Here is a 144,179-nt window from a genome sequence, read left to right on the forward strand (position 1 = left end):
CAAGCAGCTGAGACAAATACTATACTATTTACAGAGAGTGGCTTTAAAAGTTAAGAAAAAAATGGATTGGAAGAAAAGTACAATAAACACACAAGTTTGATCATGCAGCAGATGCTCTCATCTGGAGCGACATACCAGGTGCGAGATCAGAGTAAACAAGGTGGTCCCTAGTCGACAAACGGCGGGTTAAACCGGTCGTGACGTGTACAAAAGAAGGGGGGCTACAAAGAATACTAGGATACCAATTAAACATCAAACCCTAACATCAAAAAACATCAAACAAAGCCAGTCGGGGTGGCGCTTGATACAGGCCAATAACAAGTCCACAATGCTGCATATGGGTCATCATTAGCAACATCAAGGACAACAGTATAACATTGGTTATCAGCAGTGGTGGAATAAGTACTTGCTTGTTTTACTTAAGTAAAAGTAGAAATACTCTGTCTGGAATTCAAAATGTGCTTGAGTAAAATATAGTTAAAGTACAGACGTAAAAAGTATTCGTTATGCAGAATGTCTTTTCTAATAATCAAAATGTACATGACAAAGTGGTTAAATAACAGATTCTTAATACGGCACAATTGAGAAGCAGGAATTAAACTATTAATCTGGTGTCAGTGAGGTCAGATGTAGAGTTGCTCCATTATGCAGATCGAATATGTCAAACCATGTATGGCTATCCAGGGTTTGATGAGGTCAGTGTTGTGATCTTCATATATGTAGATCCAGGTGATGATAGTCAGCTCCACATGGAGATCCATGTGTTGTACCAACTTGGTTCATTTGCAAGTGTCACTCGAGTCGCGGCAACCACACTGGTTCTCATGAGACTGTCACAATATGGCCATATTGACATTCCCATATGGGCTTAATATTGATGCCATCAGGGATCTCCATATAGATGTGCATAGGGATTGTATTATGGCATCATCTGGGAATGATGGACCTTTTTACATTTCCCCCCCTTTTTTTAGGCCGCTGACACAGGCCTGAAACAACAGAGCTTCTTAATTAATACGTCACAGTTGAGAAGCACGAGTGACAGATGTCAGATCGACATGTTGATGATGTCAGATCTATATACTGTATGGAGACAGCCATTTATGGAGTGTGTGATGAGGCGTGATGTGGCATGACATGTCACGAGGCGTGACCATTATATGGAGGCGTGGCGTGACACGACACGACTGAAGGGAAATACAGTAACTGCGACCTATGGCCGCAAAACAATATTTGGATCCGAGATGTAGTGGAGTATACGTACAAATATTTGATGTTGGAATTACCGTACTCGAGTAAAATACAAGTAGTACCTCAAAAGTGTACTGAAGTACAGTACTTAAGTAAATGCACTACACCACTGGTTATCAGGCCAGAGAACAACGGAACGTCTCAAAGAATTAAAGAAAGGCCCTCTGGGAAATCTAATGAGCGTCCAAGGTCAAAACGCCATGCAGTGGAACGCTGTCAGGAGCGCAGCAGTCCAATTAAAGCAGGGCTGTGCAGTAATAGTCAGCCTCGTCTCCCCCGTCAGCTGATAAGTTATTTAGACCATACATTATCCTTCTGATTTAACGCTGGGGGAGCGTGCACATGTGACCTGTTACGCCAGGGCTCCACCGTGCAAGTTTGGGCGCGTTGCGTCTCTGTCGCGTGCGTCAAAAAACGAACCGGTTCAATTTTAATGGTGACGGAGACGCGACGCATCGCGGGCAGTGGAGCCACCCTTCATTGATTAAAAAGGGAACATTCTGTGACGGTGATGCTGACGCGACGCGCCCGGTGGAGCCCTGGCGTTAGGGTGCATTTGGTTATTTAGACCATATATTATCCTTCTGATTTAACGCTGGGGGAGCGTGCACATGTAACCTGTTAGGGTGCATTTGGTTATTTAGACCATATATTATCCTTCTGATTTAACGCTGGGGGAGCGTGCACATGTAACCTGTTAGGGTGCATTTGGTTATTTAGACCATATATTATCCTTCTGATTTAATGCTGGGGGAGCGTGCACATCTAACCTGTTAGGGTGCTCTCAGAGTTGAGCTGTAAACGTGGTTATGACAGTGCTATAAAAGTGTTATGTTATATTGCACTATATTGTGTTATTTGCATACTGACGACGTGAAATGATTCTAATTTATCTCTGGCAAGGGTTCATTTGGTTACATTTCTGCAATCTGAAGAGTTGCATGCGGGTGAATTAATGCTGAAGATGTTACTGTGTGCAATGTGCGTAAGACATTGGTGCACCGTGCAACAGTTAATAGCAACACACTTTTCAGTGTAGAAGTTTAGCGTGTGTCCGTCCGTCCTTGTGTGTGTGTGCACTGCGCAGCGTGTGTGTGTGTGCGTGTGTGCGCGTGCGCGCGCGCGTGTGTGTGTGTTCTCCGTGGAGCCTTGCAGTGCAATAATGTCAGCAGGCTGGCGCCGGTTATGCAGGTGAAAAATGGATGTTCATTATGTTATGCCAAGCATAACGTAGATTTGATAATTGGATGTATAACACGTGTGTGTGTGTGTGTGTGTGTGTGTGTGGGGGAGAGAGTTGGAGATGGAGCGTGCACTTGTCTTCATGCTTATGTATGTGTTTATTCTTGTGTGTAGTGCATATGGGTGGTGGTGGGTTCATTTGGGGCATACATGGTACTGTATGTGTGGCCATGTTTGTGTGTGTGCATGCGCGTGTGCTTGCGTACGTGTATGTGTTAATTTTGTGTGTGTGTGTGTGTGTGTGTGATGTGTGTGCACGAGCGAGTGCACACACAGTGCGAGCTGGCTGGGACAGGGTTAACAGGAGAAGCCATCCTTCTCAGTGGTGATAACGCTGTGTAGCAGGAGAACAGATGCATTGATGGCAGGATATGCTGGCTCTGTTCTACACCTCACAGTATGCACGCACGCACGCATGCGCGTACATGCTTGTAAATACACACATTCTCAAGTACACGCCATGCAGTACAGTGTATGTGTTGAACGAACCGGCTCATTTCTGGCAAAGAGATTGCGTCAAGGACTGAATTTTCCACAGTTTTTTCGGTCCGTCCGCTTGTTTCTTTTCGCTACTCAGAGCATGTGTGTGTAGCAAGAGTGGCTCAGACCCTCAGCCTGATCGCCTCAAAAGTCTAATATTCAGTGGTTCAGATATTGGACTTTCATGCGGGAGACCTGACCTGGAATCCCGGGTGTTACACATGCTGGGTCTTAGGCTCGTTCTCCTTTTGTACAGGAAACAACACTGACAAAATACTGTGCAGCGTATTTGCCCATTAAGAAGATGTATAGGGGCACTTTTTTATGAAAATAAGCGATTTAGCACATGATCCAGCACGCACGGTCGGAGCTGCAGTGTGGTCTGGAATCTGGAATGTAATTTTTCACCTGTACCATTCAGAAACCAGAAACATGGTTAATCCGGACTTCACCTTTAATGGGTTGATAAGAAAAAAAAAGACGAAAAAAATGAAGACAAAGTACTAGATTCAAATTGATAAACGTTAAGGATGGGTTGGGGGGACATCCCAACTAGAATCATCAATCATTCTTTGCCCATGATCCGTTGCATCAGAACCACCATGACCTGCGGTCGGAGATAGCCGTGTGCCGCCGACACCACATGTATTCAACCAGTTTCCGATTAGCCTCTTGTAGCCTGCAGGGGGCAGCGTGGGCTCTGTCCACCTCTGAGTCTTGGTTTCTCCCAGGGCTACAGTGGGGCTGCTTCGTCAGCTGTCCACCACCTCGCTTCTACGGACAGGGCCGATCAGCTTAATGAAAATGTTAAAGATACCATAACAGCTCCCACACGCACGCATGCACGCCAACACACACACACACGCGCACTCGTGTGCGCGCGTGTGTGTGTGTGTGTGTGTGTGTGTGTGTGTGTGTGTGTGTGTGTGTGTGTGACTGTGTGTGTGTGCGTGCACACCAGGGGGGCAGTCAGACAGATTTTTTGTGAAGCCACTAAGGAAATGAAAGTTCATATAATGGCCTGTTGTGGCGCTCTCATTGGGCTCAAAAAAACCCATAGCCCCATAGAAGTCCATGTATTTGGGCCCAACTTCACCTAGACTGTATTACCTTAATAAACATGGTCATGAATACTTTTTGCTTCTTGTCACTAGTTTAAAGTCTCATTTCTAATGTCATAATATTCTTTTTGGAAAATTATGGTCCCATTTATAAAAAAAAATGACCATAAAGTCGCGCATGTTCTGAGGGGCGTGGCTACCGTTACAGTCTATGAACGGGATCCCCCACCCACTCGAGTCAAAATAAAAACCAACGAAGAAGAAGGGGGGAAGTCCCGCCTCGTTGTCTGGGCCAGCCAATGGGCTAGCTGGGCCCAAACGGATCTAGAAAGATGGCGACTTCCATTGCAAGGACTGACAGGCTTCATTTTACGTTCATGTTAGACCCGGGGAACGCTTTGTCCATATTTTTTACAGTCTATGGTGCATACACACATGCACTGCACTCGCATGTGTGTTATGTGGTGCGGAGGGAGTTGGTTGGAAATGACACATGCCCATAATATCGACATTGCCAATCAAACCTGCATGAACGACTAATGCTAATTGAGTCAGTGCTGACTCAAACAGACGGATGCACACACACACACACACACACACACACACACACGACGCACCTGCACGCGCACACAGTGAAAGGGAACAGTGCACCCCCTTGCATAAACACATGCATGGAGGAGCGGAGAGACATTTATTGCAGAGGGAATGGTGGCAGCATCCTGAAGCAATCAAGTCAAGGTCACGCAGAAGAAGTAGTAAATTGTGCCCAGAATGTGCCGGTTGCCGTATCCCCCACATAATCTGCGTCCGCAGATTTATGGCCGCCAGCAAGGAGGCTTTTAATGCTGAAGCACTCGGTTGTCCGCGTTGCAGGGTATAGCCCTACTGTGCCCTTTCTCTTGTCGGGGAGGCGACAATAGATCCATGGAGCAGTGCCCTGTTGGTCAGGCGATAACTAATCAGTGCTGATTACACCTCAGTAACTGCTGTGCCCAGGGCACCCCTCTGTCGATTTGTCTATAGTTGCTTCTCTTGGGCTTGTTTTCATAACCTACCACAAAAATACAATTATAATACATAGGCCTACCGACATGCTGTGCATCTGCTCGCGTCTTCCAGAGGTTTATGGTTGCACTTGCCGAGGCGCACACAGGCAGAGAAATACACACACACGCACGTTTCATGCACATGCACACGCACATACACCTCAGACCAATTTGTATTCATGACGTGACACATATCGCACCCCGTCTAGTGTAGTGCCTGTGCCTCTTGTGTGTGTGTGTGTGTGTGTGTGTGTGTGTGTGTGTGTGTGTCTCTCTCTCTCTCTCTCTCTCCCGGGCACCGAGTGTGTGCGTGTCGGTGTGCACACAATGTTTGCCGTGTCATTTGCAATCGAGTAAATTGATTAGCCGTAATTGCTTTCCACTCACGGCTGTTTGTGTGACATGTAATATTTCACAATTAGCCTTAAGCGAAGACATGGCTGGGATGGCTGGTTCCCTCGAGCGAAGACATGGCTGGGATGGCTGGTTCCCTCGAGAGATATGAATGTGAGTGTGTGATGTGTCACCTGCTGTACACGTGACAGCGTTCTACTCTATATGCCTCTTTCCAGGGGCACTATGGATGCCAAGCTGACGGTGAGAAATCGCCAATGTTACCGCCACTGAATTATACCTTTTCGCCTGTATCACATATGAGTGACTATCGTGAACGATACATAGCCACCACCTCCCTGACAATATCTCCGGCACAAATGTTTATTTCTGGACCATAATTACATATACAGTATGAGAAGATTATATGATTACTTCTGACTTCCGTGACCAAGGGGCTGAGTGACTGACTTCGGTACTTATACACTTTTTCTCCGGCTCAGCTCACTCCTGTACATAACTTTTTCATCCACGGCACCCATGAATTATTATTGTTACTCTATAGCACCGTACATTTATGCCATATGTAAATGTATGTAAAGTAATTCTTTCCCCCTAAGTTGTCACGAGGAAAACATATCAATTTTCCATTAGAAACCATAAACCGTTTGTACCCCAACATCCCTATTCTGGAGGGAACACTCACCAAAAATAGCAGATCTACAAGCTTACAACGTGTCACATTGTCACGCGAAGAGATTTGATAGATAGAGCTAGATTGAAAAAATAAGGCACCAAAGTAGAGTGCAACTCAGGTCCCTTTTACTAAGTATGGATGGTGAAAGGGAAGTGTTATTGATGAATTCCAAAAATAATCAAAGTCTGAGGCACCCCTGGACTTCCATGAAGGCTGATGGGGGATCAGGGTCTCTCACAGTACATTTTAACAGCGGGCGACATGCGGCAACTCTGGGCGATAAAAAGCTCTTAGTGGGCATTCCTGCTGTCATTACATTTGTCCGTATACAGTAGGTGGTATAGTTCCGCATGGAAGGTAAACAAAGCAACACATTAATTTGATTGGCAATCTCCGGACGATGTCATCAAAAGATACAATATTTTCATGTTTTTGAACAACGTTCCTCCGCCCACATTTCAACAATGGCCTTTTCGCCTGCTATCGCCAGTAGTAGTAGTCCCATAACAAATAACGCACTTCCGGAAATTATGCCAGGCTGTCGCCCACTGTTAAAACGTACGGCCAGGTAAAGAGTATAATAGGTGAAATTGGATCACCCTCATTGTACTGTATGTGCACGAAGAACATAATCACCGCATGGCAGCCATTTCTGACTTAACCACATGAACCCTTGCGTCCCTCTATGACATAATAATTAAGCGCTTTGAGTAGGGATGTAGTGCACAGAAAAGCGCAATAAAAATGCAATCCATTATTATTATTATAATAGGCGAACATTATGTATTGCTGTGATAAAAAAGGGAATCAATATTTCATAACCTCCATTTTTACGGCATATAGCCAACTGGAGCGGGTTTTGTCTGCATCTCTGTCTGTCTCTATTTCTGTGCTGTATGTCTGTCCGCACAAAAGTAGACCAATTCACAGCTCAGCGCACGCCGCTACGCTTCACAGGCCAGAGGTGCTCAAAGTGGGGCCCAGGGACCCCCAAGGGTCGTTGAGGAGACGAGTTACAGGTCTGTAACATGGGCACACATGAGTCTATTCTTTATTTGGTTATATTTCTACAATCTCAAAGTTTGGATTTTATAATAGATAGAAAACTAAGACAAATGGGGGTCCTTGGCCTATTCCCCTATAATGCATATAAAACGGGGGTCCTTCAATGTAAGTTTGTGAAATATCGCCTTAGGCAACGTTTATCAATTGGTACACAATACTCATGTTAGCACATCATCCAATGATCCGTCGGTCGGCGGTTCGAATTGCGGTTCCTCCTGTCCAAATGTCGAAGTGTCATTATTATTAACTCATTGGGCAAGACACTGAACCCTACATTGCCTCCAGTGAGTCAGCCCGTGCTAGCTTGCAATTGCAATTGGTGTTTGAATGAGGGAATTGAGGATGCTGGCGTTGACTACTTGCTTGCCACTTCACTTCCCAATGTATAAACGAATGAACCATTTGAGCTTTGAGCACTTGGAAAAGCGCTATAAAAAAGGCAATTCATTATATCATTGGTAATGGACATAGTTCAAGTTGCATATCACTGCCATGTAGCCCATAATGTCAGAAGCCTCGTTTGGCATAGCGTACATCCACTGGACATGATAATATTATTACCTGCACTCTCAGGGCGAACACTCTAATAACCGCACGGCCACTGAGCTGGTTCACTATAGTTCAGTGTAAAATAATGAAAGAAAGCAACAATCCCACCACTGTGTATTTTTAGATTTGAGCAAAAATCACATTATTTACGTTATTCAAATATAGCAGATATACAACTTACATTGCGACCAAAGACATATTTTGGCTGTCCTTGACACGAAAACGTTTTGAGCACCACTGATATAGCAACATTCATTTTTCAGAAACCTTTTAGAAGGACTTTGAAGACATTTGTATAATTGCAGGTCTTCATGGTTTAAGACTGAACGACATTCTTACTTACATTTTAACATGCAAGGGTATATTCACCAGGGATTCAAGCCTGGCAACTAATTAATTTAGCCATGTCTGTAAGTCAGTTGTTCAGGGAAACCACTATGGTGTTAGGCCCCGTAGACACTATTGAAACAAAACCGATCCCTCTGTTCCAAGGGCAGAGCAGCTCGCAATTTATTTTCAATGGGAGTCACTGGGTTTCACAGAGCAACTCTGCTCCATGGCTGTGTTCTGCCCTCCTCCCCCCCATGGAGCAGAGCTGCTCTGTGAAACCCATGCAGTGACTCCCATTGAAAATGAATTGTGAGCTGCTCTGCCCCCCCAGGAACAGAGAGAGCGATTTTGTTTCAATAGTGTGGGCCTTAGACTTGTCTTGTTTATTTGTGGAATACACCAGATATTTCTCCATGATTTAGCAGCAACATGCACTCAGTGATGTAAAGTAACTGTATACTCAAGTACACTTTTGAGGTATTACTTTTACTTCTACTCCATTACATCTCAGAAGCAATTATTGTACTTTTACTCCACTACAATTATTTGAAAACTTACATTAACCACTTCAGCCATATATACATTTTGGCAATTTTAAAATTGCCGACCTGCAAGTTCACAATGTGTTGCGCTGCAATGCATTGTGAGGGTGTAGAGCTGCTATTTTCAAAAGAGTATTCTCTTTTGCAGCATTGATACTAACATTTGTGTACTTTTTCCACCACTGTGGGACACAGGGGAACCTTCCACCAGTAGCCTAGCCTAACAACAACTACAACAATAACAACAACAACAATAGCACACTGCAACTGCAAGGCCAAATTCAAAGCATGGCCGAGATGTTGCGATGAAATACTTTCCCCACCCCCCACCTAGCGTAGATTAAAAAACAAAGTGGTATGTTCATATGCGGATTAGTGTGTGTGTGTGTGTGCGTATGTGTCTATGCGTGCGCGCACTTGCGCACCCGTGTGTGTGTGCGTGCGAGGGGTCCGCCGTATGTGTGGGCAGGCATCCCGTCGGCAGTGACAACGGGCGGGTGACAGCTGGGTTGTGGTGTGGGGGGGATTCTCGTGGGTGGGCGGACGGGCAGCCGTGGCCTCGGCTTAACCGGGGGGTCTTAGGCTGATCCCTGTTCCATATATAGGACACACACGAGACCCTCACCACCCACCCCATCGCACCCCCCACCCCCACCCCAGCACCCATGCAGTACTGCGTCCGTGTGTGCGTGTGTCAAAGCCAGGCGGCGGACGCCGACCTCTCCCACCGCCACCCGCATTATTTTTTAGTTTACCTGACACTCTGTCGGGTTTATATCGCCGGGTCAATCGGCAGGGTCAGCAATGGGAGAATGAGTGACGTGCCGCGCTAGCAGCCATGTGCCAGGGCGGCGTGTAAGCCGCAGGTAAACGCGCGTGTCATGTGTCACGGCAAAATGGATTGCCACTGACTCACTGGCACACAGATAATCAGAGATATCAAATGTGATATCAGACCTGTGTCTCGGTACGCAGATTATCTGATATCACATGAGCAGAGCCACACCTCCATACTAACATGCAATAGCTTTGCAATAACATGGTTTATGGTCGTTCTGAGCTGAAGTGTCTCAATGAGACAGAATGCATCAAAAGTAAAAAAATAAATAGGCAATGTTTTTGAAAATTGCTGTTGTGAGCTTGTAGATCAGTGATTTTCACAATAGTTATCTGTGGAATGCCGGGAGAGCTCTTGTTTTTGGCCTATGCCCAAAGTTGGGCTATAGGCGTAAGTAAGTAAGTAAGTATCTGTGGAACCGAGTCAAACTAAAGTGCTTGTCAGGGTGGGGGGTGTTTTTTGAACTGCTTACATTCATTAAGACTCTTCAGCTCAGGATTGAACATGAATAAACATTTATTGCAAATCTATTGCATTTAGTTTGGCGGTTCGGCTCATGTGATATTTCAGATTACCTGTGCAACACAGAATCTGATATCACAACAACCCCCAGAGCAGAGCATGAGATACAATTATACAGTGGACAATGTGAACATCAATTACATATTATAATGACATTATTTATATACAATCCAATAATCATCCTAAATCCTAATAACAACATGAATACTACAGGGAGGAGGCCCGGGAGGTGGGGGAAATGTCACACTGATGCTGTGCGACCTGCTTTGACAGCTAAGCATGTAGAATGACCAGTGAACTGAAGCTGCTTTAAAAGACTGCCTGATTTGTACTGTGAGAATGTGGGCATGAATGAGATAGCTTGTAGCGAAATAGATAATGGACCTCCTGCCTTCAATGTCACAATGAACTATTGCTGCACTGGATTTGTCCAACCTTGTCTAAAACCATGCACCAGGTCATTTTCATTTCAGTGATCAATCAATTTATTGTGTCTGGCTTGGATCATTGTTTTCAAAGAAAAATCGTAACTTTTGACCACGAACCGTCATTGATGAGTGCCGTCATTGATGAGCTTATTAATGCTATCCTAGTGCTTTGACCATAATGTGAAGGCTTATTCCTGGCATTCCTCAGTTCCCTGGCCTTAGGCTCTTACAGTGTTTACAACAATAAAGAGGGCAGACTCCAAATCAAATGCTTTCGACTATATTGTACACAGTATAGCCCTTCCATCGATCTCTCCCCCTGGGTTCTGGGCTCCTGGAATTCAGTTACTTAAGACGTTTGTGATCCAGAGGAGGCAGAGAGGCTGTTACAAGTCAGATATTGGCAGCCATTCAGAAAACCGCTACTGCGGTGTCGTGGCGTCTCGCCACTGCACTCGTGCAGGCCTTTTAATTAGGTTAATTCCACCTCCGCATCATTAGCGAGGACACAATGATAAATACATTTGGCTTAGAGGTGAGCTCTCACCTGAGTGGTTAGAATGGCTGTTTGGGTTTGGGTTCACATCCCCCAGACCCTGCTAAGTGTCCCAGAGCAAGACATATAACTGCCCTAACTGCTCCCCAGGGTCACCAATCGGTATAGACCGTGAAACTCTGAAGGTCCACAGACCTTTTCGGTGGGCTGTGATGCCAGATGTCTTATATTTACATTCCTACGTTAGGTTTGTGTGGCACTCAACCGGCCATATAGTCTATTGTCACAATAATGACGACGTCATGCGACAAAGTATAAAATATAAAAAACAACACTGTGATAACTATATTCGGGCACGTGGCCAAGGGCTCGTCAAAATTGTTGCAATGCATTTCTCAGTACAAAAACAACTCCCTCGGAGTCATGTGAAGTATCCTATGACTCCATCACAGGTAAACAAAACTAGAACCGGAGCCAGAGCCCCAGATTTAGCCATCATTCCGGGTGTGTCACAGCCAGGGCCCAGGTGGGTCTCGCTGGGACACACCAGCAGGCCCTGGCTTGCCATCTGGGGGACTGCAATGGCTCCGTAGCCCAGTACTAACCGGTGGAAAATGCAACCATAGCCTATAGATTCAAGAACAAGAGCTCTCTTTCCCTTGGACTCGAAATATACGTTGACTGTACTAAGTGGTTCAGCTTGTTATAAAAACATCTTCTAGGGCACATTTACAACTGCAATCTGGAATTTATTTGATTATTTCTCAAAAATGCTATCCCACCGGACTGAAGCCATGCTTCCTTCAATGCATAAGGAGTGAGCAGGCCACTTCTTATTACCTGACGGGGGGAGTTTCTCCAGTAGGACGTAGTGTGTGAAAGTTACACCTTACTCCCCTACTGGGCTATAAGGCCGTCGACAAGGGACCTCCAGAGTTCACTGTCTCTGGCCTTCTTATTGCGTGGAGGGAACACGTTATTCCAACCAGTTCCTTCCTTTCCCCTCCATCGGCTGTCGCCGGCTGACCAGGGGGAGGCAGTAGGCCTATAGAGACCAGGATTACTGCTTTTTCATGTTTTTTGTGAGGGTACACGGGGAGAACGTACAAACTCCACACAGAAAGGCCCTTTCGCCAACCCCACCTAGGGTATGGGCGCTGATGACGCGGAGAAAACACGCCCGGGGATTACCCCGGCGGGAATCAAACCTGGGACCTTTTAGCGACAGCCGTTGACTGTGCGACAGCCACACAGCTTACGTCAGGTACCACAGTGCCCCCGGAATTTATATTATTTTTAACAAACACATGTGTACGTTAGAATCTGTTAATATGCATGTGTATGCCCGTACGAACGCAGGCAGGCACGCACGCACGCACGCACACACACACACACATACACACACACACACACACACACACACACACACACACACACACAGGTTTTTCGGAAAACTGTCATGATTTAGAAGACATTTATAGAATCAATTCTCCCGTATTAATGGCTTAAACGAGCTCATCTGGGCTGAGGACACAACAACGCCATGCAGCCACGTCTCCCATCAGGACGCCATGGCTTTCATTCTGACCTTTGATCAAGGTCAAACGCAGGGGTGGAAAGTATTTCCACATTTCTATACGTTTACTTCTACTCCAAATATTGTACTTTTACGCCACTGCAATTGAAAACTTTAGATAGTTACTAAAGTTACTTGAATTAATATTACACAAGACATTATACCCTCTTCACCCCTATATACCTTTTGTCCATTTGAAATAGACGATCTAAAAGATCACAATGTGACACATTGCAAGCTTGTATATCTGCTATTTTCAAAATATATTTTGTACATTTTATACTTTATATTTGAAAACTGCGACATGTATAATGCGGCATTCTTCAATTTGCATACTTTCCACTTTTAGTACTTTAAGTCAATTTTCATACCAATACTTCATTACTTTCAGTCAAGTAAATCTTTACACCTACATTGCGACATTGATACTTAAGAAACATTCATTCATCAAGGTCAAACAGCCCTTCTCGTTCGTCCCCTGCGGTCGAGGTGCGGACAGACTTGGAGCCGATGTCAAGGGGGCTGTGGATTGATTCCCTGATGGAGTCATTCCACCTAACACGACCCTGCGACATATTAAACCGTCAACAATGTCATATAAAAGTATAAAGGCCGTGCCAATGTTTCCTCTAAGCGAAATGGCCTGCAGCCTGAGCTTGTAGATAGGCAAGTTTCGACACTCATCCCAAAGTATAAATCATGCATGCGGTGAAGCAAAAACACCTACGCACATCTTTCAACCAGGTCACTCTCTGATTTATCAAGCACCCCACACCCCCCCGCCGCTCCCCTTGTAGGTGACCCAGTGTCAAACACATACACTCAGTGGTATTGGATTCTGTCGCCCAATCGGGACATCCGATTTCCTCCGTCCAGGGGGTGGTGGACACATTTCAGTCACGCATCGGGACATTTAAAGGGCCCGCAATGGAACTATAAACTGTGTAGCTTTCATTTTTGACAGATGTGTGCAAAATATGTGCATGCGTATAGGGCCCTTTGTCATCAGTCAATAAAGGTGTCTATCAGTCAGTCAAGCGTCGCTGCATTATGTGTACAGTACCTTGCAGCTGATTGATATCCAGTGGAATAAAGTCTTGCCCCTATAGCGAAATGCCAGATAATTGTGACAGCTAGGATAGTTCCCAAGGCTGCGCACGTGCGTGCGTGGGTGCGTGCGTGTGTGTATGCGTGTGTGCGCGCGTGTGTGTGTGTTTGAAAGACTGCATCGATTTGGTCTCTTAAACGTAGCCACTGGAACCCCGGCATCCATACAGATCCTAGGGGGAACATTTGGCCAAAAATAGGCGATCTACAAGGTCAGAACGCGTCCGTGGTGTAACCTTGTAGATAGGCTACTTCCAGTGAAGAGATTTGGTGTAGATGGGGGGGGAAAGAGCACACCATGTATAGATGCAACTGAGGACTGAGTATAGAGGGTCTAACGGTTAATGATTTAAGTTATCTAGCAGACATACATTTTGGCTAAATAAATATGTATAACTTTAGGAGTAGGAACGTCCTACACAGTATCTTCAAGTTGGACCAGCGCACAAAGTTACTATGTTCGTCTTACTCATCTTTCTGCTATTCTTTTAATTTTTACATTCATTTGTTAAAGTCAAGTACTATGCACAACGCCGGTTGTGTGTATGTGTGTCTGTCCGTCCGCTTGAGCATGGAATTTGCTCAGCATGGCTGAGCACAGAATGTGATGATAACAGCGCCGCTTACTTCACACAAAGTGTGATTTTTGAGGGGAGCCAGCTGTCCCTGCAGCTTTTGTCCCCACACGTCTCAATATTTGCCATTGACAATGAAAGGAGAAATCGCGTCTAATGTCCACCAAATATGACGTAGATTTGTTAAGATGACAAGAGTGCCCCTCACTTCACACGGGTGTGATTTTGGAATTTCAACCCTGAAAATTAACAGTGGTTTACTTTCCACCCAATGATATGAAACGATGTGAAACAACTACCTCACACACACTGATCATATAAAGTCACACCCGTGTGAAGTGAGGGGCGCTTTTGTCTTCATCATACATCATCAAATTCTGGCCAATCACAATTTGCGTCCTCACTTTTCCGTCTTCACTTTTCTGCCCTCACTTTTAGCTTCAATATGTACTTCCGCTTGACCAGTGTTTGTACTTTGCTCAGCCAATCAAATCACTGCTATGGGGTTATCAGCCAATCATGCACAAGCCAATGTTTGTGTTCACACAAACCCGGAAAGCTGGGCATAGGAGGGGCTAGCACCCCTCAAAAAACAAACGTCCTCCGTAGATGCAACATGGCCCACCTCTACTTCAGTGGTCAGATTGCCGCGGTTTTCAAGTAGACGCTGACCCACAGAAAGTTGGTCTTAAGTAACTGAATTCCAGCAGACCTGAACCCAAGGGCAGAGAATCAATGGCAGTGCTGCAGTTATAGTTAAAAAAATAATTGATTTGGAGTCTGGCCTCTTTTTTTGTAAACACTGACAAGACTCTAAGCCGAGGGAACTGAGACATGCCGGGGATAAGCAGCAGCAGCTGCTTCTTATAATCCGGTGGCCCACGGTAAAGAAAAAGCTGCTCCCACTGCCTCCACCCACTAGAGGGAGATAAGCACATCCCCAATGCCTAGTTGGTGAGAAGTAAGTGGCTTCTAAATGTTTAAAGCTGTTTGCCACTGCTACTAAAACCTCCCAGTGGATGTTTGTGTCATGCATTTGCTTTGTGTAGTTGTCAACGTGGGGGGTCCTTAAGATGTGTTCCGGGGGTCCCCAGCTAAATGGTTGATAGTAAAAAAAGAAAGGGCCAAATGGACCTGTACAGGTCTGCAACTCTGGTGAGTGTGCAACTGGAACCAAATAAACCATATGGACCCGTAAGGGATTTTTACAGTGTAGGCCACACACTGGGGTCCCAGAGTAAAGGTCGTATCAAACAGAGATCCATGGCCTACCTAATGCATGTCAAACTGGGGGTCCTTATTATAAATGATGAGGTAGATCTTTACTGATCCCACAAGGGAGTTTCAGTTTCATCATCCCCAGATGGTCATGTTGAGCGCACAGGGCCGGGGTAGCAGTTAGACATGAGACCGATTCTAAAAATGTCTTCTAAATCCCAACAGTTTTCTGAAGAACGTACTGTATGTTGCTGTGTCAGTGGTTCTTTCTCAAACTTTTTCATGTCACGGACCCCTTTGGCAGAGGACCGCATCTTGTTCCACGGACCACCAGAAGCAAAGTTCTTGCTATTTGTAATATATATATATATATATATATATATATATATATATATGCAGGCCTATATATTTTAAAGATTTGAAAAAATAAATAAAACAAACATTTTGCTACAAACATATTCGTACCTCCTATTCACAGTGTTTCACTTCGAGCCTCTCTGCAAGCTTGTGCTATTTTAGAAAAAAATATATATTTTAAATAACTTTGAATCTAATTAACTTCTGCTGTTCCTGGCACAAAACATTTTCAGATGTGGGTCTGAGAACCAACAACCAGTGCTATAGTATAAACCAGTGGTTTGCTACCATTTTCACATCAAGATCAAATTTGTTGTCCTTATTGGATAAGATTTTGTCCACAATTCCATGCTGTATTGATGTGGTACCATAGGAAAGGCAACAGGCAAACAATCAAAATAACAATAATTTAACTCTTAAACTCTTAAAAAGAGCGTAAAATGTCACACAAAATGTCCCCTTTTCATTTTATACTTGTAACAGTTGAAGATCTTAAGGGTCCATTTGCTTTCCAACTCTCCATCATTTAGCTGAGGACCACCTGAAACCCCCTCAAGGACCACTGGTTGAAATCAACTGCTATAAAACATCATTAGAGTGGGACCGTCATCTGTATGTGGCTATACAGAGCACCACTGTGCTCTTGGTGTGCATGTAGCTACACACCACTGTGCTCTTGGTGTGCATGTAGCTACACACCACTGTGCTCTTGGTGTGCATGTAGCTACACACCACTGTGCTCTTGGTGTGCATGTGGCTACATGTCACCGGGCTGCCACCAGTGCCTTGCTCAGAGGCACAGTGGTGTGTGGGATAGCTTTTAAGTGGCAGACTGAAAACCACAGCTGGTGATTTGCTTTGATCAAATCACATCTCTGCTCCTGGGAGCCGCCCAGCTCTGTGATTCCCAGAGAGAGAGAGAGAGAGAGAGAGAGAGAGAGAGAGAGAGAGAGAGAGAGAGAGAGATCATCTTTAAGACTGAAACAGTGTGTGTGTGTGTGTGTGTGTGTGTGTGTGTGTGTGTGTGTGTGTGTGTGTGTGTGTGTGTGTGTGTGTGTGTGTGTGTGTGTGTGTGTGTGTGTGTGTGTGTGTGTGTGTGTGTGTGTGTGTGTGTGTGTGTGTGTGTGTGTGTGTGTGTGTGTGTGTGTGTGTGTGTGTGTGTGTGTGTGCGTGCGTGCGTGCACTGTGGCTGTTAGAGTTTGTATGTTTGCGTGCGCTGTGTCTGTTAGAGTTTGTATGTTTGTGATGGATTATGTCATTGTCATCATCTCACATTATGGTTGCTGTCCGATGGAAGCCTATTATGTCCAAAAGCATTCCTTTCTTATATCATCAATACTTTTAAAATAGTGGATATATTATACATATAACCAAACGGGACTGCCAAACAATTTTAAACTTTCCACGACTCTGCCAATAATCATATTCTTTTGAGACACACGTCCGAGTTTTTGCGGCATCAAACAAGGAATCATGTGACGTTGATCCCCTTCCCACATTGTCTCATACCAGGACATGACATACTGTATAGGCAGAACAATATAAGAACTGTGTTCCAAAGATAAACAAACAAGCCTGGCGATTGTACCCATGTGGATATGAAGCAACAACTTGCAGTGGAAAAAGTAAGAGTAAAAAAACAAATATATTTTCTCCAAACTCAGGCGTTATCAAATAACTCAATAAACGACACAGGGTGCACATATACCTGGCAACATTGATGGCCTGATTTGTTGATTTTTGGAACACAGTTCTTATACGAAGTGATGCTAAGATGACTGTATTGGTATTATTGGTATTATTTTCAATAGAAAAATGACCCAGGGGATAACTGAGTGACATCAGGAATTTGATACTCTGTTGTTGCCATTGAAATGAATATACTTTGACTATTTGAAAACAGCTGCTCTTATAGATCTGGTATTTCTATAGGCTGTGAATCAGCCAGACATGAGGCAGTGCTATTACACATTGGGCCAGTTATGTACTGTAGGCATGCACAAGTATATGTCTACCGGTACTTGTATTTTTGGATACTTTCGTGCCATATATCTCAAAGACATATGTTGTACTCTTTCTAAAATGTTGCGATACAGATACAGATCTGCTATTTTCACTGTGGATAGGTAGTGATATTAAAACTAAAATGTAGAATTAAAATGTATTTTTTGAAAGCATAGCCTCCTCTATAGTACTTATATTTGTAAGTACAAATTTGACAGAACAACTTTCACTGGCAGTTGAGTAATATTTGACCAGTATCTACAGTATACTTTGACTCAAGTACTGGAGTTGAGTATACTTTGAAAGAATTAAATGGACATTGGGGCCACAGTGACCTTGACCGTTGCCCTTCTACGTTTAAGGAGTTCATGCCTGAGTCTAAGTGGATGTTTTGTGCCAAAATGTCACGTATTTCCCTCGAGGCGTTCCAGGGATTTATTGCGTTGACAAGGTTGAGGACAGATGGACGGACGGATAAGACAGACAATCCAGAATCACAAATGTCACTGGACACGCGGCTGTCGTCTGGCAGAGGCAATAACAATGATATTTGTTTGTTTGGTAGGGCGTATTTGCCAAGTACATTTGCTGGATTTGGATTTGCTGGATTTTCTGATTGATTGTTGCGAGCGACTCACGCCATGTTTACGAGCAAAACAGTTGTCCAGACAGAGTTACTTTTGATCCCCAACGTTGGAATAAAGCCCGCAGCCATAAAACACTTTGTGAGCGGTTTGGAGAGCATTTGAAGCCCGAGCACGGATGAAAAAGCCTGTTCCCTTTGTTGTGTGGGCACTGGGCAGGGCTCTGACTCAGTGGACTGTCTGTCTGTGTTTCAGGGGGGGGGGGGGGGGGGGGGGGGGTAATGGCCTGGCAAATCAACAATGGCAATCTGCTGCTTCAGCCACAGCACTTCCCAAACGGTTGGATGTACTTGGGTTGTCCCACTCCATTTGAGCTGGAGTGCACTTTCATTAGTGGCAGAGCATGCACCGTGTGATGGGTGAAAAGTTAGCGATTAAGAATATTACTAGAGACTATTGATATATAGATATATTTTACCTAACAAATACTTTTTTTTAACACAATAAGCCCCGGGATTCCTTCAAAATAGGAGCTCTGGGGTGCCGGGAAGTAGGGATGCCACAGATTAATCGATTTTCCGATTAATCGTCGGAGTCTCCGAAATCGATTTTAATATTTCATAATAGAAAAAAATAGAAAAAAAAGTAAGGCTGCATGATATATCGAACATGTACCTTCATCAGAGTGGAGAATATATAGGCGGGTAAATATATGAAAAAAAGCACCTTACCTTAAAAAAATTGTAACAAAAGTCTTCTCAACTGATTTATGTAGTATTAGGTGTCAAACATACTAAAAGTTTACCAAAGTTTGACCACCCGAAAGGTATTATTGTCAAGATGGCGTCCAAGATGGCCTAAAAACCATTAAAATAGCCTAACTCCTTCATTATTCATCCTAGACAAGTACTGTGTGTGTGTGTGTGTGTGTGTGTGTGTGTGTGTGTGTGTGTGTGTGTGTGTGAGAGAGCATGCGTGTGACATAGTGCAATCTCATTCAGGATACAGCAACACAAAGCTACCGTCTCCTGGTTGGCAGGTCAGTTCATTTAAGGTCTCGGCAAACAGCCTTGGAAAGCCGAGCCACGTGGCCCATGAGGTCATAAGGTCATAAGATCCGTAAGGTGTGATGAATAGATATGTCTTGGGATTTGGCAGTAAGAGGCAGTAGGTCAGCAAAGAGAGAAAACATCTTTTTAAACCTGTTCCCTTGCAAGTTGTTCTCCAGTGGTCTCTGAGGGAAGGTGACAGTGATGGGGTTGGATCGCCTCTGCAGTGGCAGAAAGTAACTCGTTACATTTAGGCTACTTTAGTACTAGTGGTTAAGTACAGCTTTACTCCACTACAACTCAGACGCAATTAGTTTTACTTTTACTCCACTACAATGATTTGAAAACTTTTGTTATTATAGTTATTCTGTAGGTTTTGACTACTATTGCATGCATTAACCACGTCAGCCCTATACATTTCGGCCATTTGAAAAGAGCCAATGTACAAGCTCAGAGCGCGTCACAAAGAGACGCGTTGTGAGCAGATATGCTATTTTCTAAAGATTCTTTATGCATTTTATACATTTGAAAACTTGTGAAATGGGACATGAGTACGTTGTACTGGGACATGAGTACGTTGTACTAAATACATTTTTTTGAATTATTTTACTTTGAGGGGCTTTGAGGGGGTCCTCAGAAAAATCAGGAACAGTCAGTTGAAACATAGTTGTGAGCTCGTAGACCAGTTATTTTTAATCGTGAACAATTGATGAAAAATCCTCACTTATAGGGGTCCATGGCACAAAATATTTTCAGATGAGAGTCTCTCCACGCCTATATCAATTTGGGCGTCCTTGACCTTGACATGAAAACGTTTGAGTTGCTCTGCTTTGCTAGCTAAAGCAGAGCAAGTTTTTTATTAATATTGTTTTGATATACAGTAGGCTGATCAAATCAAGCCACGGGCCATGATGACGCCAGCCAGGCAGGGATTACCCAGGGATTATAGTATAATATTCACCACACTCAGATTCCAACTGGAGGCGTGACACAGGCAGTCAGGCACCAGTGTGACAGATTTGGCACTGACGAGCCTGACGCTGACTGACAGCTCAGTGCAGCACCTGTCCGTCTGGCCACCACTTCAACCCATGATGGTCCTATTTTGGCCACGTCATTATAAGCCAAAATAGATTTTAAAATTGACAATTCTTAAATTCACTAATATCTCCTTTTTCTTTTCGGGGAACACCCTACCACTGTAAGTTGAACTGCTCTGCTCTAATATATTACCCTATTTATAATATTGTCTACTAGTTATCCGCTATTATAAATTATTGCCAATATACTTGAAAGTCGATTAACTTCCATCATGTATTTATTGAGCCATTTGTATTCAAGAACAACCTTTGTAACTTTGTAACTTTTATAAGTAAAGTACAAGTAAAGACTTTTTCAACTTTTGAGTGAGGTTTCCTGTCCATTTTATATGTTATGCGGTAATACCCATTACCCCTAGACTAATTGGGGCGTAACAGGGGCACTCTTATCATCGTACATAATCATGACATAAAAAAATAGACACTTTGGACCTCATTCACAACGGCGTTTACGTTCATATCGTGAGCGGGGCATGAGCGTACGGGCATTTACGAGGATTCCCACGTTACGTGGGAATTCATGGCCAATGTCATGAACTTGACGTTGACGTCCGTTGGTCGTAAACTCCGCTCAGTTCCACGTCTGCTAAGAGGGTAGTGTACCCGCGATCAAGTCATGCGTATATTTATTCAGAAGGCTTTAATCTTCATGCTGAATCAAAGAATAGTCCCCAAACTTAAAAAAAGATATATGTTTGTGCCCAGCAATTGTCAAACTCAACACACACATATACATAAAAGAAGAAAATGTATCAACTGCTTAGCTTATGTTATGCTGATGCGTGATATTCATTTATAATAATATTGATTACATGGATGCCACACACAGAATAGTTTAACTCTTACCTTTGGTGAGGAAACCAGCTGGATAGCTTTTCTGATAGAACATGCTCCAAAACAGATTAAAACCTAAAAAATATAAATTAAAAGGCAAAACTCTGGTCCGGGAATATGTCCATAATTGTTCCATTTGCTTTCCAAATCCAAATCTTTGTTCTTTCTAAGCAGCAAACTGAAAGGATATAGGCCTGACACTTTAGGCATATTTTTTATGCCACTTTTTTATGCCAGAAATTATGCCTCATTTCTGACAGAGAGAGAGATTCCACATGCAATGTCCACTGCAGCACAGAAGGGGAAATTGTGTTCTCCTCAGACATAATTAAATTATGTTTCATATCTTGCTAAAGAGACCAAAACTGAGCTCAAATGAGCCCATTTCCTAAGGCTCAAATCTAATTTGAAAGCCATGTATCCATTTGAAATGTTTATTATATTTTTGAAATGTTACACACCTGATTAATTGCACCATCAGTGCAGCTGTGCAAAATAGATCAGGTCAAATCCACACATCTATGCGCAAATTGAGCCGGTGGGATTGAAAATGTATAGCAGGGAATGCAGGCATTCCCGACCCAACCTCAATTAAACTCACTGGATTATAATTTCTTCAAATAGACTAGAGGGTCCCAGGCCCATATATAATTATTCACTTCAGGTAGGCCTATGAATGTGATTTCTTTATAGCAAACTGACAGTGTCTTGAGGGCCCATGCCCCCCCTCCCCCTCCCTCTCTCTCTCTCTCTTTCTCTCTCTCGCCCTAAAAGACGACTTCCCCGCATGAATCAATGCAGCTCTGATTTCCATTTTACCTCTGCAGACAATGGCTCGGTATACGTATTTGCCAAGTAGGCCTATAGGCTATAGCCTTGCGCTTGAACTTAAATCAATAAAGTAACAAGTTGGTTATGAGAGTATCCTATACTTTATAACGTTCAGTCCGTTGACATTGCTGTCAAAACTAACTGTTCTACAAGCTCATGCATCGCGGTGCTGGATTAGTGTTAAGAGTGAGTACCGTGACAATCAGTGCATTTTGCAGGCTGTAATGATTTCAAATATTCAGATATTTCCTGTTGCGTGGAATGGGTGTGGATGTTCCATTAAACCAGGCGACACCAGGCGAATCGCTTGGGAAAGAGGCGAAAAAGGTACACTGGGTGATCTGCACGAATGCACTGATTACACCACCTTCGCTGAATGACACGCGAGCTTATCGCAGCTTGATCGGACGGATAAATACGATATCATTATGCATCTCATTTACAGCTTGGCGTATTTCTCCGTTGTGAATGAGGACCTATGTCTATTTGCTAAAACACTATGATGTAAAATTCTCCATTCATTGTCAATGGGAATTTAATTGTGTGGGACAGAAGCATATGCCAAGGGATGGAAACAATTAGATGTTTTTTTCAATTAGATGTTTATTTTTATTCATTTTTTATTTATTATTATTATTATTATTATTAGTAGTATTAATTAAATACAATTAGATATTTTGGCAAAGCCAAACTGTTTAAGTCCCTGTCAATATGTGATGTGGCACACCAAACAGTTGGATTTACAGGCCAATTTGGATCATCGCCAAAATTTGCATAATTACCTGGATTAACTAAAGAACCCACGGCCACAGTATGATCTGCCTTTGGATGTTCCCAACAGACAACATTGCGGCAACATCACTTTGTAGCATTTGGCCGAGATTCCAGCAGAGAAAAACCCTAGGAAATGCACGTGCGTGGGGACTGTTTGCAGATTAGGTTCTGCATGCTTTGGAGCGTAGTCAATTTCAGTGGCGAATGGGAGGGTCGGGGAGTGGGGGGTGTCCACGGGATGGGGAATATTGTAAATCCTCTTGTTCATGCATTTGTTGCATTAAACAGTGGCCACCATCTGCTAGCTTGGACGGCACAATGCAAACAGTGGCGGGATGGCAGCTTACACCCTGCCCAGTTTGCCTCGTGTAACACGCCGACACGCTAAAAATACTGCATCCTGCCCTGGGGCTAATGGGCTCTTAGGCTATCTTTTCGCTGTATAGTGGAGATAATCAAAATAGGCTGATGCTTAACAAAAGGCTAGTTGGTTAGGAGGGGGTGGAGAGAGTGTGTGTGTGTGTGTGTGTGTGTGTGTGTGTGTGTGTGTGTGTGTGTGTGTGTGTGTGTGGGGTTATCAGGTATTATCACATTTCATAGAATTATTGTGTTTGGCACTGTGGCTAATACACACTGCAGGCAACATGTGGACAACATTAAGACATGTTTATAGTTAAACCATTTAAGTACACTATAGAACTGTGCCCGTCCCAGCCTACTAAGTTGGGAAACAAGCCGTACGTTTTTTTTTTCTCTTTGCAGACCTCGTATTGAACGTATTGCTTTCCTGTCCTCATTCTACGAACTGAGTTTTTAGTGAATGAATAAATGAATCAATCAATCAATCAACCAACCAACCAATCAACCAACCAACCAACCAATCCTTTTGCAGTGTTAAACGTCTGTGGAGAAGAGTGCAAACTGACTGATGTGATCAAATGGCAGGTGTGGGGAAGGAATTTGGCAGGTGTGGGGAATATGGGAGGTGTCGGCTGGGGTTGCCATGCCAATCAAAAGAGTGCAAACCAATCAAAAGTGATCAAAATGGTAGAGCCTGGAGCCAGGTGGGATGATTTACACAGTGGACTAGGCTTATTAGGTCCACTGGAAGAGCCTGGCCAGAGCCTTTTCTGGTGGTTCTGGACACGTGTTGTGGAACGTGTGTGTGGGGTGAACGGTTCTAGTGTTAAGTGGATTACAGACGGACACACATACAGAGAGTCGGTGCATTCATTGTAAGATACCTGCATGGTGTGTACTCAGATATTATGATGAAATACTATAATTATGTTTATAATTGTCAGTCTGCCTGGAGTCCATAACAATGTGTTTCATCAGTGACCTATATGCAGTGGTGCATATCAGACAAAGAGACAAGTGAAAAATATACATACATAAATTAGTAGGCTAATTTAAATGTTTCCTTATTTAGATGGATCATTTCATGCATTCATACTTTATATTTCATTGCAGTACACCAAGCTCAGCTGTAAACAAAAGGCAACATTTTGAAACTGAAACTTCTGATGATTTTTTATTTATTTTTCTTCCTGCCGGCTGCAATGAATAATAAAGGTATCGTGTTGTCTTGAATAAGTGTGACACAATTTGACATAGAGAAAAAAGAAAAGCCTGGAGTGTGGTGTGACAGTTACTGCCTTTCCACATTTAATATGTTTAGTCGTATGCTAACTACGTGTGTATTCGGGGAGTTTGTTTTCACATCATGACCACATTAGCATTTTTCATATAGGCCTACTGTACATTTCAATTACTATGACACAATAGCTCGGCGGAAACATACATTTAATGATTTAACAGAAGCTCATTGTTCATGTACATGCTTTGGTCTGATCCTCCTATCCTCCCATGACTCCAGGGCTTCTTCTGTAGGGAGGGAAGCAATTGGAAGAACATCCAATTTACAATTTACAATTTAGGCATTTAGCAGACGCTCTTAATCCAGAGCGATTTACATTAAGCAAGAACAAAAAAGCATGGGAATACATCACATAAAAACATTTATCATGAAACATGCGTAAGCTAAGAAAGTAACAGTGGAATATCTATATAATGAAACTATACATATAAACTATACATATATACTACTATGCTATACATATGTATATGACGTGCTATGACTACATACAATGCAATTATAGTGCTGTCTACATAACAATGCAATTATAGTGCTGTCTACATAACATGCTATAAGTCTGTATCAAATGCTATCTAAGTCTACAGAAATGCTATCTAAGGGGGTGGGGTAAGTGCTATGGGCCATGATGGAGTCTGAAAAGGTGGGTTTTCAGACTACGGCGGAATATTGGGAGTGATGCTGCAGTTCTGACTGCAATGGGAAGTGCATTCCACAGTTTTGGAGCCAGAAGGGAGAAGAGTTTGGGACGTGTGTAGCGTTGTCCCGGCGTTTTTAGTGCAGGTACTTCCAGCTTCCCTGCGTTGGCTGATCTGAGTGCGCGGGAGGGTTTGTAGGGTTCGATCATACTTTCAAGATATGGGGGAGCCATACCTTTGGTTGCTTTGAATGCCAGCATCAGAGTTTTGTATTCTGTGCGGGCAGCGACTGGGAGCCAGTGGAGGGAGCAGAGCAGGGGGGGGGACATGTGTGAATTTTGGCTGGTTGAAGACCAAGCGAGCTGCGGCATTTTGGATCAGCTGGAGAGGCTTAAGTGCACATGCTGGTAGGCCAGTAAGGAGGGAGTTACAATAGTCAAGTTTTGACAAGATGGTTGTCTGGATTAGGAGCTGGGCTGATTCCTGGGTAAGGAACGGTCTAATTTGTCGTATGTTATAGAGTGTGAACCTACTGGATCGAGTGACAGCTGTGATGTGAGTTTTGAACGAGAGCTGACTGTCCAGGACATCACCAAGATTCCTGACATCTGAGGGGTCAAGGGTTGGTTTCTTGAGGAGTGGTGTTACTCTGGCTGACTTGAGGGCAGATGGGCAGATCAGGTGCGATGGTCTGGAAGATTGGAGACGGGACAGGGTCAAGAGGACAGGTGGTAGGTCTAGAGGATGTCACTAGTTGTAGAACCTCGTCTGGGGAAAGAGGAGAGAAGGAGGACATGCATGGTATGTTGGGGTTAGTGTTGGTTGAGTCAGATGCCACTTTATGTGGGAGGGGAGGAAAGGAGCTGCTGATATCAAACTATTTTACATTGAAGCCCGACATATTTTAGATGAAGGTCCCTGGCCGAAGACGTAGCAATTTAGGAGATCCATCAGTGATCTGACACACAGTGGGGCCGTGACCCCCCAAAATAATATTTGCATCCTGACAAGCACTTGGAATTGTAGGTGTTTAAACATTAGATTCAGTTTAACTAGGTTCCACAGATAAATATTGTGAAACTACCGGTAGCCAATCTACACGATTACAACGAGGCGTTGTGTCGGTTGTGAACTTGTAGATTGTCTATTTTACAATCTTTTATTTTTATTTTATTATTTGGCCCATGTATGTTTGACCAGTTTCAAGGAACAGCATTGTCCGTGTTCACCTACTGTATGTGTTTGTTCACCTACTGTATGTGTTCACCTATGTGTTGGTTCACCTATGTGATACCTGATGACGTTAATGAGCACCAGTATAACTATGAGTACCAGTAGGGGCGCTGTTGTGCCAGAAACAGAGAGAGAGACAGTGCTGCACTGTTGCCTGCTAATGAGAGAGAGATAGAAAGAGAGGAGTTGCACCACTCAGTTCACACAGGTGTGATTTTATTGTATAAATGGTTACTCAGTGAATACAATACAGGTAATAAATGACCTATGGCTATACGCTTTGAATAGCAATATGGCTAGGCTACAATTGTGTGGTCTTCCCCTTATTTTTTAAATATGGGTTTTGCGATAATAAAGAACTGAATAAATAAATGGCTGGTTATACTAATGGATTGGATACAACGGTGGATAAATAACATCATAGATAACTTTCCATGGCTTATAATCTTTGGATATATGCACTGGTCTTGCACGGATAAAAATAGAATAAATAAATAAAAGAACGAACGAACAAACGGCTTTATTAATATATGCATGAATGAACGTCTGTGGCTAATAATACATCATCAATAGTAATAATACATCCATGCACGTCAGCTGAAGTTTTCAGTTGTCATTTTCAGTTTCTCAGTTACAAGAATCTCATGAATAATTATTCATAGATTTGGAAATGGTCTCCTATACGAATACAATATTCGCATACAGCACAGCATGAGTAGTACTCCGCTCAGTTCACTCGGCCGTGATTTATTTTCATTTCATCTATAAACAAAAAGGTATTAAAAATTTCTTAAAGGTCATTAGATTGTCACCTTACTGTCATCTGGGAACCCCCGCAAATCATGTGGGGGTCCCGACCCACATGTTGAGAACCACTGATCTAACGTGTTGATCCTCCACTTCTTACCCCTCCCCCTCCCTCCCCCCCCTCTCCACCAGGCAGTAGGCGACTGAGATGGGCGTGCGTCTAGGCCGCTTGAGCGCCTCCAAGTGGTGGCCGCCAGCGCCGCAGCCGACTGCGCCGTCGCCGCCGCTGCTGCTCCCGCCGCTGCTCCTGCTGCTGCTGTCGCTCCTGCTCTGCAGCGGCGTGGTGCCTGGCTGCCGGGCGCGGCCGTTCGGCGTCCCCACACCGGCGGTCAACGTGGCGGTGGTGTTCAGCGGCTCCAGCTACCAGGCGGAGATCAAGGGCCGCCTCAGCCGGGAGAACTTCATGGACCTGCCGCTGGAGGTCAACCCCATCACCGTGCTGGTGAACAACACCAACCCACGCGCGCTGCTCACGCGCATCTGCGACACGCTCACCGCCAACCGCGTGCACGGCGTGGTGTTCGAGGACAACGTGGGCTCGGAGGCCGTGGCGCAGATCCTGGACTTCATCAGCACGCAGACGGCAGTGCCCATCGTGGGCGTAAGCGGGGGTTCGGCCGTGGTGCTGCCCTACAAGGTCAGTGTGGGGGGGGGGGGCATGGGTTGTGTGTCAGTGTCTCACCAAAAACGTGTTTTTTTTAAATAGAAACAGATTATGTAATGTAGGAGTGAAGGTTTTATGATCTGGTCGTGGTCGTGGGTGACAGATCTGAACACACGTCTCCAGAATTAGATTTTCTCTTCATTTTTTTAACCACGCCTGTTTCTTAGAATGAATCGTGCATTTCAATATTTCCTTATATTAAGGTACATACAAGGTCCTCAGAGTTACTACAGGGGCAAATCTTTATGTGACAGGAACTTTTTTAAATATACATTAACCACTACATTAACCCCCTGTACTATTTGCTAATTTTCGGCAAAGAGTACTGGGGGAAAAGAGCAGACCAAGTAGCGGTCAAGTTACTAAGAATTGAGCTGTGAAATCTATAGTGGGCGGTCCATGATTCATCTCTCTCTCTCTCTCTCTCTCTCTCTCTCTCTCTCTCTCTCTCTCTCAGCTAAGGGGTACCGGTCCTTTGCCCAATTTATTTTTGAACACCCCTGCTTTACATCCTTAAAAGATAAATAGGGAGTTTTCTGAACTATTAATCATGCAAACAGCTGCTCTAGTGGAGTCAGGGACTAAAAACACGATAGCTGAACATGAGCATTAACAGTCTTTGTGTGCCATAGTTTTGTACTTTTTCTGGTTTGTATGTGTCCATGTATGGAGGTAACATTACTGTAATAGACCTGGTGTGTTTAGAATAATGCAAATATGTCTTCTGTGTGAATTTTTGGTTTCTTCAAAGGCTGTTCACCTTTGAGTCAAAAGGCCCATTCGAAATACACTGCTTTAGTGACACACTAAAATCAGCCCCTCCCCTAACCCCTCCCTCACTACAATAGCTGTGGGCACTTCTTAACCCTCTTGCCACCCTAATTAACAGTGGATTGTGCCTTCTACCTGCACTATTCATATGTTTAATTCGTCATTTTAATGCCAATAGAAAAATCCGTGACATACACATTATGGCCCTCATTTATCAATTGAGTGTAAAATCTTCCACAGATTCGAGTGTAGGTTTCGTAGTACACCCACGTCGCCACAGCATTTATAAAGTGATCGCAAACAGCTGATCCTTCTTTAATTTAAAAGTGACGGCTGAAATCTATCTGACATCGATCGATCGATTGATCGATTGTTGTTGTCAGAAACCTTGTATCTCCATATTTCCATACTTTTCATATTGGAACACATGGGTTCTTTTACCCGTTCTGTTCAAAGTAACAGTTTTTGGACGTATCACACACACACACACACACACACACACACACACACACACACACACACACACACAACAAAGAGAGGTCTCTGCTTTGCAGAGCCATGTGGCCCACAGGGCAGGAGTTTATCTCTGTTTCTATAGCGTGAGGCAGCTCGATATGTTCACACCCTGGACATGACGATAGTACTGTATGTCACAGTGACTTACCCCGAAACCAACCCTTGATGCTGAGTGCCAAGCAGGGCTTTTCTAGTCTTTGGTATGACCCAGCCGGGGATCGAACCGTGACCTCCCAATCTCAGGGAGGATACTCTAACCACAAGGCCACCAGCTCTGTGTCTGCCTCCCGTGATTCAGTCAAATGGGATCTTTTATTTTGAAAATCACAAAATTCACTTCCCAAAACACAGGAAGCAACATCCTGTTCAATCACCACAATCTGAGCCTCAATTCAGAGAATAACACGGCCAATTGCTAGTACATTTCATTAACCCATTTGCCTGAGCGACTGCCCTTGCCGTAGAATCGATCAGGGGTGAACACTTTCTTTGAGGCGGACTAGCCCCTCCTATGCCCAGCCAATGTTTGTGTGAACACAAACATTGGCTGGGCTCGGCTTTGGCTGGGCTAGTGCTCGGCTGATCACCCCATATAAGTGAGGGCAGGAAAGTGATTGGCCGGAATGACTTTTGTGATGATTTCTTTGCCTGAGCACGGAATGTGATGTATATGTATGATGATGTATGATGAGCGCCCCTCACTTCACACAAGTGTGTGTTTTTTTTAACTTGAGAGCTATTTTCAAAATGTCCATAGCTCAACGAGATCTACCCATCAAAAAATGAAATATCCCAATGACAAATGCACTTGGAATGGAAATTTAAATTAGGGGGGGGGGGGGGCATTGTGGAAATAGGGCTTTTTTGTAAATAACTTTGTAATGCTATACTGATGTAATGTAGGCCTATTGCTGAGCTGACAGGCCCCTTTAGACGTCAATCAATCATCATACATTATTACAACATGGAAATGCTACCTAAAGTCAGAATTGTACTTACTATACTTAAGTACAGTACTTGAGTAAATGTACTTAGTTACTGAGCAACATTGAATATCAGCAGTTCTTTTTAGCCCACAACTGTTTGAGTATGCAGCTCCAACAGTGAGACGAATAATGACATCCACGCAAACGCCCTTGATTTCCATCTGTTAATCCGCTTTTCAAATAGTTTTTTTCCCCCTCTCTCCCTCTTGTGAGATTGTTTTTCATAATAAATGTGACACAACATTTAGCCCAGGCACACGCAATCTCTACCATTCCCCCCTATTATAAATTCATGGAAAGACCCCTTAAATAAGCATCCACACACCTAGACCTACAATACATTATTGGATTTTAATCTAAGTTTGAAGTTTTGTTATCTTGAGTTTCGAGGTCCAATCAATAACCTGAGGCTTGGCGTATACTTGTATAACCTGAGGCTTGGTGTATACTTGTATAACCTGAGGCTTGGTGTACACTTGGATAACCTGAGGCTTGGTGTATACTTGTATAACCTGAGGCTTGGCGTATACTTGTATAACCTGAAGCTTGGTGTATACTTGTATAATCTGAGGCTTGGCGTATACTTGTATAACCTGAGGCTTGGTGTATACTTGTATAACCTGAGGCTTGGTGTATACTTGTATAACCTGAGGCTTGGTGTATACTTGTATAACCTGAGGCTTGGTGTATACTTGTATAACCTGAGGCTTGGTGTATACTTGGATGCGCACCAGTGTAACAGATCCTGAAGTCTTACCACAGGGGTCTTCAGCAGGAGCCCCTAGAGGGTCCTCAGAGATACTGCAGGGGCTTGTGTGTTTATTTACTTTTCTTTGTTCATCATACTTTTATGATGAGTCTGAATGGACACTTAATGTCCATTTGATGGAGTAAGTGGAATCTATACCATGGTCTCATTATCATACCAATCCCTGCATACTCATATGTTCTATTACAAGAGAGGTGTATAAGTTCTGACCAGTTCCGTATAATACTTCTATAGAGCATATCATCATATTTATTACTGTACTACTGAATGTTCCGGCTATAAGAACATTTTGAATAGCATCCCGGGGCTACCCAATGACATTACTCAAACTGTCTTTATGGGATGTCGTCTATCGTAAATCTAAGATTTATGCTTCGTAGCAGGCTTCTGATGTGTTGTAAAGGCTATTAGGCTATTATTGTGTGTGTGTGTGTGTGTGTGTGTGTGTGTGTGTGTGTGTGTGTGTGTGTGTGTGTGTGTGTGTGTGTGTGTGTGTGTGTGCACATGCACGAGCGTGCGTGTGTACGTGTGTGTGTGTGTGTGTGCACGTGCGCACGTTTGGAAAAGTCACTTGTCCAAATCAGAGCTTTTCTAATACAGATAGACCGGGTGTGTAATGCTGTTCTAATACAGATAGACCGGGTGTATAATATAATACAGATAGACCGGGTGTATAATATAATACAGATAGACCGGGTGTATGATCTAATACAGATAGACCGGGTGTATGATCTAATACAGATAGACCGGGTGTATGATCTAATACAGATAGACCGGGTGTATGATCTAGTACAGATAGACCGGGTGTATAATATAATACAGATAGACCGGGTGTATGATCTAGTACAGATAGACCGGGTGTATAATATAATACAGATAGACCGGGTGTATAATATAATACAGATAGACCGGGTGTATAATATAATACAGATAGACCGGGTGTATGATCTAATACAGATAGACCGGGTGTATGATCTAGTACAGATAGACCGGGTGTATAATATAATACAGATAGACCGGGTGTATAATATAATACAGATAGACCGGGTGTATAATATAATACAGATAGACCGGGTGTATAATATAATACAGATAGACCGGGTGTATAATATAATACAGATAGACCGGGTGTATAATATAATACAGATAGACCGGGTGTATGATCTAGTACAGATAGACCGGGTGTATAATGCTGTATAAGGAAATTTGGAGGCTGCTGTATGTCCTTGAGGGATGTTGCATTTTTGTATTGATTGAATACTTAATTACTCAAAATTGTGAACAGCATTAGGTGCAACAAAACATTTGGGTTAAAAGAAAGAAAGAAAAAACAGACTGGTGAATTCATCAATATAGCGTAATATTAACACGATAGTAATACATGCCATCCACAAGTACAAATAGCTATATTTTTTTACGGAGGAGAGAAGAGGAAAATGGCAGCAGTGTATGTCTGGATTTTGAAAAGTTTTGAAAGTTTTGAAAGAAGCCAGTGGTTCACATTGTTTAATGGATGATGTCAGGGCATTCCACTTTAAGGTGGCAGAGTGGCAGAATGATCTCTCCCCCCCCGAGTTTGTGTTAAATATGGAGTAGTACCAGATGGTGATCCGTGGGTGCTCCCTCTGGTGATGTGGCTGAGGGTGTCACTCAACGCTGTATGATTTATAGGCTGGTATATTTCCCCAACCTTTTGTTCATCTCTGCCAAGTTAAGCGGTCATATGGGCTGTGTGCACTTTTCAGAGCATGTCCACATTAAAGATCAATCAATCGATTGGATTCCGTTCGGAACATCGGATCAATGGAACAGACATAGGCCTACCTTTAATGTCATTTTCATCAAAATGAAAGGTTTCAAGGTTTTACAAAAAAAAGAAGAAAAAGATAACATGATTTTTGGGGGGTCCAAATGGTCCCCACAGATCTGAAATGCTGAGTGTATAGCGTGTATGTTTATGTGCGTGTGCGTGCGTGCGTACGTGTGTGTGTGTGTGTGTGTGTGTGTGTGCGTGCGTGCGTGCGTGTGAGTGTGCGCGTGTGTGAACTCGGAGAGGTAAAGACCCTGTCCAAGTGTCCACTTGGACACTCTGTCGGTCCCCATATTGAGAACCAGCGATGTCGGAGGTAATGCCGGGTGATGTTCTCAATCAGAACGGTTAAACATTTCCAAGACAGAAATCAAATTATTTCTCATATCTCTGCCATCGCCTTTGAGCCCAGATCAAGTGAGATGCAGTATGGAAAAATAATGAGTTTGCTGTATCGGTCTGTGTTGTCTTGTTGACTATAGCTTTGGGGACGACATCCCAGGAATCAATAAGTCATGATCAATCTCCCTGTCTCATTGATTAGCGGTGTTAGACGCGCCGGAGGCTTGATGCCTTGATCTGATACTTTCTGTTGTTATCGTTAATTGATTTGGAGTGTTGAGTCAAGTCTGGTGCATTTCGTCGGTATGTTTTATGTCTCCGATGGCGACATGGCAGTCCATGTCCAGTTTGTCTTTCTGTGTGTTGGTACGTCCGAAATACATAAACACAATGGAAACAAGTCCCTGGGAATTTTCCGTGTTATGCTTTTAGTCCAAATGTGCCTGTGTGCCTCTGTGCTGTGTACATTGTCTCTAAAGAAGTGGCGGGATTTCATTACATTTGGTCCTCTTGGAACGCTGCTTCTCATATAGGGTCCAGAAACCACCAGGGGTCAAATAATAATAAAAAGAGAAAAAAGTGTTTCTATTTTGCGGACAATCCCCTGGCTTTTCAAAGGGTGATAAAAGAGGTGTCAGTCAGTGGGACAGTAACATCAAATAATTCATAATGAATTACATAATAAATGCAGAACTGAGGGTATGGGGGGGCACCATTACTAAGGCAGCAGCTGTTAAAGTGAAGGACGTATTTTCATCCATGACTATAGGCTTTGAGAGAAGACATTAAAATAATGGCACTTAGGGAAATACGTTTTACAACACTGAAAATGTAGATTCTTGTCAGACCCCATCACTGAGTCACTTTCAAGTTAATTTTGGTTGTCATTGTACAACATAAAAACATACTGAGGGCAATTTACTGTCTTAGGATGGCCTTATTTTTCAAGGTCAAGTGGCACTAGAAGTAGTTGGGAAAGTATCTTCAGAAAGACCTTGTGTTGGACGAAACATAATTAACTTGTGACCGGGACGTTACTTAAAGGGCCACTTCACCCCTTTTGCAACCAGATCTTGTTTTAATGGTGTTTGGGTAATTTGTGTTTTTAAATATTTTAGTATTTCAAAGTGTATGTGATGTCATGGACACTGGTCTCACTGCTGTACGACAATGACCATCATGCTTTGCTGCACTCACCCCACCTTGTGGAGAGGGAGAGGGCTGTCTTACTTGTACAACATGTAGTCCAGGAAGGAAGTGAGAACAGGCACAGACATCACTGGCACTTTGAAATACTGAAATATCTAAAAACATGTATTACACACACACGCACACTCACTCACTCACACACACACACACACACACATGTACACACACACACACACACACACACACACACACACACACACACACACACACACACACACACACACACACACACACACACACACACATACACAAACACAGATCTGGTTGCAACATGGGTGAAGTGGCTCGTGTAGGTTGTGTAGTTAACGTGTTATGATAGTCCATTGGTGACACTGCAACATTGATTGCTCCATTGATTAGACATTGATATACATTGTATCATAATCTGGCAGAGCAGTGTTGATCACATGACTATAGAGATAATTTGTACATATTTGTGATGTTTGGACAGAACACTACAACTATAATTGGAGAAATATTACAGTTAAAGGGAGACTTTTAGCAAAGAAAATATATGTCAATGACTACAATTCCCATGATGCTTAGGTGCATTTCTCCTCCTTGTGGATAGGGGGAGGGCTGTCTTACATGTAGTCCAGGAAGTAAGTGAGCAGTGTCCATGACATCAGAGACACTGGGCTCACTGCTAATATCTAAAATATCTAAGACCCCCAGTAAATCTTTTTTGCAAAAGGGGTGAAGTGTCCCTTTAACTGAAAGAAAATCTTCAAAAATAACATATCTACAAGACAAAAACTAAGAGAAAATAGTGTGTTTATTTATTTTTTTTTTTACATTCAAACTAAGCTGAAATTGAGAGAAATAAGTCAAAACTAAATAAAATCCAAACTATGAGAAGGGTGAATGCATTACTGTGCCATGCGTTTCCCAACAGTCTTCTCATCGGAAGTGAAACAAAACATATATCTTAAAGGAGAATTCCATACTAAAGGCTTTCTTACCTTTCTTTGTAGTTTTATTTTGTGCAAAAGCTCCTTATTGGCTGTTTCCCCTACCATAAGCCCTAAATGAATTGCATTGAACTGAATGGGAATTGAATGGGGCTATGGGGTGTTGTGCTAATTCGCTTATTTCCATCGCTCAAAATTATAATTTCTTTGTATATATCCTCTCTTCATAATGTAAATAATATCCCAAGCGGCACACTTTACTACTTCTTTCGATGGAAATAAGCGAACTAACATAACACCCCATAGCCCCATTAATTCCCATTCAATGCAATGCAATTCATTGAGGGCTTATGGTAGGGAAAATAGCCAATAAGGAGTTTTTGCACAAAAAAACACCTGGACCTCTTTGGTGGGGACGTAACAACTACAAAGAAAGGTAAGAAAGATAAGAAAGCATTCTAGCATGGAATTCTCCTTTAAAGCTATAGCTTCCCTATCAAACAATCAGTCACATGAAACATTTTTCACCGGCTTGTTCCAGTGCTGTAGATGTACAACGGAGGAATCAATCGATAGCAGTAATCATGGCTAACTTGCATGCCTGGAATGTTAAAGAGCTTCAAGGAACGCTGGGCTGCGCTCAACCCCCGGAGGATTTATGTCCCTATGCCTGGCCCGGCAGAGCAGCACTAACGGCACCGCCCGCTCAACATCATACACTCGCCTGATGGAGTGCCAGCGTTTCAAGGAAAATCCCCACGCTCTCTCACTCTGGTGCCAGGAAGTGATAATGTTTCATAATTCGGCCAGGATAGGCCGAATAATCCTAACCGTGATGTGATCTGTGGGGACCAGAATCTAATCAATGCCGTTTTTTCCTTCCCAATACCAATTCCGACACAAATAACTTGCGTGTCGGTCAAAAAAACCTTTAGGACATTGGTTCTCAAAGTGGGGTCCAGGCCTCCAGGGACCCTCAGGGTTCCTTACAGGTCTGTAACTCTGAGAGTGTGCAAAAGGCAACCGGCACATGCATGGAACCAACAAACATTTGGTCCTTTTTGGTCAGAATTAGGGGGGGGGGGGAAATCACGATGTTAAACAGCAATGATGGCAATGCATACGCATGTTTTCCCGTTGGCCTTCAACGAAACGTGACCATTCGTATCCCCTGTAGCACACATGGCATTAACCCATCTTCTTTCTTTCCATTTATAGTTTTTATACCCATTAGTCCACTCAACGGAAATGTCCCAAATACTCAGTTTGTTTTCATGAATGGCATCGGAGTCGAGTGTATTTGGATAGGGACAAGTCATGTGCTCCGCCGTGAACTTCATCCAACCCTCTAGTCTTTTTTTGTCTCACTTTCTCGTGTCCTAAACCCAGTTTGTCTCCCTCCCTGCCTGGCCTCCTTTTGCAGTCTGAGACCATGCAGCGGCACACATACAGTCCAGGTTGGCCTGAGAGAGAGAGAGAGAGAGAGAGAGAGAGAGAGAGAGAGAGAGAGAGATAAACACTTGTACAGTGATTCAATATTGAATCTCTGCTGCCGGACAGAAACCAACTGTTTCCAGAATATTAACTTTTTAGCAAATGAAGTAGATGTACTTAATTCCATTCCACCACTGCAAGGTCAGTGGGTGAATTACTATATGCTCTATATACAGTATTATGATAATAACACAATCAGCTCTCCAAAACCGTACACTGCCCAAATCCAATAATACCATGACGGTGAGCAGACGGATACAATGAGAATATTATTATTATTGTTGTCTGGGAATAACTTTATCCTCCCAGCACGGCTGCAGATGAAATGTTGGTTCTTTTTTCCGTGAATGGAGAACATAATAGATGTAGTTGTGGTAGATCTGCTAGTTTCTAAATATTGTATAATGCATTTGAAAACGTATACATTCTGCATAATCAGTAGCCTACTTTTGATACCAATACGTTTTTTTCTACGTTTGCAGGCTGCATTTGTACTAGAGTATTTCTACCTTGCCAACATAATGGCCCATGTATTTTTGTTCAAGTTGGTCAGAAAACAGAAAAACTAGCTACAGTACATGGTATTTCTTAATCATTTCGCCCAACATGTTTGTAACAAATTATAACTATATTGACATGCAAATAATACTGTCAGTTATGTAACATATTACTTTATTAGGTTAATTTGTGTTTTAACTTATAGGCAATTGTAAACCTGACTTAGGTCAAATGAATGGCCTAAGTCTGGAGTAAGTCACTTACTTGGTCACAAGACAATGTGACTTAGGCAAACAAACAAACAAATAAATCACATTGTCTTTGACAATGTGGAATATAAAAGTGGTGTATTGGTCACACTCTTGACATAGATCATTATACTACAGGGTCGGGGACAGCATGATCTTTTCATTAAGGATATCGGCGACCGTGGCCAGTGTCATGGAGAGCTGATTTAGGTTCCACAAAAAATTACGTAGGTCATTATTTTAGGATTGTGATATTGCTACTTTTGTAGAAAAAAGAAAGAATCTGAATACTTCTTCTACCACTGCAAATCGGTGCCTTTCTCCCCGGAAATTAATCAATTCCGTCTCTGGGGGTGCAGGTGCAGGTACGTGCCATGCATGGATCAGTGGCGTGCGTACTGTCTCCTTTGCGATATCGCGCGCCAACCCCGAACCCTGTCTTTCTACGGCTCTCTGGACAGGCACCAGCTTCTGTTCTGAGGGAAAAGGGCACAGTGACGGGAGCGTGTGCATGGCCCGTCTGTTGCAACCGGCTCCCTGCGCAAAGGGCCCACCTCACGTGACGTCAGGTGGACACGGGGCCCTGGGCACATGCCACGCACGCACGCCACAACGGCTCGCGGTGCCAAGGCCCCCACGTCACGCTGTGTTGGTAGCAAGGCGGACATATGCCGCAGCCGAAAGTAGAGCCCCGTGTCCATTAGTCACACAAACACGCACAAAGACAGAGAGAGAGAGAGAGAGAGAGAGAGAGAGAGAGAGACAGACAGACAGACGTTTATGGCATTCATTTTTCACTTGTTATAATTGTGGACTATTATCGTCTTTCCATCTCGCCACGTGGAATTCCACTCCCCCAACCTGCTATCAGTCCTCGAGGTGTAAACATCACACATTGCTTCATGGCAATAAATCTCTCACCGAATTGAATTTAGTCGAAAATTGAATTGAGAGAGCAGGCGAGAAGATCCCATGCGGCGACAGCTTGTCTGAAAGGTGTGTATAGTGATGGAGGCAGAGAGGGGGGAGAGAGGGAGACACATTTATGCTTTGAAAATAGCAGACAAGCAACGGGTTGTCAGCTTGTCTGCTATTGTAGGCCTATTTTCAAAGCATGACACCATTGTAAGACAAAGTATACATAGGACTTAAAAAAGGATAATCGGGGTCCTCGGGTGGAAGGTGGTAAAGTGCCTGCCCACCAGGTTGTTGGTTTAAATCCACGGCGGTGCATCTGGCTTTGTCAAGCGTTTATAACCGAACACAATTGGCCTGTGTTCGGGCGAGGGAAGCCGGACGGGGAGGGTGACAATTGTCACTGCACACACTCCTGGGGGCGGCACCTGTCAGCCGGGAGTGTTGGGTGGGAGGCTCCATGTCCTCCCGGTTCGGCTTCCTTATTCTTCTTCTTCTTTCGTGTATCATCAGATGACCATGCAGCCATGCCCTCGTCTCTGGTCCTAGGTCAAAAAGGCCAGCTTCTGAAGGTGGGCTGTATAGGGGGGAGTCTGTGATGATATGCTCGGCAGTCTGTTCAGGCTCACCACACTCGCATGCCGCGCTGTCCGATAGGCCCCACTTATTCATAGATGACTTGAAGCGTCCCACGCCAGTTACACACCAGTTACTATCCGGAGGGCGCTGTTAATGACAGTATCTACTTTGTTGACATGTGGGTTTCTGCTCCAGGCGGGGGCGCAGTATTCTGCTGCGGGTAGGACCAGGGCTTGTGTGGATACACGTAGGGTCTGAGGGGAAGCATCCCAAGTTGAGCCCGCCAGGCGACGGATGAGCGAGACCCTTGCTGTTGTCTTGGCCTTCACTTCATCCAGATGTTGCTTGTAGGACAGTGGGGCTTCCTGGTGAGTTAGTATAGGATACAACAGCAGTGACAATACTCAAACACATTTTTAACAAAGACGGGGAAGCATCTGTTATCAATTTGTCTACTGTCAACGCTGAAGAATCAATCCTTAGTGTTGAGTATACAGTATACACATGGAACCACACTCCCACCCCAAATGGACCCATCACGATGTATCTCTCTGTGAAAGAAAAAATCCAAAGGAATTGATTAAGCCCTTTCGCTAACCAAACATGACAACTTTACATCTTTATTTTGTAAACAGATTACAAGTTACAATGTAGATTATTTTTGTTTGCCCTGGGTGAATGTGCATCTTTGCCTGTAGAGAAGCTAAGCTCTTGACTCGACGGCTGTAATCTTCTCAGAGATTACACTCTCAGTGTGAGCCTTCGTGTACAATAAACTTCTGCTCGCTAACTGAAAGGGGACATTTTAGTCATGCCTATAAAGCTCTCACAGAAGGCGAGCAATCGTCGACCAGTTTAATACAGAAGTTAACTGGCAAAGTGTTGAGACGACATCTGTCGCCGGGCAGCTCTGCCAGGTCATCCAGTAGAGAAGTATTACACTTCCATTCCTTTCATTGCTGGAGATTGCATTTAACCACTGTCAACCTGCGGCGTCCCTAGTTTGGACATTCCATTATCGGTGGTGGACAAAGGACCCAACCCCAGTACTTGAGTCTTCTATGTTTATTTCAGGCTATTTCAGGAACCCTTAGCCTGAGATAGAGTGATGAAGCCAAATGTGTTGCATATTAAACTTTTTCACAGATTTGATACAGAACTTCATAGACTGTAAATTGACATTGCGTTTTTTGTGTGTTTGTTTGTTAACACATTACCTTTTAAATTTAATATGTTGGATTTAACGTGTATTTTCAGACATTTAACCACATGAAACCTGGATACTTGGTAATATCGACCAAATGGTACCATGCACCCTCAAGAGTTTACAGACCCATACGAGTTTATTGGAACCTGATGTATAGAGGAAAATAGTTTCTGAATGCCTTCTCACATGCCTGGCAAACCCAACATGGATTCAGCAGAAGTCACGGTGGTGCTCGGGAAAGCGGCCGCATGTGCAGAAATGAGGCAATAACTTTGACTGATTTGCTGAGGGACAGTGAGCAAACGAGCAGATTGATGTGCATTACGATCCCTCGCTGCAGCGCGCTGGATGTAATATGCGGCAGGCTGGCCTCCGGGTCCTTCGTCTGTGTGCAGGGCGGACAGCTCCTGTGTAGGGGATTGAAGGACATGCCTTGTGTTCCTTATTAACAGAGAGAAAGCCCAGGGATAGGATTGTTCCATGCTCTGAGTGCATGTAGGGCCGTGCTGGGGAAAAAAGTACTCAAATGTAAAAGTATCAATACTGCAATATAGAAATACTCACATACAACTTAAACTCCGGAAACTCTAAACGTACCCTAACCTAATAAAGTATGTTGGCATCAAAATGTATTGAAATAACCAGAAGTAGAAAGTACATGTCCCATTTCAAGTTTCCAAATAGATCTAATAGTAGATCAGCTATATTAAAGTGGCCGAAATATACTGTATATAGGGCTGAAGTGGTTAATGTAATAATCAAAGTAACTAAAGTTTTCACGTCAATGTAGTTAAAAGTATTAGAAATACTCAAGTAAAGTACACATTTGTACATTACTTAAGTGAATGTATTTACAGTAGTTACTTTATACTTTACGCACGCACACACACAATAGCAGAACTACAAGCTGAAAGTTTACCACAATGTGACACGTTGTGAGCGTGTAGAGTGTGGAAGCTAGGCTTAGAGTGGTTAAGAACTCATCCTGTGATCTGATTGCTTCAGTAGTGTTTAATGATCTTGTGATTGTGTTCCACCTGTCTGCGTCCTCTTCATCACCCTGCCAACAGCACTCATTTCACACATGACTGACACACACGCACACACGCAGGCATGCATGTATGCACACACACACACACACACACACACACACACACACACACACACAGAAACTGTTTCTTTCTCATCGTGCAGTGAGGCACGATAATAAGCATACTGCATTATGCTTATTGTGCACCTCAAATGTTTACAGACACATGCTTTAATGAGCTGTTATAGTTGAAAATGAGTCATGCACCGCCTGGCCGCCATCTTGAGTTGGGTAAGCCAGAGAGCGTCTGCTTAATGAAAATCAGGTCATTTCAGTCAATAAAGTCATTAAAACATATTTTTGATATAAGAATACACAAATATGTTTGGCATCTAATGATATGTGTGTCCTCATTATGACCACTGGTACACTCTAAAAGTGAGTGCAAAATTAATTTAATCTACGTCTTTAAAAGGCACCTTTTAATGGATTACTGTTTACTGTTTACCGTATATTTCACAAGGAAAGCACAGAATGTACCCGGTAAAATGCCACACTTTATCTCATTCCCTTTATTACTCCACGTCCATGAAATGATCAATATTCTGAAGTTATGAAACTCAAACAACACTGTACCATCTGAATCACAATCATGCATGCTTTATTCGACGGGAAATGCAACTAATTCAACATCAAAGTGCCTCATTAAAATGATATGTACAAAGGGAGTCTACCAACGCGCCTCAAGCCTAAAATGGCTGATCCGGTGCTTCACAGGTACAAGGACAAGAGTTGCAGAAGGAGAAGAGACATTTAGAGCCTTTTAACTAACGTTTCGACCTTGTGGTCTGTCATGACTCTGATGAAGACCGCAAGGTCGAAACGTTAGTCTTTTGTATACTTTAGCACCTAGTAAAAGGCTCTAAATGTCCGTGCTGCTCCAGTCTCTTCTCCTTCTGTAAAATGTACTTTGAAATGTACATTATTCTCTGTATAAATTCCATTTATCTTGACTGTATACAGTAAAAGTCCACCCTTTTAGAGAGATTACACATGCAACCAACATAATAGAGCCTTATGTCCCACCCCTGCTGGGGCGATTCTCGTCTTTGGGGCACAATTTAATATTGGGGTGAAGATTAGCGTTGCGATCCATCCAGCCTCTGTTTACTATTGGTTAGGGTTATTAGCTCACCACCACTTGGGAGGTAGTCTCTCTCGTTGACTAACGTCAGAAAAGAGGGTGTTGATTTTCCTCCGTTTTGCTGATACACAGATTGCTTGGAAGGGAATGGTTGCTTTCCATGGCCCTGGAGTTAATCTCCAAGCCAGGGAAGAGTCTGTCTCTGTCTGATTCCATTACAAACTGCACCTGAAGATTTCTTATACGTGTTTTTTAAGGCCAAGGATCCCTTAGCTGAGAGAGAGAGATGAAGCACTAGCTACATATTGTTTAAAAATGTATGTCACAGATTAGATTAAACGTGTCCATACATTTCATAGCCTACTAGTTCCATAGACTCGTTTGATAGCTCTATCATAAGTGTTTTGTGCATTTGGTTTATTTGTTTAAAAAAGTTCCTATCACGCAAAGATTTGTGTAGTAACTCCGAGGATCTCCTATAGGGGTCTCGGACACCCTGTTGAAGACCCAAGGTGTATAAAGTAATCAGCAGGCACCTTGCCCTCCTGCATTGCTCTGAAGGTCGTTGTGTTTGGAGGGAATAAATGAAAACACAGAGAATTCACTGTGAAAGTCCAGAGTTCTCGTTTAAGCACAGGAGTGTGATAGCCATGAATCAACGCTCTGGGGTTTCCAGTGTGTGCCGTCTGTGCACATTTGTAAAAGCAAAGTATAGGGCTGGTATAGCCGGAGTGGGTGTGGCAACAGGAGACACATGGGTTAATGTGATAAATGGACCTGGCTGCAGCCCCCCATAACTAAACAACTGTGGTCCCTATACTGTATATATATATAAGGCCTACTACACCCTCACATCCTCAGTCTTCATTTAGAGCAGGGGGGTCTTCGACAGGGGGTCCAGGATCCCTAAGGGATCCTCAGAGATACTGCAGGTGGGCACGGGCCAAATCTTTGTGATACGGTAAAGTTTACAAAGTATTAGGGTTTAAGTCCTTAGATGTCTGAAAACACACACTTAACATGAATCCAATATGTAGTGGGGGGTCCCTGCTTAATCTGTATCTCAGCTAAGGGGTCCTTCGTCTGAAAAACTTGTTTGTACAAAATTGTACTGCATGTGTATAGTTGGGTTGTGTGTGTGTGTGTGTGTGTGTGTGTGTGTGTGTGTGTGTGTGTGTGTGTGTGTGTGTGTGTGTGTGTGTGTGTGTGTGTGTGTGTGTGTGTGTGTGTGTGTGTGTGTGTGTGTGTGTGTGTGTGTGTGTGTGTTGTGTTGTGTTGTGTTACGACCACACAGTTAGGTCCAAAAGTGATGCTTTAATCACATTACAGGTGTGACATTCCAACGTTAGGTGTGAATTGGCCTCATTGCACATGAGGCATGGCAACATGGGGAAGAGAGAAGTGTGAAGAAGTCATGTCTGTATTCATTAGGATCATTATTCGTGTTAAAGGTTTTTGGCAATTAAGAAAACCTTCTATTTTTCAGTGCATCATCAAAGTTCGTATTGTGACTTTATATATTGTCAAATATGTGCATGTGTTATTTTATACTATCAAAGGAAATGGAGCATGCACCTCCACTCTAGCCCAGGTGCTGGACAAAAGGCAGTACAAGAGGAAAAAATAGAGTCTGCAACACGTTGAGTCAAATAAACCAGTGGAGCTGAGTTTTTCATACCAGTGTTGCGGACTCTATTCTTTCCCCATATTATACTATCACCACTATCCAAATCCAACTCAAGTAGAGTTAGGAGGTTTTGTCCATCATTGGTAAGAACAGCTGACAATGGATCTCCAAGCTTATTATCTAATAGTTTAATAGTTTAGTTTAATAGTTTTCTTATTTCTTATTCTTACTAGTCTTATTACGTTTTAAATGTACTAGGTATGTGTATGCTATGTCAGTCCTGTTTGTATTGTTTGATGTCTGGGGACTGCATATGGAAATGAGCAAGTTTTGCTAAATCTGGTATATTTACACTGCATCTTTAATGTATGTTCATCAATATACACTGTCCCGACCAAATAAACGAATAAAGTAAAAAGCTGCTCTACCCACTGGGAGAGGGCTAAACCAGCTAACTCCACACCCTCTGGTGGAGTTAGCTGGTTTAGAAGACAGTTTGATGATCCAATTGTAGTTGGCTGGTTTTGTCAGAACTAAGCGCTTTTTTAAACTTTTCCTTTGGCCAATACTTTTTCTAACCAACACACAGACGTAAAGGGGGCTCAATAACTTTAAGTTATGAAAAAAGGGGAAAAAAGTTAAAATGGAGTTGGCTGGTTTCTGCCCGACAGCGATGATAATCGTGTTGCTCATTTTGCTTATGATTAGATTGTGGGTCATGTCCCCTGGTATAAGGTAACATCACAGATTGTGATTATACTAAATATCCAGTCCTCATCCATGCACACATCCATGCATGGCAATATCCTGGAAAACCTCTAGCCATATCTAGAAAGCCAATTTAATGATGATCTTACAATTTCTTCTCATTAGCCAGAGAAAATCCATTGTGCGCGGGCCTGACAAAGCGTGGGGCTTAATTCTGTCGCTCAAGAGTGCTGCTTGCCTCAAAACAAAATGATCTGCAATGGCACGCTGATGCGTTGTTGGTATAGTAGATCTGTTTTGTTTTGTTTTGGTTTTTTTGGACACAAAAGTACAGAACAAATTAAAAAGCATGTTGCTTGATCCTAACCTGGTATCCTTCATTCTTTGAGGAACAACATTTTTCTCTCTGCTCTCTACTTACAGTATGTGACTATTAAAGGTCTGCGGTGACATAATAAGCGTATTTTTATTTTTTTATTACTTTTTTATTTTTTAGGTTTTCTGAGCTCAATTGCACCCCAAAAAACACAACATTCAGTAGATTTTCTGTGGTTTGGGGTTTTCTGGCTCAAACAAGTGCCTGATTTGCCTCTGGACTGTGATGTAACATTCCACAAATCCCATATATGACAACAAATTGCCAGCAGATGTCACTGTGGAGGAATTTTTTCATTGCAGCTCAAAAGGCTTCAGAACAGAGAAAACCCCAGACCACAGAACATCCACTGAATGTTCAAAGTTCAGGTTGTGTGGGTGTAATTGAGGTCATAAAAAGGGCCACTTCATCCCTTTTGCAACCAGATCTTATTTAATGATGTTTGGGAGAAAATAATCACTTTCCTGATGATTTTATGTGGGGAATATGTGTTTTTAGATATTTTGGGATGTCAGAGACTCTGGTCTCACTGCGGGATTACTACAATCACCATAATGCTTTGCTGCACTCACTCCTGCACTGTCTTACTGAGACATAAATGTAGACCAGTTAAGTGTCCATGACATCATGAAATACTAAAATATCAAAAAACACATATTACCAACCTGAAGACCCCATGCAGAAAAGTGTTTCTTGTCTCCCAAACATCATTAAAATAAGATCTGGTTGCAAAAGTGGCCTTTTAACCAACAAGGTTACGTGTCCATTTGGAGAGTGTACACATTCAGAGTTACGGGGTGTACGACAGTACGACGCACCCTATAGTAAAATGAAAACAAGAGTTGCCCCCTGGTCACCCAGTTGAACACAAGAGTTGCCCCTTGGTCACCCAGTTGAACACAAGAGTTGCCCCCTGGTCACCCAGTTGAACACAAGAGTTGCCCCTTGGTCACCCAGTTGCCCCCTGGTCACCCAGTTGAACACCCTGGTCATCCAGTTGAACACCCTAGAAAATTGTCATTGTACGTTCCACAGACTAAGGGCCGATTCATACTCTTATTTTAGAGCCGAATAAAAGTCGGTTCGGCTCTGTAGAGCCTACAATTTGACGTCATTTGAGGTTCGGGGGGGGGGGGGGGGGGGGGGGGGGGGGGGGGGGGGCGGGTACCGTCCTAAAGTCGGCTCTTCGGTGCTACTGAAAATGTCTGACGAGCCGAAATCATTTCGGCACTACAGTGCCGAAAAAGCGGTAAAATAGGAGTATGAATCGGCCCTTATACTCCGATTACGTTGTGCGTCGCTAACTGTAACTGGCGTCCACCTCTCGGCAGGGTGAGGGATCCAGCTTCCTCCAGCTGGGCGCATCCATCGAGCAGCAGATCAACGGCATGTTCAAGGTGATGGAGGAGTACAACTGGGACAGCTTCGTGGTCATCACCAGCCTGTACCCGGGCTACGAGACCTACGTGGACTACATCAAGTCCTTCATCGACACCAGCTACTTCATCTGGGAGCTCCAGGACGTGCTCACCTTCGACATGTCCGCCGACGGCCTCAACGACATCCGCGCGCGCCGCCTCCTGCAGCAGATCGACGCCCAGGTACAGTATATGCCCGGCCGGGGGTTGTTGTGGTTAACCTTTGCCCTAAACCTTGTGTTTCTGTATCAGTGGTTCTCAAACTATTTTCATGTCAAGGACCCCACAAATTATATATGTATTCAGCCGCCGACCCCCATCGGAAAATGTTTTGTACCAGGGACCCCCCACAAGCAAAGATTTGAGTTAGAAATGCACGCTGAAAGAATATTTGAACATTTGAGACACATATTTCACGATAAAAAGCAGATCTGCAAGCTCATAGCGTGGCAGTCGGTGCAGTTTTAGTCAGTCTTTTATTTTTTAAATGTTTTTTTTGCGACTTTCGCCTTTATTTTATATGTTTTATAGAGGGACAGACAGTAGGCTGACAGGAAATGGGGAGTGACATGCAGTAAAGGCCATCGGGATAGGGAGTCGAACCCACGGCACACTGCCAGGCTCGAGCTACCGGCCAAGGTGCCTGGACCGCTGAGCCACGGCCCAGGCCTTAGTCATAGTCATTTGGGTAAAATGCATTTTAGTTTTAGTCTAGTTTTAGTCGTCTAAATCTACAGTTGATTTTGTCGACAAAAACATATTTTGGCAGTGCCTTGATGCATGGCAGATTTTACACTTTGTTGCATGCTGAAAATAGGCGCTCTACAAGCTCACAACATATCGCAATGCAACGCGTTGTGAGCTTGCTCACTTTGAATAGTGGTCTCTGATTGGTCACCCACAACTCTGGGATGAGTGAAATGTAATTCAAACTGAGGAGTGACAGACCAATCAACCCCCCCGACACGTAGCCTGGCTTCCAGAAACATCCCCGTCCTACCAAACAAACAGCAAACCACCAAATATGTGACAAAGGCCAGCACTTTGGTCCTCAACTCGCCAGAAAGAAATGGTCGAAATGGTCGAAATAAAATCGTTTTTTTTTTTTATGTGATTTTCTTTTTTTTTCATATTAACAGAGTTTGAATGTTGAAGAAGGTTTTTATTCCAACAGATTGTTCATTTGGGCAAATTAAACGTATACATTTATATGTCAAAGTAGGCTTGTTTTTTAACAATGTTTTGGGGCCAGGGAAGCGCAGTTCTGAGATTTGCATGTTGTTTTCGATTGGTCCTGGGATCTCTTTGTCCTGAGGTTTCACGCTCTGGTCACCGCCCATTAGCGTGCTTCTGTGTTTGTAAACATGGCTATAGTATGGAGGAGCTTTTGGGTTATACTTTACAGGAAAATAAACAAAACCACGTAGCTACTGAAATACGCTTCCCAGCCTGGAGAATAGACTTCCACCATCACACAACAACAGGCTAACAGCTAGCTAGCCTAGTTAGCTAGCTGTCTGTGTGTCGTGTGTTACTAAACACATGTTTTCACTCCTAAAATGTATAAAACTAATGAAACGTTGCCCGTTAGTATTGCTTCATAGCCATGGAAGAGTGTTGCGCGTTGCTTCTTTTTTTTCTCCTCCACACGCAAAGAGCCAAAACCACTCGTCTTTTCTTTAAATCATAACTCGCTCAAAATATGGCCGTTAGTACTGTTAATTCAACATCCGGTGAGGGGAGGATACGGATTGTGTATGGAAATCAGCGCATACAGTGGGTGGGCTTTAGACCGGATGTAAGCCTTGCATACTAAATAGAAACCAGGCATGTGAACGGATGTTTATTAAAAATAGCAAATCTACAAGCGCACAACGCATCATAGCCTGATGCGTCGGTTTTATTTATCTAAAATACTGGGTCAATTGTCTGACTTTGATTGCTTAAAGTATATAAAATGGTGTAGCCTACTGCAGCTATTTACAACATAGCCTATATCCATTGAAAACTCAGTTAGCCTACTACTTTTTAGATTGTATTATTACAAAACATACACTAAACAACTTAGTCCTACATTTCTTTACTTTAACTCAAGTAAAACAGTGTGTCCACTCAACTGTCATTGACAGGTAACCTAGTGGGGGAGTGGTTAGTGGGTGGGGGAGTGATTATGCAAGACATTAGGGGTGTGGACAAGCATCTATTGTCACACCCATTCCAGAGGTGCTAAAATCTGAAGAATCTTTGAAGGGAAATTTCTCTACTTTGCATCTGTATCTGTCATCTGTTTCAACAAGTTTTAGATGGTCATACCTCCTTCAATTATTGTCCAATTTCATTGAATGATACATCATATGAAAGCTTACATTCTGTACTTTAATAATCTGTAATAATCTGTAATCTGTAAAAATCGAGTTGAGGACCAAAGTGCTGGCCTGTGTCACATATAGTGAGAAGTGTCTCTGCAGGTAAACACCACCACACTACTCCAGTGGCTGAATTAACTGCTGAATAATGGGTATTAAAATTAAACAAGGTGGAAACGTTGCACACCTTTTAAACTAACATCATAACAGAAACTAGAATTGACAGAAAACTTACTATACTAATAATGAAAAATAATTGGTGAAAAAATCCTTAAACTAGCAGTTCACAGGGTGCGTTTGGATATGCACACCGGGAATGTGCTCAGTTTTTTTTTAGTGAAACATAAGACTAAAATATGAAAAATGCATAACTCTACTTTCCCCATGCAGGTGCTGCTGGTCTACTGCTCTCATGAAGAGGCCCAGTACCTGTTCACCATGGCGGACGACTCTGGCCTGGTGGGGCCCGGCTACATCTGGATCGTCCCCAGCGTGGCAGTGGGCAACCCGGAGGTGCCCCCGCCTGACAGCTTCCCCGTGGGCATCATCAGCATCATCACGGACCGCTGGCGCATGAGCCTGAGGAAGCGGGTGCGCGACGGCGTGGCCATCGTGGTCAAGGGGGCGCAGAGTTTCCGCAAGCAGCGAGGCTACGTACCCGAGGGCCACAGCGACTGTCACAGCCCCACCAAGCCCCCCGCCAACAACGACACCCTGTTCAGGTAGGGGTTCCTGCACTCTCTGGCACAGTATATGCCAGTGGTTCTCAACCTGTGGGTCGGGACCCCCATAACTATTTAAGGTAATCCAAGGAGTGCACGTTTCTAGTTTTGACGACGACAGCTTCCAGGGTAGAATTGAATTACGGACTCTATGTAGCATTCGAAGATTGTGGGAGAGTTGGTGCAGGATGTAAAGCACATTGTAATGCACTTTTAGCTAAAGAAGGTATGAAAATACTGACCATTCACAATTTATTAAGTGACAATTTAAGAACATTTATTAGATTTGGCACAAAAAAAAGACAACGAGCCACTAGCCTGTCCCGGTCACTCATTCACGGATCCCCCATCTGTTCAGTGAAGCACTTTTCTTTTTTTCTTTTCTTTTTTACAGCTACTGTCACTGTCCCAAACCCAATCCCCTGGCCTCCCTTCCGTATGTCCTTCAAACTCACCGGGCCGGCGCTCTCTTGGACAGCAGGGCCATCTAAATTCATTTAAGGAGAGAGGGGGGGATACAGATGTGTCATAAAGCAGTGGTTCCAAAACTTTTTCATGTCAAGGACCCCCAAATTGACACTAATTAGCCCCCCCATTTGAAGAGATATGCCAGGGACATACATGCCATACACATGCCATAAGAGAAGATTGTTACTGCTCTCGCGGACCGCGGTGTACAGATGAATTGGCACTGGGTGAAAAAAAGAACTGGGTTACAAAATCGTGGGATAAAAAATATTAAAATTAAATACTGAATCGAGCAACTTAAAAGCTGCCTGGGGTGTCACAAAAGCCTAAGTAGAATATAAAATCACCCAAAAAAGTTTTTAAAGTGAAATATCCTCTTAAGATCTGAGGCCAATTCTACAAGTACTTTCTAAATTATATGTATTTGGCCGTGAACCCCCCATGTATATTTGTGTATGTTTGCATAGATTTGCGCGACACTGTTAGCTTCATGCAACGCTACAATCTAAAATAAATGACACAGATGCTTTCCCGGTTTTAACGGGTTAAAATATCAGATCTAGTACAAGCTCAATGCAACACATTGGACAGGTGTACCCCCTTGGTCTGTACTTGGCCCACTCTTTTGTCTCTCCCCGTTACACCATATCTCTTTGCCAAAAACAGCTGATCGACAAGGTCACACAACGTGTCTGCACGACACTCAAGCTTGTAGACAGGATATTTTTGCTAAATGGCAATGGCAGGGGTTACGCTGGTAAAGTGTGTGTGTGCGTGTGCGTGTGCGTGTGCGTGTACGTGTACGTGGGTGAGTGTGCCTGCGCGTGCGTGCATGTGTGTTAGTTAAATCAATGGAACAAACACAATGGCTTCACACCGGAGAATCGTGCACAGTTCACTTATAATATAATACAGTAATACACCAACGCTACTCTCTGATCTCCTCAGAAGCAATTTTCTTTTCTCGGCCCCGCTTTGCCGTAGGGGAGACATAACTCCACTCGCTATGTACGACGAAACTCTTAGTGAGAGAAAAGGGAGAAAGAAAATAAAAGCCAAGATACATTTTCAGCCTCTTTTTCTGTTGGACTTGGTGGACTTGGCACACATTGATTGGAATAAAATCCAGAAACACGGCCAGCCAGGCTCTGGGAGTTTAGAACAAACAGCTTGACAGCGAGACCTCGTAGTTATGCCAAAAAGTCCTTGAGGCGTGCACAGAGCAAACATCCGACCCACTCCACAAAGTCAACCTTTTGCCAAGGGCTCCACTTTTGATTTATTTTTTGGCCAATCAATAATCTAATAAACAGTACACTTCATTTCATAACTTTGACATTTGGATGGAGTCATCTTGAACGAGTCAAACCCATTACATTTCATAACCTACTACATTTCATGACAATGAAATACATTGTTATGAAATGTACAATTCCTGTACATTTCCTTCCAAATATAATTTATTTGTGTATGTTTAACACTGTCTGTTTATCACAGACAGTGATAAACATCTACCGGTAAATATAATCTGTGCCTAGCTTCTTGCCGGCTGGGGCTTGGACGTAGGCCTAGTCTTCAAGCAAAACAGAAGGCCATAAACTCCATGGGGGCAGTAGACCTTTTGAAAATAATTAGGCTACAGGCAATGAATTAAGACCCCCCCCTCCCCAGGGGATCTAGAAACAAATGTACATCAAATGTCTCCATTGAAAATCTATAACCTTTTCAGTGAATGTTTGCCCTGTGAAAAGGGTTCACTAGAGTTCAAGTGGTTAAAGCAAGGTTTGAAGAAGTCTCGTGCCTCTGAAGTCCTCAGCGATCGACAGTTCCGTCCTCATTCACCTCATTCAATTAAGCATTCTCAAGGCGGCAGTTTTGATGATGAGTCGACTGGCCTGTTAATGGGATTATGGCAGATTATTGCAGATTAAAAAAAGGTGCTGTTGTCCGCCCGGCATGGCTTTCATCACCTCTGCTGGAGTGACGGGTGAGGTGATAGAGAGCGCACAGCCACGGTTGCTCCAATATGATACAGTGTGATGTGAATAACAAAGCAGCATGGGATCAAACAGTGTGAAATCCAGTACTGTGCCTCTTTACAAATTAGACCTATACATAGTTATTCAAAACCTTTTTCAAAGCCATCAGATGAGTTGCGTGCCCTGCATCAAAAACAGGTTTTCAGTGAAGTACTTGTAACTATAAGTAGTTATTGCGACCATAGTTCATAGTTTACTATGAAAACCTACAAAACCTGTCTGTCAGTCAGTCCGTCACGCCTCGTGACACGCTCCATATATGTCCAACACAGAATTCATTCCATATGTTGATCTGACTACATCAAACCCTGTACACTCAAGACCCTTAGATCTCTATATGGAGTTGACCTGTTCTGACATTGTTGATCTGACCTCATCAAACCCTGTACACTGAAAACAAGCTCCATATATGGCCAGACCTGATCAAACCCTGTACACTCAAGACACTGCCCCCACTGCCACAATTAGATCTCCATATATGGAGCTGACCTGTTCTGACATTCCATATGTTGATCTGACCTCATCAAACCATGTACCCTCAAGACACGCTCCACATATGGCCAGTACAGAATTCATTCCATACTGTATGCTGATCTGACCCCCATGCCAAAGCGGCAGTGCTCGCCCAGCAGTCTGTTGTCACCCAGGCGGATGCATGCACACGGGCGAGGTCGCTACTCGCTCTCAGGGCGTCTTAAGGCCTATTCATAGTCTGGAGTTTCGGTGGCGGTGGTTTTCTCTTCACCGCGGCTCGTGACGTCATGTGGTAATTCGGTGGTCACCTCACCACCGAAAATCCAGACTATGTATGAGCCTTTACTGGTATTATAGGCCTATAAATGTTTTGGAGATAATGGGCTGTATTTTGCGTGTCTTAAGTACCAGGTCTTATTCCCTAACTTGAGTAAACTAAAGACCTGGAGGCGTGATCAATGCCATTTGGCTATTCTGAGTGGCCAAAGAGCATTGATCACGCCTCCAGGTCTTTATTTTACTCAAGTTATGGAATAAGACCTGGTATTTAAGACAAGCAAAATACAGCCCATATATGCAGAGCACAATACAATTACTGGGTTTTTATTACACAGTGGAGTAATAATAATGTCATCTTCTTCTATATCGACACAGACACATGATGAACGTCACGTGGGAGCACAACGACTTCTCCTTCAACAGCGAGGGCTACCTGGTCAACCCCTCCATGATCGTCATCACGCTGGACAGGGAGAGGACCTGGGACAAGGTACGCTACCGTCTGTAGACAGTCTGTCACTATAGGGACAGTGGTTTCAACCAGTGGACAGTCTGTCACTAGGGACAGTGGTTTCAACCAGTGGACAGTCTGTCAATATAGGGACAGTGGTCAGTCTGTCACTATAGGGACAGTGGTTTCAACCAGTGGACAGTCTGTCACTATAGGAACAGTGGTTTCAACCAGTGGACAGTCTGTCACTATAGGGACAGTGGTTTCAACCAGTGGACAGTCTGTCACTATAGGGACAGTGGTTTCAACCAGTGGACAGTCTGTCACTATAGGAACAGTGGTTTCAACCAGTGGACAGTCTGTCACTATAGTGGTTTCAACCAGTGGTCCTTGAGGGGGTTCCAGCTAAATAATGGAAGCGTTAGTAACCAAATGGACCCTGATAGATCTTTGCACAATCTATGTAAAGCGCCGTGGATAAAGGCACTATAAACAGTAAATGCACCGTTTGCCATTTCATATTCTCATCCTTACACCCAACCAGATCAAAGCTGTTTGAACTAGCTGACACAAGGATCATTTTTTAAATATTGTTACTAGTAACGTGCTGAATATAAAGAAACTATTTCCCAGCAGACCCGTTAGGACAGTCACGTATAGACGACAGTCACAAAGTGAAGACAGATGAAGGCCTGCATATTTATTTCACTTGCCCCATTTGGACAGCCAAAGAATAACAATGACTTATCCATTTAGGCCTGGACAAGTGTTAATGTTATGCTCTGGTGAAACCTCTTCTGGACGGTTAATTACACCCACGGCAGGGATAATATAGGAGAGAGACACAAGATAGGAGTTTCACTCAATGTGCCATCATTGTACCTGGCATACCGTAGGGAGTGAGCAGATAGTGGCTGGTGGAGCCTGGTGACATTTCTCACTAACTGTAATGAAGACGAGATCGCTGAGATGCTCGCTATCAAAGTCAACTGTTACTGAATAATCTTTAACCATGTTACCTATTTTGCCTGTTATTAAAGTGTGAAGTGAGGGGCATTGTTTGCTTTTGTACTTTTTCACGAATTAAATAATTTCATGAAGAAATCAAAGAAAATTCTAGAAATTAGACCAAATGTTTAAGAAATAGTGTAAATAGCCAATCTACAATACAATGTGGTGCGAAGTGACACTTTGTGAACTTGTGGATCTGTTATTTTCGGGCTAAATAGTTTGGGAACCAGTGATATAAAAGATAAGTTTCTGACCATTCTGACATCCCACCCATTACCTCCCTCCCTCTTTCAGCTTTTACCACTGTCACTATCTGCACCCACTGCTGCTATATTCCAATGTAGTCATTATGCCAATCGGTTCTTCCCCACACACGTCTGTGTTGTCACTCCTGTTCTGTGCTACTGACTCACCTGCCAGTGAGGAGCCCTCACCGGGAGGACGTAGAGCCTTCATCCTACTCCTCTGAACCCTCAACCTGATGGGCGGGGCACTTCACCATGGGGACTGCCCATACCTCAGACATCCCAGTACTCTGACTATGCGGTTAGGGTTAGGGATAGGTTTAGTAATGCAGACCAACGCGCCATCAGAATTTATGCCCGTCACGCAATGCACGTCATGCACCGAACAATGACAACGGCACCCTTTACCACTGCTTCACCCGATCACGGCGTAAAAGTATCTAAAGTGTCTTGCACACCTGAATAATAAAACAAAATTGTGACAGATGCATTGCATTGTTGGAGTAGACACACAGACATCAAAGAATCAAAGGCACAGAGATGCTGTCTTCACTCGCTCGGTTATAATGTCACTTCTTCAGTCAAGGACCTTCCTGTCTGAAGAACGTCCTTGATTGTGTATGCAGTTTAGTGTGCATGAGGCAAGCTAACGCGTTTGAAGCCAGCATATCTGAACATAAGATGGTGGTGATCACATTTTGGGAATAATTGATTCCAACAAACAGAAGCTTATTGGGTGTAGAGTAGACACTGAATAAAAAACAAAACTAATACAGGGGTTCCCAAACGTAGATATGCTATTTTCAAAAAGTGATCATATTTTCAAAAAATTATCATAAAATTATGTTAATAACAGTACATTTAATTGTTTATATTCCACCTCTGGATACAAGCCTTGTTAATTATTTGTTGACTCTGATAAAGATGTTAGTCCCATTACCAAATTAACATATTGACCATGTGCTCCAGAACTAATTTCCTTGTTCAAACGTGAAGGCTATAATTTATATGGGTGTAATTAATTATTGCGCAGCAGAAATCACCCCCTTGGGACCAAAAATAAGAAAACTATGAACATTAATCGGCACAATAAAACCATTATACCTCTGGATTCATAACTGCTAGGCACACATTCACTGTACACCCAAGACTAGGAGCAAAGCCAGGATGATAATGTTTTATTTTTTAAACAATTTTGCTTCCTAAACATGTCTTTTAAAATAAACGTTCAAAATACACATTTAGATGTTTATTTTAGTAGTTTAGTCTATAGCCAATGACAGATTGTTGGCTGGGTAAAAATCCACCCTCTCATGATTGGTTGCTGGACAAAGGAAATTTGGATCAAACCACAATCTCGAGGTCCAGACCTTTCCAACGATACAGTATATGCCATGCTTTGTTGTTGCCAAGGATGAGATATTGTGTCTCAAAATAGTGGATTCAAATAATAAGTTTGGATATTTTACAATGCAAATCCAATGCATAACGTTTTCTCATGGCAGGTTAAAACTAACCTGTGGCAGGTTAAAACTAACCCATGGCTCCCGACATGTGTGGCAGGCAGGTTAAAAGTAACCTGTGGCAGGTTAAAACGAACCCATGGCTTCCTGTGAGGTTAGGGTTGGGTTTAACTTTTGGGTACGGACCGGTGACGGATTAGTGCCTGTCGGACTGTTACATCGGACCAAACACATGCACCCTCAACCAACTTGTACCTGTATGTGTCTCTCAATATCGGCATAGTGTTATGTGTTGCAGCCAGTTGAAGCAGATTGATTGCTCATTAACTGGTCTCTACACAAACCATTGATATTGATTTGCCTCCAGTTAGAGAGCACAGGTCAATAGCTCATGTGTGTGTGTGTGTGTGTGTGTGTGTGTGTGTGTGTGTGTGTGTGTGTAACATTATCGTTACACAATATCTCTTTAGTCATTTGTTCAAGCCGGATCTGTCCGATATTTCCATCCTAATTGGCTAACATTGGATTTCAAAGTTGGCAGGATTGGCCGTTTTGAACAAAAAGCCTCAAATCATGAACACAGCATGCAATTTACGTGAAATCTTTCACAGACTTTCCTACTAGGCTGAGGAATATATCCCACCCTTTTCACATTGGCCTGTTATAGCGCCACCAACAGGTGGATTTTTGCAAAACACATTTTTGGAACAAAATGCCTCAAATCATCCAATTGCCATCCAAGGCGTAAGAAGAAATTGCACCCTTTTCACATTGGCCTATTATAGCGCCACCAGGAGGCCTCAACCTGACCTGCCCTGGTGGAGACCTGTGCCCCGAGGGGGCGTAATTGAGGTTTTATGACCTCAATTACACCCAAAAAACTTTGAACATTCAGTGAGTTCTCTCTGGGGTTTGGAAGCCTTTTGTGCTGCAATGAAAACAGGCAAATCAGTGAAAACAGTGACATATGCAAATCCCATTGACATATGGGATTTGCAGGTTGTGACATCACAAACAGCAAGAACATCAGAGTGCTTGATTGAGCCAGAAAATGTACTGAATGTTAAAAGTTCAGGTTTTTTGGGTGCAGTTGAGCTCAGAAATTACAAAAACTTTAATCCCTTTAACATGAATGCCTGATTCATCTCTCTCTCAGGCCCCTTTTTCACCAAATTCACTTTGGTTCTAGATTTTGTTCCGTTCTAGATTATTGGACCAACCAGTTGTGAACCAACTTTTAGGGTTCTCACTCTGAACTGGTTCAATATTAGGCAGGGAAAAAATATATAAGAATATTTATAGTGAGTGAAGACAAGTGGCATTGAATAAGTGAAGACAGCGACTTCAATGACAGCGACAGAACCTTTTTTGAGAACCAATGCTCTGGAGGGATAGAAGCGCTCCAAACTAAAATTATATTTTCTTCCACAAAATCTCTAGTGGTTGTTCAAGAAGGGCAACGGTGTCCTTACAGCCGTCACTGAAAAATGACAAACGAGAACAGGGGAGGGAAAAAAGTATTCTAATGCACCCCTTTTCTTCTCAGACTTTTGAGTTATTCCTCTCCCCTATCCAGGACTGTTTATCCAGATCACAATTTCAAATATTGCCAACATGAATGCATCTCACCGCCGCTATTTTGTATGTGTCATTGTGCATTGATTGATTGATTGAAATATTTATTAACAGTTTGTAGAATTACAGTACATTTCAAGCACAAACTCAATACAAAGACTGTTAACTGTGAGTGGACGACCCAATTAAGCGTTACACTTGTTTACAACAGGGTCCACGTTGTTCAATTCATCAAAACATTTAGAGACATACAAATAGACACTTCTATGTAGTTAAAGAACAGAACAGGAATTCATCATATAGGAAGCAAAAAGGGAAAAGATACATATACAGTGAGGGGAAAGGGGGGGGGGGATTCAGATTTTACAGAGGCCAGTTTTGAATTGCAGCCATCCGTAGGTGCCCTTTGAGAGCGGTTTTGAAGGAGTCAAGGGATTCACATGTCTTAATGACTGTTTGTTAGGGCGTTCCACATTTTGGTGGCATAGGAGCGAAAATAATTTAGTCCCTTGTTTGTGCCGAATCTGGGTTGTACATGGTTTGTTGCACTCCCTCTGGTGTTGTGGGTGTGGACTTCGTTTACATTAAGGAAGTATTTAGACAGGTACATGGGTATCTTAGTGGTGTATCGAATCTTGTGGACCAGACCCATTGCAAGATGCTGTACTCTGTCGTCGACCCTAAGCCATCCCAGCCTGTCAAAGTGGGCAGGGGTGAGGTGGGTTCGGAGGGTGAGGCCAAGTAGGAGCCTGACCAGTTGGTTTTGGGAGGTCAGGAGCCTTGTTTTAAGGGCCTTTGAGGTGCTGTGGTACCAAGAGGTGGATGCATAGTCAAAGAAACCTTGTACGAGGGCAATGTGTGCATTGCTTGTGCTGCTGAGCCCCACATACAGATGATGTGTTGTTGTTGTTGTTGTTCATTACTGTTGGGCAGAAACTTTGTATTTTTATTTGTTTAAGTTACTTTGCTGTACTATTAATTTCACTCAATAGTGAAAAAGCCAATCTGCTTGTAGGCCTATTTTTGCTATTATTGAAGATTTTAGGAAGTGAAAGTGGTTAACTGTGTCTATGGGTTTTATAAATATTTATTATTATTAATATTAAATATTTATATCCATTTTAAAGTTAATTCCCCAAATTACTTATTTTCTATCTATTACTCACCCCATGGAGGCTTGAATTTATTATATATTTTGTTTTTGTCACATTTCTAAGCCAATAATGTGATGACTATGCTCCCTGTACTCCCTATGGAAACTCAGGGGAGACTCTTTGTGTCTCCATAGGGAACCACTGCTGGTCATCAAATTATTGGTTTCGGAATGCGACAAAAAACAAACAATAAATATCCATTCATTCAAGTCCACATGTAATCGATATAAACATTTTATTTTATTTTATTTCTTTATTTCTTTAAAAAGAAATGGGGGGGGGGGGGGGGGTGAACTATCCCTTTAACACAGGTCATTATATTTGTTTCCATTTCCTGAGAGAGGAGTTACAGTTTTGGACATACAAGGTTTCCATCCGACATGAGCGAGACGTTGTTGACGTTGTTGTGCTCTGGTCTCACTGTGACTGACAGCTAGAGAGATTATAATGATGGTGCTGTGTTCATAATTGAGATGTATTGCTGCTGTTGTTTAAAGCTTTTTTCCTGGAATAAAACCAAAACATCTTCTCTACAATGCTATTGGTGAAAATAGTTCCAAATCAAAGGGTTTAGCTGCGAAAGGATATTGCATTACAGCAGTTGTTCTCAAATTACCTAAGGATTGCCCATGTTGCATGTGTTGGCTGTCATCTGAAAGGATTTTATGCTAAAGACCCCCAGACGCACACACGCACGCACACACACTACATTCACCAAAAATAGCCCAAAATAGGGCGTAAGTGGTTATGATTTTTCAAAAACAACAAACATAATAAAATATACTTAAAGTGGTTAAACCGTCCCTCATTGTGCTGGGACCACTTATAAACAGAAAGGATATATTATACGGTATATTATATTCAAATATAAACTCGAGTTTATATATAGATGCAGTATATATATATATATATATATATATATATATTGCTTTGCAAATATATGTTTGTTATGTGTTGAATGTCACGAGTTGAGTGTGAGATTTACAGCGTGGAAGGCCGTGGCGTTTTTGGGTCTGTATATCAAGCTGCTTGGATGAGAGTAAAGCCTCTCTGCTTCAGGGCTTGTGTCCTACGCTGCTATAAATCATGTCTCTTTCATCTGTCTGCTGTTGTCGGGCTCTCCCTCTGCCCGTGCTGCCTCTGCTTTTAGCCATGCAGCCTGAAGTGGACTGGAGTGTGGGACGCCTGGCACCAGCTGGACATTGAGTTTGGGGATAGGGCCGCCAACCGTCCCTTGAAATAAGGAATAGTCCCATATCCTATTAACACGTTAAGACTGGAGGCCGATTCTATAAATGCCTACTAAATCAGTGGTTCTCAAATTGTTTTTGTGCCAAGGACCCCCAAAATGATATGTACAGTGTTTGGCCGCATATTTCTCTATCCTCATTGGATAAAAATTGTTATCCTGACCTGAAAATGCATTTTCTGTTTAATAAAAAGCTGGAGAGACATGCATGGAGACTGAAAAAGAAAACACTCTATAGCAATAACTATCACATTATAGAGCTTTTTACCACTTAAATCGTAAATGGTGCATTTATATAGTGCCTTTATCCAAGGCGCTTTACATATAGATTGTGCATTACATTCACCCATTCACACGCACATTCATACACCGTTGGCGGCGGAAACCAGCACATCAGGAGCAATTAGGGGTTCAGGGGTTCAGAGTCTTGCTCAAGGACACTTTGACACTAACTATGGGGGAGCACGGGTTCGAACCTTGCGAGTACCATCCAGCCACTCTACCCCTGAGCCACCGCCACCGCCGCCCCCGCTTGCAATGCACCTTCAGAAGAAAAGCTGAAACTCTCTTAGGATTATCTCAACCACAGACCTTATTTTCTGCATGAATCATTATGGTGAAGTAAACAGTGTAAACGTGGCAAGGGAAATCACTCACAGGTTGATTTACATTAGATTTGATTAGATTTTGGTACTTTATTGTCTCCCCCACTTGGGGAAGTTTGTAAGTTTGTCCTCTCCATTTTAACCCAGCCTAAGGGGCAGTAAATGGGCACCGTGCTTGGGGACCAACGTCGGTTGTAATGCCATTACCTTGCTCAAGGGCACTGACGGATGGAGTATGTAACTAGCATGCATGTATTTTGGTGCGAGAGGAAGCTCCACACAGGAAGACAGTGGTGGAATTGAGTACTCTGACGTTTTGCTTAAGTAGAAGTATAGCAATACCACAGTGTACTGTATTCTCTGTTACAAGTCACACTCACAAAGACACGTTACAAGCTTATATATCTGCTGCATAAGGATAGGAGACTGGAGCAGCACGGACATTTAGAGCCTTTTATTTAGGTGCTGAGTATACAAAAGTCTCAGTCTTTTGTATACTCAATACCTAAATAAAAGGCTCTAAAATGTCTGTGCTGCTCCAGTCTCTTCTCCTTATGCAACTCATGATGTCCTTGCACCTGTGAAGCACCGGATCAGCCATTTCAGGCTTGAGGCACGTTGGTAGACTCCCTTTGTTCTTATATATCTGCTATTTTCAAGTAAAATAGCTCAAGGGGCGGTTAATGCACCTTTTAAAAAGTAGATATTTGACATGTAAATTGCCCATCAAGATGGGATAAGAGTAAATATTTTGAAAGCACCTTTTACATATTGTAACAATGTTTTAGAATTTTGTGCATGTGCTATTTGAAATGTCATGGATTGGACAGGAGATGTCCTCCAGTACAGCAATGTTCCATTCATCAGCCAGATTAATTCACAGTTGCAAGTCAATGAGCACTGAACAAGTATTCCTGCATACGCAGCATTATAGAGTGACTTTGCCTTTGTAATACATCAAACTAACTTAGTTTAGAGAGGAATTGACAGAGCTACACAGAAACGCGTCTACTCCATGATACGCTCACTAGCACCCCCCGTAATACATCGGACTAAGAAAAACAATAAATAAAGAATAAATGGTCAGTCAGTGGTAAACAATAGCTCTCATCATTACGGTCCGACAGCCAGACAAAAGACAGGTATAGGTGGAGAGATAGAGAGGAAGTACGCATTCCTTTCTGTCAAGATAGGCTGGGAACCCCAGAGTCCAAATGTAGATGAGGACCAGAATGAAAGCTGAATCGAAAAGACGGGACACATTCTGATGCAAATACGAAGACACCAAGCCAGTGAAATGCAGTGATTGTCCTGTTGTCACCGCACCAAATGATATGCTTAACAATTGACGTGCATCATGAATTCTGAGGCGAATTCTTTCAAAAATATTCCAGTCTACTTATCTGACCGCAATGTCAGATAATAGGCCTTTTTCACAGCTATTGGCATACAGTAAATACAGTGCAATGCTATAGGCTTCCTTCACAAATTATGCTAATTAAGGTTGTGTTGCATTCAAGACCACCGTCAGGGTGCTACAGTATATCCTATTGAGCATGTTGGCTCACCGGAAAGATCTAAATGGAATTAAACCCTACCCCTAAGGCTAAACCAATACTATTGGGCTGAGGGAACATAGGCTGATCCCACTCATTTTAAGCACCCTTCAAACGTATCTTTTTAATTGGTCCTCACTAATGAGCGTTATAAGATGCCACCTTGTCTTTCTACTAAGGACAGGAACTAAGCTGTGGACAGTCCAGAAACCTCACTCTAATGACATTATCGGTTTCCTCCAATGACGTAGTCGGTGGTAATATCATGCATTACTTCAACCTTGAACTTGTGCCAAAATGCACAAGCTGTGGTGCGTTGGTTGAATACACCGTTTCCTTGACTGAAACATTTCCAATTAAAAATGAATCTTTCCAGAGCAAGTGAAGACAGTGTGTCACTGTGTGTGGATTCACAGGAGAGGCTCAGTAGGACATACTACTTCTTATTCATTGAGTGTTTTTGAGTGGTTTGTGTGCTGACGATGAACAGTTGGATCATGCCAGGCACTGTCCCATGTCTTTCCCTCTATCAGCTTGCTGTCGCTCCACGCTCTCCTATTTACAGAAAGAATAAAGCAAAATACTGCCTAAAAGGAATCATAAGTCTGCGGGCATTGTCACGCTGTTACATAAGATCTGAAAGGATGCAGTTTGAATACTAAAGATAGGAGTGTGATGTGTGCTAGATCATCCTTGACAGCTGGCGCGTCAACATTTTTATCATAACCCATGATGGCAACCAGGAATATATAAAAAAACATAATATCCTTGTACGCTCCTAGAGCTTTGCGCTGGCTCCCTGTCTGTCAAAATAATTGGTTTCAATATGTTGGTTTATAATGCGCAAATCTTTTAGGGCCAAAATCCATTTCTGATCTTGTACTGGATCAAGAACCAAGCAGACGTCATCTGTGACTGGTCTGCTTCCTGAACCCGCAGTCGGAACTATTAAAGCGCGGAGAGATAAAATTGGTATCCCGACCTGATAATGTATTTTGTGTTTCCTATAGAGGCAGGGAGACCTCTGCTACTGAACAGACACTATCTAGCGGGGGTCCAGGGACCCTCTGGGTTCCTTGAAGGGGTTTCAAATGAACCCTGAGTCCCTGTAAATAAAACAGGTGAGAACCATTACTACTCATAGTAATAATTACTATACTTTATCAGAATATATAGCTATTTAGCACCCAGTTTACGATTAATTAGCAAAATAATAATAAGTGGAATTAAATAATCCCTGACACCCTTGCAATAATAGGACTGAATGAAAACAAATCAGCAAGGGCTTTTTTGTGTAAATCCTTTTTAGACAAAGTGTATGACTGTACTTCAATCAATCAATCAATCAAACCCTGTTCAACAACAAAGCTTGACCCGTTTAGTGGCAGTCGTATGTCATTATTCTCACACCAATTGGGACGTTGCATTGTGTAGGGGCTGGCCAGGCTGACCTTGCCCTATCAATCCACTTCGCTGGCAGAGCTTTTTCTGTCGGGCCCAAACATCTGGGGCTCCTGTGATCAGAGGCCCAAACATCTGGGGCTCCTGTGATCAGAGGCCGTTTCAATTACGGAGGCACAGCCCAGAGCCTGGGCTACCTTCTGTTAGACCGCCGGCGGAAATGAATAGGAAGTGACGGTGGAGAGACATCAATAGGACATAATTAGCTTTGGAGCAGCCCAGAGGCTGTTTAACTAAAACAGCCTGCATGCGTTCAAGCCTTACGCTGTGTGCACATGCACACACACATAGTGGGCGGAATCATAGGATGATTCTTAACCACTCTAAGCCCAGCTTCCACACTCTGGGGGTAACGTTGGCCACAGACAATTGCAATTTGCAGATCTACATGCTCACAACTTGTCGCATTGTGGCACACTTTCAGCTTGTAGATCTGCTATTTTTTAGAAGAGATTTTGCATAGGGGGAAAAAGCCAAGTAACCTGTCGGCAACAGGATGATGCAATGCCAGGAGTCCTGAAATCCATTATGTCGGTTGGTGCTAGCTTGCCACCATTGGTGTGTGAAGGTGGGAAGTGAGGGCGCTGGTGTCGACTGTTCTCCGCTTCACCTCCCAATGTATGAATGGATGAACCATTGTAAACCGCATTGAGCACTTGGAAAAGCGCTATAAAAATGCAATTCATTATAATTCATTAAGTAAAGTTGTAACTCGGGTCGTTTGACTAAGAATAGAGGGTTTATGACCCATTACAACCAGGAAAGTGTCTGTGTTCGGCGTTTGCTATTCTAAAATAGCAGATCTACAAGCTCTACAGCTATACAGCGCGTCACTTCTCGCTGTGTTGGAAGCTTGTATATCTGCTATTTTTTAACTTTTTTTGTGTTTGAACAATGTTGAATCATTTTGTATTTGAGTACTTTTTCCACCACTGCAGTTTGTGAGAAAAGTCCCCTGCAGGCTCCACCAGCCACTATCTGCTGTATGTCAGGTAAAACGACCATAACACATGATTGAAACTCATATCTCACGTCTCTCTCCTATATTCTCCCTGCCGTGGGTGTAATTAACCGTCCAGAAGAGGTTTCACCAGAGCATAACATTAACAATTGTCCACTTGTCCAGGCCTAAGTGGATAAGTCATTGTTTTTTCTTTAGCTATCCAATTCAGACAAGTGAAATAAATATGCAGGCCTTCATCTCTCTCACTTGTCTAATACGTGGTATACCCTAATGGGTTGATGATGGAAATTCTTTATATTCAGCACGTTACTTTGAATAGGAGCAGGTGCTACTAATAATATCAACTGCGTTGATCCGGTTGGGTGTAAGGAGGAGCACAGCCATATCTTTCTTTCTAGATTCCCAGCCGCTGTTCAACACAGTGGTGGGAGAAGTACAATCCCTGGCCAAGTCATACCAAAGACTATGAGCTACGCGGTGCCTCCCGGATTGGCACTCAGACGTTACATCAAGAGTATGATTGGGGCTAAGGCTCCATGACATATTCACATTATTTATTTTACATTGAGCGGACTCGTGCCCATCGGAAACAGGGGATTGGCTCCTGGCCTATGAGCCACGTGGCCGCTTGTTCCCAAAGGCTATACTTAAAACTTTTTATTGAAGTTGAAAAGCTATAATCATCTCTTTAGGGCAGCCTACTGATCACTCCTATACCAAGTTTCGGGGAAGTCTTGTCCGTTCTCAAGGGATTTTGCTGACAGACAGACAGACAGACAGACAGACAGACAGACAGATGCACACTAACAGGACTGAGTAAGTGGTAACGGTTCATTTGGAATTGCTTGAATACCCGTCCTGCCTACAACACCCGCAGACGTTTGAAAATTGTGGCGGGGAAATTGATGTAATAATAGCTAGTGGGGGCGGAATTGGCTTTCATGCTGATAGATGTATAATTGCCAGCTCTAAATCTATCCTGTGACCCAAAAAATCAATTTCCCCCAAATTATCTACGGGCGGGAATAGTACACGCTGCTGTGTTCATGGGCCCAGACACACAAATCACAGAGAAATAGGGGACAGCATAAGCAATCTCCAAAGTCTAAGATTTAGAGACAACAGCATTAAGCCTATACTGGGGCTGATCTATGGCCCGGTGTCGGCGGCATGGGTCTCTGTCCTCCATCCAAAAACCACACTGCTTCGTCTGTCTGTCTGTCTGTCTGTCTGTCTGTCTGTCTGTCTGTCTGTCTGTCTGTCTGTCTGTCTGTCTGTCTGTCTGTCTGTCTCTCTCTCTCTCTCTCTCTCTCTCTCTCTCTCTCTGTAGACTAGAGATTGTTTATTGAATGGATCCCCATTAGCTGACACCGGAGCGACAGCTAATCTTCCTGAGGTCCATATACAATACATACAAAAATTACAAATACATTCAACAAGATTAAATACATGAAAATGCATAATTACAATTTATTCTATAAAAATAAATGCAACATAATAAGAATAACATTATGGTCATGTGGTCAGCTGTAACAAGTGTTCCTTTAAAGCATATTTGAAAGATAATTTATTGTGTTATATTGATGTGAGGTGGTAACATGATACATGACATAACATGATATTGATCGATACATAACTGTTTGTTTAAGGAGGTTCGTTTTTGGAGCAGGGAGTGTTAAATGAATGAGAGATAGCAGTGAAAGACCCTTGGAGGTCCCCAAACCCTGTGTTGAGATCCTTGAGGGGTCCCAAATGTGGGTGTATAACATGTAACTCTGACATGGAACCAAGTCGACCCTTACATTGACACACTCTCAGAGTTACAGGGAACCACAAGGAATCGGCTTGGAAATGAATTCAGTCTTTCCATTTCTACAACATAATGTGACACTGACGTTTGTCCTCTCCGCGTCCTGTTCAGGTGGGGACCTTCGGCATGGGCATTCTGCAGATGCGGTACCCCGTGTGGCCGCGCTACGGGAACTACCTGGAGCCCGTGTCCGACTACCGGCACCTGACGGTGGCCACGCTGGAGGAGCGTCCCTTCGTCATCGTGGAGTCAGTGGACCCGGCGACGGGCACCTGCGTCAGCAACACGGTGCCCTGCCGCAGGCAGTCCAACAAGACGGAGATGTGAGTAATACACCGGGCCAATATCTCATCCGTGTGTTGGGTCACGGGCTTTTACATGCCAGAGAGGTTTTTTCACGGCTCTAGCAGTGATTGTCAACCCGTTTAATTTCCCAGTTTGACCTGCATTAGGCTACGGACCCCCATTTAATGGCATTTCTATCTCTGGGACCCTCAATTCATATTATAAAATCAATGTTAATGTAATTGTGAGAGTGTACAAATGGAACTAATTTGTACACTCTCAGAGTGTACAGAGTTATTCTAACTAGTCTGGGGTGTCTGTCTACATTGTGTGCTTTGGCTCATCTCGGAAACCGCTGGACGGATCGACATCAAAGTCGTGGTGCAATGGCGTTTTCATTTCGATTGAGCCCACACATTGAGGGCATCTTATAGACTGAAGCCAAAAGTGCAATCCTTCCATATACCCCCGTCCTCCCAATATCATGCATTGCGTGTTAACATACTGTAGCCTGCTCCATTGATTTTGCGTCCAACTTGAGAGTGCCATTAGGCATTGTAGTTAAGAAGCTCTTCCCATAACATTAGCAATGTCTTGGCACTCAACACAGCGGGCTGCTCCACGCTGCGAGCTTGTAGGTGGGCTGTTTTAGCTGCGCGGCACCGTCACACAACAGAGCATAAATTAGCCATTAGGCCGCTCCGCCGGCATACAATCTCGCAGCGATCTCGCACTGACCCAATAACGGAAAATATATGCACCGTGCGGTGGGGTATCAATTAGGGTGGCTGAGCGATTAGGCCCATACCATCAATCCTGACCACCTTAGAGACTGATATGCGGGTGTTCATTAGCGGAGGGGAAAGGGAAATAGGAAATGCTGGCTATTATCCATTACTGACAATTGGTCTTAACGGGACACGGCAAGGTGAAGTCCACATCCCTCCCCACAGTGCAATAGACCCCACTAAAGAGGTTTATGCCATGCCGAGCGACCAAATTATGTCATCACTCTAAATAGGTTATAGTTCCCAATGTTGCTCCGTTGGGACGGATGAGCATCTTTCATGGTGGAACCGGATGAAGCCAGTTTAAGTGGTTCAGTGACGCTGTCTGCAGGGGCAGCTGTGAATGTGACACTCGGATGGAATGAGCCTCAAAGCAGGCTGGGACGGACGGGAGGGGTTGGAATTCCTTAGCACCCCCAAATGTAATTGTCCGCGGACCCCATGTGAAAAGGTTTTGCCTTTTGTGCCAGGGTCACCCATGTAGAGCAGATCCATGTAATTTTCCATATTTAAAAAATAATAATTAAAATGTGCAGATGTACAAGCATATAAATATGCATATACTGTAAATGGAAATAGACAGTGGTTAAAATGACTGCGATACTGTATTAACATACTTTGCTGGGGACCTGTGGCTGGAACCCCCTCAAGGTCCCCTGAGGGTCCCCATACCCAACCACTGGTCTAGACAGGGCCCAATTGGAAAGAAAGAAAGAAAGAAAGAACAATAGGGGGTCGCAGCCAGCTAGCTTTGGCTATTTAGGAGTCTTTTGCATGGCAAAGCTCACACCCCTGCTGTCTAAGTAGGAGCACGGCTCCGGTAGCCATCCGCTGTGGGGTCCTCCTCTCCAGACCGATCCCTCACGCCCTCGCCCTCGAGACTCAACCTGGCTGGCCGGCCATCTGTGCATCTCGCCTGTTCCTCCTCGGAGGGAAACCAGAAAATATGGTCCGGAACATCCAGCCAATCCCTGGCCCCAGACACTTAACACTGTGCTTATTAGTGGGGCAGGTCCTGGTGGTGTATATGAAGTATACTCAACTCCAGATACTCCTCCCATGGTCTAATATCACTCTGCTGCAATAAAGTGTCTCTGTCAAATGTACACATGCGTTAAAGTACTGGAATGCTTGCTTTAAAAAAATTCAAAATTAAAACGTACATGCTTTTAAAAATACTTAAGTATATAAGTAAGTATAGACAATCTACAAGCTTTGTCCTTGGAATGTAGTGGAGTGAAAGATACAGCTTTGTCCTTGCATTGGAGTGAAAGATACAGACTGAAGCAAAGTACAGATACTAAAATGTATACTTGGTATGTATACGTGGCTCAGGCAGGTATTAGCGAGGATTTGCGGGTGGATCCCCGCCAGGCTCCCCCTGGCTCCATGTCAAAGTGTCCTTGAGCAAGACACTGCAGCCATACTGCTCCTGATGGAGGCGGTATTCCGTTGCATGATTGCCTCCGGCGTCGGTGTGTGAATGTGTGTGTGTGAATCGGGTCATCTCTGGAGACGGACCGCGGGCTCCACACAATTTGCAAACGCTTCCAGCTAACAGTCTGTTTAGTCTGGAAAGCGCTGAAAGCTGGCACAAATAAAGTGGGTGCCCCGCCTCCCTCCCACCCGCTTGTGTTTTGTGCCTGTGCACTGTGGGTCAGGGGGAAAACACAAACACAGAAGAAAAATAGAGATACAAGGTTTCTGCCCGGCAGCGCCAGTATATTATCTCTGCGTAGTGCTCTGTCCCTCAGAGCACATTGGCACTGTGTGGATCCATCGGTATTGAGATTGATAGTGAGGTAATTCTCTGCTGAAAGGTGCCATCGACCCACCCGGATGATGTCATCCATCTATTAGCCACGCTCAATGGGAGCAAAATTATGAGTTGATGTGATTAAAATGCAAGGGACACAGTGGTGGATGAGGTCCTATAGGACACAGTGGTGGATGAGGTCCTATAGGACACAGTGGTGGATGAGGTCCTATAGGACACAGTGGTGGATGAGGTCCTATAGGACACAGTGGTGGATGAGGTCCTATAGGACACAGTGGTGGATGAGGTCCTATAGGACACAGTGGTGGATGAGGTCCTATAGGACACAGTGGTGGATGAGGTCCTATAGGACACAGTGGTGGATGAGGTCCTATAGGACACAGTGGTGGATGAGGTCCTATAGGACACAGTGGTGGATGAGGTCCTATAGGACGCAGTGGTGGATAAGGTCCTGGGACGCAGTGGTGGATGAGGTCCTATAGGACACAGTGGTGGGTGAGGTCCTATAGGACACAGTGGTGGGTGAGGTCCTATAGGACACAGTGGTGGGTGAGGTCCTATAGGACACAGTGGTGGATGAGGTCCTATAGGACACAGTGGTGGGTGAGGTCCTATAGGACACAGTGGTGGGTGAGGTCCTATAGGACACAGTGGTGGATGAGGTCCTATAGGACACAGTGGTGGGTGAGGTCCTATAGGACACAGTGGTGGGTGAGGTCCTATAGGACACAGTGGTGGGTGAGGTCCTATAGGACACAGTGGTGGGTGAGGTCCTATAGGACACAGTGGTGGGTGAGGTCCTATAGGACACAGTGGTGGATGAGGTCCTATAGGACACAGTGGTGGATGAGGTCCTATAGGACACAGTGGTGGGTGAGGTCCTATAGGACACAGTGGTGGGTGAGGTCCTATAGGACACAGTGGTGGGTGAGGTCCTATAGGACACAGTGGTGGGTGAGGTCCTATAGGACACAGTGGTGGATGAGGTCCTATAGGACACAGTGGTGGGTGAGGTCCCATAGGACACAGTGGTGGATGAGGTCCTGGGAGCCGGGCTGGCAGTACAGTACAATAAACGCTTCTTCATGTGATGAAGAAGCTCAAGAAGAGGGGGGGGGGGGGGGTAGTCAGAGGCTATGGCTATTCGGTGGTCTAACCGTGACATGGAAAAGTCATGAACAACACCTCAGTTAGTGGACCGCGTGCCCCTTGAGAGCCGCGAGGACTCCGACTTTGAATCCGACCCGCATTCCTGTCCGGCAGCTCCCTCCTCCTTCTCTCCGCCCTTGGTGCCGTGTGCCTCTACTATTTTGTTTGTTATTAAACTTTGAGTTCTAGAGGCGTGACAAGCCTCTCAAGGACTCGGCATAGGATACAAGGACCGAAAAGAACTGCACGTCTTTTCCTTTTTTTCTTCTGTTTCCTTGAGACAAGAGTGCAGACATCACTAATAGCATTACACACAATGAGACAATGCTCATGGGTTTGCTTATTTTTTTCTCCTAGATATATTTTTGGCATTGCTATGCTTTACATCAGACCAGGTCAGTGTGGAGAGCAAACCAAGGGCGCAGAGAGAGAGCGAGAGAGAGAGAGAGAGAGGGAGAGGGAGAGAGAGAAGAATAAACGTGCGGGACAACACAAGGGCGTGAGATTCGAGCCCAGGTCCTTGTGGTGTATGGTAACCAAGGAGTGGATTACTTTAAAAACAACTGACAAAACACTAAGACTAGCATTTGTGCTTCTTTAAAACCTCAAAAAAGTATTTTTTATTACTATAATATTATTTTGATAGCCGACTGCATGGGCCAACCCAGGCACCTTATGGGTGTTCCAGTGCTCTGAATGCCACACCCACCCCCCCACCCCCCCGCCACACACACACACACACACACACACACACACACACGCTATAGCCCCTAAACAGCCATTCAGTGCAATAGACAACCCCAGCGCTGGGGCCCTGGCAGCTGATGGATGACTGGGTACACTGTGTTTACTTCGGGGCTCAGAGACAGAGAGAGAGAGAGATGTGGATGAGGGGAAGGAAACGGAGACAGAGGCAGAGAGATAAAGACCGACAGACAGACAGACAGACAGACAGACAGACAAACAGACGTGTCTGTCTCATGTGACCCATGCAGTGATCTATCAAAACATTCAAAACATTCAAATTATATACGTATATACAGTAATAAGCTAAGCTAGCAGGTCAATTTCAGCACCCTGGACAGTGATCTCGTAGACCTGTGTGTGTGTGTGTGTGTGTGTGTGTGTGTGTGTGTGTGTGTGTGTGTGTGTGTGTGTGTGTGTGTGTGTGTGTGTGTGTGTGTGTGTGTGTGTGTGTGTGTGTGTGTGTGTGTGTGAGTGTGAGTGAGTGAGTGAGTGTGTGTGTGTGTGTGTGTGTGTGTGAGAGAGAGAGAGAGAGAGAGACTCTTGACTCATGACTCTTACCCTGGGCGCTATCTTCCTGTGCTGTCCATCTCATTGCCTCGTGGCCTCCTCCTCTCTGCAGAGGGAACAGTCCATTAGGCCCTGGTGTGTGGCGGGAGGTTACAGGGGAAGGAGGGGATGGGGGTTGATGTGTCATTAGTGGCTGTATCCATGGCTCACTAGCTGCGCTGCGGTCTGACTCCTCGCACACACACAGAGCCACACAATGCTGACCTTGTGGTGGAAAAATCTCAACTCAAATGTTTTACTTAATATAAAAGTATCAATACTCCCCTCTACTATAAGAAGTAGAGGGGAGTAGAAGTAGAAATACTCTGTATACGTCTTAAAACATATATATGGCTGAAGTGGTATATAGGGCTGGGACTCGATTGGGCACTGGGTTGAGGCAGCAATCTCTCTGTTGCTTCAGAGGACATAACATCCATAACGGATCTACCAATACCAACATTTTATTTATTTATTTATTTAATGGGCCATAATAACCGTTTTATCTGGTCGGGTGTGGGTTGGCTAACATTAGCCCCATATGAACCTCTCACTCCGCTGTAATGTAGTTCTACATATCGGAGGGAGCGGTTCCACATGGGGCTGGAGACTGGTGTTGGCTTCCACGCTATGGCTGCATGTCTCACATCGAGTGGTGATATGCAAAATATCACCACTCGATGCGGAGACATGCAGCCAGCATGGAAGAAATGAATCACTGCAGCCCGTTAAACCTCCGGTGTCCTCGACGCAGACATGTTGAAGCAGCTACCATGGAAGCTAACGTCGGTGTAGCCCCATATGCTATGGAACCTTTCCCTCCGCTATTGCACACAACTGTGCTTTTATCCACACTTCCATACGATAGCTTTTAAATCTAAATATCCCATTCACGGGGGAAAAGCGATATAAGCAGCTTCTTCATGCATTGATTCATGTGGGTGAATTGGGATTTGTTGTCGTCTGACTGACGGCACCACACTATTATTATTATTATTTATTTTACGTTAACTTAATGAAGAATGTAGGAGAAAGAGTAGGAGAAGAAAATGGGACTCGACTCGTGACCCATAAAAAATTGGTCCGTGACCCACAAATGGGTCCCGACCCACTGTTTGGGAATACAACCTAAACAAATGGGGGTTGTTGTATTACTCTTCTATTGATACATTTCGGTTTGACGTGAATATTTGACCTATAGGTCAAAATTCCATTTCCATTCCATTTCTCCCCAGGGCAAGCAGGTTCTATTACTCAGGGGTCTGCAACCTTTTGAAGTTTCGTGTCTTTATTTTCATTTCAAAATTACGTTTAATTATGACACCACATCCAAATGATATATTTCCATCCGCATGTATGATTTTGACACAATTATTATTTTTCTCCCCAGTCAGAGAACAATGAATGTGAGTTTGAATGAATGTAGAATTAATGTAATGTAATTTGCATACAGATACAGGAATTTAACTGTACACTTTTTTATATACATTTACATTTAAAAGAAAAATCATCTCTCTCACACTTGTGCCAGTGATCACCCTCTGCTGTGCCAATGTTGGCACCCGTGCCTAAGGTTGCCTACCCCTATCTCATATCAGTGGTGAAAATGTCAGCACTTGTACTGGAGACCTGGGTTCAAATCCGGGGTAGATCATTCAGTTTCAAGCCCTATTTAAAAAAAAAAAAAAAAAGCCAATCGACAAGCTTACAGTGTCGTGATTGCACTGGTCTGAGAAATGTCACTCTTCTTTTTGTACGCTTTCACTGTCTCACCTTTTTCACTTTATGTGTTTGCATCCTAAGAGAATCCACGCTGTCAATGTGCAAGACTTTTCTGTTTATAGTGGCCTGTAAATGGTGGCCTCTCGCAAAACTCTCACATCTATCTTTGGTAAGCCTTGAGTTTAGAGCTCAAACTTCTGCTTTATTATACCCCTATACTATACTGTATAACAGCCTCTTCTGCTTACTACAGTATGCAAGACCTGCACTGTGCTCTCTCTCTCTCTCTCTCTCTCTCTCTCTCTCTCTCTCTCTCTCTCTCTCTCTCTCTCTCTCTCTCTCTCTCTCTCTCTCTCCCCATCTGAACTTCAGTGCTGTACAAGCAAGGGAACAAATCGCTGCTGTCAGGTACAAACCTTGTATCTCCATTTATTTATCTATTTTAGTGTTTTCCATGAATGAATGCCCTGCTTCATCTCGCACAAAAGTAGCAAACAAAGCTTTACATTGCGAACTAGTAGATCTGCTATTTTTGGAAATGCTATATTTGAAATGTGAAAGTAAAAGTGGTTGAGTGTGTCTGTGGGTTGTATAAATACTAGAGGTTCCGGCTGCTTCGTGGCCCTCACATCTAGTATCCTGGCCCCAAAGTATAAGCTATAAATGTCTTTATTGTGGGCAAATGCAACACAGAGGACGCACTGTCGCACTTGCAGACTTTTAGTTATGTGTGGGCAAGGCAAGTGTTCGTATGAGTCGATGTCTGCCTGGTGACAGTTACAACACACGAGCACGCACGCACACACTGGCTGGCTGGCTGGCCGGGATGCTATGATGCCTTTATCCCAGTGATGGCAGGACACAACAACATAAACAGAATTCAATAGTTAACTATAAGACACCCTGAGGGCGAGAAGGGACTTCGCGTGCGCGCATCTGTCCATGGGTGACGGTAGACTGCTGGGCGAGCGCTGGCGCTTTGGCATGGGGGGTCAGATCAACATATGGAATGAATTATGTACTGGCCATATATGGAGCATGTCTTGAGTGTACAGAGTTTGATGAGGTCAGATCAACATATGGAATGTCAGAACAGGTCAGCTCCATATATGGAGATCTAATGGTGTCAGCGGGGGCAGTGTCTTGAGTGCATGTACAGGGTTTGATGAGGTCTGGCCATATATAGAGCGTGTCTTAAGTGTACAGGGTTTGATGAGGGCCCAGGTAGGCTTAATTTTCGGGCCTGTTGCGAACTGTAGTTTTCGCCGGCTGCCGGGTGCGGCTGCACTAATAACTTTGGGGCAGGCCCGTCTGAATGGACAGGTATCAGTCAAAAGGGAGACATCGAAGAGGATGGACGGGTGGGGTGTGATCAACATACAGACTGTCAGAACAGGTCAGCTCCATATATGGAGATCTATGTGATGATCCAGTCTTCTCCATGTTTGGCTATCCAGGGTTTGATGCAGGTCAGTGTCGTGATCTTCATAATATGAAGGCGGCCAGACATATGGAGCGTGTCACGAGGCGTGACGGACTGACGAACATATATGGTGGCATGACGTGTCGACAGACAGACTCAGGTTTTGCAGGTTTTCATAGTAACCACCTATAAGTCGCAATAACCACTATTGATGCGCTGTAGTCGTGTATAGGGATGGAGCTCGTTAATTTTTAGCGAACACCTTAACGAGCCCACTATCGAGCATTCTCTATTAGTTTGTGGAAAGATGGGAGACAATACATTCTCAACAGAACCAGTATATTTGACTAGGGCCTTCAAATGCGGTACTTTTCTAACAGATGGAAGGCAATTGACTATACCAATAACATAATATTAAAGAAACTGTTAATATGTGTACCGTCACATTAAAAGCATCATTTTGTTTACCTGGACAGCGCTGGTTGACAGGTATCAATACACTTTTAGACCGACATGTTTGTGCCAGCATGGATGATTACATTTATTTCTTGATCGCCTCGATTGTTTAAACATGACGTCATGGGCCACTATGCTCGATAACGGGCTTGATAATCCCAAAGCTTATTGATAACTCAATAAGCTTGTTATTGGATTTGTTCGGGTATCGGTTATCAAGCTCCATCCCTCGTTGTGCATCATATTTATCTACCAAAACACAGAAGTTGACTGGCAGACAATGACTGGCTGCTATTTATACATTTTTATATCAGTGCACAATGTTATATCACTGACCTACATGGTGTTATATCAACAATAGGGTGATTAAAAAAGTTATGCCAGCTCGTGTTCTGACCTCTGAGCAGGCAGTACTGCCATCACATTGTCATGCTTGTCTGTTTTGGTTTGAAATTTGAATAGATCCCAGGGTGTGGGGGGGATCCTATCTTAGCAACACTAAGATTGGTCCTGTCATGGGTAACTGCATGAGCCAATGAACTGCTGAGTATTCTCAGACACCAGGTTTCACAGGCAATAAACTCACAGCAACGAGAGCGGAGGGGAGCAGAGTGGGAGGAGGAGCACAGCAGAATTGACAAATAAATCGCCCTGTCATTCATAATTATTTATTTCCCGACCTTAAAATACGGAAAACAAAGTGCGTCCCGTATCAGTTCATTATGGGACGCGTATTTTCGTTTCCAAATGGGAAAATCCTGGTGATGCAAGGTTAGATTGATTCACGGCCGGGAAAACTTGGAATTCCCTGCCGCCTTCTCGCGAAGCTACACGGTAGCACGTCGCCAGACACCAGTGGTTGGGCTACAATGAAGGTCAACAAAGAATGTGAATGTGTCGAACCACAAGCCAATTGTGTATATATTGGACCAATGAAAAGTATCAACAAGAGTGATTTGTCACAGGGTCATGAAAGGGTTAGTTCAGATTTTTCGGTAGGCCACTTAGGAAATAGGTGCCATTAATATAGTGGTTGCAAAGGTATTAATTGATCGTCTGAGTCCTGTGGTGGGAGTTCTGGACTGGTTTTGGTGGGGTGTGGGGCCATTACAAATAAATTCATCAACTAAACTAGCGTCATATATATACAGTGTAAAAAGTATGTCTTTAAAGACCTTTTAAGCGTCGTACGAAGCCAACTCGAGTCGTGAAGAAAAACAACAAAAAAGTGTTGTAACCTGCCGTTTTTTCTACTTTCTAATTCTTTGTTTGGCCCAAAACATTGTGTTTATTGTCATGATTTGTCACGACAAGAGTTGGCTTTGTCCGCGGCGTAAACATCTTTATATAAATACTTGAGGAAAGTCTATGAGGAAAATGAACAGGGATTTATTTTCCGGGTCTCTCGAGGGGGCGGGACTGCGACGCTCTATAGAGACGCTAAGATTGCATGTTCAAGTTTATCTCTGAGACTGATACAGAAAGAAAGGAGATGGAAGGAAGGGGGAAAGAAAGACACGCGTCAACAATTCCCTCGTTTGAAAACGAGCCATTTCCAGAGCGACATTCAGCGCCTAGTATAAACGAGGCTTAAAGCAGCCAAATGTCTGAGGAGCAGGCTCGTCTGAGGGATTTAAGCCCATCGTTGCACTGGCAGCGTGCGGCGAGGGGCCAAGGCCCACGAGGAGACGGGTTGAAAGGTTGTGCCGGGGGCTGACTCTGGCTGGTCAGTCCGTCAAATAATCCCACATTGTGTTTCTGTGCTCCGTTCCCCTCTTTGTTTGTTTGTGATTAATTTGTGCGGGATTTGTTTTGGTCCGCCCAGCTGTCCGTCCATCTGTCGCGGCCATGACATAATGCTGCCAGGCTGGCTGTGAGAGACTCGCAGTCAGCCCAGTTCTCTCTCTCTCTCTCTCTCTCTCTTTCTCTCTCTCCCTCTCCCTCTTCCTCTCACCACATCAGAGCACAGCCTCTGCATCCGCGAGGATGCTATGCCTTCTCTGTGTTCTCCCGTTTCTTAGAACCCACTTAAACCCTCTATTCTTAATAGAAATATTACTTGAGGTCTCTGTATGAATCTCTTTGCCAAACATAGCAGACCTACAAGCTCATTGGGGGTGCGTTGTTATACGTTTTGTGAGCTTGTAGATCTGCTATTTTTGGCTAATGTTCCCCCAGAATATGTATGCCAGGGTTTATACTTTGTTAACTGGGGTCCCCGAGGCTTCTGTAATTCCCCCTTAGTCTCTACACCAATTATCTTCGCCATAATATACCGACCTACAAATGTTTGCCTATTTTTGCCCGAATAGGGATGCTATACATTTCAAGTGTTTTTAGTAACTGCAATGCGGATGTAACGTCTTTTCGCCACACAACACCATTGTACAAGGAAATATAATACGCTCTACGCACACACACCATTTTGGAAGACCTACTTCCTTCACAGGTATTAATGATGATACTAATGAATGATATAACAAAAAGTAGAAATGTGAGTACTTTGTCCACCATTTATTTCAATATTGGATGTGCTACCTTTTTGGATTTTTTTAAGTCCTACTTTTTGATGGATAGTAATGAAGGCTCTGTTCCATTATTTTCAAACAGAGTCAGGGTGCTGCTATTGTGCATGTTGGCTCACTCTGCTTGGGTCTCAAAGTGTCCTTGAGTGGGTTCCAAATGGCCCTGTACAGGGTGTGCTACGGGTACATTTGGTTCCATTTGTACATTCTGTGAGTTATATGGGGGTCCTTGAAATTAAACGGTTTGAGAACCACTGTACACTAAATGGAACACAGCCTTCCTTAATTAGTAACATTGGTAACACCTATAGAAGTAGGGAAGGGGCCCGGAAGTAGGGAGCGTTATTCTGTTATTCCCCTTCTGTATTCCAGCAGAGGCAGTGCAAATCCTCGCATGTATGCGCTCATGCAAAACACTGTTTAAATGGCTTAAGCGTCTAACTTGCAACATTGTTTTTAATTGCGCAATTTTAATTGCTTGTACACTTGGAAATATCTTACCAATTTCAATAAATTTCCATGCCTTTAGAAATTATCTTTTTTCACATGTATAATATGTATTAGTTTTATATACATTTTAGAAGTGAATACTCTGCTTGTCTACAACAGAACTACAGGTGAGGACAAAGCCTACGACAGCTCCCGACCTGACGTGATATTTGGACGGGCACACGCCAAAGTTCAAGTTCACGCTGGAATGATAAATGCCGATTTTGGCGGGCACCCTTATTTTCGCATGCGCCTCGTTGATAAATGAGTGCATTGGAATCATTGATGTTGTTTTCATCATCCCGCCCCAAAATTGCTTTGCTGAGAACATTTCAGAGACTGACCTCAATAGATAACTCATAATGAGAGGTTAACAACGTCTTTTATAACAATGACTTAGATCGATGGGAACGCCGCTGTGTTAAGGGAAACCAATAGTCAGAAAAGTTGACTCGCGGAGGGGAAGACATTCTGCTCTGACCTCCAAGTGAAACCATTTGAAACTATCAGATCTGTGAGGGAGACAGTTGGCATTTCATAACGCAAGTATCTCTGGGGAGCAGGGGGAAAAACCCATCGGAGCAGAGGTTGACGTTTCACCTAAATATTCATATTTTGGAGCGCTGCCTTCGTATGATAGCCTAATCATACTCGCCCATGCCTCTCTCTCACTCTCTGTCTGTCTGCCTGTCTCTCCTTTTTTTTGTCCCAAGTATTCTGCGACCAAATAAATAAATAAAATACTGTACATGCACTGTTATGATTTTGTGTCTGGAATGGCTAAGCTTGCAATCTGTATCACAAGATTATGTGCCTGCCACAGGAAGATGGGCTTGGTTCTTGCTTCTAATGGGAAGTTATACTTTTATGCTTTGGTATATTTTGTAGTTTTATGGTCTTGGTTGGTTTTGGGATGAGCCTGAGTTGACAAATTGTCCTATTGGTTGTTTGTTACAATAATATGGGCTGAATTGAAAAAGCCATTAAAACCGAGAAAACATCTGTGTCATAGATTAGATTGTGTGCGTGTGTGCGTGCGTGCATACCTTTCGAACAGCTAGTTAATCACTAATCGATAAGAGAACATCATGTTCGGGTCCTAATAAAGTGCTTTTAAATTTCAAAATGCTCTCTCTCTCTCTCTCTCTCTGTCTCTCTGTCTCTCTCCAGCATCGTGGGTCACTCCGAGCCTTACACTAAGTTGTGTTGTAAAGGCTTCTGCATAGACATCCTTAAGAAGCTGGCCCGCAACATCAAGTTCTCCTACGACCTCTACCTGGTCACCAACGGCAAGCACGGCAAGCTTGTCCGCGGCATCTGGAATGGCATGATTGGAGAGGTATGAGGACAGGTTTATTTAAGCAATATTACACTAGAGGGTGTGCTTTACCGTGATTATTGGCACGACACCTTAAGTACATGCTCATCCCGACTTTCACATTTTTCTTTGGAAATGGAGGTGGTATAACTACAAATGTACATAATTCAGAACTTCTGCATGGGCGATCTCAGAACTCTCAGAACTCCTGCACCCCCAGATGTCTTGACTGTCCCAAGTACAGTAATTCGGTAAGCCGATTCAAAATGGCACTTTATTCCGACGTCGGATGGACCATATATTGACCCTTACATTACATCCAGCTTTGTCAAGATTCTATATGAACAAAAAAAAAAAAAAAAAAAAAAAAAAGCTAAGAAGTCTGTGTACGCTCAGTGGCACATTCAGTAAAGTTGTCCTGGGTTTGATTCGCCAGGGATGCTGTGCTCGCTGTGTTCGTGGGGCGTGTTCTCTCCTCCACGTCATCGGTGCCCATACTCTAGGTGGGGTTGGCGAAAGGGCCTTTCTGTGTGGAGTTTGCATGTTCTCCCCGTGTCTCTGAGGATAGTCGCCGATTTCCGGACCCTCGGTTACCTTTTCTGTATTTGGGACGACGGTACCCTATAGGTTTCCCTTGAATGTCAATCCACTCTCCATGGTAGGCACTGCTACCACTGTCTGGTCACGGACAAATATAAGGTTGCTTGAGTGTGGATGAGATGTTTCAAATATGTAACAAGGTGCAGTAGGAGACTCAAGCTGTTGCCTTCCTGCGTTAAGAAATGGGAGTACTTTTTCCACCACTGCCCATTCCTTCAGACGACCAACAACCTTTGGCCGGGGGTGATTAGCGGGACGCCAACAGGTGCCCGCCGTGTGATCTTGTACATCTGCTTTTTGTCCCGGCGAGCGATACGACGCATGGCCGAGTATAAATCAGGCATTATGTAACATGGCATTATGCTATCCGCTGCGATACCTAGTAATGGATTAGGGATTAGGATTGGTGGCAGATCAGGGCCCCTGCGGTACTGTGTAGCAACCAAAAGACAGCAAACACAACCTTGGGATAGGCTTTTGACTTGTGCCTTGCAGGTGACAGTACTATACTTAAGTACAATTTTGAGGTACTTTCACTTTATTAGATTTTTGTATAAATCATAAACTCAGTCCCTGCCAAGGACATCTTTCACTTATCTTTATGGAAAGCCAGAAGCGCCAAGGCTGTCTTTCATGTCTTTTGGGGGTTTATTAATTCAGAATGGTCTCGCTGATATCCACCATGCATCTAGCAGCTTCCCCATCACTTAGGGTGACCAGATGTCCCGATTTGTGTGGGATTGTCCCGCATTTGAAAGACTTTTCATGCGTTCCGCAAATTGAGACGTTGTCCCGCATTCTGATTGACAGGATCCAGTTTTCAAATGTGCTTTAACTGCAATTAAAATCTTGGTTTTATCAATTGAAGATTTGAAGAATAGAATTGTTTTTGTGTACAAATTATTTACGAGTGCGACGCAACCCCACGTGTCCCACACAAACACACTCGTTGTCCCATATCTGGTGGTGAGTAGGGATCTGGTCACCCTACCGTCGCTATAGGACAAAAAAACAAAACACAATTATTTGACAACTTTAGTCACTAGTTACTTGGTAGATTTAGACCATTAGTAAAACAATATATTAAGCGCAAGCAACTTGGTGCCCATGGAGAACCCCAAGGGGACCACCATTAAGATCATGGTGCTGGTGTGGGCCTTCTTCACCGTCATCCTCCTGGCCTCCTACACCGCCAACCTGGCTGCCTTCAATTTTTATACTTCAGCAGAATAGCCGATCTACAAGCTCACAATGCCTTGAATCGCTAGCCGTTGTGAGCTTAAAACGTTTGACACATTTTCTAAAACAATAATTCAGCCCCATCTTTACCAGCTAAAACATTAGCAATAAACATGCATTACTAATTACAATCCAATAATAGATTATGAAATAGACAGAAACGCCCAATACAATACAATACAATACAAATACTTTTGTTTTTGTAATGTAAATATATGTCGATGCCAATTTCTTTCTTTTTTATTCTGTACTGTAGCACTTTGAGTGCAGTATAAATACTACTACTACTACTACTACTAACAATAACAATAATAATAATAATAATAATTATTATTATTATTACAGGCCTAACATTAACACAATGTTTCTAAATTGTTTGTGGTATTGGTTTTGCTACTTTTACTTGAGTAAAAAGAATAATACGAGTACGTCCTTAGCGGTGAGAATGAGGCGGTACATCACCCTGCCGAGGCACAATAAGTCGCTCGTGTACGAGATTTATCCCAAAGGTCACAGTGACCCTTCCCTTATCTTAGTCCTGTTGGGCAGTGTCCAATTTATGATGCTGCATGCCACATGCTGCATGCCGAACATATGCATTTTATAGTTTATATGCATAGTTTCATTATACAGTATAGATATTCCACTGCTTAGCTTACATATGATTCATGATAAGTCCTTGATGTATTGCCATGCTTTTTTGTTCTTGCTCTGTAAATCGCTCTGGATTAAATGCTAAATGCCTACATTGTAATATGCAACCACCCCTCCAGTGTTGATTTTGACAGCAATTTTTAATTTAGTTTAGTCATAGACATAGTCATATTTTAGTCATCTGAAATATTTTAGTGTTTTAGTCGACTAAATCTACAGTTGATTTCGTCGACTAAAATGTATTTTGGCGGGCCTTAATGACGTCGTAATGGCAGATTTTTATTACACTTGGTTGCATACTGAAAGCGCAACACCGGAGTGCGACCAAACAAAGTTTTTAGTTCTATACTGGATCTCTTCTTCACTAATCCCTCCCTTAACATTTTAGTCTAGTTTTTATTTGTTGTTGTCGATATATTTAGTCATAGTTTAGTTTTTATTTAGAGTTTCATTTTCGTCAATGAAAAAAGGTAGTCGACGAACATTTTTCCACCGTAGCTTTAGTTAACAAAATCAACCCTATACCCCCCCACACCTCTACTGACTGTCCTTTTGCCTCTTCACAGGTGTTCTACAAGAGGGCCGACATGGCGATCGGCTCGCTGACCATCAACGAGGAGCGCTCGGAGATCATCGACTTCTCGGTGCCCTTCGTGGAGACGGGGATCAGCGTGATGGTGGCCAGGAGCAACGGAACCGTCTCACCCTCCGCCTTTCTAGGTGAGCAGCCCCCCCTGCATGCAGACCTGTCGTCTGGGTGAAGAGGACATTTTTGTGCCACCCCCCACAGGATGTGTGTTTGTCTCGCCTTGAGAAACACAATCACGCACCGACGCGTCTGACTGAAGGAACATGTCAGATATGGAGGTGTCAGTGTGAACAGTGTTGCGGTCTCAGTAAACTGATGTTACACAGCAAAACCCCCAGCACACTCTGAGAGCATACCAAGGAATACGTTAATAAGGTTACAAAGGAATACGTTAAAATAGCCCTGGAGCATGCCTGTCATAATCATGACAGTCATGACGCAACTTCACCCTGGCCCACATCTACATAAACGTTCCGTTTTACAAATAAAGTGCTCACCCCCAGGCAATGGGTTCATTCTGTATTGTTCAATTTAAAGCATTCTTATCTGACTGCTGGCCATTCTTTTTTACCCGTAAAGAAATGGTTAAAAAAATACCCACTGTTTGGGAAACAGTGGCCTATTGTATTTTGAATGTTACACTTGTGTCCGTAACCTCACCCCCTTCCCCCCGTTCTGCAGAGCCATACAGCCCGGCTGTGTGGGTGATGATGTTCGTCATGTGCCTGACCGTGGTAGCCCTCACCGTGTTTGTCTTTGAGTACTGCAGTCCTGTCGGGTACAACCGCAGCTTGGTCAGCGCCAAAGGTGAGTCGCGTCACCACATCGTGACACGTTGTGAGCTTGTAGACCGCTGTATATATGCCGAAGTATATAAAGTGCGTTAATGTACGTTTTGTAATAATAATAATAATGTCAAAATATGCACTAGTAACTAAAGTTTTTTTTTAAAAATGCAGTGGAGTAAAAGTACAATATTTGGACCTGAAATGTGTAGTAGTAAAAGTATTGAAAATTGGAAGTACTCCAGTAAAGTAAAAAATACCTCTAGTGCAGTACTTGAGTAAATGTACTTTACTACTACATTAGACCACTGCATCTACTACTGTTGCATAAACACTCCCTCCCCTCAGACCCCGGAGGTCCCACCTTCACCATCGGGAAGTCGGTATGGCTGCTGTGGGGCATCGTCTTCAACAACTCGGTGCCCATCGAGAACCCCAAGGGGACCACCAGTAAGATCATGGTGCTGGTGTGGGCCTTCTTTGCTGTCATCTTCCTGGCCTCCTACACCGCCAACCTGGCTGCCTTCATGATCCAGGAGCAGTACATCGACACTGTCTCTGGACTGAGCGACAAGAAGGTACTTCTACACAGTGGGCGCCTACACATTGTCTCCAAAATGTACAAAAAATACATTTTCTCCTTTGTATTTGCCTCTGGGTGGCAAAACACGGAACTTGATTTGGCCTTTCTCAGTCCACTTATCCCGGGTGCTTCTGTGCTTTTTCCTAACAACAACACTGACTACATGTTTAGGTAGGTAGGTAGGTAGGTAGAGGTAGGTAGGTAGGTACAGACAGGACAGGACAGGACAGGACAGGACATGACAAGACAGACAGACAGACAGTGTTATTTTAAGTCTGAGCGTGCATGCAACTGTCCAGTAAGTTGTACACTCTCAGATTTAGAGATGGATACACTGAACACTGATTATTTTACCTTTTGTTTGTTTGTTTGTCTGTCTATCAGGTTAGGGTTAGGAACAGTTCAACTTCCAGCGGCCAAGGTCAACTTTAAGCATTGTAAGCTTCAGCAAAAACAAATATAAAAGGCCTATTCTATGTGCATGGAGCATGGTGTTGTGCAAACACAATACTTTCAGTATTGCACCAAGAGCTACAGCCGGGAATACAAATGAACTGACTGGCAGAACTGGCAGTCTGTCTGTCTGTTTGTCTGTTTGTTTGTTGGTTTTTTGCCAACTAATTGAAATTCACCTGGCCGGGAATACCTTCTTCTTCTTCTTTTTTTTTTGGAAATAACATTAACCACTTACAACAGCATGCATATTCTGGTGGGAACATTAGCCAAAAATAGAAGATCACAAGGCACACATCTTTTAGTTTCCAAATAAGGGACGACTCCGTGTTTCAAGGGACGGGTTAGCATTGGCAACCCTAAGAGAAAGTGATGAGGGAAAACGAGTCCTTTTATACTTCAGTCAGGCACTCTGATCCAGGCGATATTGTAGTTGGCTCTCGTTGTGTTGCTCAGCTCCTGTGATGCCCCAGAACGGCGCTTCTCAAAGTGGGGTCTGGGGTCTGGGTACTTGACATGGAATTGACATGGAATGTTTACTGTCTCTGAAACGGCATGGAATGAATGAATGAATGCCTGAATGAATGAATGAATGAAACGGCATTGTGAAATGGATGTTCTACAGTACATGCTTGGACAGGAGGAGGCTGCAGAGATGGAGGGCGTCTGATCACTGGACAAGCTGTTCAGAGATGTGCTGAGCGTGTGAGAATGACTGATGGTCTGATTAAACAGACTGCGGAGATGAACCATTAGGACGGCGGCCATGATGTGGCTGGAGGGCAGGAGGAGGAACATGGAGCTCCTTTCTGACTAATGACATATATATCGTTGTCGTCTCTGACTGTCGGGTGGAAACCTCGTGCTGTATGTCCAATACTTTTCAGGATTCAAATTCATAGCAAAAGTAGCAGCTCGGAACTTGTGGATCTACTACTTTTGATAGTTTTGTGTGACGCTCTAGTATGATCACGTGAGGGTGTTGATCCTAGGGTTGTCAGGCCGCGGGCGGGTGCGCGGGCTTGTGTGTGCCAAACATAAATCAACGATGAATCAATGCGGCATTCATTTACGAAAGCCAACAGTTGAAAAGGTTCTGCCAGACAACAATGGTATTTGAACAGCATTCAGCCAGACTTGGTCAGGGACAGGAAGGACGGCGTATTGTTTGCCCAGCTGTGCGGGGACATCTCAGCTAGAGATAATTAAAATGAGACACGTGGACTGGTTAGGAAAGTGACCTTGCGTCAAAGTGTTTCTGGGGACAGTGTGAGGAAGACATCGTAGACATCGTACTCGGGGTGCGTCGATCCCCATCTAATGGACACTTCCATCGTGAGCTACGTCCTCATGTATGGAGAGTGAGTCCTTGTGGTATACACACTAACACATCATGTTGGTACCATCTTGTGCCCTCCCTGTCACTCTTTTATAAACACAACAGACACCCTCTCTCTCAATGTAATCCGTTTTGGGGGGTTTTTTGGGTGGGGGTGCCCCACACGTAGGGACGGGACTGTCGGTGGCAATGGAGTTGCGGCATATTATTATTAAGAGGAGTGTAGGATGATATTACGAAAAGGAGCCACTCGCGCAAACCTTGGCCCTGCAACCTTGGTGTGTGATTGCATTCCATTGCAATTTCTCATGACGAACTAACGGAGAGAGACTCCCTCCCCCATCACCTCTGGAAAGTAATCTAGCCCTGATATGAGGGTGCAGCAGAGGTCTGTGTTTGTATGTAAGGATGGAAGATCCCTCCATTCACAAAGACAAGGTTTATTGCAAAGGCAATCTCCATTATGGGTTTAATATTATACTCTAGTCGAGTGGTTGTCAAAATAGTTGTGTCGAAGGTACACCAAAGGGCAAGTCAAACATGTCGAAGCTCACAGAGTCACCGGTATTCATAGCGAAAACTGCCTATCTACAGGCTCACAACACACTTGCCGATTCGTTTTGCATGCATAGTTGTTTTGCAACAATGGTGGTTGTCACAAAATGAACTACAGTATACACACGTCGACAATATACTATATTCACACAGCGGCCGTTTTTTATACAGTAAATATTAAATGCTTAAACATAGGTAGCTAGGTATAATATTAGAGTCCACAGAAGTGAAGGTTTCAAGCCTGATTTCTCAACTCACTGTGTTCTGCAAGACATTACTCTATAAGCAAAAACTTCTCCAAAACTGATCCAAAACTGGTGGGTCAATCTGAACAACCACCATGTCAGTTTGAAGCTATGATTCCCTGCTTTCACATGTCATGAGGAAAATCACACCCGTGTGAAGTGAGGGGCGCTCTTATCATCTTACAACATCGAGGACAAAACAAACACAGATAAAACAAACAATAAACTCTGTTCATTGTTAATGGCATTTAATGTTTGTGTTAGTGACAAAACAAACATTAAACATTAAACCTGTATATAGGAGGGGCTAGTGCCCCTCAAAAACGAAGGAAAAAAAATCAATGACTTAGCCTAGGTCAGAAACGGGCACGAATATTATTGTGGATTTGTCTCATGGTGCAACAGTGTGCTTCCACACAACGTTTGGGGACAATGTACTTCTCTAGTCTACTTTGATCAGTCGTACTTGACGTACAGTGCAGTGTAATCCCCGCCACCACCCCCAACCCTCCCATCACCAGCTAATTAAATAGGCCAGGCACTGGCTACTCAGAAACGATGCAAGTTGGAATTGCCTCTTGCCTAAAGTATAGTGTCTGACCGTGACGGAGGCCCGCCGTCTCAAGCGAACTTGAGCCATGTGAGGCACCACCAAGCCAATTAAAGCAAGTGAGTTGCCGTGTGTGTGTCTAGTGGCTACTGGACAATCATATCGCATGATTACGTCATATGGCAGCCAAGTCTATCTCTTTAAATGACGTAAAAGAACAGCAACACATGGTGACATCATGTGGCAAAAGCAGGGACGGATTAAACCCCATGAGGGCGCCTGGACCTGTAACTTTTGCAGGGTCCCCATAGCGTGCATGCATGCGCAAAAATGTTGTGTTTTTTCCATATTGTCATCATGTTTTTTACCTAAATGGCCAATGAAGGGCCCCAGGAGCCCTTTTCAGGGCGTCAAACCCAGTACTGCGAGGTCCAATTTCCCCCGAAGGGCAAAAGGTCCTTTTAAGGACCTTTTAATGTTTGTTCCGATCCGACGAACTTTCACACTCGTGAAAAAAATCACACTTGTGTGAAGTGAGGGGCGCCTCACTTCTTATAATCAAACTTTTCCACTCTGCAAAAAACTCCCTTGAGTGCTTTGCGATATGCAGTTTGAAATCAATTGTAAACTGTATATGAGCATGCTTATACATTATAGGCATATCGATCGTATTGTCGTTCTGGACAACCGCCAATTCGACTGACTCGACGTTAGGCACAGCACTCGCTCGGGTTTGAACTCAATCGGTCGGACGTTTCGTGAGAATTGTGAACTACACAGACAGTAAGATTTTGCTTTGTCAAAGGCAAAAAACACCTTAATCCAAGTGGCAGATGCCATAAAAGAGTGTTTTTGTGATTTTTGCCGCGGGCGCCATCATCTGAAATCGTTTTGTGCCAGAGACCCACAGCAAGGCACACTGCACAAGGTTAATTTTATGAACACTGCATCCTCTAAATCACAAAATTAGAAGTGCAAATTAACACAGGGAAATGCTAACGAGATAATTGACTAAACAGCACTTCAGGGCATGGTGGGAATCAGACGATAGCATGCCTGGTGTGTGTGAGGTACTTTTGTACAAGGGTGCTTTTACTTTGCTAGAGTATTCCATGTTTTTTGTGATACTTGTAATAATAATTATTTGACCTGTCTTTAGTTACTTTGCAAATTTAGATTATTTTTACAAAACATACATAATACATTAAAGCTGCTATAAGCAATGATACATTTTTAATTTATGTTTTTTTTGGGGGGGAGTTTCAGACAGCCAGCAATGAGTAAAACACTCCCAAAACATTGTAGTCTCTGTGACACATCTAGGGGCCACAATCTCCATTCAAATGTTCCTAGAAGCTTTGTATTTGGTCGAAAAACAACCCCGGTGAAAATGACTAACCAATCAGGAAGTAGGCAGGCAAATCGACCAATGACAAAGCTTCTTGTAAAATCTTTGAATGCAGATGTGTCGCAGAGACTAAAGGTTTTTTGGAAGCGTTTTACCCATGGCTGGCTGTCTGAATACCGAAAAAAAGAATAATAATAAAAAAGGTCATTCAAATTTTGACATATTATTGCTTATAGCAGCTTTAACCGCTTTCATACTAGTCTAAGATAGCTGATCTTACAAGCTCACAAAGCTTGCATATCTGCTATAAAAAAATAATAAAAACATGTTCGACACTGACACATTTAGAAAGGTCAAAGTACTTTTACTTCGGTATATCAATAATTTAGCATTTCTCTAAACTTTTGATGCAGTTGTTTTACTACTATTCCTGCATTGTGATATTGCTACTTTGAGTAAAAAATAAAAGAAGACTCTTCCACTGCCTGCCTGGCGTGTTGTGTGCCAGCCAGGTTGCTCAGTTTGTCACTCACCGCTCCTCAGCCTGCAGGCCCCGGGGCCAGCCTGCCATTTGGAAATGACAAAAAGAAGAGAGGAGACGGATCACATTAAGCACTGGGGGGACTGGAGGGGAGTAGAACAGAAATGACACGCTCACATGCCACTGTGCTGTGTGCTGTCACCATGCGTGCACACCTATAAAGGCCTCTGTCACGTGAGAGTCATGCTGAAAGACCCAGTGGGGGCTGCTCAATAATCCCATCAAACTGACTTATACTTTTCACATGACATGAACGGCGTGAGAGAGAACGACGTGGTGATAAATCTATCATTTATATGTGTTCCATCTGCGCCTCTCTCTCTCTCTCTCTCTCTCTCCACCTCTCTCTCTCCTTCCCCACCTATCTCTGTCCCCCTTCCCCCGCCTCTCTTTCTCTCTCTCCACCTCTCTCTCTCTCTCTCTCTCTGTCCCCCTCTCTCTCCTTCCCCACCTCTCTCTGTCCCCCTTCCCCCGCCTCTCTCTCTCTCCACCTCTCTCTCTCTCCTTCCACCTCTCTCTCTCTCTCTCCCCCTCTCTCTCTCCTTCCCCACCTCTCTCTCTCCCCCTTCCCCCGCCTCTCTCCCTCTCTCCCCTACAGTTTCAGAAGCCTCAGGAGCAGTACCCGCCGTTCCGTTTTGGTACGGTCCCAAATGGCAGCACGGAGCGCAACATAAGGAGCAACTACCCAGAGATGCACGCCCACATGGTCAAATACAACCAGAAGGGTGTGGAGGATGCCCTCAACAGCCTCAAAACGGGGTAGGCCTCTGCCACGTGACGGCAAAAACACATGCACCATGTATCTCTGCGGTCGTGCATGTAAACCTCACCATGTCCATGAAAATGGTCAAATTATTTCCAATGTAATTAAGCTGTATAGTCTCACAGTAATTTAATTGCGTACCCATACCGTTTAATGGCCCTTTGAGGTGAGTGGTCTTCGGTGATGACTGGTGAGCAGTAATTAAGTACATTCACTTGAGTACTGTTAAAAAAGTATACGTTGGTTGATTGATTGATTGATTGATTGGAGCTTATGACTTATATTGTACTTTTGACTCTACAAATTTTCTAGCAAGCGACCTACAGGACCCAAACTCAAAATGATTAAACATTAGTTAAAATGTTTTAATTTTCTTTTATTTCTTTTTTTTTGTACAATTGTTCGTTTGAACTTTGAACTTTTTTTCCAGATCATCTTTTGAAAATGCTTTGAACATTCCCAAACTTTTTAGCTCAAGACACAAAAGAGAAATGTGATGTCTCTCCGGCACCCAAACCGATCTACAAACTACAACATGTAATAAGAATACGGGTTGCGAGACTCGTGACCCACTGTTTGGGAAACAGTGTTCTAGGCAGTAATTAGAACTCTCTCTCTCTCTCGTAGGAAACTGGACGCGTTCATCTACGACGCAGCGGTGCTAAACTACATGGCGGGCAAAGACGAGGGCTGCAAGCTGGTGACCATCGGTAGTGGGAAGGTGTTTGCCACCACTGGCTATGGCATTGCCCTGCAGAAGGAGTCTCGTTGGAAACGACCCATAGACCTGGCTCTGCTCCAGTTTCTGGCTGACGGTATACAGTATTATATTTATTTATTTACTTTATTTAGACGGGACAGAGCATATTAATGGACATTACTGCAACGAAAATACACTGAATTTAGCAAAGATGATAATTTGCATCTGTACACACAAAACATAAAGTAATAGCCTACCTCACACCAAATCCTCAGTGTGGATTCAACTCCCAATTTGATTTGACTGGCGATGACAGGTCTGGTAGGACCGGACTCAAAGAGTCTCCTGCTGACCCGCCACCCAGTCATTGAATTATTGGCTCAGTAATGCGACAAAAACAAAAACATCTCAACAATAAGTCCTTTTTAGGGTGAAATACTCCTTTAACAGACCTGTGAAAAATGGATATTCCAAGTCAAATTGTCACTGAGGGTATTCCTGTATAAGCTGACAGACAGACAGACAGACAGACAGACAGACAGACAGACAGACAGACCACTCAAAAGTGCAGATCAACCGATCAGTGTCAGTTTTGGACATACATTATTTAGGTTTCCAGTACCTGACCTTGACGTGGTGGAAAAAGTACTCACATTTTTACTTACCGGTAAGAAAGCAGTAAAATTATCAATATTGCGGTGTAAAAGTTACAAATAAAAATTCAAACATTTACATTGAGTAACAGTACAGAAGTATTGGTATCAAAAGTAACAAAAGTAGAAAGTACTCATTATGCAGAATGTCCAGTTTAACAAGTTTTCAAATGTATAAAAATCTTTTGAAAATAGCAGATCTACAAGTTTGTATATCGGCTATTTTCAATTGGCAGATATAGGGCTGAAGTGGTTAATGTGTTGTAATAATAATCTAAATCTACAAAGTAACTACTATTAACTAAAGTTTTAAAATAATTGTAGTGGAGTTAAATATTTGCCTCTGAGATGTGATGGAATAGAAGTAAAACGGAAGTACTTTAGTAAAGTAAAAGTACCTCAAAATTGTACAGTACAGTACTTAAGTAAATGTACTTAGTTACTTTCCACCCCTGGACCTTGATCATAATTAAGCCACGCCGACATTAGTCTGAGATTATTGAGATAAATATAGATCAAGATAAATATATTGAGATAAATATGGCCGTTCAGGCTGATATGCATGGCCTTCAAATTGATAACCTTGGGCTAGGATGAATTCCCAGAGAGTAATGAGTTCACCACATACCCATAAAGCGGTATTTAGTCACAAAGAAACAAGACAATATTCTAGCATTTCAATATTTCCATTGTTCTATACGTTATTCTCCACTACATATCAGAAGCAAATATCGCACTTTTTTATTTTATTGTTATTTATAACTTGTTTTAAAATAAATGAACTGGAGTAAAGTAAAGTGGAGTAAGAAGAAGTAAAAGTATTGAAAATTGCAGAAATGTAAAAAATGTTATTTAAGTACAGTACTTGTGTACTTAGTTACTTTACAGCTCTGTGAACCAGTAAAGCTATACAGGTGACTCACGAGTCGCCGCGCCGCCACGCGCATTGCCGCCCCCTGCAGGTGACACGCAGAAGCTGCAGACGGTGTGGCTGACGGGCATCTGCCGCAACGAGAAGAAGGAGGTGATGAGCAGCAAGCTGGACATCGACAACATGGCGGGGGTGTTCTACATGCTGCTGGTGGCCATGGGCCTCAGCTTGCTGGTGTTCTCCTGGGAGCACCTCCTCTACTGGAAGCTCAGGCACTCCGTCCAGAAGTCTGAACGCCTGGACTTCCTGCTGGCCATCAGTAGAGTAAGTGTCGCTCCATCCGCTCCTGTTTGGCGTTCTACACTACACACAGCACTGTTTTCACTACACACAGCACTGTTTTCACAAACTGTGGCTCGACGACGGGACCCATAATAATGTGGATCGTGGTGGACACATTTTTATGGGTTCCTTTATTTTAATTTTTTGTTTCCTACGTTTTGTTTTTGATTATTATTTCATTTTTTTTGCCCAAAGAAGCATAATTATTATGGCCAGTACAGAATTCATTCCATGTTGATCTGACCCACAATGCCAAAGCGCCAGCAGTCTGTCCTCTGCCGTCACCCAGGCGGATGTATGCACACGACATCGCCCTCAGTGTAACATAGTTGAACCACATCAAATATTACTAAATCCAACTGCAGCCTCGCCCGTCCAAATTACCATCTTTTTAATTTGATTTTATTTCGCCTTTATTTTATTTTTTACCAGGAACATTACCATTTCTAATAATATACTTTACAAGGTTTGGGGCCTGGCCAAGAGAGCAGCATAAAATGTTCACATAAAAAATTTCAACATAAAACAGCAAAGATTTAAAAAAGTCCATATGAAAGGAACAGGCTTAAAACGATCTGCACATTTCATCAAAGAATCATTTAGCAATCGGATTTGGAAATGGGTCCCCAAATAATTGGAAAATAAATACACTAATAATTATAATATAACATTAATGTATAATATCAACAACAATAATAACATGTCATGGTATTTGGTTATTCAATACCTTATTTTGTATCATATGAATAAATGGAACACAGTATGCTACATTAGTTGAATTCCATCTGGAACATAATCGGATGGCTTGGTCATTAAAATAAACACACGTGCTCTGAAAATGCATGTTAATCAGATTGGTGGACTGTGGACGCTTTGAGATTCTCAAGTGGGCCCTGATGCAGAAATGGTTGAGTATTACTGATTACCAGGACTAGGGGATTGCAGTGGTCAAGGAAGAATTAATCCTGTTTGTATAATCTTCCCATGCTTATGAAATAATTGCTTTTAATCCTGTTTTTATAAGCTTGCATGCATGCTTGAAAGAATTTAGTTTATCTAGAGCCCACACCAAGATGAGCAGATTTTAGAATCGTAATATCTCGGATTCTTCTTGTTGAGTCAAAACAAGCTTGATTTACGCCTCAACGATATGATCCCTGTTTACAAAATGTATATGTTTTGGGTGAATTAAATAACATTTGCAGGACCTGTTACATAGTGAATATTCACTTCCTGACCCTAGGTTTCCGAGTGAAACGGCTTTCAGAATAAGATGGTTCACCATAGAAAATGACTGGCTGGCGGTCCTGGAGTACACAATTCACAAAACAGATGGGGGTGTTGGCGGTAAAGAGTACAATATTTGAGTATTTTTTCCACCACTGGCGTAAACACACACCCACTGTTGCCCTCTCCTTCAGTCTTCTCATTGTGCACCTCATGAGCAGCCAGTGGATTTATCAAGATAAGTACAAGGCAACACGCACACCACCTGTCTCCTCTGTGGTACAGGCAATCAAATCCCCCCAAAGATCCAATTTCTAAAGGGGGGAGGAAAAAAGTGAATTTCCGCACACACTAATCACCTCAGAATTGATTTATTGATAAAGGTCGACGTTTCGGTGGCAAGGACCTTTCTGGAGACAGTGGATTTATCAAACCAGGGCTTCAGAGAGTAATGCGTATATGTCCACGAAGTGGCGAGATGAAACCGTTACGAGTCTGTTTTGGAGAATACCAAAACGTTGTGTGGTTTACCACTGAGCCTGTTGGCTCCACGTGTCAAGAGAATCACCACAGAACTTTAGAGCTACGGGTTATTCCAGGTTTGAAGTGTCATGAGTAGAGCTGTGATCCGTGAGGATTTTAACCATTCTGGTTACCTTAAGGATTCCCTCTTAACGGGCCGCTTCCTTAACGGTTCCCTTTTGATTCCTGATTTCCTATAAAAAAAATTTAAATGTATACTTTTTTGTCTTCAATGTTTGTGTTTAGTATACACTTTTGTCTTCAATGTTTGTGTTTAGTATACACTTTTGTCTTCAATGTTTGTGTTTACACAATGTTAGTGTTTACACAAACACTCAAAGCTGGTTAGAGGAGGGGCCAGTGCCCCTTCTACGTTTGTGTTTACAACCCTTTGTCTTCAATATTTGTCTTCACACAAACACTCAAAGCTGGACATAGGAGGGGATAGCGCCCCTCAAAAACATCACACCCATGTGAAGTGAGCGCTCTTATCCGTCATCATACATCATCTCATTCCGGCCAATCACAATTTGTGTCCTCACCTTCGTCTTCAAGGTTTGTGTTTACACAATGTTTGTGTGTGCACAAACCCTCAAAGCTGGACTATCATTTTTGATGACTATAGTGCATCAAATGTACTATAGTGCACTAAATGCACTAAAATGCACTATAGTGCATACATATTATTGTAGTGGTTCTCAAAGTCAGGCACAGGGTTCCTCTGGGTTACTTGAGGGGGTTCCAAATGGACCATTACATGTAAGTCTGAGAGTGTACAAATGGAACCAAATACATACCTATATACAGTTATTTGTTATTTGGGGTCCCCCAGGGATCAGTTTGGGCCCCCCTTCTATTTTTATGCTATAGAAAATCTATTTGATCTACATGCACACCCTGTATACATAATATATAAAATGCACCATTTACCTGTGGATCTGCTATTGTCGCCGAATGTCCGCCTATTGTCCGCCTGTTGTCCCTAAATGTTTGCCTATCACTGTGATATGCCTACAACGGGGAGGACACTATGGTCCATGTGTTTAACTCTGACGTCTTGTCTCTGCAGGGCATCTACAGCTGCTTCAACGGGGTGGAGGAGACGGACCGCAGCAGCAGCCTGCAGGACCCCGACGTCACCACCAACTACACCCAGGCCAACATGCTGAAGATGCTGAAGACCGCCAAGGACATCGTGTCCTCCGCCCGCGTAGAGAATTCGCTTGACAACGCCACCAAGACCATCGAGAACTGGAGCCGGGGGGGCAGAGGGCCGTGCGACAACATGCGTGTTGGCCTGCCGCCCCGTGCGGACATGGGCCACGTGGCCCACGGCCGCCTGCCGTACATCTCCAGCATCACGGACAACCACTCCCCGTACGCACAGCGGGCTCTCACGCCCACCTTTCCCGTCCACTACGACACCTGCACCCAGCCGCTGCTGGACAAGTCCCGCGGGGCAGCGAACCGCCCCATCACCGCGCCGCTCCGCTACACCCTGCCGGTCCGCAGCAACCAGCACGTGTTCGAGAGGACCCTACCCATCTCCAGCCTCAGCAGCCCTCACATCGCCATGCGGGAGCCGGCCACGCCCGGCGGCTCCTCCAACCCCCACCACGGCAGCAGGCTGTATGTGGACAGCCACGGCCGGCACGCCGCCTCCTCCTTCGTGCCCTACCGGGAGTTCCAGGTGCCCGACGTCTACATGGAGCACCGGGGGCCCCTGCGGAGGAAGTTCAGCTACCCGCCCGACTGCGTGAGCCGCAAGAAGAGGTCCCACAGCTACGTGTTCGATCCCCTGGACGCCAGGGTGCGGACGGAGTACGACGAGCCCACGGCCTGCCTCGCCGAGCTGCGGGCCAACCACCTCTTGGCCAACCACGCCCCCACTGCTGCCGCGTGCGTGTCGGGCCACTACCCCGGCGCCGGCGCCAGCTGCAACTCCTGCATGAAGCCCTACCTGGAGCCCGAGATGGACGACGTGCCCCTCCTGGGGAAGGACAAACTCAACCGCCGGCCGTCCTTCCTCAAGGCCACATGGGGCGGCGAGCGGATCCGGCAGGTGGACGAGAACAAGCCACCCGCCTCGGCCTCGCCGTCGGCCCGCGCCGTGGACATGCCCGACCTGTTCCCTCGCGTGGTGGCGGCGCCCGCCGGCGGCCCCGTCCGGCACCACCCGCACAAGCACTACGGCAGCCTGGGCAACGACCTGTCGTGCTACCCGATGGCGGCTGCCGAGCCGGCCTACCTGGACCCCGCCCACATGGGCTCCTACCCTTACAAGCAGAAGCTCAAGTACTCCGAGTCCACGCGGCTGCCCTCCTACCGCGAAGCCATCCTGCAGAACGCGGCCGCGCTGCGCCGCTCCTCCTCCACGGTGGTGCACAGACACTACTCCGCCTACCTGAACTCCTACACGGACCTCCCTGTGTATGTGGGGCCCCTGGCGGCTCAGGGGCCCCACGGCCAGTACTATGACGGCTCCAAGGACGTGTGCCACCTGCTGCACCCCTGCACCAGCCACTGCCCGAGCAGCACCATGGTGGTGCCCCGCATGGGCGACAGTCCGGTAGGGTATCAGAACAGAATGTTCGGGGCGTACGAGGGGGCGGGCGGTGGTAGCGCGCGGGACGACCCGGGTGGCTCCGGGGCCCGGGAGCGGAGGCAGGTGTTGGTGGCACGCAGAGTCAACAGTCCCTATGTGCCAAAGCCCTGGGGCAGGGTATCCAGCCTGGAATCTGAGGTTTGAGATTCCCCACACACAACCTCACCGGACCTCTGACAGCCGGGTCAGACTAAAGGCCGCAGCATACTCCAAGCGAAGCTCGGGCTTATGTTTTTTCCGGTTTCGGCTTCGGCAGGGCTCGTCGATCGGAGAAAAGTTGTTTGTAGACAAAACTGTTTTATACTCAGCTCCCACTAAAGTATTGTGCTTAGCAACAGCCACAGTGGCCACTGTTCCACTGTGTACAGAGCTGTGTACAGAGCTGTAACAGTGCTTTTACCACCCGGATCTACTCTCGTTTTCTGCATCACCCTCTGGCCTGCTTTGGCAAGTTTGTCACAGGTTATCTCCTTTTTTGACAGGCTGTGTTTATGCTCACTCAGAGAGGGATTTTAGAGGCGCTTGTACTAACCTCCTCAGTCGGCAGAATCAAGCCTTGGGCAGAATGCAGAGATTAAAAACAAAACAAACAAAATGCCCATCTTGAAACTTCTCCTGACCAATCGCACAAATGATGTTCAGCTAGCAGAGGTGTGTGGCTAGTTAACGAAATCTCGGTGAATCGAACGACGGCAAAGCACTGCCTTAGTTCTCATGATGTCATTTTGCTCTTAATTGACCTGCCGAAGCTGAGAGAATGTTGGTGTTCGTTTGGAGTATGCTGCAGCCTTGATCTACTATGAGGAGGGCGATGACGCGGGGAGGACCCCTCGCGACAAGATGCAAAAAAATAAAGAAATAAAAACTAAACTCAATACCAACAGTGGACTTGAGAGTAATGAGTGCAATAATGTCTTTGGCAGCAGCATGATGTGATGTGAATGGACAGGATACTGACTTTGTCAAACATGAATACGCTAAGAAAAGAGAACAAGCCAACATTGAATAGTATTTAATACCTTCAAATTAACCTATAAATTGTTATTTAAAGGAATTTTTAAAAACTGTCTTGCTGTAATGTGAGACAGAATGACTTCTGGGAGACAATATACTGTAGCCTGTCATTGAATTTATGACATTTTTGTTTTTGCTTTTTTGTTGTTTTTTGTTTAAAAGAAAAACATGTACCTTCCATTTCAATTTAGAGATTAAATTACCTGAGGGATTATGAGAATAAAGGTTCCATACACACCAGGAGCGTTTATTCTTGTGCAATTCATTCATGTTTATTTCAACTGGTTGTCATTCTAAAACGTAGCCGTGTGATCCGGGCTAGAAAAATATTATTTGCGGTTTTCGGTTCCAGTTGGCATTGTTTTTGTGCCCCCACATAATGAGAATTAATTGGTTTAGTCTTGTTAGTCGCTGTAGTTAGTCGTTATATATCCAATCTAGACCAGATCAGAAACCCCCAAAAAGAGTTGATCCCAGGCTACATTCACCCAGAAGGTCAAAATAACGTGGTGCATAATGTTATTTCTGAAACTGATTTTAAACAGGTCAAGCTGCAAAAACAAGGTCAGTATAGTTTAAACTTTCTATATCTGAAATAACCACTGAAAGTTTTAAACCGGTCATTTTCAGATTTTTCCAGCTTCCGCATACTCTCTGACTATAGGCAGAGAGGAGCCACGAGGGAGGAGCCACGAGTGAATCCACGCTATGTGTCTGGCCAAAGCCAGGCTACATGAAACGAGCATTGTGAAATTAACAGTTTCATGTGAAATATCCGCAGACACATTTTCCCAGTGCTTATTCATCACTGGGGATAGGAAACGATGATCGTTATGCTCGTTTAGCGCGAAATCAGGAAACTGTTCGTCATAGACTGGACCTGAGTTGCTTACACCACATTCCTCCGTCTATTCCAGATCTCTTTGCCAAAAATAGCTGATCCACATGCACACAACAGCTACTTTTGGCTTATGTTCCCTCCAGAATATTGATGCTGGGGTGCAAGTTGATAACAAGAGTGGCAGTGTAAGAGTATTAATCATAGATGATTATCGCGATAACATCGTTAATCATCGACAAATTAATAGTTTTCACTCAAGATATTCGCTCCCATGCATTTTCGGATCGTTTTTTCATCATCACGCTCCAGGTGTGTAAGGACCTCAATTTTGCGATAAAAATAAAAAAAACAATAGAAATGTCTTCCAGGACCTTTTTGTAAGGACCAGAGGCCCGAGGCGGCTCTCTGCTTTCCATCGCCACTGAGGTCATTATTTTGACTTGGATTTTAAAAAGGGAAAAGGAAAATGCTAATAATAAAGTTGTCATGTGTATTTCCATTGTTAATACTCTACTCTTTAATAAAGAATAAGGCCGCCTCCAGGGCCGTTTGGAGTCGCATTTGTCCTCTATTTTAGCGATGTGCACTGGAAATCTGGAGTGTTCATGTAACCCAGCGCGGTTCCCAAACATTTTTGGCCATGCACCCACTGTTACCTCCCGACCTAGCTGACGCTCTGCGATCTGCACATCTGCTATTGCCAACGCTAACAATCGAAAAAGGACACTATATCCTTTCCTGGATGTAATGGGTTAACTTCTTCTAAAAGTGGGTGCATTTTGACACAGAGGGTTAAATCAGCACTTTGGATTTCACTGTGTATGCAAAACCAATATTGTCTGACTGAATGTCAATGTATTCCATAAAGCGACATATACAGTAATTCAATTGTATGCATTCAATCAATTAATTCTTCAGGGGTTTGTTTTATTGTTTTTATTCATTATTCTTTTCTTTCTTTTTTTTAACCTGTGACGAGGAGAATGGCTGATGAAATGCATGCATCTTTCTGTCATGGTTTTTATAAGAAAACATATTACGTCCATTCCCAAGTGAGCCAGCGTAGCCAAGCTCATTTCTTATGCTTTGACAGTCACAAGGTAGCTGCATGGGCTCACACGTGCACACACACACACACACACACACACACACACACACACGCTACCTTGGTAAAATAAACAAAATTGATGGACTCGATTCTTGAACACTACAGTGGCTGTGTGAGTTCAACGAGCTACCGCAGGGCCCATACAGTATGTATGCGACTGTCAGTTATCAGGGGTCTTCAGAGAGAGAGATGAAGCAAGGATCCCTCACTCGTAGATCAAACGCTTTCATACATTTCATATGGCTTCACACATTTGTTTGACAGCACTGTCAGTGTGTTACATTTGTTTGTTTATTTTCAGCCCTTTAATAACTCAAACCCTCAATACTTATTTATAGTCTGCACTTTTTTCCCTCTACAAGAAACCTCTTTGCCGAAAATAGAGGATGTGCAAGCTCACAACGCCTCGCAGTGCAAGGTGCTGTGAGCTTGTAGATCTGCTAGTTTTGGTTCTCCTCATAGGGATGCGAGGGTTATTGGTAAAAAAAAAAAAAATAAGAACCCACAAAGATGTAGTGTCCCCCATAGTAAATATGAGGACCCCTAGGGGTCCCGAACCTCCTGTTGAAGACCCCTGGCTTAGGCCTACATAACAAATTAATGACAACGACCAGAGTCTTCTATGAATAGCTGTGCGCTTTGAAACGTATTGTCTCTCCATGCTTGGCATAAATTTCAAATTGTCTTTTTGGAGCAGCCTTTTCAGTTAACTCAAAAGGCTGAATTTCCTGGCCATGCATTTATTCATCAACCCGAATGTCTGAAACCATTCAAGCTTAAGGTTCTTCGTTTCTTTGTTTTGTTTTTCTTATTTCCCAGGTCTCCTATGTAATAAATAAATGGCATCATAATTGAAGTAGTTTTCCATAATTCCATAAAAGAAAAGCTCTGAATTTTCACTGCCCCAAAAAGGCATTTTCAATTAACGCCAGACACGGAGAAACAATGCATTTCCAAATACACAGCTATAGAAGACTATGATCATTGTCATTCATGTGTTTTACAAGCACTAATAGATATGCACGCTATAGCATACCTATGCTGTTCTTCGTTTTATTTATCAAAATACCGGTTCTGTGTTGTGTGCAAGGGGTCAATGATGTCCAACAACCCACCAAAGCATCACGTTTACTTTAGTTTAGTTTAGTTTATTTGATCATCCTCACAACAACAGCAGCAGCAGCACAATTTTACATCCACAAAAATAAACTATAAACTATAGGTAAGCAGTGGTTCTACAAGTGTGGCTCAGGGTTCGCCGTTATGGGATCTTTGAAGTTAAAGTTTGAGAAGCACTGGTTTGTAAATGGTGAGTAAAGCAGTAGTGGAAAACTACTGCTTTACCGCAATACTCCGTTACAGGTAAATGGCACATTCAAAATTGACTTGAGTAAAGTACAAAAGTACCAATATGTAGGCCTACACACTGCTCATATGCCATATGGCCAATTCCTGAAAATTGCAGTATTTAGTTTGCCACAGACAGGATAACAGAATCCATGGTCTCCCACCATAAGCCAGTGATGCAGGCTGGACACCAAAGGATGCCTTTCTACACAGGCCCCTTTTCCACCAAAATAACTTCGGTTCAGAACCAGTGCCGTTCAGAACCTTGGTAATGTAAACGTATTTTTGTTCAAAGATGGTTGATCGCATCAAATATCTGTTGCGTGTGTCACTGTGTCTGCGACCTGCCAAGTTCCAACCCACTGACAAGTTCCCACACCCACTTATATCGCCTCGGTTCACAAAGCGCTTCGTGCAATTACAAAGCTGAACCACCGTTTTGTGGTTCACATTGGGAACGAACGTTTATGGTTCGGAACCAACTAATTTTCAGTGGAAACACTCTGAACTGGTTCAATATTTAGCGGGAAGAAAAAACCGAACCGGTTCAACCCCGGTGGAAAAGGGGCCACAGTGAAATCCTGTGTCCGTCCGTCCATGCATCTATTTATAGTAGTATCTGGTGGTGCCTCCAGAGGGTGCTGTGTTATTTCCCAGAGTGTCTGTTCTCTTCATCTTGATCTTATTGGTTGGGGCAGCCATTTTAGGTCACAATGTTATTGTTTCTCTGCAAGGTAGGTAGGAGTAAAATATCCACCCTCTCTGAGTAATCCATGATATAAATGAAATTATCCATCCATGTTTTATTAACAAATATTATTGTCGGGAACTATTATTGTTGTGCTGTTGGTGTTATTTGTAAAGAGTATTTGTAGCAGTTTAATGCCAGAGGCCGGTGTGCTTATGTGGATCAGAGGTTCCCAACCACTGGTACTAGTACCACTAGTGGTACTTCTTCTGGTGGTACTCCGAGGAGTCATCCGAAAAAGGACAAAAGTGGAATGATTAGGGGTATCAATGGGCAAGGGCCCTATCCTATGGAGTAAAGATGTTATTATTAAAATGTTTTAGAATAGATACTTTTATATTCTGGTATAATCTAAAGCAGCAACAGCATCAAATAGTTACAAGAAAAACACAAAATAGGTCAAAATGGGCTGATCTTTTACAGCCCAAAAGGGCAGTCCCGCCCCCTTTCAGAAAAGCGAGTGGCCCAGGAAATGAAACTCCAATGCATTTTTCCATCGGCACTTCGAATATAATTTATTTAAAGACGGTTACGCCGCGGACAAAGCCAATTCGGATCATGACAAATAATGACAATGAACACAATGTTTTGGGACGATCAAATAATTTATAAGACGAAAAACAAAACAAATAGTGTTGTCTCCTGCCTTTATTTTCTTCTTTCTAATGATTTGATCGTCCCAAAACATTGTGTTCATTGTCATGATTTGTCATGATCCGAAATGGCTTTGTCCGCGGCGTAACCGTCTTTAAATAAATTATATTCGAAGTGCCGATGGAAAAATGCATTGGGGTTTCATTTCCTGGGCCACTCGCTTTTCTGAAAGGGGGCGGGACTGCTGCCCACCAATCACTGCACCTGCTCGTTTGTGGTTGTTTTTTATGTGAAAGAATGGCGGTGGTGGAAGCATTTTAAATGAAATAAGTTTATTATTTACTATAATCCGTTTTGTCCCGTGTCCGTGGAGGGGAAAATTAAGTTAAGAGACTGGGAGCATATAGTCCATTTTGGATAACAAAAGGAAAGGAGACAAAATACGTTTTGTTAGTTTGAAATTCTTCCTTGGGGCAGACAGCTGACTGCACACCGGACCAACAGAAAGGTATTGTGGTCTGCTTAATTTATCTCACATGTTTATCTCACATGTTTCTTTGTTTATAAACAAAGAAACATAATCCCTGGTTTAATCACATTGAAAGTGGCTCGAACTCTCATTAAGTTGGGGAGAGAGAGAGAGAGGCTGTGTTTGTGTGCGTGTGTTAGTGTTATTGTTTCGGTGCCGTGTGCGTGCGCACGTGCGTGCATGTGTGTGTGCCTTGCAAGTTGCTTGCATCTTTATTCCATTTTGGTCGTTGCCGTTTGCGCCAGTTGCGCGCGCGTGTGTGTGTGTGTAGTGTGTGTGTGCGTGCGAGCATTCATACTGTCATTATTAATGACAGTATAAGAGCAGCTATCTGTACAAATACAAACAATGTTCAGTGGAGTGTTTGTTGTGGGCATGCACTTCTGTTGTTGTGGAGCACTTGCTGTAACAAAGGCCTGTAGTAGTGTCATTGCTGTACTTTGATATCTGGAATATGATGCTATTGCTGCATGTTGAACTAGTAGCATATATAGTATAATGGATGTCTTATAGCCCACCCAAAATCACTGCCAGCCGCCACTGGGAATGATATTACTACCGGCATTTCTTCTGACCAAGCCATTGGTTGAAAAAGGCTCTCCAGCCGTGCTGAAATGAGCATGACAGCACACCTAGCCGTTAATAGAAGATTTGAAAACGGATTAATCACATTAGAAACATCATCAGTTGTGCTGATTAGTTATTAGAAAGAGTTTTTTCATGTATTTTAACTTTTATCAGTTATTATGGTGGTACTTGGAGAGCCAAATATGTTCTGAGGTACGTGGTACTTCAGTATAAAAAATTTGGGAACCAATGCTATAGATGAATATGGTTAAAGTACAGGCAGCAGAAGCTATTCCTATTATTTGTTTGTTTTATATACTATGTTTACAGTTTACGTTTACATGCAGTTCTGTGAAGTTCTGACAGTATTGCCAAATTACTATTGTGAATAGTAAAAATCACACCCATGTGAAGTGAGGGGCGCTCTTATCATCGTAGATCATACATCATCATCTCATTCCGGCCAATCAGAATTTGCGTCCTCACCTTCGTCTTCAATGTTTGAGTTTACACAAACACTCAAAATTGTCCATTGTCAATGGCATTTAATGTTTGTGTTAGGACAAAGTGTGTGTTTGCACTAAAAGCTGGACCCCTCAAAAACACGCTGCTCGTAGTGTGTTAGCCGCAATTTGCAACTCTAGATTGGTGGTGGTGCAAACCACTTCCTTAAGTGTGTGTGTGGGTAGCTGGCTGGCTGGCTGGCTGGGTATGAGCATGAAAACAGCATGGTTGTTTTTCACCACCTCTGCACAACCTAACACACACACAAACACACACGCACATATTAACTGTATATATGGTGATTTCAGGTGTGCCAGTACAGTACAGTACAGTACAGTACAGTACAGTACAGTACAGTACAGTACAGTAGAGGGACCCCCACACGGTAACTCTGTCATTTCTCAACCATTTCGGACATGGGGCGGCTCGCCGGATCTAGAGTTGCAATACCCTCCATAGACTCCCCACTCATCCAAATTGCGTTTGCGATCTGCTTGTATTAAACAACGTTAAACTCACCAACATTGCAGCTGTAGAGAAAGCTTGAATTATACTCTTTCAATCTGCCAAGCGTTTGTTTCATAAAAATCCACAGTAGACATATTATGAGCTACTTTCTTTTTAAGTGCTGGAGTTTGGAAGCACTCGATCGTCAAAGTCACTGCGTGCGTACCACCTGTTTTGAATTTGCACATAATGGAGGAGGCAGAAGCGTGACCCGTTAATAAAAACGAGTGCTTCCAAACTCCAACACTTAGAGATAATCACCTGCACAGAATTTCTTGACATAAAGTAGCTCATAACAAGTCTACGGTGGATTTTTATGAAACAAACGCTTGGCAGATCTAAAGAGAATAATTCAAGCTTTCTCCTCAGCTGCAATGTTGGTGAATTTAATGTTGTTTAATACAAGCAGATCGCAAACTCAATTTGGATGAGTATTGCAACTCTGTGTGTGTAACTGTGTGTGTGTGTGTGTGTGTGTGTGTGTGTGTGTGTGTGTGTGTGTGTGTGTGTTGTGCTAATTGCCTACATGGTGAAAAACCCTCATGTTAGCTTGTCAGGTTGGCCACACTGGGACACAGACACGCCTCCATAATATCATGGTGCATTAAAGATTGAGGCACCCCACACCCCTCGAGTTGAGGAGAAATGATGGCTGGCTGATTGCTGTGTAGATGATAAATGATTTAACACATGCAGATAAAATATCACTGGTGATGAAAACACACACACACACACACACACACACACACACACACACACACACACACACACACACACACACACACACAATAATCTTGTATTATACTTGTTGAAGGCATCAACATAAGTCATTTTGAATGCTAACTACGTAAATGCAAAGTGGCCATTATTCAAGATCATTTGTCATTTAGTGCGTTTAGGAGTGAAGATTAGAATTCTGATGTATACACCGCACACAGTAAGAATAAATCAGGCACAACTCAAACCCTAACCAATAAACCATAAGCTCTAAATGTCTAATCCTAACCGTAACCCCAGCATGAAGATTGTAAAATGTACAATCGTCATGCTGGGGTTATGGTTAGGATTAGACATTTAGAGCTTATGGTTTATTGGTTAGGGTTTGAGTTGTGCCTGATTTATTCTTCCCATAGAAACACATGCGTCGCACACACACGTGCATGCATAGTAGACTAGGGGCTATAGCCTACTCTGCATTAACACAGACCATGGTAGTCAAACTATTTTAAGGACCCCCAAATTTAAATTAATATGTAATTGGCCACGGACCCCTACCTGAAAATGACCCCTGAGAAGATTTGTGTTAAACAAAATTATTGTCAGATCTTAAAATGTTGCACACTCATAGCCACGATGCTGGAAGTTTATTAACAGAAACCAACGTTTCGATAAGGTCTTCTTCAGGGAAACATGAACAGTCATTCTCTGAAGAAGACCTTACAGTTTGAAACGTTGGTTTCTATTAATACACTTCCAGTATCGTGGTTATGAATGTGCAGCCTTTTGCTTCTTTTTCATTGTTCATCGCCTTAGGCCTTTATCACCTCATTAATATTGGTGTGCCCCCTTCTCCTACCTATTTATCAGATCTTAAAATGTTCCACTGCTGCTACAATAATAAACTTTATTTGTATAGCGCCATTCATGACATGAAATGCAGCTCAAAGTGCTTTACAGAGCAATAAAGCAATACACAATGCTATAATCTATGCATAATGAAAAAATACACACAATTGTGTCATAATGTGGTGATGAGTTGGGCAGCAGACACTGCAGCATTAGATGTGTAAAGAGACGGGCTCCCCTGTTATTATACATATATTAGTGTGATTTTGGTAGCTTTCTGTTTGTAAATGGGGAATAGACGCCTTAATAGACGACGTCACACTGATAAGCAACAGCATGCGCGCGCATAACGGCAGCAGAAGAACCCCACCTCTCATAAGATGCAATGGAAAAGTTCTAACTGCACTCGCGTGTAAAAGATGCCCCATCAAACTCTTAGATGCTGTTTTTATCCCAGTGTGGAGGAAGAATGATTAGGATTGTTATAGTGATCTCTCGCCCTTGAAATATATAATCCATTGGTTTAATAGCAATTCAAAACAGTCGCTGGCTACGTGATGAAGATAGTGACCTGCCGTGACCATGTGTTGTGGACTTCACATAACTTACATGGAGGTCTTTAAATACGTGGCCTAGTGTTTCTACAACATCAGACTTGTTTGCGTGACACCAAATTACAGAACTTACAATTGTTTTGGAGGTGCACTCTTTAGAGGCCCCTCAAAATGCGATTCTGTACTTGTTTCTCTTTTCTTATTTTTTTTCTTTCTTTTTGTAAAGGAAGCCAGTTACAGTCAAACAGTATGAAATCAAAACCCTGCTTAATGTTCATTGTCACATGAAATTGTCACAAGATAATTTAAACCTGATGAAGATTGGTTAAAAAAAGAAAGGGGAAGAAAAAATAAATTTGTGGCGTACATCGGTGAAAATGTAGTTGTACCTGCAATGATTCAAATTTGGGCCAAGGCATGTGATTATTGGCATGTTCAGTCGTCTGTGCATACATACTGGAGCATACATTTGTATGCACTTCCTCCACAAATGCCCTCACATAATTATTGTTTTAAATATTTTATAATCGAAGACCAGGGGGCTCTGATTGGGCTGAATGCCCCAATTCACAGATATGTTAAATTCACATGAAGTCCGAGATCCACACTGTAGTGTTCAGTGTATCTTCTTGTATTAGCTTTCATTCGTATAGGCACATTTCTGAGATGTCCCTATACTCTGAGACAGAGTGAGTAGACGGAGTAGATGCCTTTTTAGGAGATCGGAAGCAATGGAAGAGTGAACGTGAACACAGCATCTGAAACATTTATCCCACTGGGATAAAAAATATTGGACTCAATCGTCACAACCCACTCATTCCCAACATGTTCATAAGGAAAGACAAAATGTAGTATCTTATTAACCTTTCTCTGTCATTAACCACCCCAGCATCCATATTCTGGGGGAAACATTCACCAAAAATATGGCAGATTTACAATTTCACGCTACGTCACAATGAGATTTGGTGCAGAGTCGTTCAAATACAGAGCCAATGGAGGTGCAGTTTAATACGTCTGGAGGGTTTTGGTTGTTATAGGAGCCGTGTCCATTGGGGCTTTGTTGGGGTCCAAGGTGGCAAAGAAGCGAACATCACAGTCCTTGTCAGCTTGCAGAGTTATCACTGTCTCCTCCAGCTCATCTGAATAGGCACAGCCCGGCTGCTTGAAGTACGCTTTCACTGTGATACTCTGTCTTAGTGCCTTAGCCACCAGCACACGGACATTGGCCACGGGGTCCGAGGAGAGGCTGAGCAAGCTGGGCAGGAGGTGCTGGACAAACTGTTCCATGGGCATGCAGTCCTCCTCCACTATAGCCTGGCAGATGAAGGCAAAGGCCTGCCTCCCCACCCACTTGGCACAGTGGCAGAACCTTACAATGAGCTCGTTGGTGAAGTTAAGACAGAGGTCACGAGCTCTGCATGCATGCAGCTTTTGGAGGATTGCCACCACCAGTTTGTAGGATATCCTCCTGACTTCTGAGACGTTGTCTGAGCAGAGAGTGAGTGCTATCTGCCTGAGGTAGTCGTAGACATCATAGTGACTGTACAGCTCTACGATCAGGATCAGCTGCTCTGCAAGCTCGTATCTGAACCTCCAGTTACGGCTGTTGTCGGTCACCATGAACTCCTGTAGCTGGTGCAGATACTCCCTCCGCTTGTCTGCATGGATCACCTTGAGGAAGTCGTAGAGGTGTTTGAGCACACCGTTACGGACTTCGTCCAGGTCTTTGAGGAAGACATTGAAGATGGGCACCAGGTCAGTGACCGTCAGCTGGTCGCCCAGGATTACTGCCAGCTCATGGATGGAGAAGGCCAGCGTACGGCGAACCTTCCATTGCACATCAGTAGCCAGGGTCTCATACATGTCCTTGAGGCAGTGCCAGTTCTCCCGTCCCAAGGTGAGGGCCACGCCAGGCAGGCTGAAAGCACAGTGCTTGGCTATCTCTATGTCTATTGTCTCGGCATGTGCTGGGTCCACCATGGACAGGTACTGATCCAACAGCTGCTGGGGGATTACATTCTGGACCCTGGCATTATTGGAGGCTAGACTGGGGAGAGAATCATCCTTACCCTCTTCCTCCATGCTCTTGATCGGTTCAGACTCCACGCTGCTGTGGTCCAAGTCGTCTCGTACCAGGACAGGCAAGTCTGGAGGATATTCCCCCTGACCCTCTCTGGTCTCTGTCTGGGTCTCAGGAGCAGGGGGGGAATCCGACGCCAGGGAAGGCTCTGCCGTCGCTTCCTCTCCTGTGGTACTCGAGACAATCTGCGATTGGACCTCAGAGGATTTGCTCTCTGCCAATTGGCTATCGATGTGGATCTGGTGTTGCCTGGATGCCCCAGGTTCAGAGGGGCTGGCATCAGTCGGCTTACCTAGCTGGTCACTGGTGGCTTTACCAGAACTGGACCTTGGGGTAGGACATTCCTCCTCTTTCACCTCCTCTTCGTCTTTCTTGTCCTCCTCTTCTGTCATTTTCTCAGTCATTTGGCCATTTAGCATGGTCAGTTCACCACTGGGTAAAGAAGGCCTACTATTGTCGAAAGAGTTCAAGTTCTCGTCCACCTGCTCCATTTTGTTAAGGTTTCTATTGTTCTCCAAGACCATGGGGATGTTGTTGCTGCTGCTCGGTGTAGTATTAAGGTGGCCTTCATGCTCTACTGCTGGAGTTTGTGCAGGAGTGTCATCGGAGCAGTGTAGATCCACGTTGTCAACCATCAGCACGTGCTCTGGGGAAGGTGTGGCACAACTGTCCTGCTTGGGGGCTGTGTCTGTGATGGTTTCCTCTGTGTAGCACACAGAGCAGTTTAGAGAATTGAGAGAGGAGTTGCTTTCTGAGGTACATTTGGGGACATCCTCCCTGAAAAGAGAGCCTGTGCTGGAGGTGTTGGCAAAAGTGGAGATGAAACCTCCCAGAGACTGGAAGGCAGCTTGGCGCACCCAACGGGACTGGTCATTGATCAGGCTGATAAAAAGCGGGGACAATGTAGTGCGTCGCACCTCTGGCGAGGTTGAATTAGAGACTATTGTGAAACATTCTGCACAGGCTTTCCTGATGCCCCATAGGCTGTCTGAGCACAGATCAGCGAACTTTGACATCAGCAGTTTCTCAGTGGCATCCTGGCCAACAATGGAACATAACGCACCAAAATTAGCTGCGCAGGCCTTGCGAACTTGGAAGAGGCTGGCATCACTGCATAGCTCACAGAAGCGTGGAAGCAGCAGGTGCTCCACAGTGTCTTTGTTCAGCATGGTTACCAGCTTACACATGATGGCAACAGCTTCTATTTTGTAGTCATCATCACTGCTGGGTTCTGTGAGGTCCAGTAGAACAGGACAAACTTTGGTCTCTGTGTCGGCCTTGGGGATGAGGCCCTCCTCCAGCAGCACAAGTAAGGCCGCCTGGCTGGTTTTCCGCACCTGGTTAATTGGGTCCGTGAGATACCGCACCACGATCGGAAGCAGGTATCTTGAGAAAGCAGCTGGGAAGTTCGTCCGCCTTTCATGTAAGAACACAGCGATGTTGGGGACCTGCTCCACGAGTTCAGCTCGCACTGTGGGCTCTCCATCTTCGGACATCCTGGCAGCTGTCTCCATCACGTTGATGGCATCGTTCTCATTGTCAATGAACTCTTGAAGCACATCGAGCAGACCATGTGCCACCATTTGCCTATTGGAAACGTTCTCACTGAAAGCGTACTTCTCTAGCCTCTCTAGAGGAGTGAGGTTGTCCTGCCCGGCGTCCAGGAAGTCCGTGATGCAGGTTTCCTCACACTCTGATTCAAAGTCCTCAAAATCAAAGTCCTCGAAACCAAAGTCATCCAAACCGCCATGGCCATCTCCAGAGTATAAAGACAGATCTGCCATCTTGATTCTCTGCTGCTGCTGCTCTGCCGTGTGGGCTGTCACTTCCACACCATATTACAGTGATGTCACACTGACATCACACAGGAGTGCAATACCGTCACAGAGATTTGTCTGCCACTAGTGGGCGGTAAACAGCACTCTTCATTCAGTGCTAGTGCAGAGCTGAGTGCAGTAGCGTAATCGGTGGCGGCCAGTCTATAAGGCTGTTCACACTGAACACTATAACTATAGCTATACAAAATATTGTAAAATACGTTATAAGTCCACAGCTATAACAAAAACAGTGATGAATGATGTGGTTATAGTTATCGTTATAGTGCTCAGTGTGAATGGCCCTTATGACATCAGTTATTTATGGGAGAGTGGGAGGGATTGAGGCATATATGGCATGTTGAAACACTTTCCCATATATGGAGATCGAGAAGTAGTCCGCACACTGTTTCGTAGCTCCCACAGGAAATGTATTTATTTAGAAGGATGACAACGTTTCGACCCCTTACGTGTCTTCGTCAGGTACCTGACGAAGACACGTAAGGGGTCGAAATGTTTCACACTCTGTCCAGCGGTGCCCAAGACACCGACAGGATCACAGATGGACAAACTCACAGGACCGAAAACATAATCTCCCATGGCAGAGGAATTTACAGCATAGATTGGGGACCCATGCAGAGATGAAACATCATTACAAATGGGAGTCTGATGCCTAAACGTATATCAAATGGGTGTCCATTGATATTATAAAGCTTGAGAGTCGCTGTTCCTGTAGATCTAGGCTATATAATTTGATGGTTTAAAATGGGAACAATTCTGTTTGCCCAGTATATTCCCTGCATTTCTGAAGGTCTTTTAAGGTCACATGCACAGCTCTATCTCAGTGGCAGTGATTGCCTGTTAGCCCTCCTCACTATCGGAGTAATGAGTGCTTTTTGGGCTGTACTGTACCAAACATCATTGAGACATGATCCCTAATTGAACAAAGAGAGATTAATGTCTCAAGCTCCTTGGCGTGAGAACTGCCTCTCAACTGAATCAACTCAATTCCAGTCATCTAAAATGAACCGTTTTCTTTTTGGGCCAAATATATAAACTTCACCGTGCTCGCTGTCCCAGACCAGTCTGTCTATTTAATTTCACACAGTAATTAAAGACTAATTCCGCGATCCGCGTGCTTTGTAACGTGACAAATTCTCCCCCTTGCATGGCTGGGGTTGGATTTACTCCAACTTTACTTTCTTGAGTATTCAATATTTCATAGTCAATGTTTCATTTTCTCCACTAACATGGGAAATGTGTTACTAGTTTTTTTGTTATTATTATACACATACCTTAGTCGTGTATGCCCTATCTTATACTCAGCTCTACAAGCTATTGTTTTCTTTGTCTCTCTGCTCTTTTAGGTTAAGGTCATGTCCATTGACAGGATCTAACCGAATTCTGACCTGATGGTCAAGATCAAATGTATCCCCTGAGCAAGCAGGCCAGCATATTCGCTCAATAGAGCATGCATAAAGTGAATGGCAAATCGAGTGGCAAAGTGAGAGGAAAAGTGAATTTAACATTGTTTAATGCAATCATATAGGACTTTTCTGTTTAGATGTATGGGCTGTCAAGGCCAGAAAGTATTTGTTTGCCAATCAGTAGGCGTAACTTCTGGGTTTGATGGTGATGTCACGCACATACCCTCTATAGTAAAAACAATTCAGCACTTGAGAAGGAAACCAGGTTCAAGCCTGGGGTAGAATTAAGAGGAAAGTTACATAGTGCTGTTTTAATTCAAATTTTACTGTCTATATCTTTTTCTACTTTAATTTCTCTTTGCTCTTATTGTACCTCCACCACTGGTATTCCCTAGGAGGGAGGAGGGCGCTCAAAGGCACGTCATGTGGAACAATTCATAGCAGTGTATTGGCACATAAATACCGGACGAGATTATATCCAACCTCAGGGAAAGAAAATTTATGAACACAATTTCACTCTTGATACCCTCAGCACAGCGTCCATATATTTTACCCTTCCTTCTAACATATACAGCAAAAAAGAAAGTGATTACACCAAAATTACGTGTGAACTTGCACTGCACGGCTGTAGTCGGGGGAGGAAAATATGCCTGCAGACACTTTAGATTTAGAGGGCATTCAAATATTGCCCTGTACAGCAGCTCATAAATGAACTTTCACTATAGTTTCCCATTGCTGTGGCGAAAAGGTTTGAATCACGGATTATTCTGTAATTCTCTCTCCCCCTAGAGCTGCACATCAGAACTTTCATATCGTAAACTTTCATATCGTAAATCGTGTATCTCCATATTGTTCCATTAATTATTACGGACCCAATGTTGAGAAGCAGTGCTCTGGCGCAGTGGTTCTCAAAGTGGGGTCCGGGGGGGTCCCCAGCTAAATTAGTTAATATATAATCAAAATCGGTTTATTTTATACTTTAGCATATGAACATTTGTGAAAATCGTTAAGCGAACATTGTAACTCAAATATTCGCTTCTAGAGGTCCCTGGCAAAAAGGTTCGCGGCCAAATCCACAATAATTTGGAGGGTGGGGGGTCCTTGACATAGAAAACTGTGTCCACATGGGCCCCAGAAGCCTCTGCTCTCAGCCTCTGGATTCAGACAGAGGTGGACGGACTTAACCTTGAGACTGTGTGTTAGCAACGCCTTTTAATCAACCCACCTGGATGGGGGCTGTGTTTGGCCAAGAGCCAAGCATCACACACGCATGCATTATACACACCCGCACAAACATACTCACGCACACACCTGCTGTCCTGTGCAAGGCTCTCTCATTAGCTCTTCTATGATAGCTGGATGTAGGATATCCACCAGAGCAGTGCCAGAGATGCAATACAGAGCTGATAAATCCTTCAACCCCATTCCTCTCCTGCTGTTCTCACAGCCATGCACAGCACTGATTGAAGAAATATTATTTTATTTTTGAGTACTCCCTTACAGAGCTACCGTATGTGTGTGGCTGGCTGGCTGGGTGCCTGTGTGGGTCTGAGCACGAAAATAGCATGGTTGTTTTTCTCCACCTGTGCGCAACACACACAAACACACACGCACATATTAACTGTATATATAATGATTTCAGGTGTCCCAGTACAGTACAGTGACAGTACAGTACAGTAGAGGGTACAGTAGAAGGAGGATACGACAGGAAGCACGCACATCTCCAGGAATTCTACAGGTGCTGGTCAAAAATACGTACAATGAAAAAGGAAGGGATGTCCGCACAATGAATTATTTATTTGTACAAACGTTTCGACCACTGTGGGTCTTCGTCAGGTATGAGTGTACAACATCAAGAGGCGTATATACAACAGCATATGGGCAGGTCTACAAGTAACAAGCTATGTTAATTTGCAATGATGAAACTCAAGCTAAGACACGCATCTAAAAGGATGAGGCTGCAATCAAGCTAAGGACTCTGTATTTAAATATATTGAACAATTGTGGCTCTAAGGCCAACTTTTTAGAACCCAAAAGAAGTATGAAGGTGCAGACATAGTTAGAAGTAAGCTGCAAACCAAATAAAGGATAAGAATAAAAAAATACTGCCTACAGGATGAGACCAAAATATAATAGTAAAATATCTAGTAGGGTACTGTAATTACAGTACAAAATAATGAGGACATTGCATAGGGACAAAGAATGGCAATAACACAATACACAAAAGTTATAAAGATAAAACGTAAAAAGAAATAATTAATTAACCCAGAAATGGCTTGACATCAAATTCCTCATTAAGCCCTTGAGGCGCCATAGTGTTGAGTGTATAAATGTAAAAAGCTTCACGTTGGAGTAGGAGTCAGTTGTGGTCACCACCCCGAGGGGGTCTCTCTACTTTTTCAATGCCCCAGTATTTTAAAGTGGATAAAGTGGCAGTGAGCACTTACTATGAGACCTAGCAGATCATGTCTGTGTGTCCGTGTGTCTGTCTGTGTGTGTGTCTGTCCCGCTATCCAAATATGGAGTGTGTTGCATCAGCAATCACTCAACTCCATATATGGGCACAAAAGGGGCCAGGTCCACATATACAGTAACAGCGGGACAGACACACAGACAGACAGACAGACAGCCATGATCTGCAGGTTCTCAGCTGCGTTCGCTTCCTGCGTTTGCGCGTCTTACTGGTATACATACTCTAATGTTTTAAACCTACATTAAGTAAAACGCGTGAACGCTTTCTCCCCTCCTATAGCGGGCGGTCTAACGGGAGCCGCGAGGAGAGGATCGGCGAGCGAGGAGGAGGAGGAGAGCGAGGAGGAGGAGGAGGAGGAGGCGGAGGAGGAGGCGACCGAGGAGGAGGAGGAGACGAGGCGTCGTGGCGCTCGGCGTCCAGGCTGCCGGGCAGCCTGAAGCCCAGACACTACGACCTGAGGCTGAGCGTCAGCATGGACAACTTCACCTTCTCCGGAGAGGTCAGCATCCAGCTGGACTGTGTCAACGCCACCAAGTACATCGTTCTGCACGCCGACAGGCTGGAGGTGAGGGTCAGAGTATATTTATACTGCAATGTTGATAGATTTTTATTAAAGTGTCCTACATCATAAGATGCCCAGCCCGCACGGGCTTACAAGACACTCACAAAATTGTACATACATACATATACACAAATAGACAGTTATACTCATGGATACATCGTTGTGGGAACTGCCATGCCTTCTCTATGAATTTTCCAAAAACAAAAACTTCATTACTGAACAACCAATTTAACATAAAACACTCAGACATCCAAAACAGGAAATGGCTGGCTGGCTGGCTGGGTGCCTGTGTGGAAATATTATGTCCCATTTTTTTTTAATGGGCTGCGACTGGATTTTGCTCGTCGCCACATCTGATATTACTTTATGTTCACTGATATGTGTGCGTAGGGCTCTGCTAGTTTTGCCAACATAGGCTAAGCCACAGGGGCATTTAATAAGATAAACTACAAAAGTGGTGGAACATGTGATGGCACCTCTTATTGCCAGCTCTTTGCCACTGTGGGGATGTGTAAAGTATTTGCTCTTGGACGTGAAGCTGCATTGAGCACAATTAGAACATTTATAATTAACAGGAGGAATGTCTGTAAGAAAAGTATGACTAGTAGTCGGGGGAGTGTAAGAATGGACAGGTTGGTCTCTTAGATTAGGGGAGCATCTAAAAACCAATTTAGGGGGTTCTTTGAAAACTTGTTTAAAGGTTTTATGACATTCATTTTCATTAATTTTTGTTTTTCTTTTTTCTTTTAGGTTTTATGACCTCAATTACACCCAAAAAACCTGAACTTTGAACATTCAGTGGATTTTCTGTGGTCTGAAGTTTCCTTTGGGGTTTGGAAGCCTTTTGAGCTACAATGAAAACAGGCAACACAGTGAAAACAGTGACATCTGCTGGCAAATCCCATTGACATATATGGGATTTGCAGGATCTTACATCACAAACTGCCGGCAAATCAGAGGCCTGTTTGAGCCAGAAAACCCCAGATCACAGAAAATCTACTGAATGTTAAAAGTTCATGTTTTTTGGGTGCAATTGAGATTAGAAAACCTACAAAAAATAAGAACAATTCCAAAACCTTTTTTTTAATGTCACAATCCCTTTAAGTTTAGGATCAGTCTGAATGATATGCCAGTGTTTGTGTAGGATCCTTCTGAATTCAAAGCCCATAGAGGAGTATCTAGTAATACAGAAAGGGGAATTATCTTTTGGTTTAGTGCGTGTAGTGTGTTTCAAACATCAGGGACCCTCACACGGTACCTCTGTCATTTCTCAACCGTTTCGGACGAGGGGCGGCTCGCCGGAATCGGCCCAGACCCCTGGGCGTGTTTCTGGGGGTCTGGATGTTCCGGGGACCCCCCCCCCCCCCCGGGACCAATGATAAGTAGGACTACCATTTCAGGAATTGTTTACTAATGAAATACATTGTTTCGGTACTTTGATGTTTAAACTTTTAGCATTCCTACTTTCTCTAGTGTTAACTCTAAATAACTATACTCTCTTTCAATTCAATGCAATGTAAATGAAGGTGAAGTCAAACTAAAATGCACTAAATCGCAGGGAGTTGGTAAACTGGCGAGTTCTCTGGATACCAGAGGGAGAAGATAAATAAGGACGTTCCTTCCATTAAATTGGAACTTAACCAAATTCAATGCTGCAGGAAACACCAGAGCCCCCTCTCTGTGAAACAATGTTAAGGCCTACAGAATGCCAACATGTAGGCCTAAACACAGACATCAAATTGCAGCACAGAGGAATTGCATCTATGAAATTACTTTTCCCTAAGTACTTTTTAATTGCTAGACACACCGCACCATTAGATTGGAACTTGACAAGATTTATAGTAGCCTCTCAAGGAGGAATATCTCTGAGACAGGAACTAAAAAAACTAAATAAAAAACAAAAGGGAATCTAGTTCCCACATGAAAACACATCATTATAGCAGTGATGCTAATAGGGTGCATATTGCATCCATAAGTGCAGATTATTGTTAATTTTATTTATAGGCCTACATGAATATAACAATTTTATAACCGTACTAGATGACATATGAGTTAAATGCTGCAATTTGTAAAAAATGACACAATATGACTCCTAACGTCGTTGAAGCGGGACTCATACAATGTCCATGGGACCCATCTAAAAGACCACCCCTGGGTCCCGGGACCCATTACAGTGAAAACCTATTTACATCACTGTTATAGATAGTATACATTTTTAAAAGGCCTGTGATTAAATTCCAAGTGGCATACATAACAAAGAGACATAAGACAGGTCTAAATCAGTGGTTCTTAATTATGGGTTTGGGGTGGTCTGTTACGTGTGTGTAATTGTGGCCCCTTTTCCACCACAGTTCAGTTATTTTTCCACTGAAAATGTATTGGCTCAGAACCCTAGTTGGTTCGGAACTGGAACATCTCCAATCTACACTGAAAACGTTTCAGTGCTAATTCACAAACGTAACTCTGAGACTGTACAAATACTCTTAAAACCCATTTTGGGTAGGAACCCCTTTTGGTGTTAGCATTATGTTATGCTTTAGCTATTGAAAAATAGCAGAGCTACAAGCTCGTAGCGCGCCACTCGGTGGTGCGCTACGACCTTGTAGGCCTGCTATTTTTGAAAAATCGACTGACATAGAAACAGCTTTTTCAGAAAACTGTCAGGATGTAGAAGGCATTTTTAGAATCTGATGTCAGGTCAAAATGGGTTAATACAGGTTCATGTCCGGTTCAGGTAAGGTCTCTCAGAATTACAGACCTACAGTATAAAGGCCCATAATGGTCCCGGATCCGATGTTGAGAAACCGTGTCTATAGTAAATCACTGCTATGTACAGTAGGCTATACTCGTCCCTTCATGTAATGATCTACCGGTATTTAGTTTTTTTGTTTGTTTTTGTGAATAAATATTTATTTTGTCCATTCTGTATGGAAGAGTGTGTTAAAACAATATTACTTAATATAAATGACTGATTGTATTTGGTCTCCCTGCTCTTCTATTGAGACATTTATATAGATCCTGTGTCTAGGTTGGACACGACTATTGAAACGAACCTGTTTCTGGTCTGACAATCCCCAAAACAAGCAGGCAGGCTCTGTTTGCTCAGTGGTAAAATCATTCAGGAGACCAGGATTCAAATCTGGGGTAGAACAGGAAAGTTTCATAGTGCAGCTTCGGCGTGTGTGCGTGCGTGTGCAGCACTGAAGCCGTCATATTTTGAAGGGATTTCATCAGACTGTGGACGGAGGCGATTTTAATGCCGCAATCCCAGAATTTATTTTAATTAGTCTCTCAGGACAGATGTGTTGGCTCCTACAATGTGTTAAATGCTTCGTGTTCCTGTGTACTATAAAAACCACTTCCGTTTCCTTTGCGGTCGCATACATAACTCATAGGCTACTGGAAACAATTAGTCTACACCCAGAAATGGAAATGAAAAGATTTATTATAAATATATTTTCATTGTGACACTGCCAAATGAATGAATTCCAGGGTATATTTCCTGGCCATGTGGGTATTGAAAAACACAAAGGGAATATTTAACACCTAAATGTAGTGTAGGTCTACAGAAAGTTGTGTTTTATTTTGATGACAATTCCATTCATTCTCTATTGTCAGGTTTCATTTCATAAGGGTGCTGTAGGGGAAAAGCATTATCCTACTATAAATGCACCACGTCTCTGTGTGCGTACGTACGTACGTACGTACGTGTGTGTGTACAGTTGTAATGCACGTAACTCGAGAACCGTTTGACCCACCGACTTCACATTTGACACACGCGTTCCACACCCCCACAGGGAGTGCAGTGCCCGGTATCGAGGTCAGACCCACGGTTCTCCAGAACCACCACAAAAGGCTCTGATCAGGCTCTGCCATTGGGCCTAATGAGGCCTACTCCTTTCACCTGTGCAATTTCCAGCCTCAGCCAATTGAGGCTCAACCAATCAGGCTCTGCCAGTGGGCCCACTTGATTGCCAAGTACATTTTTCAGTTTGCAGTCTTCACACACACACACACACACACACACACACACACACACACGCACGCACATACACAGATCTCCATGTGGGACTCCGGCTGACAGTTAAAACGGGTTCCGAAGTTGCATCTTTCCCAAGTAGGCCGGTGGCCGACTGCGACGGGCATGTACAGGTCTAGTCCTACTCAGGGCCGGTTGGCACCTAGGTGGCGCTATAAGCAAGAGTGTGCCCGTGCAGTTATAAGTCGAATTTTAGGACATCTGGCACGGTTTTGGTACGGTTCTACACCCATCTATCCTCGTGGAGTTTTTAATACATTTTTACATACATTAATACCATTTTTTGTTGAGTCCATTTAGCTTGGAGTTATTGTTGATCATAGGCTAAAAATACTATATATATATATATATATATATATATATATATATATATATATATATAATCTCTTGGAAAATATAATCTCTTGGAAAATAAATGAATCGATGGAACCAGAAAATGCCTCCCTCTCCCATTGATTATGAGGTGGAAAAATCTACGGCATGGCGTAGATTTGCGTATGTGCAGTTTAATACACACATGGATAGACTTGAAGACCTGGGGAGTGACCTGGCTGTCTGCACTTGGACTGACTGGACATAAATAAACAACGTGCAATATATCGCGGTAAAAGGCTGTACAATAATTATGTTCGACAACATTCACCTTTTACATGATGCATGGCTGACAGCTCAGGAGTCAGGACCATCTGAGCCTGTGAGTCTTTTAATAGCTATTCATTTAACCTGTTAGGTTTTGATATAGTGCTCAGTCTTCTGTTGGCTTTCTGGCTCCCAGTCTGCAAGGTTGATACTGACAGGTGTTTTTTATTGTGTTGATTGGCACTGGCAGCGGGTTATAGCCACAGTCAGAAGGGCACCCTGCATTATAGCGCCATACCAAGGCTTTGTAGGGTGTAAAGAGGCTTTAGGGGGCATGGGATCTGAAACACAGCCAGCGGTGTTTGTCTATCCGCCTGGGGAAAGGTGAAACAAGGTAGCCGTACAAATAAGAACCTATACAGTTCACCGCATGGCTTGAAGCTGAATAAAATTTAACCTGCTTGAACTACTACTCAAAGTTTATAGATGATGTGTTTCTTTTGTGAATGTCATTATTGGAAGGACAGATGAATAATAATAGGGACAAATCCATAGAGGGGTGTCATGGGCACAGCCATAGCTGAGGTGTATCATTTAGTGCAGCTTGACGCCTCAATATGGATTGCCTACACCTGGCCTCCAGGGCACTGCTCTATGGATCCATCAATCGATACATTGACCAATTGAGAGCCACATCTTGAATGGTTGAACCAAATGGACCCATTACAGGTCTATTGTTACCGTCAATTTCACAGTGTAGTTTGTGGTCCCATGAATATTATCTGTATCAACAAAAAAAAAGGGTGAGAATCACAGGGCTATATTAAACCAGAGTGCCAAGAACAGCGAAGGAAGATGCAGGCTGCAGTGGTGGAGTATTTCCAATTTCCTTTTACTTCTTCTCCACTACATCTCGGAGGCAATTATTTAACTTTTACTCCACTACGATTATTAAGCCGTTGGCTTTCTTGCATTTATCCTTTTGATAGTAATGTATAACTATGTGCATTCTGTACATGAAAACATTGTCAATAAACAACTGCAGTGTTTAAAGCATTGGTTCCCAAACACTGGGTCCTGAATATGGACGCAGGGGTTCAACTGCTTAATGCTTTATTTTAAGCTTTGTCGATTACTGGGAGCTTGTAGATTGGCTGTGTTCGGCACACGACACCGCTGTTCCATGAAGTATAAATTAACCGTAAGTGCAACCTCGTTTGAAGCAGTCAAGTCATCGACATGCAGGAATGCACATGTTTTTCTTTCCGTTTTTTTAAGGCACGGTATCGGCTCATTGACCTTGTCACATGAAGCCCATTCATGTATTTCCTCTTTAAAGTGCCACAGCCATTAATTACAGCTGGGGTTGATCAATTAGTCCGGCACGCAGCGTTTGGAACCACGATTGATTTTGTGACCTAGCCTTAAATCCTCACTCCGTCTCACTCACCGTGTCTCCGGTGTCCCTCTGCTCCGTGACGTGGAACACTAAACACACTGTATCAACACAACATGCGTAGTGTCAGTAGCTACACACTCTGTACATTCAACATGACATGCGTAGTGTCAGTAGCTACACACTCTGTACATTCAACATGACATGCGTAGTGTCAGTAGCTACACACTCTGTACATTCAACATGACATGCGTAGTGTCAGTAGCTACACACTCTGTACATTCAACATGACATGCGTAGTGTCAGTAGCTACACACTCTGTACATTCAACATGACATGCGTAGTGTCAGTAGCTTCACACTCTGTACATTCAACATGACATGCGTAGTGTCAGTAGCTACACACTCTGTACATTCAACATGACATGCGTAGTGTCAGTAGCTACACACTCTGTACATTCAACATGACATGCGTAGTGTCAGTAGCTACACACTCTGTACATTCAACATGACATGCGTAGTGTCAGTAGCTACACACTCTGTACATTCAACATGACATGCGTAGTGTCAGTAGCTACACACTCTGTACATTCAACATGACATGCGTAGTGTCAGTAGCTACACACTCTGTACATTCAACACAACATGCGTAGTGTCAGTAGCTACACACTCTGTACATTCAACATGACATGCGTAGTGTCAGTAGCTACACACTCTGTACATTCAACATGACATGCGTAGTGTCAGTAGCTACACACTCTGTACATTCAACATGACATGCGTAGTGTCAGTAGCTACACACTCTGTACATTCAACATGACATGCGTAGTGTCAGTAGCTACACACTGTACATTCAACACAACATGCGTAGTGTCAGTAGCTACACACTCTGTACATTCAACATGACATGCGTAGTGTCAGTAGCTACACACTCTGTACATTCAACATGACATGCGTAGTGTCAGTAGCTACACACTCTGTACATTCAACATGACATGCGTAGTGTCAGTAGCTACACACTCTGTACATTCAACATGACATGCGTAGTGTCAGTAGCTACACACTCTGTACATTCAACATGACATGCGTAGTGTCACTGGCACACTGTACATTCAACATGACATGCGTAGTGTCACTGGCACACTGTACATTCAACATGACATGCATAGTGTTACTGGCACACTGTACATTCAACACGACATGCGTAGTGTCACTGGCACACTGTACATTCAACACGACATGCGTATAGTGCAGGGGTTGGCAACCCAAGATGTTGAAAGAGCCATTTTTGACCAAAGATAAATTCAAAATCTATCTGGAGCCGCAAAAAGTTTTAGGCTACGCATTATAATGCGGATTTCCAAGCTTTATTATCTCCCGGGTTGCAGCGAAACTAGCAGCAGTGGTGGATGTGATCCACTTTTTAAAAGATTGTTTGCTCTCTTCCACTTTCTTAAGCAGTTCTGCAACATCACTCTCTCATTCCCAGCTGGGTGATCAGCTGCAAATTTAGCATGCTTTCCCTGGAAAGGTCTTGACCATCTTTCAACGTTACTTTTTGTTGTTGTTTGATAGCTTCTCACTGCAGATTAAACATACAGGCAGTCAATCTGCATTGGCTGTGAAGGCAAAAGCGTCTGTCCACGAACTGTGGCCTGTTGCAGACCCCTGGTATAGTGTCACTGCAGTAGCTACACACTCTGTACGTTCAACACGACATGCGTAGTGTCACTGCCGTCCTGCAAAGAAAACGCGTGTTCAGTCGCATGTTCATTGCATTTATGGCATGATGAGGCTGAACAGTACAGTAGGCCTGACCACAGTAAAAAAGATAATCCAGTGTGCTCATTTAACTCGGATGGTGAAAACGGACCTTTGAGGGCACTGAATATGACTTTACATGTGCGATTTACCAGCATATGCATTATGTACACTCCAATAGGCTAGTGTGTGTGTGTGTGTGTGTGGCAGGGGGGTACACTTCCAATCCCCCCCCCCCCCCCCGCACCACATGCCGCCCATTGAACGGCCCCATAACAGCATTCTGGGAACGTCCACCCCTTGAATAAATCACCTCACACTCCATAAATTCTCCCAGATGCTCCGAGTCACCTTGAGAAACATACGGACAGCGGTCTTGCTTCCCTATCAGCTGAGAGTGTGGTGGTGGTAGGTGTGAGATCTGCACAGTAAAGGCAACATCACACAGAGACACAATCCACCAGTTATCTATTGAAACGACCACCTGCTGCAGTGTTTGAAAAATGATTTACACATACACACACACAGATAATAAAGAATCACATCCATGTGAAGTAAGAGTCATCGTACATCATCATACATCATCTCATACTGGCCATACTACCGACAATTTTACAGTGGTTGTGGTCCCATGAATATTATCTGTATCAACAAAAGAAAGTGTGAGAATCACAGGGCTATATTATTATATTAAAGAACAGGGAAGGAAGATGCAGGCTGCAGTGGTGGAAAACTCCTGAGTATTTATTAACTCCTGAGTATTAACATATCTACTGTACATATACAGTAGCCTAATACTCCCATGACATATCATAGGCAAAGATGAAGAAGACATATGTTCACATTAAATTCACCCATTGATGGTTAATTATCCATCACTAAATGGCTATCGCACTGCTTGAGCAGCAGCTCATTGATGATAATGAACGACCATCCTAGTAGTATACATTACTTGATAATGATACATTAACATGTTGTATGGTTTGTATTGATCATTATATTTTATCATTAGCATGCCTTTTTAGCTGATATTTGGAAGCTATTGCTATGTGATGTTGGAAACTATCTGAGTTGTATTGTAGTTGTATTTGCTGTGATTATAGGAGCATGGCGTAACTTTTTTTATGTCACTTTTACTCTTGTAAAAGGGTAAAAGTAACATTTGTCAGCTCAACATACTCATCGTACATTGAGTTAAAAGCCTCTACCAATTCCCCAGGGAGTTAGGTGGTAGAGGCAACTGAGTAAAAAAAAAAAAGACGTCAAACGTCTCATATGGAGCATGAACAGGTCACCACAAGGCCTCCATTATGTCTTCACAGCTCCAAGAGACCATGATGTATGCACACAGGTCACCAAAGAGCTCTCCATTCTCCAGGGTATCAAATAATTCAAGACCCTGTGATCGATTCTCAGTAGAATCCATTAAACTCTAATGTGTGAACCCATGAAACTCATGAGACAAGAAACCATTACAGTATTGATGTGTTTTTCCTTTTTTTTACTATTACATTGTGGCTTCATTGGCTCAGGCTTTTTAATGTCGTATAGGTCTGTAACTTCACGAGTGTAGGCTACAGATGTACACTCTAATCATGCATACCAAATTGGGCGTCCTTGAAATGTCAGTTCTGTATCATGGCAGATGATAGCTCCAAAGCAGAGATGACGAATGGACTTGTACACACAGTATATCATTATGTTCAATATGTGTCAAGTTAACTTGGGGAATAAACATTCTCGCAAGTTCATGAGACCAGAAAGTGTGAGATGGAGTTGTGCTTGAGATGACATCATCATCTAATATCTGTCTGTCTGTCTGTCTGTCCGTCCGTCCATCTGTGTGTCCAAACCACTGGACCGATCAGTAGGCCAAGGACGTGAATCCCTGAATACTTTTAACATGATATATTAACCACTTGAACCGCCATGTAGCAGCATCCATAACTCTAGGGGCAATATTAACCCAAAATAGCAGATCTACAAGCTCACAATGTGTGCACAAAGTTCACAACGTCACGCAAAGTGACACGGTGTGAGCTTGTAGATCTTTTATCGTTGGTGAAGAGATTTGGCAATTAGGGGGCGGGGTTGGGGAGAGTGGGGAACATAGAACCTGGGGAACATAGGAATGACCCCACATGCACAATAGCAGCACCCTGACTGTGTTTGACCAGAATGGAACAGAGCCTTCATCATTATCAGTGGCACTGGTAACACCTGTGAAGGAAGTAGCTAGGGAAGTGTGTGTGTGTGTGTGTGTGTGTGTGTGTGTGTGTGTGTGTGTGTGTGTGTGTGTGTGTGTGTGTGTGTGTGTGTGTGTGTGTGTGTGTGTGTGTGTGTGTGTGTGTGTGTGTGTGTGTGTGTGTGTGTGTGTGTGTGTGTGTGTGTGTGTGTGTGTGTGTGTGTGTGGCCTATTCACGTCCAATATACTAAGTCTAGAGGGTTCAAGTGGTTGAATCTCATTGTTTGTTTATTTTAGGATCCCCATTGCAGATGGTTGTTCTAGTGGTTCTCAACCTGACCTGTGGGTCGGGACACCCAGGGGGATGACAATTAAAGGACTTTTAAGAACGTTTTAATACCTCCACAAAACATAGAAAAAATACCATTAGTAACCATTACATACAAAAATAATTATAAATCAAACCAAATGTAATGCCTCAACTCCTGCAATTCCAAGTGCTTGTCAGTTAGAATATAATTGTTTTGGGTGTGGGTCACGCTCTGAAAAGGTTGAGAACCACTGGTTTAGTCTTCCCTGGAGGGCTGAACTCATATGTCCCAAGAGGCCCCTGGGTCCTCGTGAGGCCTTTGGATCCTCGGGAGGCCCTTATAAAAGCTCCTGTAAGCCTGATGTGCATTGAGATGCACCCACAGTGTGACCTCTGCAGCGGCCATGCCTTCCTCCTTCCTCCTCCCTGCGGGCCCCGATCCCCTTGAGTTGCACGTCTTTGCTTGTGGCCGGTGCAAGGGCAATGGAGGAGCACTAATGAGGTCCTCCCTTCCCCCTCCATTTTAATTCCAACACGTCCAGAGAGAGAGAGAGAGATGGAGAGAGATGGAGATAGGGGGGGGGGGGGCGGGTGGATAGGGTGGATGGGTTGGATAATTAAGGACAGTCATTCCTTTTTCTAATAATGTGAGTGTGCCTTAGCCAAGGTTAAGTGAAACAAGAGAGCAAGTGTCCCTGCATCACTTTGTCCCATGGAGAGTAACATTTATTCTACTGTAATTAAGTGCAATATTTAAGGTACACTTGAGTTTGCACTTTTATACTTCTGCTCCGCTACATCTCGGAGGCAAATATTGTATCAAGAACAATAACAGTGTAGTGTAAAAAAATGACCGATACACTACAGTTTTTTGACAGCTTTACTGCAGTTACAAGTTACTGGTAGATTTTGATTATCATCACAAACAAAGCAATGAAGCCCGATTTTATACTTCTGTAACTCTATTCAAAAATGGATGAGCTCACAATTAAGACAATTGCCTCGTGACGTGTTGTGATCCAACCCTGAAGGAAATAAGCCGGGATAAATGTGACATTCTGCATGATGAGTACTTTTACTTTTGGTAAAGTATGGTGAATGTATTACTGGCAGGGAAGTGTGCTGGTTAGGCAGAATCGATGGTTTCCTTAATGCACCCTGCCCCACCCCCAAGTAAAATTCCAATGTCAACATGCTCGTCCACCCTGTCACTGGTGCTTTGCCTATCTTTTGATCTGTCAGACACTATCTAAGCAATCAATCAAAACCTTATTTTTTTAGTATCTTTCAGGCAAATGAGAAAGAAAGAAAGAATCAAGTTCGGAACCAGAGGCCACACAACAAACGATGCAGCGTCCCATCGACGAAACACATTTTATGTATTAACTTGTAAAATCAATGAATAGATTTGCGGCACATTTCTTGTGCCTGCGTCGTTTTCACGTGAGCGTTGGGGTGTCAAAACAAAAATATATATAGTTTAATTCAAAACATTTCACAGTAGGCTACTTTAAGAGAATGATGAGCATAACCACGTGAAACCTATCATGCCTATTCTGGGGAGAACGCTTAGAATAGCTCAGAATCAGCTTTATTTATGACAATGCTTTTTCATGCGTGCTCCATGTAGTATTCTGTGATAACAGAGGGGATAGAGGTAGAGCAGACATAAAAACAAAGATACTGTATACAGATCTATACATGATGGGGGGGGCGGCGGTGGCTCAGGGGTAGAGTGGCTGGATGGTAAACACAAGGTTGCCAGAGAGGTGTACCCAAGGCGCTTTACATAGATTGTGCATTACATTCACCCATTCACACACACATTCATACATCGATGGCGGCAGAAACCATGCAAGGCACCAACCAGCACATCAGGAGCAATTTTTATTTTTTATGATGGTTTGGCGATGAATTGGATCTGCTTTTTAATGTACTCTGATCAAGTGCATCAGTACCAATCATAGGGACTCCGAATCGCCCATACTCCCACATCCAAAACGACAGGTGGTACAGTACATGTACTTTCCCCCACAGTTCTTTCCACACAAAACTATCCATCAGCTCCAGCTTTGATACGTGAGCCTGTAGTCTGGCGTAGGAGGCATCGACTGGTCCTCATACACGCTCCCATCACACACATTACAGATGGTTGACTCCTGATCATTTTTGTTATTGATTTTCCACACAAGGCCAAAACGCCAGCCCCTGGTGACAACGCCTGAGGAATGGCCACATAAATCGGAGGTGACATGTTACGGCACACGGGAGGTTCCACTCGACAAAACTTGAGCCGCTTCTGAGGGATTTTCGGACGTTACGGTCCGTCTCGACAGTTTGTTTGAAAGGGTGGAGCGGGTGGGGGTAAGCGTATTTATAAAGACCCAATCTGGGAACCTATTGGCAAAAAATGGAAAAACAATGCCTTCTGTTGTTTGTTAGATAGTGAGTGCGTGCGTGCATGCGTGCATTAGACAGGCGGTGCATCAAAGCATATTCACTTCTTTTCTTTGACCCCTGCAGTGTCAGAAGCGGGACCGGTGTGGTATGCTGGGGATCTTTCGTCACGCGTAGGCTAATGTAATTGTCGCTGCGGTGGAAGAGAGAGGGAGGTATAAAGCTGGTTGAAGGACGTGGACGCACGCCAGTGTGGCCTAACCTTTGTCAAAGACTGCAGTGCCTCTGCACAGTCCTCCAAGATGGACGCAGGAGTGCTGATAAGGCAAGATCCTTAAACCCTGTTGAGTGCCGACGCACAGAAAGTGGTTCGTTACAACAGTGGTTCCCAAAGTGGGGTCCGGGGACCCCTAGGGGTCCTTGAGGGAGTTCCAGGGGGTCCCCAGCTAAATGATAGTTTGGAACCAAATGGACCCTTATGGTCTCTAACTCTGAGAGTGTACACTCTCAGAGTTAACTCTGAGAGTGAGACGATGTCAATAAGGAAGTCAAGGAAGGAAGGAAGAGAGAATTTCACAGCAGCCAAAACGGTCAAACAAAGTGTACACTCAGAGTTAAATTAATATTGATTTTACAAGATAAATTGGGGTCTCAGAGATATGCCATTAAATGGGGGTCCGTAGTCTACTCTAATGCATGTCAAACTGGTGGTCCTTGAAATTAAAATGGTCGAGAATCACTGCTAGAGCCATAAAGAATCTTCTCTTATGGAGGTCCCTTACATATGTTTTCTAATGGGGGTCCGCGGGCTAATTAGTGTCTATTTGGGGTCCTTGACATGAAAACGTTTGGGAACACTGTGTTAAAAGGCTATATGCATGCATATAACCATGCATATTTAACCTCCATGCATCACCAGAGCCTTCAGTTGTCCAGAAAGTTCTCCAGGGCAATTTGAGGTACAAAGAACCATTTTTTGGATCCGATATTTTTGAAACATTGTGACAAATGTGGGGATAATCTTTAAAGATAAAAGGGGAATAAAAAAAGTTATCTTTTGGAGTTCTCTTTTCGGGTTGGACTCGAGAGCCAAATATCATTTGAGGGTCCATGACGTGAACATGTTTGAGAGGCCACTGTATTAAGAAAATTCCATTATTTGACTGTGGCTTTGTATCCGTTCGTGTTCAGTGTTTTGACAGCATAGTTGTGGCATATTGTCCTCCCTTTTTTATGAAGCATAAAAAGGAGCCCAGGCAGAAAGCGGGACCAGACTCCTTTTTACAACGCGTCTAAATTGCGGTCACAGTCGAGGCAGCAGTGGCACCCGTCTCCCTGCAAGACGTGAGGAGGAGGGCCAGATCATTTCCTAGGAGGACCGAACACACACATTATTTCCACTTCCTCGCTGATTTCCTCTGGGGAAACTTCCACGCCATCCTATAGGAGTGTCCAGGGCACTGTAAACCTACAGCAACCCTGTAACCCCCCCCCATCTCTTGGCCATGAGATAATGCTGTGAGAGACTCACAGACAGCCCTGGCTGTAGCCTACTCTCTCTCTCTCTCTCTCTCTCTCTCTCTCTTTCACACCCTTGCCCAGGGGAGCAGGTGATTATCTTTGTGTGCAACATTGTGAAAATATCTACTATCTGCTAACTCCATGTAGATCGACTATTTTCAAGTCAAAAAAATGTAATGCCTCAACTCCTACAATTCCACGTGCTTGTCAAGGTGGCGGTGCGGGGGTCCCCAGTTCCAATAGGATTATGTAGGGGGGTCGTAGTCTGAAAGGTTTGAGAACCACTGGTCTAAAGTAAACGTAGCTTCTTGAATATTTAATTTATTTTGATTCTTAATTATCCACTACAACTCGGAGACAAACATTTTAATGGTTAGGCCTCTACAATTATTTGCTATTTTGAATTATTATTCATACTAAACAACCAAATAAACCCAATGGATGCAGCTATACTTTGGCTCTTTGAGAATAGCAGATATACACACTCACGACATCTCACAATGTGACATGTTTTAAGCTTGTAGATCGGCTATTTTCGAAAAGGTTTGATACATTTTCCACTTTTACTTTTGGTACATTAACTAACGGGCGTATCTAACTACAGTTAAGCACGCAAATAAAATTCCATGGCTGTACCAAAAATAAACTAAACCACTTTGCAAATCACCGAACAAACCCTGTTTTGTGTTGGGCATAAAATAAAACCAAAATATTTTATTTAGAGCGCCCTCTACCGATCTGGTCAATGGGTAATTTATGTTGACCAGATCTGTAGAGGGCACTCTAAATAAAATATGTTGTATTTTATGCCCAAAAAATATACCATTCAGAGAAGCTGGGGTCCTGAGAGGCTTCCCAGCCTGGATAATAGACTTTCACCAACACAAAACAGGCTATATGTTTCAATGATTAGCGAAGTGGTTTAGTTTATTTTTGGTAAAGTTGGACCCCTCGCACAGCAGTGGAATTTTTACCCGTATGCAGGAGAGGTTTTCCGAGAACGAGAACTCGCTAACACACTGGATCAGGGCTACCCTGCACTTTAACACACTGGATCAGGGCTACCCTGCACTTTAACACACTGGATCAGGGCTACCCTGCACTTTAACACACTGGATCAGGGCTACCCTGCACTTTAACACACTGGATCAGGGCTACCCTGCACTTTAACACACTGGATCAGGGCTACCCTGCACTTTAACACACTGGATCAGGGCTACCCTGCACTTTCGACCCGTCGATTAGTTTGAGCCAGGCGTAGTAGTAGGTAGTAACCAATGCTAGTAACGTCTTTATTTATTAATTCAGCCTTCACATTTTCCCCCCTCAATGTCCCTTCTTGCAATAGAAAAGGACCGTGGATGACATTAAACTGAGTTAGGTTTGTCAATCTTCACAAAAACATTTAGAAACATTGTGGGTGGTCTGATCGAGTCCTATGATAGGTGCAGAGAGCTCTGCTTCCCTTCCCTCATGTCAACACAGTTTTTTTTTTTCAACTTGACTTGAAGAAATGTGGACATATTCTAATGGAACCAGAGAAAGAGGTAAAACATCACTAGAGTGAATAGACAATGATCAGTCAAACGCAGAGGTGGTCAGTAACTGTAACTTTACTTTAGTACTGTACTTAAGTATATTCTGAAGATCTGTATACTTTACTTGAGTATTATATGTCTTTGATACTCTTACTCAAGTACATTTCCAAGACAAATATTTTACTTTTACTCAGGTCAATTTCTAGGAAGGCTGTATTAGTTACTTTTAGGTTGGCTGTTTTTCTTTTTTCCCCCCTAAAATGCAATTGGCCACACGCTGTTAGTCGAAGAAGGAAACCTATAACTATGCGTTCTCCATGGGACATATACGTACATTAAAAGCAGAAATACGTCATCCAGGATAACACAGATAACCACGCTCGCTTGTTTATCAACTCAAAACAAGACTAGCAATGGCAGCAGTAGAAGAACTGAGTCTCTGAGTCTGATTCTGATGATGATCAGCAGCTGAATGAGGTTCGGCCTTCAAGTTTCAAGTTTCTGCAGGCTTTCTATAACGTACTGTAGTTGTTCTATGAGAAAGCACATCAGTGCAGGTGGTTTCAGAGTTACTTTTCCTACAAGGTCCTATAAATTAATTGTGGAACAATTACAGCAATTTCTTGTTGTGGAAAAAATAAGAAATTTACTTATACTTGTACTTTAAGTATTTTAAAGCTTGTAGGCTACGCTAATCTTGAACACATTTAAAAGAAATAGCCTACTTTTTTGTCTTACTTGAGTACCATTTTGACTGAGCTATTTTTTACTTGTAGTGGAGTAGACAACAAAGTCTTATGCACACCTGATAGGCTCTGAGACGGGTGCATAGGCATGCGGGGCTCAATGTATTCAGAAAAAAAGGTGCACAAAGACCCGCACACCGTCTGTAGTAAATTTGACCAGGAGTATCTTTAATCTTACTCAAGTACTGGGGTCGAGTAGTCCACCTCTGGGCAAACGTACGTGAGTTTCCTCCTCAGTTAATAAATTACAGTTATGTCGGAGTTGGAGATATAAAATATACGTTCCCAACATTCCCAAACACATGTGGGCTCTCTACTTAGCTTAAACAAGCTTGACACAGCACACAATCCAAAATATAGCCTCAGTCACAGAGCAGAGCCACAGCTAAGTGGCTAGTAGTTGTACTGGCTACTGACTAGCATTCACTTTGCATGGGAAATTTGCGTTGACACGATGGCTGACGGACCAGAGTGTTCTAGACTGACTCCAGGATAGTAACACTCACAGAAAGTTTGCTATTTTGATTTGATATAAATAAATGTCCCGCAATATGAATACGTTTCGAGGGATGGTAGCATCATCGTATTTTTTTATATTATCACACGGGTGTGATTTTTTTATTATCGACACAGTGCTTCCTCATTGTCGTCACACATTGACACTGGGAAAATGGTGATGGTTGGGGACTACGTCGTCCTGTTCACTGGATGCCTGTTCTCGTCCTCTCTCTCTCTCTCTCTCTCTCTCTCTCTCTCCTCCGCATCCCCTCTCATCCTCTCCTTCATAACGCATTTAGTCTCATTCTTGGCTTCTGATTGAACAGATTGGGGGGAGGGGGGAGTGGGTGCTGATCCTCCAACACAAATAATGAGATTTGCACTTCCGCCTACGTTCCGACCGGGGGAGAGGAGATTAATGTTTGTCCTTTAAAGGGACGTGTGGGGCTCCCTATGTGCCACTTTAAACCAGGGGTTAAAGCCAGGGATCCCCATAAGAGTAACGCAACTACGAAGAAGAAGAAGAAGAAGAAGAAGACACAACTACAAAACGTAAGCTGATGTACAAGCTCACAATGCGACAAACTGGCCCCATTTACATGCAGAAATTATTTCGGAATGAATGGATTCATTCCAGTCATCAGAATATAAATGCTCATGTAAACACCTCAATTGGAATAGAATATCCCATTCCGAAAGAATTTTCATTCCGGTCCGGAGGGGTGGTATATACCGTTTGAATCGGTATAGATCACCATATAAACACTTTATTAGTGTGGTTGCAGACTATTGTAATTGTAACACTTTATTGTGGGCTCGCCCCAGCGAGCACACACTAGTTATCACCAGTTTATATTTATTTATTATTCCAATTTCCGCCCTTTTTTTTGGCACCCTACTACTTCCACATACTTTATGCTAGAAATGTTGTTCAAAGTTCTCTATAACTCTTGAACCGTTGGTTATTGTTTCCCTGGATTCCTTGGGTCATGACGGATCTCCCCATATAGGTCACGCTCATTTCCTCCATGATAGATATTCCGGCATTTTTAATTTTCTCCAAAACACACTTTTTGATCCTCCTACTGATTTTGTCCTAATCTCACAAAAATCGGTATACACATGAGCTCTGCACCACAGGCGGAATTTTTATAGTGCGTATCGTTCGGGTGTAATCGGCTTTCGAAGTTAGTGAGAGGGGCCTATTTGACAAAAAACGCCACAAATCACGAAACAAACGTCAATCCACTCCAAATTTGAATGATATGAAAGCCATGTTCAAAATTGGTTATTTGTGGGGAGAGAAAACACATATGGGAGCCCCAAAAACACAAAAGAAATTGAAAAAGTTTACATTCACCCTCTAGCTAATGGAAAGTGAGTACTTTTACTATATTCTATCTATCTATTCTGATGAGGAGTTCAGGAGGTGTTGATCGTACACACAAATACAGAAATGTCCCCTCCCGCCTACTGTACGTCTGGGAGAAGAGAAATTAGCAAGCTCGAAACGCTGTGCGAAACGCATTTCAAGCTTGCGAAGCTGCTACTTTTGATGCAAATTTGTGCAAAAAGTCTACATATGGAGATAAGAGGTTTCTGCCCGACAGCAACGTCATAATAATTAGACAGCCATTCAATCATTACCCAGTGGATGAACTGCTTGGGCTCCTCACCGGGAGGGACCCCACTTGAGAGCGTCCCACAGGTACAGCACAGCCTACATGGTGCAGGAACACAGGACAGATATATAGGCTGCAGGGGTTTAGCAGTGGTGGAAAGCTGCCAAGTTGAGTGCCAACACCATTTACTGTGTGAGCTTGTAGATCCACTATTTGCTAACACATTTGACAAACGTATTGTTGGTACTTTCAGTATATTTTTGGTTCCCGTACTTTTGTACTTTTATTCAATCAATGTGTCAACGTTGACAACATGCATGTTTCCTTGTGGTTCTCTTCTCTTGTGATTGAGAGAGAGTCAACATACAAGATCTCAGTCAGTTTCATTTCGTCCATAGTGATTGCCTCATAGATATACAGAACATTGCAGGAAGCTCAATGAGCAATTTGTTCAACACCCATTCCCCTCTACAGAAGAGAGAGAGAGAGAGAGAGAGATTTTATACGGTCGTTTTGTTAGGGAGCAGAGAAAGGGCATTTAATCTCCATCTTGTGAGTCGGACACCTTTGATAGATCTCTCATTTCAAATAGCGGGACAGAGAGGAGTGGGCAGAACAACTCTCGAAGGGGGTCCGCTCTCTGACAACAACAAGAGGCGAGCGTGTTCCTTTCCCCTCTGACACTGACATCCCGTGCCGCCCAACTCCCCCACCTTCCACTGCTCACAACTAAAGCCCATACAGTCCACACCCAGTGATTCACCATTCAACAAAACCATTGCGATACGTTGTGTTGACTTGCGGGGAGAAATTGCATCGGTCTGGATTTCCCCTTTGGGCAAGTCGGTCTAGTTTGGGGGATCTCATTGGTGTGGACTTAATAATATGGATGCACCATGGTGGTTTGCACTGAGGAATGGCAGTGGAGAGAGAATGGGCCCTGAATGCACACAGAATAACTCTTCAGTTAGTGTTACCGATGATACATTTTTTTAAGGCTCTGTTCCATTTAGTGTACAATGGTTGTTACTGCTGTCATGTTGTAATTATTATGCAATTTGTTAGTTTTATAAGTTTATTATTTTCTAAATATATATTTGGGTAAAAGTTAGATGTTCCTTAATTTCCGGTGCTATGCCCATATATGGTACGAGTTGACAATGGTTCACAAGTAGTGTTGGCTTCAGTTGGTGCAGACGCCGGTCGGGAGACTTGTTTGTAGCGTGTGGGTGACAACTGAGTATTTCCAATTTCCAATACTTTAACTTATACTCCACTACTACATCTCAAAAGAAAATATTGTACTTTTACGCCACTACAGTTATTCAAAAACTTTAGTTACTTTGTACTAAAATTTCAAATAACATTCATTAACAACTTCAGCTATTTGAAAATATCAGATAGACGGTATAAGCTCACAACGCGTCGCAATGTGACACGTGAGCTTGTATAGAGCCTGCTATTTTCAAAACCTTTTTATACCTTTAAAAACGTGTGAAATGTCACATTTTGTACAATGAGTACTTTGAAATTTGCACTGAATACTTGAGTAATATTTGACCAGGAGTATCGATCGTGAAGTACTGGGGCATGAGTACTCTTCCCTTGTCCCTCTTCTCGACTCTCTTCCAGTGACACCCCCGACCCCCCCCCCCCCCCCCCCCCCCCCGTACAATGACTCAGCTTTTTATTTTTTCCTACTTATGAATATTTTCAAAGTCATTGACTCGTCGGGTTATGGCCTCCGCCTGACAGCATCACACCAATAACTGTCAGAAGGAATAGTGGGTTGTGTTTCAGTGACGCAGTAGCCGTAGTCCTGTTTTACTCTTACACATAACTTATTTCTTGTTTGGATTTTCCTAATAAAGATATTTTTCATTCCCCCATGTAAAACGACTTTGACTACTTTGAAAAGCGCTATATAAATCTGAGATGCATAAATGAAAATGCTAGACTAAAACTTAAAAGGAATACTTCTTGAGCAAGGCAGCTGCAGTCCCCTCTGACAGACACCGGGGCTCCACCGGGCGCGTCAGCGTCGCATCTCCGTCACCGCCATGGGAATGTTCCCTTTTTAATCAATGAAGGGTGGCTCCACTGCCCGCGTTGCGTGACTCCATTAAAATGGCCCAGGTTCGTTTTTTGACGCACGTTACGGAGATGCAACGTGTCCGGTGGAGCCCCGGCGAGATGGAAATGTGGAAAAATATTAGGGATGGAAGACTCAAACCCTATATTTTCAATTGACTGGGGTCCCCCAGGGCGATATTGGTCCACTAGTACTTTTTATTTTCCAGAAGTAGCTGATCTACAAGCTCACAACTAAAGGACCGGTAGTTGTCTACTAGCTCTGTGTCTCAGATGAGGGCTTAGGACAGCTCAGAAACCTACCAGTGGCATTAGTCCTTACTGTAAGTAGCCTAAGAAAAAAAAAAGTATAGAAAAGCAGATACATCTACAATCCAGAGTGTATACAGCTCGCCTGCAGGTTGCTATGCGGGAGTGCAACGTACACGGAACAACGCCAACTTCCGTATATGACAACAGCAGGACTACCAGCTGGGCCACCAATCTGCCACCTCCAGCTTGCAGCCCCCCCCCCCCCCCCCCACCCCCCACACACACAGTACACACCTCAAGTCCCTGACCCCTCCACCCCCTCGCTAAAACTCCAGCACCACCACCACCACACAACACAGACACTTAATTAGAATAGATGGACACGACTGGCGAGTGGCGTTCTGTCATCTGTCAAGCCTCCCCAGGTGTGTGACACACACACTGGAAATAATTGCTTTGTCTGTCAATGACGACGCACCTAGGCCAGTGCTTCTCAAACGTTTGATTGATATTGATTGATATTCGGCCACGGACCCCCATCTGGAGAAAAAAAAGTGTAATAACCTCGTCTAAACCAAATATCTTTACCTAAAGTAGCCGAGCTTGTAGATCCGCTATCTTTAGCTAATTTCCCCCCCAGAATATGGACGCTGGGGTTCAAGTTATTACGGGTCCCGTTTTGGGTTTGAAAGAAATATGGTCACCCTGGATGTACAGACGGGCGTCCATCTGGGCTTTGATCGACTTCAAAGGTGTCTCGACTGCTGAACAAACCCCCAGACTTTTTGCTCGCTTGAAGTTTCTTCACATTTGGTGTGAAGTCACAGGTCCTGCCCAATTACTTGCTAATGGTTTAATCTCCATTCATCTGTGTCCATGTTTTTGGGAACTTTGCAGAGCGGCTGCCAACGGTGTGCCATCTGTCTCCACCTGTCCTCTGCTGGCTGTGGTGCGTGAGGTATCGATCTCACCATGTCCGAGAGAGAGAGAGAGAGAGAGAGAGAGAGAGAGAGAGAGAGAGAGAGAGAGAGAGAGAGAGAGAGAGAGACACGTCACAACACCGAACAGTGGTGGAAGTACTCGGATGGTATTGCTTAAAGGGACGACTTCACGCATTTCCAACCTATCTTTGTATAATCGGTCATAACTAATGCTCATTTTGGTACAATTTATGTCTATTCACTCTGTGACTGTGTCTCAGAGGAGAATTCAGAAACCCGCCATCGTTTGGTTATCTGCAGGTGTTCTATTCCTGGAAAGTTGGCATGTTATGAACTGTTTTAAATGACAACGCCTGCCTGCCGATCATGTCACTGGTAGGTGGGTTTCCACAACCCCCACTGAGACACAGAGTGAATATCACCATTTATATGAAGATAGGTTGAAAGTGGTTGAAGTTGTCCTTTAAGTAAAAGTAGCAATACAACAATGAAGAAATACATTAAAGTCTAAAATAATTGGCCCGGCTCTAGTATTACATTTTTGTTGTTTTGTGTTATATTCTCTACAAAGTAACTTTCTTTTGTTTTCAAATATTGTAAACTAGTAAAAATGTACACAGAGATTTAGTTGAGAAGAAATATAATGTTATTGAAAAATGGACGTATAGTAAAGTAAAAGTACCTCAACACATCAGTACAGCCATCCATTGTGGAACATAGTTCACCAGCTACAGAAGTGGCCTTTAAAGTAAGTAAGTTATCAGTCCAAGAGTGGAAAATAAGACAGAAAATTCCTTTTTTATTTATTTGGGAACAGCTGTTCCAAGCCATGGAAGTTAGTACTCCTGTGAGCATCTGCCATTGCAAATTGATTACCCAGGGGTCGGCCAGACTGCGCCACGCCATCGCAGACTAATCACATCTGTTGCTTTGATTAAAAGCCGAATTGCGGTCTGCCATCTTGCCCCTGAGTAAGGCCTTTCCAACACCTCTCGCAGTCTGTGGGTTTGACAGAACCAATTAAGGGCCAAATGTGCCCAAACAAGAGACAGTCCTCATGTGTTTATGAGGAAGACTGACCAGGGAGATGTATATGTAATAAAAGCAGACTTCCTTTATGATTTTCAGCTTCACAAAAAATGTCCTCCGTGGATAGCTACTGTATGTTACAGCAAATGACCAACACCCGCCTGCATGGATAGTACTGTTAACCCATTGTCTGCCAGATTTATTTTGCCTCCTGCCCCTAGCCACTCTCAATTTGCACTGCAGTTACGTAGCTGGTGAAACTGATATGGAACCTTTAATAATAACTTATTTTGTAATATGTCATGCTTGTTGCGACAGTAGGTCACAGTTTACTATGAAAACTTGCATCAGCTGTAAGTCAATCGGTCGGTCGGTCACGCCTCCATATATGGTCACGGCTCGTGACATCACGCCTTGTGACACATCACGCCACCATACAGTATATGGCTGTCTCCATATATGAAGATCATGACACTGACCTCATCAAACCCTGGATTTGAGAAGACTAGATCTGCATATGGAGCCGGCCAGCAACTCTACATCTGACCTCAAACCCTTAGAGCTCCATATATGGAGCTGACCTGTTCTGACATTCCATATGTTGATCTGACCTCATCAAACCCTGTACACTCAAGACACGCTCCATATATGGCCAGACCTCATCAAACCCTGTACACTCAACACACTGCCCCCGCTGCCACCCTTGGATCTCCTATATGGAGCTGACCTGTTCTGACAATCCATATGTTGATCTGATCCCCCACACTGAAGCGCCAGTGCTTGCCCAACAGTCTGCCGTCCGTCACTCAGGCGGATGCATGCACGTGGTTACGAACGGATGCAATATTGCCTCTGTATTAAATCCCTATCTCTGGTACAAGAAATCACCGGGAGGAAAAAGCCTGGGGATTTCTTTCTCTCTCTCTCTAAAAAGCCATTCCCCTGCAAAGTGCACTTCTCACAATCTGTGCCCCTAAATCCAAGGGATTCTCTAGGAACATATAGAGGCCGTTTCCCCAGGTGTATACTGAGGAAGCCGGCTCACACAGGGTATATGCATACGATATAACAGACTGTGCATGTCGCATGACCTCAGGGATGCTCTTCTGATACTGACCTAATTTATATATAAGAACAAATTGAAGGATGGTTTTGATTGACCAGGTCACATAATGTCACATTCACTATCACACTATCATCCCTGATAGCTTTCACTATCACACATTTATTCCCAGTTTGCTTGTTTGCACTATGGCTTTGACACCCTGCAAAATCAGATATGTCACACAACCAGTTCGATCCCCGGGCCGACAGTAAACATCCTTTGTGGCCAAGTGAATGACCAACGCCCGACACTGCTGAAGTTCCCTGGAGTAAGGCACCCGAACGCCCATCTGCTCCTGCGTAGGCGTGCACACATGCACGTGCGCGTGGATGGCGATGTCATCTTCCAGAGAGCTCATTAGTGTGTGAAGCCGTCCTCTTATGTTTGGATCTGTAAACCTGCAACAACACCTGCTCAGGAGCAGGTTAAATCCGTGTCAACGTAGCCTAGTTTAAATTGAGCCGCAGTTGTCGACTCGTCGGACTGAAGCCAGGGTTAAGCCCAAAGTTGGCTCGCTTACCCAATAATCCTGCTTCACAACGTGGTACTGATTAGACAGCTAGCGCCCCAGTATGAACAAGGACAGTCCTTTTCCCACGGTATATTGTGTATAAGGAGATAGTGGTACAGCCTATCCTGCAGAAGGAGTTAGTGGCATGATATTCAGGAATGAGTACTAGCAAATTGCAATGCATATTACGCAGGAGTTAGTGGCATGGTGTTCAAAAGAAGTTAGTGGCATTATATAGGAGTCAGTGGAGACATGTTGTTTGGATGCCGTAAGGAATTGGTTACAGTACATATATTTTGCAAAAGGCGTTATTAGGCTTGTACTTGTACTTGGCTGCATTGCCATTCACAAGAGCCTGCATAGCTATTTAGCTGACTGGATAATGTACTACTGTGCAACACGCCCCCCGGGCAAATCGACGGTGTAGTTATTTGCATGCAGTAGGTTGTTGAACAGTATGAGCACAGTGTCGTGCAGTGATTCCCAAACATGTTAGCCTGTGACCCAAAAGAGAAAACTCCCCAGGACCCAAACTAGTGAAAATAGCAGATCTACAAGCTCACAAAGCGATGCTTTGCGCCTTTGTGAGGTTGTAGATCAGCTATTGTAACTATTTCTTAGATTTTTCTTTTATTTCTACATGAAATTACTGGAAAAAAATCATTCTTTTTAATTCAAGAAATGTTTAGCGGTTTTTTATGTTTTGATACAATAACAACTAAAAACAAAATGTAGAAAGCAAAAAAAGCCATACAAACGTTTCCGTGACCCACAAATGGATCCCGACCCACCCAAACAGTGGTGTAGTGTAGTGCACAAGTGTTATAAATCAGGATATATGCATGTGAGATCAAGATGGCCCCTACAAACATACACAGACCAGACACGGACCACACCATCCTCCATTCAGATGAGTGCTAATCGACAGGAAATTGGTCCGTTGCTCATTCTACCGCCGCAAAGTTTCATTTGTGCCCCAATGAGAATCTCAATGTTGTGTTTGATTTTTCCTCGTCACCTATTAGCAGTTAACAGAAATCGACGTGGTCCTTTCCTGTACACCAGGACCTTACATCAGTTCCAGTGATCAAAGCCACTCTCACTTGCTGTAGCGGGTCAACTAATCCATTTCGGGAAATCACTATAATTACAGAGGAAGGACTCTTCTTCTGTAAGTATAGTATATGCAGGCTATATAAGAACTCTGGGTGCTTCTTCCATCTACTGCTAATGGACCATGTGAGCAAGACACTCATGACAAACTTCCTAGAGGTACATTTGAGCTCCCAGCGCAATTTGCACAATTTGTCCCGTTCCCGCATTTACTCAGTTTGGAATGTAATTGTAATTTCAGTAGATAAAAAAATGAGAATGCGTGTGTTAAACAATTACTTTTGTTTTCTTCAAGCAATGTAAGCTCTTCATAGTATAATTATGGTGATGAATACTGTAAATATTGATGTATTCCTGTGTGAATTGCATTGTCAATGCACCACACTAGTGATTCATTACAGACTGCTATTTAAATGGGACTTTAATAGTTCTTCAAATTGGGGAAGGTAAAGCATGACGTGATTGAGGAGACTCTGGGTTCTTTGTTGTTGGTGTGCACTGGTGTGCAAAACTGTCTGGTTGAAACCAGAGGTACTGTACAAGTAAATATGCATAGTTACTCAAGTACAGTACGCACTTGAACCCTTTTAGACTTCTAAATCCTAATCCGTTTTCTTTGGAAAAAATAGATCAGTGGTGCACAAAACGTTTTACAGTAGGCTACCACAAATGATATGTACTGTATTTGGCCGCCGACCCCCAACCTCAAAACATTTTGGTCAAGCTAGGGACCCCAAGAAGCAAAGATTTGAGTAAATAATATGTTAATATTAAATGTTAAAAAGGATAATATTCACAGATTTACACACGTAATAGATCTACAAGTTTGTTGCGCTATGACAGTTTAGGACATGTTTGCTAGAGGTTTGGGTAGTGTGCTTATACCTTCTCATATAGGCCAATTATAGTGACATATATCGCTCTGTTGCACAGTTGATAAGAAATAATCTAAAAATAGTGTCTCATTGACTTCCATTTTTATGATGAAAATGTTTTAAATTCCTTTTGATCTTATGAAGATCTGTATCCGGTTTGAGACTTCTTCCTTCCTTCTTAGCAGAGTTAACTGCCTAAACCAGGCCTTCTCAACATGGGGATCGCGACCCCTCGGGTGGGAGGGGGGTTTGCCAAATATTTTGAAAAGCGGGGATTGAACCCGGGCCTCCCACTCGCCAGGCACAACCTGTCATGCCAATAGGGCTGAGCCCGATTGGCAGGGCTGTTGCGGGCTGGGTCTTGGCTGGGGGCTACAATCACATCCCCAGTCTTTGAAGCGCGTCCTCGCATGCCTCAGTCTGGGTAGAAGCTTGTGAAGATATAGCGTGTTGCAGACATGTCCTGCTAGATGGATGGTATGAGTTCAGCTTTCATTCCATCTAAGTACACCTGCAGTGTTGTGGGATGAAGTCCAGAAATGGGGGAACTTCTTTACCCAGAACAGACACAAGTGTTAACGTCTTTTGCACATCAAGGTTGACGTTATGATGAACACCAACTCAAAGCGGAATGTAGACTACCTGCCCAGTCTGACACAAATGTAATCTTACAAGCAGATAAAATATAAGGCATATTAGCAGGCAGCTACAATTACTGTACCTTCTGCTGTATCATTCACTTCAGCCCACAGTCTTACTCACTCATGAAGGGCATCAATCTACAGGGTGAGGGGTGGGGGGGGGGTGTTAATTGAGATACAAGTGACACCTTCAAGCATAAATTAAGCTTTTTTTCCTGCTGTCTGCCATCAAATGAGACAATGGACACCTGGTTTTGAATACAACAGGTGATATTTCAAGCACGGGGGGGGTCACGGCACTCAATCTTTAAGTACTGTTTTTTCTCGTTTTTATGGAATTATTTTGAGAAAAAGTTTGAATCTGTTTTTTAACTGATGGAAAGGTGTGCGCTTTTGGGGAATTTGGGGGGGAAATCTTTTGAAATAATAATTCAAAGCTAAATGTAGGAAACAAAAAAATAAAGGGGTATTTACTCGTGACCCATGAAAATCGGTCTGCGACCAGCTGTTTGGGAAACAGTGCTTTATAATAAGGATTGGATACCTACTCCCTATGCTGCCAGTGTTCAGTGTCACCCTCTCCCCTGGAGGCGTTCAGTTATTCTCATTAAGAGTGATTAATTAGATGGCCCTCCCCACAGACCGAACACAAGTGGGTGGAGGCACGTTTAAATAATGTACGATAATCAACGTGGCCTAATTGAAAAACGGAATAGAGTAACGGTTGTCTTTGTATAAACACAAAGGGCTGTATTTTGCGTGTCTTAAGTAACAGGTCTTATTACTTAACTTGAGTAAACTAAAGACCTGGAGGTGTGATCAATGCCATTTGGCTATTCTGAGTGGCCAAAGAGCATTGATCACGCCTCCAGGTCTTTAGTTTACTCAAGTTAAGTAATAAGACCTGGTACTTAAGACACGCAAAATACAGCCCCACGAGTCTAATGCCCAAACCACACCAATAATTCGAGTGGCATCAGAACCGTTTTAGCGTTTGCGGCAGCGTTATGATGATGATGATGTCCCGTTGCATGCCGGCGCATGTCGTTGCATTACGTCGCAAGTGATTCAATTCAAAGGAGCTTAATTGCCAAAGTCGCTGTACAAAATATAATAAATAATATATAATATAATAAAAATACCAATGTCACATTGGGTTCTTATACTGTATATAGCTTATTGTACAGCGTACCACTAGGCGAGAAGCGGTCTGCCTCACTGACGGCAGACTGCTGGGCGAGTGCTGGCGCTTTGGCATGGGGGGCATCAGCTATAGCTATAGGTTGTCTTCATATATGGAGCTTGAGGTGAAAGCCTTCGTTATTTCACCTGTAATTGGAGACAACCTAGAGCTCCATATATGGAGACAACCTATAGCTCCATGTATGGAGACAACCTATAGCTCCATGTATGGAGACAACAGCGATATCCAATGCTGGCATCAGACCAGTGTAGAAACCATATGGATATACACGCCTGGCATCGTCATGGTGATACGTACTCAGTTGGCTGGCATCGTCAAAGTCTAATGAGTCTAACAGAGTGCGATTCAAAGTCGTGATAATGTAACTGTAAGTCTGTAACCCCAATTGCTGTGTAGTCTCATGCTCAGTGAAGCCACACAATGATACAGTGCATTAGGATGGCTGTATACGAGGCAAGGCTCCACTTCCCACCTTAAAAAAGCACGGATAGACTGATAACAACATATCGACCGAGTGTGATTTCTTTGACGGGTCAGAGGATCAGAGGCTATGAATCCACGGTAAGAGTAGGGCGAGGGCAGAGGAATCACCTCTTCACCTGACTAGGGGAAAGGGAAAGATGTAACTGTAGGCTACTGTATAAATATTATAACCAGCAATAACAATGTCTTTCTCCCCCTTTCATAAAAAACAGTAAACAGGACAGTGACAGTCAAATGGAACGTTTTTTTTCCCCTGGAAATCTCGCTCTCAGCCCCAAAGACTCATATTGGTCTTTTATTTCTGATATTGTTCACTTACTGTACTGCAGACTTGTGGCACGTACACTCTCCAATGTATACTTGTGTATCACTTCTGCTCAC

At 43.6% G+C, this 144,179-nt stretch overlaps 2 protein-coding genes across 2 annotated transcripts; one reads left to right on the plus strand and one right to left on the minus strand.

Moving 5' to 3' along the window:
- Positions 1-27,372: 27,372 nt before the first annotated feature.
- Positions 27,373-97,205, plus strand: grin2ca (glutamate receptor, ionotropic, N-methyl D-aspartate 2Ca; the record flags this gene model as incomplete). The annotated part of the gene is made up of 13 exons (XM_080775064.1): positions 27,373-27,861; positions 46,360-46,629; positions 49,203-49,534; positions 53,170-53,284; positions 66,450-66,661; positions 79,416-79,584; positions 82,623-82,776; positions 83,327-83,452; positions 83,779-84,008; positions 89,643-89,803; positions 90,435-90,622; positions 92,123-92,355; positions 95,192-97,205. The coding sequence occupies 13 exons, from the start codon at positions 27,373-27,375 to the stop codon at positions 96,869-96,871; spliced, it is 4,359 nt and encodes a 1,452-aa protein (XP_080631190.1). The 3' UTR covers positions 96,872-97,205.
- Positions 97,206-107,611: 10,406 nt separating this feature from the next.
- Positions 107,612-110,470, minus strand: LOC308323344 (serine/threonine-protein phosphatase 4 regulatory subunit 1-like; the record flags this gene model as incomplete). The annotated part of the gene is made up of 1 exon (XM_080775065.1): positions 107,612-110,470. One exon carries the CDS (start codon positions 110,468-110,470, stop codon positions 107,612-107,614), a length of 2,859 nt encoding a protein of 952 aa, XP_080631191.1.
- Positions 110,471-144,179: the final 33,709 nt, after the last annotated feature.

The sequence above is a fragment of the Protomyctophum bolini genome (genome assembly GCF_963924005.1).
Source record: "Protomyctophum bolini genome assembly, chromosome: 11".
Taxonomy (NCBI): Eukaryota; Metazoa; Chordata; class Actinopteri; order Myctophiformes; family Myctophidae; genus Protomyctophum; species Protomyctophum bolini.